The sequence below is a fragment of the Clarias gariepinus genome, chromosome 11, assembly GCF_024256425.1.
Source record: "Clarias gariepinus isolate MV-2021 ecotype Netherlands chromosome 11, CGAR_prim_01v2, whole genome shotgun sequence".
Classification (NCBI taxonomy): Eukaryota; Metazoa; Chordata; class Actinopteri; order Siluriformes; family Clariidae; genus Clarias; species Clarias gariepinus.
In genome coordinates this window covers 2,379,083-2,496,594 of record NC_071110.1, presented here as the reverse complement: position 1 = coordinate 2,496,594, position 117,512 = coordinate 2,379,083, and the positions used below count along the sequence as shown (strand labels likewise).

Sequence of the window (117,512 nt, the reverse complement as noted above, 5' to 3'; positions counted from 1 at the left end):
AAAACCTTTTGTGGTGGAAGTAGATGCATCGGAGGTAGGCGTAGGGGCCATCCTGTCACAAAGAGGTGAGGACGGTAAATTGCAAATCCCTGTGCTTTCATGTCTTATCGTCTTTCAGATGCAGAGCGGAACTACCATGTGGGGGATCGAGAACTGCTAGCGGTAAAACTTGCTCTGGAGGAATGGCGCCATTGGCTTAAGGGGGCTCTGCATCTGTTCCAAGTTCTCACGGACCACAAGAACCTGGAATATCTCCAGCAAGCTAAGCGGCTCAATCCTCGGCAGGCTTGGTGGTCGTTGTTTTTTAATCGTTTTCAATTTATTCTGTCTTACAGACCCGGCGCCAAGAATGTCAAACCGGATGCCCTGTCCCGAGCTTACTTTCCCGAGACAAAGGAGAAACCGCTGGCCCAGATTATCCCGAGGTCAAAGATCATTGCACCCCTTCAGTGGGATCTAGAGCGGGTGGTGCGGGGGGCTCAAGCTCATGAGCCAGATCCAGGAGGCGGTTTGGCGGGCCGCCTATACGTCCCTCATTCTGCTCGGGCCCGGGTCTTGCAGTGGGGTCATGGGTCCTCCTTGACATGCCACCCAGGAACTGCTCGTACACTCGAGTTCCTGCAGCGGCGATTTTGGTGGCCATCTATCAAGGTGGATGTAAAGGGCTACGTGGAGGCCTGTACTGTGTGCAACCAGGGAAAGTCCACTCGGCAGCGACTCCAGGGCCTACTCCATCCCTTACCCATTCCCGGCAGGCCATGGTCACACCTGTCTCTGGACTTTGTTACAGGACTCCCACCATCCCAAGGTAACACTGTCATCCTGGTAGTGGTGGACCGGTTCTCTAAGGCCGCCCGATTTATTCCTCTGCCCAAGCTGCCATCTGCTAAGGAGACAGCTGAACTCCTTATGAATCATGTCTTTTGGATTTTTGGTATGCCATTAGATATGGTCTCTGATCGGGGGCCTCAGTTCTCATCCTGGTTCTGGAGTGCCTTCTGCAGGCTGATTGGGGCCACAGCCAGCCTTTCATCTGGGTTCCATCCTGAGTCCAATGGCCAAACAGAACGGATTAATCAGGATCTGGAGACCACCCTGCGGTGCATGGCAGCCCATAACCCCACTTCTTGGGCAACCTACATCCTGTGGGCGGAATACGCACACAACACCCTCCAGTCTTCGGCCACTGGACTGTCCCCCTTCGAATGTCAGTTTGGGTATGCCCCCTCATGTTTCCTGAGGAAGAAGCACAGGTGGGCGTTCCATCTGCCCAACGCTTTGTTCAGCGCTGCCGACAAACCTGGAGGAAGGCTAGGCAAATCCTTCTTCGATCCTCCAAAAGATACCAAAGTCAGGCAAACCGCCACCGCCGGTCAGCGCCCAACTTCCAACCTGGTCAAAGAGTCTGGTTATCCACCAAGAACCTGCCCCTCCGGGTTGAATCGAGGAAGTTGTCTCAGAAGTTCATTGGCCCCTTTCGCATTGCCAGGAAAGTTAACCCTGTTTCTTATCGTTTATTTCTTCCTTATTCCCTTAGAATTAACCCAACATTTCATGTCTCTTTGGTAAAACCTATTTTGTCTTCTCCCTTTGCCCCCCCACGCAGAACCCCTCCACCTCCCAGAGTCATCGATGGCCAGCCAGCCTACACAGTCCGCCGGATACTGGACTCCCGGAGGATCCGGAACTCACTACAGTATCTGGTGGACTGGGAGGGTTACGGGCCGGAGGAGCACTCTTGGGTCCCAGCCAAGGACATCCTGGATCCAAGTTTAATCCGGGAGTTCCGCACTTGGCAATTGGGAGGTGCGAAAAGGAACGCCAGGAGTCGTTCCTAGAGGAGGGGGTCCTGTCAGCCTTTCGTTCCTCCTGTAGTTTCTCCCCAGGCCTCTAGAGGTCATTTGTGTTCCCCTTATCTTTAGTTCTTCCTTGTGTTTCCTCATTAGTTTTTTAGATCACCTGTGTCTCGTTTCCCCCCCAGTGTATTTAAGCTGTTCATTTTCTCCCCTTTTATTCACTCGGTTTTTGAGTCCCTGCCCTGTGTCTCCTGCTGAACCTTCCGTAACTATTCAGAGTTCCCTGCTGTAATTTTTTGACTGTTTATATATATATATATATATATATATATATATATATATATATATATATATATATATATATATATATTTTAGTAAAAAAAAAAAATGAACAGCTCTCTTCTATCCAATCCACTCTACAACAACAGTCTCCCATTTCTCTTCGGAAAAACTTTCACTAATTCATCCATGAGCTACAGTGTAGGCGGGGCTTCACCTAGGGGTCTGTCAGATAACGGTCATTTGTCTTCAGTCTGTCGAATTCAGCGCACGTGGACTCATCACTGTGTTCGTTGTAACTAAAAAAACACTGCAGCTTCTTCAGTCTTTCCACTCCGCTGAACTCCGACACGACACTACGTTAGGCTACGTCTTGACTCATTTGCATATGGACGGTGATTAGATGTTTACCCAGGGCTCAGGGAAGGAGTGCGTGCGTGTGTGTGTGTGTGTGTGTGTGTGTGCGCGCTGCAGCCTGTGAATGAATACACACAGCGGAGGGACAGAGACTTGAGGAAAATCTAATACCGCATTGTGTGTAGTGTTCCTTTTTCGTGCTACCTTCGTGCTGAGACTTCGGTTAATAAAAAAGTGGGTTTAAACCGTTTTCCTTTGCTTACTTTGACCAAAACATTTGAGTTTCTGCGTAAATTGTCATGAATGAGCCTTAACATTGAGCAAAATAAAAACGTAGAGTGGAAAAGCTAGTGTAGTGTAGTTTTTCAATAATTTCGGTCATCATTTATTAATTTACAAAAACCTTAGTAACAAGTGCGAATGAACTCCTAACTAACTTAAGCGCCATTACCCCGGTGAAAAGGTTTACCGTGCGAATTACGGTAGCGTAAATTTATAGACTCTGCTATCGATTTGTGCTACGGTAGCATTTTTCAACAAGGCAGCAAAAATCGACAGAACACCAGCCTTGCAAAAAATATATAAATTATTACAGAGAACAACATCATATTAAAAGGACAAAACTATTTAAATTTTAATTGAATAAAAAAATCCTTAATGTTATATAGACAAGTAATCTATGAGAAAAAAAAATCTCTGTACATCTTTAATAAATTTTTATTATTAATCAATAATTCATTCCCAGGGTATACACGTAGTAGTATGTTTAATACAATAGTATGTTTAATAAAGGTATCAGTTTTTCTTTTTTAATAAATATACAATATTTAATGTCCGTAGTGTGAAATTTCCAGAGCAGCAGCAACAGTTATCCGAGATGCTTATGTTACCATGGTAACGCACGGAGGAAGTGACGTCTGACTTCGCAGCATGTTTCGAATGGTGGAGTTTTGTTGGGAGAAGTTTCCTTCACCGACATTTCCTGCAAACGAAGCAGTGAGTAGGGAGCACACTATGAAGTACACTTCGGAATGGAATGCAGGCATAGTTTACGTTTTGAATTTCGTTTCCCAAAATGCACCTCAGGCAGATGCACTGACATGCACCTCGAAACTAGACTTCATTTTGTTAATTTGTCCCCTCATGGCGCTGCTTCACAACTCTTACATCATTATAAAGTTTCTTAAACTTTAAAGTTTTTTTAAAGCTTTAATTACAATCTGTGTTGCTAACTGCATCATTGTCATAATCATTGTGTGCTCTCAATTATTGCAACAATTATATAAAAACACATTTATATATGCATTATTTGTAAACTAATTCATTTTTAAATCAATAAAAGCTACTCAGGGTACAGGGTAATTCCCCACATATTTTTTTAACATCTTTTTAGTAAGTCAGTTAAACCACAAATTTTCTTCCTGTGCATTTACAAGAAATTGAAACTCAGCAATCTCTATGTGCACCTTCAAACAGACACTCTTTCTCTCAGTGTGGTAGTGCAGAAAAATGGCAGAGGGCTATATTTTAGTAGGTAAGCTGTCAGCGGATCACTTCAGCTGTCCAGTGTGTCTGGGTGTCCTGACAGAACCAGTGACTAATTCCTGTGGTCACAGTTACTGTAAGGTGTGTATTAATGGCTGCTGGGATCAGGAGGATGTGAAGGGTGTCTACAGCTGTCCTCAGTGTAGAGAGACTTTTATTCCAAGGCCTGTTCTACATAGGAACAACATTCTGGCTGAAGTGGTGGAGAAACTGATGAAGACTGAACTCCAGCCTGCTTCTCCTGCTCACTGCTACGCTGGACCTGGAGATGTGGAGTGTGATTCCTGCACTGGGAGAAAACGCAAAGCCGTCAAGTCCTGTCTGGGGTGTCCGGCCTCCTATTGTGAAGATCATCTTAAACGTCACTATGAGTTTCCTGCCTTTAAGAAGCACAAGTTAGTGGAAGCCTGTGGAGATCTCCAAGAGAAGTTCTGTTCTCAGCATGACAAACTGATTGAGATCTACTGTCGTACTGACCAAAGCTTCATCTGCTATTTATGTACAATGTTTGAACACAAAGGCCACAATACAGTTTTAGCTGAAGTAGAAAGAACTGAAAAAGAGGTGAGAACTTGGTCATTATACTTTTTTAAAGTAAGTATATACAAATGATATAGTAGTTTCTTTTTTAGTCACTCACTGTAAGGGGAATTTTTGTTAGAACAGGTTTGTTGGTCAGAAAGTATGAAATAGGTCAGAGCAGTCAGTGTACTTTGATTAGTTTTTGTTGCTGTGCTGCTTGGGTATAATATTTGCCTTCTCATTTGAAACCGAATTGCTCCAATACATTTTAATTAATCTTAAAAAACAGTTGGGAAAATGTATAGTATGAACATAACGGTTCACGATTGATGTGGTTGGTGCAAAGCTGAGTCATGTCAAAACGTTCTGAGTGGTAGTGAAAGAAACATGGAGATTCATTTTTAGATAAGTTAGTTTAAATAAAAACTCAGCTATGGGTGTGGTCTTTCTTATAAATATCATTTGTTTTGTAACTCATGTAGGTAAAAGATAAGATTTTTACGCCTGGTGAATAATTCTGGTCTATTTTAATGTATTGTAAAAGTAGTAACATTGTTATTTCTCCCAGACAACACATACAAACAAAACCAAAACTGAGAGCCAGGGGTAGCTCAGTGGTTAAGGCATTGGACTACGGTTTGGAAGAACTAATAATAATAACTTATAACTAATAATTTGGGTTTCAATTATTTTGTATGGGGAATTTGCTTTGGTTTACAAATGTTTTGACATACGAGCCTGCTTCTGGAACTAATTATGTTTCAAATTCATGTTTTACACTTATGAATCCATGGTTCCACTGTATATTGTGTATACTGTGGGCACTTTGCAGTCTGTTACAGTAGAATTTTTTTCTTTTCTATTTCTTTAATTTAGTCTACATTTATTTAATTACATTTAATATAAATAGATGGGTGGCTTTCCCGGGTAGGTTAGATTACAGTCTCTGTGTGCAATTGCATGTTTTCCCCCTGCTTGGTGGGTTTCCTCCAGGTCCAAAGGTTTTCTCCCAAAGTCCAAAGAGGCCAATTGTTAGGCCAATTGTCCATTTCAAAATTGGCCATAGTGTGTAAATGAGTGTGTGTGTAGGTGTGTGTGCCCTGTGATGGATTGGCACCCTGTCCAGGTTGTACCCCGCCTTGTCCCCCAAGTCTCCTGGGATAGACTCCAGGCCCCCCGCAACCCTGAATACAGGATAAAGCGATATAGATGATGAGTCAGTGGGTGAGATGGGTGGCTCAAGACTTTTGCACAGTACACATACTGTAGAGAGCTTTAGGTAAACCTTTAACAGGTAATGACATTTAAAGTTACCTAGAACATGAGTGGATCCTTTTTTTATTTGCTGATAATATTGATATTCTGATACTGGAATAATTAAAATTATTTTATTTGCTTTTAGAAAGAGCTGGAGAAAAACCAAAGGGAATTTGAGCGGAGAATAAAGAAGAAAAGAGAAAGTGTGCAGGACCTGAAACGATCCATGGACTTCATAAAGGTAAGAGAATCAACTTATATAAAAACACCCTCCTCTTCTTGCTTTTCCTGTAACTTTAAAATAATGCCAACAAAGCTTTTTTTTCTGAAAACCTATTAAACCTAAACACTCTCTCTGTTTCCATCTTATTATTTTGAGTCTCTAATTTTTTTCTGTGTGTGTGTGTGTGTGTGTGTATGTATGTATGTGTGTGTGTGCCCTTATACAGATGCATTCACAGGCAGCAGTAGACGACAATGAGAGGATCTTCACTGAGCTGATCAGCTCCATGGAGAAAAAGCGCTCGGAGGTGACGGAGCTAATCAGAGCTCAGGAGAAAGCTGAACTGAGTCGAGCTGAACGACTCCTGAAGCAACTGGAGCAGGAGATTGCTGATCTTAAGAGGAGAGTCACTGAGATGAAGCCCCTTTCACACACACACGATCACATCCACTTCCTCCAGGTAACACTCACTGTCTGATCTACAGAGGGCGCTGTTCCTCACAAAGTTTCCTCCTAAAAGCTCATTACAGCAACAATAAATGTTCCTGTCTGAGATCACAAGTGTGTCTTTGGTCTGATTCAGTCTGAGATTCATTCGTTCCTCTCCTACACTTTTCTCCTTCTCTATGATGTGTTTCCTCTCTGTAGGGTTTCCTGTCTCTCTGTGTTTCCCCTGAACGTGAGGACTCACACCGCTTCTTCGTCAATAGAAATTTCTCATTTGATGGAGTGCAGCAATCTCTCTCAAAACTTAGAACACAAGTTGAGGAAATCTTTGAGGATGTATTCAAAAAAATTTATGAATGCGGTAATGTGCTAAAAACTTTTATTTTGAATCAAATGAAAGAAGAAATTAAGAAGCAGGTTTAAAGCTTAGATAAGAACAAGACTACCTTAACAATCATAGATGAATATTAACCTTGTAAGTTCCATCAAATCCAGAAACTGATTTTAATGAATCTCACAAATTAAATGTTGTAAATATGCTTAAGAATAGATGTCAAGTTAAATAGAAGAAATCCAAAAGTAAAGAGTGATGAAATGAACTCTCTCTGCTCTTGAGAGCAGCTACAATCCTGCTTTTTACATATTGATATACTATATATCATATTAAAATTATTACAGGTTCTGTTTCAGATTTCAACACAGCTCATGACCAGCTCATTCTGTCTGAGAGGAGCGGAGCAGTGACACGCGGTAAGGAAGCACAACAATACAGTCAGCATCCAGAGAGATTTGACTCCTCGCCTCAGGTGTTGTGTCGAGAGAGAGTGTGTGTGGACGCTGTTACTGGGAGGTAGAGTGTAAGTGTATGGGTGTGGACGTATCAGTCTCATATAAAGAGATCAGCAGGAAAGGAGAGAGTGAGGAGTATGTGTTTGGATGCATTTTTGGATGTTATCCTACATCTGTATCTTTATGGCCTGACAACAGTGAAATAAAACTCCAAGGTCCATCACCGTCCAGAATAGGAGTGTATGTGGAGGAACTCTGTCCTTCTGACACGATGAGTCTCCTCCACAGTGTCCACACCACATTCACTCAGCCTCTATACGCTGGGTTCAGTATGTGTTATTATTACTCAACTATAAATTTATGTGATCCAGAATTAAATGTACACAATAGTGAAGATTTATTTTCTATATAGATGAAGATGACTTTAACTTAGATTTAACTATATTTAGCTATAATCCTGCTTTTTGATACTTTTATTCTAGCAGAAAGTGAAAAAACACACATATCGTTATGTGTTTAAAGTTATTAACATGTTTTAACATTTTTGAATTAGCTGATTTTTATAATCAAAGACTGCATAGTGATAAGACAGTTTCTGTCAGTATTTTTGATGGGGCTCTAAACATATTTAATTTGTCTAAGTTTTGTCTTTGTGTCTCCACAGCTGCAGTAGTTCAAAAGGGTTTACCCTTAGAACCAAAATACAGAGAAGATTTTCTGAAGTGTAGGTGTAAAAAACACACACACACACACACACACACACACAAAGTACCAGATGACCCCCACCACCAAGAAAAAAACATATCATAATGATTTATTTATATTACAAACTTTTCAGATTAGTCTCAAGTCTCATTTATTTATATACCCCTTTGTGCGTAGACCAAGGGACTGAACATCCAAGAAATTATAAAATAAATAAAATACATAACATACATAACATGCAGTGGCAAAGTCAAGAATTAAAAGCGAGAGAGTACAAATGTGTTTTAACACGAGATTTAAAAACCTGAACTAAGGATGCAGATCTACTGTAACATCAGAGGGGAGCACTTTCCACAATCTAAAATTAGGATTAGGTCTAACTAGCAAACAAAAAATAACACAAGTTTTTTAATTACACAGTAACTCTGTGTAAATTTTTGATTACACAGTAACTCTTATACAACAGTATAAGACTTCGGTGTGTTTATAGATTCCAATCTGTAATTTGAAGGTCATGTAGATGATATTACCAGGATAGCATTATTTGATCTCAGAAATATTGCAAAAATTAAGAATATAATGCCACTAAAGGATGTAGAAAAAAAAATTCTTATCCTTTTATCACCTTTAGGTTGGACTATTGTAATGCCTAACAGCTGATTTAACTAGGTGCATAAAGTAGCTTCAGAATGCATTAGCGAGAGTCCACTCTAGAACCAAAAGATACGAGCACATCATCCCTATCTTACCCACACTGCATTGGCGCCCAGTGTAATTTTGCATAGATTATAAAATACTACTTTTTCCCATATAAGGTATTAAAAAATCTCATGCAGCAGTATCTGAGTGAACTGCTAGTGTCTTACGATTCGCCACGCCTACTTCGATCAAAGGATGCAGGCTGCTTGTCAGTACCGCGTATTATGAAAAATACAGCTGGGGGCAGAGCTTTTTCTTACAAAGCCCCAAAGTTATGAAATAGTCTTCCAATTGATGTTCGGGCCTCAGACACAGTCTCAGTGTTTAAGTCCAGGCTAAAAACCTATTTATTTAGCCAAGCATTTTTATAAATAGATTAGCCTTAGATAAAGGAGCAGATCTGGGGGACTCATGGACGTAGAGTATTATGGTGAACTTGTATGTTTGGATGCTGTCCTCCTCACGCTCATTGATCACTCAGGTTTGGTGACGGTGAGGTGATTGGTTGCTTTACATCTCAGGGGGCCCTCATGTCTGTGTTTCCTTCTGGCTCCTCCCTTTTAGTTATGCTGTCATAGTTAGTCCTGCCGGAGTGCCTGCTTGTACGTTTAATGTTGTAGCGCAGTGCTGTGCGTACATTATTACTGTGACACACTTTAATTGAGACAAGAAAGTGATCTGAGATAGCTTCAGACTATGGAATTATGGTTATATTTCCTATAATTAATCTTAAGGATAATACTAACTTTAAGGTGTGACCTGCTTCATGAGTGGGTCCTATCCAGTGTTGGGTGTAACATGTTACAAAGGACTTTTTGATTTGTAACGAGTAATCTAACGCTTTAGGTCCACCATTTAAGTACTCAGTTTTTTAGTTATTTTTTCAAAAATGTAATCCGTTGATCAGACAATTTATGTAATCTGTGAGTCAGAGAGCAGTCATTCCCAATCCATTAGTGTGTGTAAAAGTTGTCCTACAAGCCCCGCCTCCGATAACTTGCCCCCTGCTGTTATACCTCTATTTTTCTTATTCAGTTTGACTATGCGAGGACCGACGCGTGGAAAGATGGAAACCTAATCACAGTGCCAAAACTTGCGGTGTATCATGATGAACCATACTTGCGGCCACCGCAAAACTGTTGCTATCTTAGGGAGTTTTTCCTTGCCACCCTCATCCTCAGCTTTCTCATCAGGGACTATCTGATCATTTTGACTTCGGGGTATCTTACCGCAGCAGATCTAAAGCTGTTAAAGCTGCAAATAATAGCTCCATATAGTACCCAGCTGAAGAACTTAAATAGTTATGTAAACAGCATTTTTTCAGGTTTTGCCAAAAAATAATAGATTTTGATGGAAAAAGTAAAAAATTAAAGTATAAAAGCATTACATGTATAATTTGTAATTCAGATGAATGTAGTGACTTTTAAGAAACTTGAATAAATTGTAAGGCACTTTATTATAAACTTGTGATTAATATCTAGCCTGTGGATATTTTTATTGTTTCAGATTTTCGTTATCTGACTTTGGATCCCAACACAGCACACGATCAGCTCATTCTGTCTGAGAGGAGCAGAGCAGTGACACGCAGTAGGGAAGCACATCAATACTGTCAGCATCCAGAGAGATTTGACTCCTCGCCTCAGGTGTTGTGTCGAGAGAGTGTGTGTGGACGCTGTTACTGGGAGGTAGAGTGTAAGGGTATGGGTGTGAACGTATCAGTCTCATATAAAGAGATCAGCAGGAAAGGAGAGGGTGACGAGGGTGTGTTTGGACGCAACAGTCATTCCTGGAATCTGCAGTGTTACCTTAAGTCTGTATCTTTCTGGCACAACAACACTGAAATAAAACTCCAATGTCCATTACCGTCCAGAATAGGAGTGTATGTGGATCATAGTGCAGGAACTCTGGCCTTTTACAGCGTCTCTGACACGATGAGTCTCCTCCACAGTGTCCACACCACATTCACTCAGCCGCTGTACGCTGGGTTCAGGATATGTTATTTTTACCCAACTATAAATTTATGTGATCCAGAATTAAATGTAGACAATAGTGATGAATTATCTATTATGTAAATGAAGATGACTTAAACTTAGATTTAACCTAAAGGAGCACAGTTGCCACATTCTTTGCATTATATTCATCATCAAGGTCTCATTTAAAATAATAATTGTATGAATTAGTGACACAGAGTAACAGAGGCTAGAATATAGGATTTTATATCTGCCTCACTTAGAATACACACCTCTAAACATATAGAAAAAAATAGATTTTTTTCTTTTACATAAAAAGAGAGTCAGGTTTGTTAAAACATAAAACAAAGCTCAAACATGATGATGATGATGATGTGTATGTCTGTAACGAGGGAGGGTGTTGGCTTCCTCAGGCAAAATGGGCCAAAAGAAGAGATTTAATTAATTCTAAAAAAGTAAAAAAAAAAAAAAGAGAGCAAAAAGTCTTAAGAGGGATGCAGCACTCTTTAAATTGCTAAGATATTGGGGTGTGATCACAGAATCATTAAACGTTGCAAATAGTCAACAGGGTTGCAAGTAACATGTTGTGAAAAAAAAAGACACAAATTAACTGCAAAAGATTTGAGAAGAATTAAAAGTGAAGCTACCAGGAACCCATTATCTTCCAGTGCTGTCATATTCCAGAACTGCAACGTACCTATTGTACCCAGAAGTGTTCAGTGCTCAGAGACATGGCCAGGTAAGGAAGGCTGAAACCCGACCACCACAGAACAAGACACATAAGTTGTAACATTAGGACTGGGCCAAGAAATACCCCCTCGCATGCATTAAAGTAATTCACTGCATGCCTAGCCAGTAAAGGCCTTAAAGATGAAAAATAAAAATGACATGGCCCCCTTCCTCACCTGACCTACACCCTAGTGAGAAGTTGTGGGCCCTTTTAAAATGAGAGATTTACAGTAAGATGAGGATAAACAGTACATCTCTCTGAAAAATGGGAGGCTGTAGTTGCTGCTGCACAAAAAAAAAAAAAGAAAAAACTTTACATTAATGGAAGGCTTATGACTTATTGAAAAGAAGGGTGGCTATATTGGTCAATATTTTTTTTTTCCGTGTCAAAAATGTTTATTTGTAAATTTTGAGGTATTTGTTTATTTTTCTTACTTTAATATATAAAAATAAACATAATATGGGGATTTTTTTATTCATTCATTAAGTTGCATAGTAATTCTAATAGTTGCCAAAAATTGTGCACACATGAATAGTCTCCTAAGAAAGGAAAAAACTCACTTTTACTTCCTTAAATATTCAGGTTTGAGGTTTATTAATATTTTGGGTTGATTGAGAGCACTGTACTATAGTTGTAATAATTAGATCAATCATAAAAAATACAACTTGCCTAACAATTGTGCACACAGTGTAGTCGTCACTGTGGTCACTGTATTGCAGAAAGTTTCGATGCATAAAAATGTATATAAAACATACAGTACTGTAATGTATAATGTACAGTATAATAAAAACATGCAGACTTCACTGGAAGCAGCAGTACAGTGACTGTTTTTCTTTTATCATCATCATCATCATCAATCATACTTATTATAAATAAAATGTAAATAAAAGTGCACATTAAAATGTAAAATTTTTATACTGATTGAAAATGTGCACAATGTCTCTAAAATTCTCTTTTGGCTTCTTTAGAAATAATAAATCATAAATGTTGTGTCTTTCTGTACTAATGTTGGTGGTTGAATCTTTTTTGTTTTGTATATTACTGTACATCTAGAAAATTCATTAAATAAGTGTCACTGCATGTATAATTAATACAAAAAAAATTATCAAGTGAAGTCAGTCATCCTGGTGCATTATGATGTATTGTGTTTTTATCAACCTTTAATGAGGCTTTAAAAGAGAAATCAGCCATTACACATACCCAACCAATACTTTTTAAGTGTTCATTGTGTAAGGTATTATAAAATTCAATTAAAATAAATTAAAAAATCCTAAAAATTTCCTAAAATGTATAAATTCATAGTGGCATGCTTGGTAAGGAGCTTTATTCTAGAAGTGCAGTAAATAAATTGTAAAGTTTTTAAAGTTCCTACATTTATTGCTTTGACGTTGTGCAACAACAGGGCATAGTTAATTAAAGTGTTTATGACCAAAATCCTAATATAACTTAGAAAACGTAGGTAAAACATAGCCAGATGTTTGGGAAAGCAGGAAGAAATAGGGTTGAGTCTAATTAGCAAATCATACATTTTTATAGTTACTGACATTCCTAATAAAAGTAAACATATAGAGATGTTTTTAGTCCATGTTTCATATAGGATCATGTTTAAGGTGCAATTGTGTAGTGTGTACTTGTAACTGTTCAGTAGGTCAGAGCAAATCTGTACCAAATTGCACTTTTACAAAGTGATGAGATGACAAACTCAGGGCACAGAGTGTTAAATGTTAAACTCATGGTATGCAGAGTGTGTGGGGGGGACAGTGTGTTAATCAGCCCTTCCAGGACAGAGTGTAAATTTCCCCAAGTGCATTTCCACACACGATCTGACTCACGCACAAACAGGCCCAGCTGAGAGAGAACGAGAAAGATGGAAAACTTACCACACTATAACACACTTGAGTGATTAATGCATGATTAATGCATTCCCGAGCAATGTAGGTGGGACATGTGTACGCACTTATGCTCAAAACAGGAAATGACATAATTACTGTTTGACAAACAAATGTGACTGCTAAAGAATCTCTGTGAAGTTATGCTAAAGTACAGTGTTTGCTCAAAATTCAGGCAGACGAAAAACATCTAAAGACAATCGGACACTATACATAAAAATGTAGATATTTACGTAAGTATCCATGCAGCAATATTAAGCAATGCTGAAGAGCTGAACAAAGTGCGGCTCAAGCTATACACAACACATGGTGTGATACTGAAGTGAGGAATACGAATAGATAAATAATAATAAAAAATAAATAGCATCCAGTGTGATCGAGTCAGAACTGCTCAGTCCCACGACACCATCTACCTTTATCATCTGAACTGGACAACGTGGAGTCTGGTCCAGCAGAGAGCCTGCGAGCGACTGGTAAGATAATATTAAATACTAACGTTATTAAGATTGAGAGCATCTCCTGTAATTGTATGTGCATCTCATGGTGACATTTTAAATGCATGTATAAGATGATAAAGGATAAAGCTTTGCAATTCTAACCCACGAATATGCAAATTATTGTACAGGTTAGCTTAAAACAAAGTTATCTTCGAATGCTCCTCGTGTCTGCTAACTTTAAGGACCCTGATCACTTCCCTGTACAGAAGAGGAAAATGTGATGAAGTGTTGTGCTTATATAGCTATTAGAGTTACAGGTACTTTACTCATTATTTTACGTATAACCTTTCTGTTTACACTCAGACACTTATGGAAAGTGAGATGCTGATGATCCACATAAGCTACACACAATTTCAGATTATCTGTGATTGCTGTGACAAAATTAGAGTTTTAGAAGATTTAAATTTTTTTCAAGCTGTTATGGTTGAAACCTTCAGTTAATTTCTTGCTTCTTGCTTTTATACTTTCTTGTAGACACCCTTATGCAAAGAAAATATATTTCTCTTTAGTTACTTAAAGTCCACAGCATTATGTCAATCTTTTAGTAAAAAGAATCAGTCAAAAAGTAGATGACAATTTTTAAAGGAGAAATTAGTTGCTTGGTGTATGTAAGGGCTATAGGAACAGGGCTGGAAACGTTTTTTTCTTACCAGCTACATTTATAAGATCATGTGCGACCATATATGAATAATAATAAGAAGAAGAAGATAAGGAAGAAGTATGCACACATTACTTATGCAGTCTAACATAAAGTGACGGGTGATGAGAACCCTCTCTGTCAGCAAACATACATTTTACAATCTGTAGCATACACTTTATCTTCTATCCAAATACCGTATAGCACCATTGAGTGTATCTTGCCAATTCTGTTTAACCCGGTGCCAACAAGGATGATAAAAAACCTGGTGTTTATCAATTATGAGCAAGTTAATGCAAGATCTAGGCAAATGGATAGGCTTTAAAATACAAGAAACAAGAATTTATTTAACTAATCTACGATACATGAATCTACACTACTTAAGCACACACATATACACACAAACAGTTCAGAGGGTAAAAGTTAATGAATTTTTTTTAGTACTGGTTACTAGATCTGGAAAAGTCACAAGCGCAGAGCATTGGGTTTAATCGTACTGTTTAATTTTGGATCGCGTACCAATTTTCAGCAGGGTATGACACTTTGTTTGTTTGCTTGCATTATGTTTCTGTCTCCTCCAGTGGTTTGCCTCCAGCGAAGGGAATCACGGTGTTGCTCATTGGTTGGTGCGCTGTTGTTGGGATGCTGTTTTTCGGGGTTGGTTGCTTAGTTACCGATGGCAGCACTCTAGAACTTCTTCTGAGGGTTTCTTCCTTGCAAGACTTCGGAGTTCCTCGAACTTGGAAGTCTTGTTGAGGTTCTTGTAAAGTGGATGGCCTGGTCGCAAGGTGATAAAGTGGGCAAGCTTGCTTGCTACTGACGACGATGTGCAGAGCCTGTTCGGACCTTGGGTTTTTGACCACACCCCACATGGTTCTCTCTTTTGTGCATACATTAGCCCGATGTTTCGTCTGTCATGTGGGGCTCATCCAGTTGGAGTTTTTAATTTTAATATAAAGTTGTTATTTTAAGACACAGAGGTCAGCCTTTTTGTAACAGTTCTTGCAAGAACAGTATTGTCAAGTGCATTTGCAAAAACCATCAAGCACCATAATGAAACTGGCTCTCATGAAGGCCGTCCCAGGAGGGCGAGACCATAACCTACCTTTGCCGCAGACGAGAAGTTCATTTAGAGTTATCAGCCTGAAAAATGACCAATTAACAGCACCTCAGATTAGAGGCGTTATGAAGTCTTTACAGAGCAGAAGTAGCAGAAACATCTCAATATCAGCTGTTCAAAATAGATTAATGCATTTTTTGGACGCCTTCCGAATTCCTTTACAATGTAGAAATAAATAAAAATTAGTAAGTTAGAAAGTGTTCTAAAACTTTTGAACGGTAGTGTATATTTGCATGAATATGAATAATAGTCAAACATACACACAGACATTAAACATCATATACTTTTGCCCTACTGGCATACTTTAAAGATTGTCTTAAATAATGTCTGTGCAACTACGGTCCTTTTGTCCTTTTGTTCCTGCAGAAAGGCATGTGCTCTGAAGGTCGATGAGAGTGCCAGCTGTATGAGTTGGGGAGGGTTTTCCCTGGCTGGGAGAGGGGTTCAGGAATGTGATAGAGTTATATCTTTACCCACTTAACTATTTCTAAAACCTCTTCCCAGGTCTATATACAGTATTATCTCTACGCTGATACACCCTTTTTTTCTCAAGCACCTAGCAGTGATTATAGCCTAACTACCAAGATTCTACAGTAAGTAACTGGTCATAAAACTTTTTTTGTTTTAAGCATGGATAATAACCTGTTGAAAATAAGAACAATCAGAAAGAGAAATATAAATGTTATAATTGCAATTCAATCAGGAAAAACAACAACAAAAAATGGAATTCGCCACTACCCTACTGAGAATGTTGTGGAGATAAAAACAGCTAGCCAGTGAGAATGCAGTCCTGTAACTCCCTCTCTGTAGCAGCTGGCCAATGAGGGCACAGAAATGTAAAACCTGCTAGATAGCAGTTACTTAATGAGAAAAGAGCCGTATTATTGATAACCACATGGCATAATGTATCAAACACTTTTATGTTACAAATTGCTACAGATAAAGCCACAGTTTATTCATACTGCTGTAAATACAGTATACTGTACTGTAAAGTTTTACTGGCATATTCCATTTTTCAGTTTTGTGTGAAATCTTTAAAAATTATATATAACTAGTCTAAACATGCCCAAAATGCAGGGGTTTAGTCTTCTTCCTTTATTGGGGTGGGTAATGTCCTGAAGACATTGAGTAAAAAAAAAAAATAAAAAATCCATTAGGTGCGTAGTTAAAAAAATAGAGGAAAGAAAAGAACAAAATTACCAAAGATGAAAGGTATGCAGCAATGACATCACTTTATAAATTTAATAGTATGTACATTGTAGCTGGGGCTATAATGGTTGCATGTAAGATTCCTTACCTGTGCTGTAGATAAAATTCATACCTGTATCAGTCACGTGATAGCGCGTGATGCTGTATAATTCCGCCAGATGGAGCATTGACTGCTTCAGTTAACTGCAGTGTTCAAGCAGCCGGTTACTATATTTAATATATATATAACATAACTTACGTTAACATAGTTTCATAAATAGATGATGTGGTAAAAAAGAGGGATAAAAAACGATTCATAAAACAGATTTAAATCACTCAATACACAACCCATGATGCTTATGCTATTTTTTATTAATTATTAATTTAATTAATTAATAAAACTACTTATTGCAATATTTTTCACGACATCCTTAATAATCCTTAAAGACACGGTAATATCTGTAATTTATCTATACCAGGCATTGTAGGTATGGAATACAAATGCGGGCTATGTACAGTATTTTACATTACGGTGTATTTTATCTATTTCCGTTTAATACACTGGTAGATAATATTTTGCTGCAAAGTAAAGCTTAAATTTTAACTTCTGCTTGAGTTTGTTTTCGTTATATTTTTGATGTTTTCGCTGATGGGTTTTTTTTTCCGCTGGTAGTCAAAAATTGGCATAACAAATCGATTAATAACGCATAATATCTGAAACAAATATCTGTCCATACGGATCAGTATGTCTTTAGTCATTTAACCAGCATAACGTCCCCCATCAAAGATCTGATGGGACATTAATCACTTATCACTACGGTGAATAGATGCGGCAGCAGAGACAGATTAAATCCCCATAAACATTCACACTTGAACACAATACTAACAGAACTAAACAGTTCCAGAGGGTCAGCGCCTGTTATCAGGACAGGAATCACCTACAGGATACTACTGTAATTTACTGCTTATATATTTTTGCCATAGTTTCATTTGGTTTTACGCCATTTTATGTTTTACTTGTTTGTGTGTGTGTGTGTGTGTGTGTGTGTGTGAGAGAGAGAGAGAGAGAGAGAGAGCGTGCGCGAGAGAGGGCTTATATTGTGATTTATCCAGGGTTACTAAAGACTGGCTTACTACTACTAATAAAAATATTTCAATGTAACCCATGGGTCTCAATCACAAAATCAGCCAACGCTGTAAACAGATGACAAGACAAATTATATAGGCTACTCTGAAACGTTAATTTGAACATAAAAAAAAAAAAAATATATATATATATATATATATATATATATATACGTATATATATATATATATATATATATATATATAACAAATATAAAAACAATCGACTATTATTGTCAGGGTCAAGTTTACAGGGCTTCTTAGTCTTTCGTTAATTTTACTTCTAACTCGAAACCAATGTGGCTTATTAAAGATGCACTGTTTTATTGGACATGGCTGTTTTGTAATGTTCTGCAAAATAAACCCCGTCTACGATCCGAATATACTGTGAACGTCTCAAAGTCACGTCTCTAGATCCTTCTGCAGTAATGTTATCGTGGTGTAAATTATTAACGTATAGATGTATTTCACTTGCAGACAAAATAGTCTAGTAACGAAATGAATTTGTCACTACTCTTCTCTTACGCAGCACGGCTAAAAAGATAATAAAAATGACAAAAATTATGCTACCCTGTCCATACACAACACTGGCGGGTTCCAAAACTTACTATTATTTTATGATATGAAATTAAGCTAGGATGAAGAGAACAGAAGTGAACTCCCCTCTGTGTAATATCTAAGTAGAGTGTAACTGGATCAGGCACAAAATGCCCCCCGTCTAACTCTGATTAGGAAAAGCTCACGGACACCAAACCTGCAGCACTTTGGTGTAATTTTTATTATCTTTTTAGCCGTGCTGCATGAGAGAAGAGTAGTGACAAATTCGTTAATTTTAATAACGTGATGTTTGATTGGATGTTATATCGTTTCCAAGTTTGATAGTGTCGATTTTAGAGTGCATTATACGTGCGATGCGAAAAGGAAGTAAATAAACACGTAGCAATGCAAAGAGGACACAGCTGTGAAATATTTAAGCAATATAAATTCAACAAAGTGTGATCATAATGGTTGTTGTTGCTGCTGTTTAGGTAATTGGTTCCATTGTGTCACTGAACGCGACTGTGTTCACAAAACCGAGCGGAGGGAAAGAAAAACACTCGCTAACGCGTTAGAATGAAAAAGGGGCGGCGGCTTTTGCGTAATGGGGGGGCGGGGGGGATCTACACACCTCTGAACGTCTTTTGTCTTGTAAATGATTATCTTCGTTCACCTTCCAATCCCCCACAGCGCACACACTCTCTACACTGTTGCTATGTCTGTTGGGGCACTTAGTTATACACAGCACTTTAATGTATGAAACACTCACTTCCTGGTTTGTTTTATTTTAAATATAGCTTATTACCTTTTTCCGCAAAATAAACAATAAACATAAACATGTTATCATTGTGTAAATTTTTAACATATTGGTATATTTTAATTAAGGACAAAAACAGACCCTGCGCTTGTGTTTAGGACTGATGCTGAACAGCTGTGTTCATATGTTTAATCAACGATTTACAAGACAACAGTTAAAGCGTTTGTGGATGAGAGGTGTGTGTGTGTGTGTGTGCGCGCGCTCCTGCATTTCTCCGTTGCTTTAACACAAACATTTGGGCACAGACAAGTAAGTCTGAAGTACCCCTCCCCCCGCCAAAAACACACACACACACACACACACACACAGAGCAATTAGCACCATGTCATAGTCAGTATTCTCCACTGAGGTTTCTTACCTTCCACTCCTTCTAAGTTTGTCTTTGCTCTTTTGATGGAGTTCTTAAAACCCCCCAAAAAAATTTATACTGAGAAAAAAATGATTATGGGTCACATAATCACAAACACAAACTAGCACAGATACATATGATCAAGTGTTATATAATAATAATAATAATTATTATTATTATTATTAGCCCAACTCTTTGACTATTTAAAACAACGTCGGGTTCCATTTTTTGCACATTGAAGTTGTTGGTTTAAGTAAATGTATTTTTAAATACACAAACAATCCCCCAACAATTAAAACACGCACACATGACTATAAAAATAAAATTTATTCTTCCAAAACTAGTAAAAGGTAAAACAATAATTTGTATTAAACAGGTGAAAACATGTTTAATTTTTGCCTAAATGTCATTAAAATACCTGGATAACACCAGCTGCTTATCAGTCTCTATCTGGTTCTTTTATATTAAAATATCATTTTTAAAAAATATTAAAGATGGAACTGTTTAATTCTTTGTTTCCCCCCTAAAGTATCAGACGTTTTGCAATTCTATGTTCAGAATATACAGTAGACCTGACCAAACATCATTCTAAAGCTGTGACGTCATCCCTTCTACAGCTCCCTCAACAGCTTGTTCAGGCTCCTCCAGTAGCTCCAAAAGGCCAACCGTCACCCGTCTGACCCCTCAATCCTCCACAGCAGAGCTCTGATTAAAGAAAACAGGAGAATTTAGTGAAGACAGAGATAAATAAACTTTACAGAATATCTAGTTGTAATAAATATAAAAGATATTAGTAAACCTACACCACAGAGTGTGTAAAATATTGTTTTGGGGAATTCTGGAATGTAAATAAACTGGGCTAACTTTAATCATTAAACTTTGTTAGTGTTAATCCCGGTCTGTCTGTATTATCGTCTGCATTAAATTAACCGAGAATTTACTTAACGCGCTTTTCATACAAATAAGTTAAGCGATATAACACTCGTATATATTAGTTCATCTCTGAAGCCAAACTATAACTTCCCGAGTACTGAAGCCCCCCACACCTCCCCCCACACACACCTCCCCTCCCCACACACACCTCCCCCTTAACCAGTGTTGCCAACTTAGCGACTTTGTCGCTATATTTAGCGACTTTTCAAATCCCTCTAGCGACAATTTTTTAAAAAAGCGACTCCCGTCCCAAAGCACTCACAGACAGGCCTGTCCTCTCGCAGGAGTCCCCCCCCCCCCCCCCAGTGTTAACTAGTGTTAACTAGCGTTAGTGTTGAGGAGGGTCTGGAAAAAACAAAAAAATTTGGACTACTCTGTTAAATTGATAATGTAGATGGTATTTAAAAAATGTTACAATGTTATGGTTAAACTGTTCATGTTTCAAGGTTCTAAGTGGATTATAAGATTATAAAGATAAAAAAACAAGCAAAAAAAAAACACAACAGAAAAACAAACAAACAACAACAAAAAAAATACTCCGCCAAAGTGTCTCATTTGGGTCACTTTTGCCAGGTCCCAAGCCCGGGTAAAGGAGGAGGGTAGGAATTGTGACATTAAAAAAACTAAACTAATAACACTAGCTTTCCTGTTTTTTTATTTAGGCTATTATATATATTTAAAAAAAAATAAAAAACAGAGGCCATACCATAAGCATGTATTATTCTTTTTCTATTCTATCATCAGCATTTGCTAAATGCACTGTGTATAAGCTAACTGAGACATGGCATAGCATTTGCATGTCTTTGCTCTTTTGTTGATTTTAATTCCTTTAAAATCTCCTCATTTATAAGTCCCTTTGGATAAAAACATCTGCTAAATATAAAAAAAAAATGGTGATATATATAGTAATATATTGTGGCGTGGGCGGGGCGGCGGCTGACGACCAGCATGCCTTGCGGGGATGTCGGTGTGTGTTCACCATGTTGGGGAAAGGTGTTTGGGTTGGTGGCTTCGGCCCTGTTTGTGTGAGGGGTGTGTGACGTGTGAAATGTGTTCCAGTTCAAGCTAGTGGTGAATTGGATGTAGGCTCCTGAGTGAAGGTGCTGCTCATGCCTTACATGCTGTGTGCTTAATAAAGTACTCCCAGCCATTGCATTGGGTAGCAAATAAGCTCACTCGTCTCTCCACCATCCTTTCTGGCGTAAAAACGCTACAATATATTTATATATCTATGTATAAAAACTACGACGGTACGATGGAGCTTTAGTGCCACGTTAAAAAAAAAATGTAAATCTACAAGAATAAACTCAATGTTATGAGATAAAAGTCGAAATGTTACAAATGGGTTTGTCAGATACAAATACACATTCTTACCATATTTCAAGCTTCAAATAAGTGTCACGTAACTTTATGAAAGCCATATGACAGAATTGCATTATGCAAATTACGTGATGACGTCATCTAGCGACTTCTAGCGACTTCAACGACAGCCAATAGCTACTTTCCTTACTGACGAGTTGGCAACACTGCCCTTAACTGATAAACACTTCAGAGTTTTTATCCAGCTCGGTAACTAAGCGCGGTCACGGCCAAATTGAGAAAAATATAAACCCGGTTATAAGCGTTTAGCTCGCGAGCTCCTGTACATCTATCCTCAGCTTGTGTCCTTCATGAACTGCATCACATTATATTCACAGATATAACCTGCAGATTAACTCTTACCCAAAGAATAAATAAATGCTGAATTTATCCAGACAACACGCGGTCAGACTCTAAAGGCATTTTTATAGAGCACAAACACTCTTCATCCGGTAGTGCAGCTTTTGTAATAGGGACAAAAATAGTATTTTCGAAGCTTTAGTGTCTTTTTTAGTTAAAGAGGAGTGACATTGTGAGTTTGTGACACTGACAGTAAGCTGTAATGTTAACTCCAGACTTGGTAAACAGATCATTAAGTTATCTAAAGTTACATCTGACCGCTGCTGGTGCTGCCAGTGATTTTCAAAACGGCCGATAAAAAACTAAACTGGGAAATAAACTGTAAACTAATCCCAAACAAATTTTATAAATTAAAACACCACTTACTGCGAATAGTCCATTAATCCGCCATCTTCATCTCTAGTGCAGTTTGGCAGCGTCAGTTCGGTGGGGGTGGGGGCGGGTTGTTAAAATCACGTGATTGCAACTCAGCGCAGCTAAATTGCTGGCTTGTGTTGTGTCCTTGAGAACGAAGCGCCATCTAGTGGTGGAACCAGGTAAATGCATAAATAGGGCTTGAATGGGCGTGTTTACTGTGAAATCTTGACACGCCTTTCTCGAAGGAAAAGGAGGGGGGATTACGGCGTGCATAGGGCAGCCATACGCCAGTCACACGGTCGCGGCTATTTGGCGTGGCTCCATCTGTATTTACTTTGAGATTTTTTCATTATTATCCCAAAAGATAGCAATGTTATACCCAAGCCACCTACTGTAGGCTCAAATTGATACCAGTCAAAGCTAGTTGGTCTCATCTACATTGGCACCTCTCATTGGATTCAACGCCGTGTATCTTGCAAATAGAAACTCGTATCGCACAGTGGATGGGCTCATTTCACTTTTAAGATTTCAGAGAACTCATGACTGTGTAAAATAACCTGTACTGGGTCTTACATGGGTTTTTAAACCAGTAGTAAAAGTTGTTTTGTAGTTTGTGTTTTGACTCTGTTAAGAGTCTGTCAGTATTTTATCTAGTTGTTACTATATTGCTAAATGTTTTAATGATTAAATATTATGTTTATTAAACTTCACAATGCACATTTTACTGGAAGTACCAGTACAGTCAATGTTTTTTTTTCTACAATGGAAAAAGCTACAATGACACTTGTGTACCAAAATATACACACAGGCAAAGATCATCATCATCATTATATAATTCTTATTATTAATTAAATGTCAGTAAAAGTGCTTAGTAAAATTTTAAATCGGTTGTAAGATTTCATTTTTATACTGATTAAAAAATAGTGTACAATGTCTCAAATATTCTGATTTATCTTTGTTTTTTAAAGAAACATTAAAACTGCAATGCATACAATGGAACTTAATCTTCCTGTGCTGCTGCATGCAATTGAATCCATTGTATTTTGTAAAAAATAATCACAATAAAACATTTTATTAAGATAAGTCAGTCATCCTGATGCATCATGACACTTTATAATTCTATAAAGATTTTTTTCATCAACCTTTAATTAAGCTTTTAAATTAAATCAGCCATTACACAATTTCTATTTTTAGGTGCTTAGTCACTAATTCATGCCAATAATTAATTAAAGCAAAAAAGTATAATTTCATTGTGACTGTAAGGTTTAGAAGTGCAGCAAATACATTTTTAAATAACATTAAATTTCCTACCATGTTGCTTTAAAAATAGCCTATCAAAATAAAGTGTTTATAATCTTAATTCTAATATAGCTTTACAGTGTCGATGTTTTATAAGAGTCAGAAATAAGGCTGTAGCATTACAACATGAATCAACAGTCTGCATTCCAGTAATGGACCACTGTAGTGTATATTGTGGAAAATCAGATTTCTTCCTTTAAAATAAAACTCTATCACAAAGTAAATCTTACATTTTATCATAATATGTTTTTAGCTGCACTAAAATATTTTAATTACTGGAACTATAGCCCAAGTTTGTGTATCTACTGTATACGTCTTGGGGGTCTGTTTTTCGAAAATGTGACATTTTATTTTATTTCTGATCAAAAGAATGAAACGAACTAAATGATTCGTTTCGATGAACAAGATTCGAAGAACCGAGTCACTTAAATGATCCAAACTCCCCATCACTAAAGCTGCCCCACTTGGGGGCAGGTGATGTGGCAAGTTTCCGTGAGGGAAATTTTGGTTTTATTCCTATATGGTGGACTTGAAATCAACTCTTGCCCTCCTTTTCCTCTTCTTCTATGCCCGGGAGATTAAATGCTTTACAGCAGGCAGAATCACACGACAAAGAAAGTTTTTCTAATTAAATGCTTTGAGTATGTAACCACATTATTAGATCAGTATCCTTGTAAACAATTAAATGAAATTATTTAAGTCAGATTGAAGCAACATTACCCATGTAGACATTTCTACTGACTATGCTGAGGTTTTTTTTTATTTTATTTTTTTTTTATTTCTACAAAGTGTCCAACACAGGAGATTTTGCAATTCGGAGATGTCTAGATTTAATTTCCCTTTTTTGTTCTATTCAATTGTGTTCTGGCACCTTTCATAGATTTAATTTAGATCAGTCAGAGAGGGTTGTCTTGTCTCTCTGTACTTATTCCTGATTTGTGCTCAGTTACTGTGTGATTTCTTTACTTAACCCCTTGTAAGTTATCACAAAAGCAGAAGAAGAAATCGTTATTTTTGAGCTGGCTGATGATATCACCTCATTCTTAAAGGATGCCTCTTGGGTCTCAGATGCTGTTAATACAATCGAAACATTCTCCAGTGCCGCTGGGCTTTCAGTAAATGTGAGCTCCTTTCACTAAAGAGCTGTAATGTTCCATTTATTTCTAATATCACTGGATAAAGATTCAAACACTTATAAACAAACAATCATGACAGCAGATGCTCTTTTATTTTTTCAAACCCGATTACAGGCAAAGTACAGAAAACAATTCCATTTTTGGCTTCAGAGAGATCTATACCTTCAAGGAAGAATTTTATTAACCAAAGTGAAAGAAATCTCCAGACTTAAAGCAGCCCGATCTCTAGATTTAAACAAACAGATCTCTATGAACCCTGATAAACCATGAAAATCAAACAGAAAATCAGCCTTAACAAATCCATACATGCACAAAGGGTTAAACTTTTTTAATTCTTTCACAAATACTTTTAAACTGAATTGGATTAAATAATTTTGTCACAAGTCAACATCAGTTTAAATCTTTAATCCCAATTTATTATTATTATTTTTAAACGTGAAGGCCTTAAGTAAATTTTATTTTGCAGTTACAATCTTAAAAGAAAACACCTTTAAAATTCTCTAACATTCACAAACAAACGCTTCTTTCCCTGGTCTTTAATTTATTTGTCCCCTCACATATACTACATCTAGGTAAGTGCATAAAAGTAAGCACAACATAAAGTTAAGTGCAAGTGTGTAGTGTGTAAACATTTCTGTTTTGTACCAAATTGCACTTGTACAAAGTGATAAAGTGACAAAATCAGAGCATGTTGAGTGTTAAACTGATGGTGTGTGCAGTGTGAGGATGTTAATTAGCCCTTCCAGGACAGGAAGTAGATTTGCCCCAGTGCGTCTCCACACACGATCTGACTCGGGTCATTCGGGTTCACCTGCAGAACCTCGACTGGAGCGTCACACACAAACAGGCCAAGCTGGGAGAGAGAGAGAGAGATTAAGCACACACTAAACAATTACTATCACATTACTATACCACAGATACACACACACACACACACACACACACACACACACACACCTGTTTCTTAGTCTTCCTGTCCCACAGTTTGATGGTCCTGTCGTACGAGGCTGAGATGATGATGCTCTCCGTCAGACGCAGCACACTGATCCTGTCACTGTGCACCTGCAGCATTCACATCACATTTACTTCAGTGTAGATTTAGGAACTTTAAACTCCTCCACTCTCTATATTTACACCACAGTCCACTTATTCATCAGACAACGATGATTTAAATCTAAACCTGCAGCTCTGACAGTAGTGTAAATCACAACTTTTTATTAAATAAAAGAGTCTCCATCGTAGGTGTTTTATAAATATCATAAATATTAACTCCTAAAACAGCAGCAGGGAGTGTGTTAAATGATTAAAAGTAAATGAAGCTGTTTGTTAAATAAAACTTTAAAGAAAGGCTAAAATATGAAAAGGTTCTCAACGTAGATGAGCGTCAGACTCACACGTCTCCTCGGAGTCCAGGAGCTCAGGGTCGGCGTCTCATTAAACCACATGTGACCCTTTGAATTTCCACATACAACCAGATCTGTGGATAAAACAATAAAATACAGAGAATGTGTCATTGTGTGTGTACTGACACAACGAGTGTGTGTTCATGGTGGAATAAAGGTAGGGTGCAAGACAAACCCTGACCTTAATACACACACACACACACACACACGCACATTATTCATTTCACTTAAAATGTTTGTTTATTAATAAAGTTTCTACAACGTGTTTGCACATTGTAGAACATTGGTATATTTTTCACATACCAAAGTCTGATGTTGCAGTAAAAATGTTCTCTTCATCATTTCAATAAGCAGTATGATAATAAAGTTAACTTTACTCTGCCATGGTTTGAGCTCCGCATGTGACTCACCAACGGCTGCATCTTTCACCTGTTTATTTTGTTTATAATATTTAAAATGTTTAAAGGGTCCTTCCTGCCTTGGCAACAGGATCTTTAGTTCCTTTCACTCTGCAGTGATGTTCTTGTTTGTTTCTGATCAGTTACCTTACCTCTGACTTTCTCAATAGAGATAAAAAAATAATAATAATTTATACTGTATCTAGGATTTTTATTCTGGTAAAGCTGCGTTGTGACCATGTCAATTGTTCAATGTGCTCTACCACTAAAATTGAATTAAAATGTATACTTGAAAGCAAAAGCTTTGTAGCCAATGACCGCCTGAAGTCTGGAACCCATGGACATTACCATATGCATTTTGCTCCATTGAGATTCTTTGCCAGGCCATTCAGGTACTGTTTGTTTGTCAGTCTTTCTTCCTTCATTTCTGTCTTCAGTAAAGTATCTAAAAAGTATGCTCAAGTCGGTTGAGGTCAGGTGAATGACTCTGCTCTTTTACACCATTCCATTCCATTTTTGACCCTTGGGGTGCTTTCACTATGTTTGTTGGGAATCTGAGTAGAGGGTAGAGCTTTATACATTTCAGAATTCACCCTGATACTTTTATCTGCAGTCACATCATCAATTACCAGCAGAGTGTTCTTGACTTGGCTAGATGTTGTGAATGAGGTTTTTTTTTTATACCAAAGAAATAATTCTGTGATCATCACTTTTAGTTGTCTTTTGTGCTCTTCCTGACCTATGGATGTTGCTGAGTTCACCGGTTCATTAATTCTTTCTAAGAACATATCAGACTTTTGATTTGTCCACTCTTAAAGTTTTTGCTCTCTCTCTCTAATTGGCCAGAGGTAGCTTAGTGGTTAAGGCATTGGACTACGGTTCGGAAGATCCCAGGTTTAAACCCCACAACCACCAAGTTGCCACTGTTGGGCCCTTGAGCGCAGCCCTTAACCCTCATGTATAATGAGATAAAAATGTAAGTCGCTCTGGATAAGAGCCTCTGACAAATATGTAAATGGTTGTTTGTTTTTTTTTGCTCTGGACCGTTGACCCTAAGTACTTAAAATCATGCACCTTCACACACAAACTAAAATATGTTTTATGCACGCACACGTGGTCACAGTGTTATAGTAAACAGTACACGCGCATGGATGTTGATTATACCAGTGTGATACATGATACTCGGTACTCGCGAACCAAGACATGTTCGTTTACCTAGTCAAAATGTATTAAAAATCTTTTTAAAAAGTGTTACTCGCAATCCAAGGTTTCATTGTAATGCGGTGTATATTTTACTAGATTAATAAAGTATTGTTTTATTTCTTTATTTACTTACATTTATTTATTTATCAATGAACTAACAGCATGGAAATGTTAATAAAAATAAATCACAAACTGATGCATTCACCTAAGCAATCTGTGTGTGTGTGTGTGTGTGTGTGTGTGTGTTCACAAATTACATAAAAAATGATTAAAATAACTTTTAAACAAAAATAACCTTATGGCTGCTCTAAAGTGTGTGAAGTTAACACACCTTCATGTAAAGCAGCAGCCGTGATCCTGTACTTCCTGTTTTTACGTTTCTCCTCCTCCTTATGAGGATCTTGCTCGTCCTCCTCCTCGTCCTCTTGCATTTCTTCCCCCTCCTGATGATCGTCTTCCTCTTCTGGATGATGGTCTTCCTCCACCTGACGAGAGTCTTGCTCTTCCTCTACCTCCTGCCTTTCTTCCCCCTCCTCCTGATGATGATTTTGCTCCTCCTCCTCATGCATTTCTTCCTCCTCCTGATGATCATGGTTTTGCTCCTTCCCCGATTCATCCTCCGTGTCTTTATCCTTATGATGATGATCTTGCTCCTCCTCTCCCTCCTGCATTTCTTCCTCCTCCTCCTTCTGATGATGTTCTTGCTCCTCCTCCTCCTCTTGCATTTCCTCCTCCTCCTGATGATCATGGTTTTGCTCCTTCCCCGATTCATCCTCCGTGTCTTTATCCTTATGATGATGATCTTGCTCCTCCTCTCCCTCCTGCATTTCTTCCTCCTCCTCCTGATGATGATGGTCTTTCTTCCCCTCCTCCGTCTGCGTCTGATCGATACCTGATTTCAGGCTTACATTTGCTTCCAACAACAGCCCCCCTTCAGCTTCTTTTCTTTTTTGTTTTCCTTTTCTTTTTCTTTTTCTTCCTTGTTCCCCTTTTTTTCCTTTGTAACGAGGATGCTGCAAATACAATGATAAATAAGTCTTAATCTTGAATGAGAACCAGAATTAGGAGTCATATGCTTATACTGTAGTACCTTGCAAATGTTTTATACCCCTTAAATGTTTCAACATTTTGTCATGTTACAACTACAAACGTAAATGTATTTTATTGGGATTTTATGTGAAAGACCAACACAAAGCGGCACAGAATTATGTAGTGGAAGTAAAATGATGAATGGTTTGCAGAATTTAGAAGTCACCCAATTAGTAGATAGGTTTTTTTCTCAGAGGTTTTTGAGAGACGATTAGTGAACAAACAGCATTATGAAGCCCAAGGAACACAGGCCAGACAAGTCAGGGAAGTTGTGGAGAACTTCAAAGCACAGTTATGCCCGTGATCTTCGGGCCCTTAGACGGCACTACATCACATAAGGGAATGCTACTGTAATGGAAATTACAACATGGGCTCAGGGATACTTCCAGAAAACATTGTCGGTGAACACAATCCACCGTGCCATTCGCCATTGCCGGCTAAAACTCTATAGGTAAATTTTTTTTTAATAAAAAAAAAAACACATTTAAACATGATCCAGAAGTGCAGGTGTTTTCTCTGGGCCAAGGCTTATTTAAAATGGACTGTGGAAAAGTGGAAAACTCTTCTGTGGTCAGACGAATCAAAATTTAAAGTTCTTTTTGAGAAACTGGGACGCCATGTCATCCAGACTAAAGAGGACAAGGCAAACCCAAGTTGTTACCAGCGCTCAGTTCAGAAGCCTGCATCTCTGATGGTACGGGGCTGCATGAGTGCGTGTGGCATGGGCAGCTTACACATCTGGAAAGGCACCATCAATGCTGAAAGGTATATCCAAGTTCTAGAACGACATATGCTCTCATCCAGACGTCGTCTCTTCCAGGGAAGGCCTTGCATTTTCCAACATGAAAACGCCAGACCACATACAGTACTGCATCAATTACAACATCATGTTTGCAGCCTGTTATAAAAAGAAGTTTGGATTCCAGACAGTGGTAAACATGGCCTTGTCCCAACTTTTTTGAGATGTGTTGATGCCATGAAATTTAAAATCAACTTATTTTTTCCTTAAAATTATACATTTTCTTAGTTTAAACATTTGATATGTCATCTATGTTGTATTCGAAATAAAATATTTAAATTTGAAACTTTCACATCATTGCATTCTGTTTTTATTCACAATTTGTACAGTGTCCCAACTTTTTGGAATCGGGTTTGTAGATCAAGGCATATTCAGGTGTTAGAATGGCCCAGTCAAAATCCAGACCTAAATCCAATTGAGCTTGTGTTATTCTGCACAGAAGAATGGGCAAAAATCTGGACACCACACTTTTCAGATATTTATTTGTAAAAAGTAAAAATGTTTATTTAAAAAAATCATATATTATTTTCCTTCCATTTCATAATTATGTCCTACTTTGTGTTTGTCTTTCACCTAAAATCCAAATAAAATACATTTATATTTGTAGTTGTAATGTGAGAAAATGTGGAAATTTTTTAAAAGGTATGAATACTTTTGCAAGTCACTGTATGAGTATTACAAGTCATATTCTGTACGTGTGTGTGTGTGTGTGTGTGTGTGTGTGTGTGTGTGTGTGTGCACGCATGTGTGTCTAAACTCACCAAGTATGCCAGTACAGGAATGTCATCCTTTTCCACCACCAGCCACATGCCGTCTTCGCCGTTTCCCTCAATACACAACACGTGGTCATCAAAATGAAAACTGAGATGAACACAATTCAGTGTGAGAAAAACAATCACTCTCAAAACTAGGGATAAAAATTGCATGTCTGAGTGCAATATGACGTTTTATAAAGTTCTATTTTGGTCCACTAGTTAGGCGGGTCGTCTAAGGAAACTCCAAGAACGCAATAATTATTATTTTAAGGTAAAAAACCAAGAGGCTAAAGAGCACAATAATTAGGCTAAATATTATATTATATATATATATATATATATATATATATATATTTTTTTTTTTTTTTTTTTTTTTTTTTTTTTTTTCCATACCTGCGTTACTGAGTCAGGAAAAAATACACACATTTAAAAAAAAAATTGTATATCAGTGCAACTGCCTGGCCCCCCCCAAATAAAAAAAATTGGCTGCCTTTAGCTTTAAATTCATGTGTGAAAATGATTCCTCATGCTCCCTGAACCACAACTTCACAACATTAATCCTGGAATATGCCTGTTCCATCAGGGAAGAAAAGCTCCATGGATGTAATAACCAGGTCATTCAGTACATTCAGGTCATCAGCTGACTTCATTTTATTGTCTTATTGTACATAACGTTGCTGAGTCTAGACCTGAGCAACTGAAGCAACCCCGGATTATAACACTGTCTCCAGAGGCCTGTACTGTGGACACTAGTGGAGTCTCACTAACAAGTGGTTTTCTTATGGACACACAGCAGTTCAGTCCCGATCCTTTGAGTTTTCATCACATTTACTTTCTTACTTACTATTAAACAAAGCTGTGATTTCTAAGGTCAGTATGTTACCATGCATCTTACCACGTTTAACTTACCTCCATTCGTGATCTTTTTGACCACATGTCTTTCACAAAGTTGAAGATTCAGCTCAGTCCTTACGGGGTTTAATAATGCATTGGACTCTTCTTAACCCAGTTTCAGTAATTTTAAGTCTACTTAATTGTTTCCGGTGCTTGATGCAGCCCAGTAATTTAACCAGTCTTAATGCAGTCTTAAAGTAAAATCTATTACACTGCAAATAGTTTTAATTTAGGGACTATGCAGTGGTTCAAAATGTCTGTGTGTGTGTGTGTGTGTGTGAGAGAGAGAGAGAAAGAGAGATCTGGCTTACTCCCAACTTCGAGTACTTCGGTGTTTCCCTCGTGCATTTGGAAAGATGTCGACAATGTTGACGCCCACACGCACTGCCAGCAGAGTGGTGCTGTAGTGCAGGAACAACGCATTGCTCTTCAGATTGTACGAGTGAACTTTAGAAAGACTGGAATAAAAAAAAGGAAAACAGTAAAATTTACAATAAAAATAAAAATAGTCATTATCTTTTACATTTGTCAATAAATTAAATTAAAAAACAACTGCTGCTGAGAATGTCTCATATGGTCTGATTATAGATACATCTGATTACTGGGGGCCGATCCACTGATGTTTCCAAGTACTGCGTTTGGCACAAACCATTTCACTTTTTCATGATGCTTGTGAGTGCAATCGCTCGAATAGTTTTAGGACTGAAATTACAATAAACAGTTTTGTACCCAAGTCAGCTGGTAACCACAATAAAGTGTATATAGACTATACAGTATATAAACTAAAACACATTTCCTGTTATGCAACTGCACTTTTAGAACACACAGTTACAGCAGGGAATGATCCTCGAGCCTTTTAAACTCTAGTTATCAATGATTTATTATAGTATATAACTTAATCGCACCTTTACTTACCATGCTTGCTGTGTTATAACTCTGTGTGTGTGTGTGTGTGTGTGTGTGTGTGATTACCCAGTGATACACTGCTGTGAGTCTCTCTCCAGCTTCCACACGTTCACCGACGTATCAGTGCAACCCACCGCTAACCGCTCATCTGGCAAACTGCATAATGCAGTGATACGGCTATCGCTCAACTACACACACACACACACACACACACCTTTTTATGCATATCCACATACTATACAAAGAGAATTAACAAAAAACATCAGACATATAGACACATTGATTAACAGGCACGAACTGATATATGTATCGCATCTGTCTGTCTGTCTATTAACATCAGTCTGACTATTGGGCCAGGGGTAGCTCAGTGGTTAAGGCATTGGACTACGGTTCGGAAGATCCCAGGTTCAAACCCCACAACCACCAAATTGCCACTGTTGGGCCCTTGAGCAAGGCCCTTAACCCTCAACTTATCAGATGTATAATGAGATGTATAAGATCTGGATAAGAGCGTCTGCCAAATGCCCAAATGTAAATATAAATGTATTGGTCTGCTTCTTCAGTCTGCAGTTTCTATTCCCTGAAGCATAAAGTGAGTGTTTAAGTATAAAAGCATTGGTTTGTTAAAAAAGCCTTGACTCAGACACTTAACTTATAATACTCCAGATAAAATATTTTAGCCTCAGAGGTGTGACCTACATGATGGTGATTTTAATGATCTAAATAAAGCAGTTCGAAAATCCACTTTGGCACATGACTATGTGACGATGTGACGTGTGTAGTTTGGTACGTGAGGATAATCATAAACACGCCGCTTTGTTAAACTCACCTTATTGGAGTAAAGGAGTTTGAGCTGCTGCCACATCTCCAGTCTGCCGGAGCTGAAAGCACACACCAGGACATCCTGCAGCTCCAGGAAACACATCGCACTCACACTCTCCATCGTTCTGGGGGGCAGGCCTACACACACACACACACACACACAAGTATTAACGTGTTTAAGCATTCTGAAAGGAGTTTCCAGTGTACACCCAGAGGTAAAGATGTAACTTTGGGTTTTTTCACATTATTAAAACAGAAATGAGTGTGTAAATGTTTTAATATTAAACCAATAGAAACAGAGACACAAATAAATACATAAGGGTGATGATGATCAGACTGCACACCTGTATTAACGCTCCAGGCTCTGAGACTGCGATCGTCAGACACAGTGAGGAAGTGTGGACCAGAGCCGCTCGCTAAAGCACGAACACCTCCACTGTGACCAAGCAGAGTGCTGCGGTGCTCAACCTACAGACAGAGAGGAATTATGAGACAGCTGCACAAACTCTACATAGGAAATAACGTTAAATAAATGTCCCTTTACCATATTAATGATTACACACATTTTAAATGTGTTTATGAGCTGTTACTATAGAAATACAGTGGAACCTCGGACTGTGAGTAACCTGGTTTGCGAGCGTTTTGCTAAACGAGCAAACATTTTTAATGTGAAAGTTGTCCTACACAGTAGCCCAAAGGTTCCACCGTGATAACGTAACAGTTTAGTGATATTGTTTCATGACCAGGTTTAATTCAGTATCTGAGATGGTTTCTACCTGTAGCGGTTGCCAGAGCTTTACAGATCCATCATCAGATGCTGTAGCGATCAGGACGTCCTCGGGATTCTTCACCAGTCCTGTGAATATATTCAAGAAACTAATAAATGATAATTTTGTGTTATATTCCAGTTATATTTTTGATGCGGATATGAGACGATGGCAGCAGTGGGCGTGGCCGAGTGGCTGTAAATGGGAAGATGTGCTGCAGAAAATTAGCAAGTAATGGCAAAGTGAGACATCGTGTGTGTCTTACAAAAGTGTGAGTCTGTGTGTTGATACTGGTTATCTGATTTTTGTTCATATATTTATGTAAGTATAACTATATATAATGTGTGTGTGTGTGTGTGAGAGTAACCTGGTTTAGGTATGATAGTGGTGTGGTGGATGCGGGAAAGATGAGCTTTGATTTCAGCAATTACTCCAAGATTAGATTTCCACACTGTCAGCAGTCCATCAGCAGAACCCAACATCACATAGTCCTCCTGCAGCCGACACACACACACACACACACACACACACACACACACACAGTACATAATTACACCCACATAAAAATACAATATTTAAATATATATAGTAACTAGTAGAAAAAGATAGACAGGCAGAGACAAAAACAGACAGACATACAGGCAGACAATTAGATAGATAGATAGATAGATAGATAGATAGATAGATAGATAGATAGATAGATAAATAGATAGATAGATAGATAGATAGAGTCTAAAAGACAGGGACATATGCAGGACATTAGAAAATATACAGAAAGATAGACACATAAGAATGATAGACAGATGGACAGTTCAGTGACCTTGTTTTAGTTATTACTGTCAGGAACACACCCATGGACTCACCCAGCAGCACAGCGAGCCCACAGAGGATGCAGTCGAGACCTCTCTGATGCAACTTCCTGTCTGAATGTCCCACAGTTTAAGCCTGCAGTCATTGGAGCAGCTCATCTACAGATACGTTAAAATTTATTAATATGGTTTATCTTCTCCAGTGCATCCGGGAAAGTATTCACAGCGCATCACTTTTTCCACATTTTGTTATGTCACAGCCTTATTCTAAAATGGATTAAATTCATTTTTTTCTCAGAATTCTACACACAACACTCCATAATGACAACATGAAAAAAGTCTACTTGAGAATTTTGCAAAAAATATTAAAAATAAAAAAATGAGAAAGCACAAGTACATAGGTATTCACAGCCTTTGTAAAATTGAGCTCAGACACATCCTGTTTCCCCTGATCATCCTGTTTCCCCTGATCATCCTTGAGATGTTTCTGCAGCTTAATTGAAGTCCACCTGTGGTAAATTCAGTTGATTGGACATGATTTGGAAAGGCACACACCTACACACACAGCAATCCAACCAATCAGGCCTATATGGTAGAGTCGCCAGAGAATCTCATCAGACATGAAAATTTTGTTCCCTTTCAGTCGATTCACTCGGTACAACACATATAGTATGGGATATCACGCCCTCTCGTGTCCTGGCTGAAGCCACCTTTATTCACGCCATAAAGGCAGGCAAACCTGTGGTGACGTAGGTGTAGCCCCGCCTACACCTATAAACCATCGTCGCCACGGTTGACCCTCAGTTCTTACGCTCTTCACCTCGCTGTGAACACCTTTTCCGTAGAAGTTTTCTAGGTGCTGCTAGTAAACTCTACGTTTTACGTTGAAAGACTGCGCTTAAAATCAGCTTAACTGCTCTTGTTGGCGTTAGCGACAACAGCCTCATTTTGGTGAGTCGTCTACCCGCGGGGCGCTGACTTTTAAGTTCTCTGACAGTCAGAACATTAGCGACTCTCAGTTAGTTGGCTTCTGTTTAGCTGTGCTAACAGCGCTAGCTAAGATGAGCATGCAAGCTAATGTAGTTAAGAAGTGGTCCGCTGTTCGCCCCTGTCCTCAGGAGTGCGGTTTCTCCTTGCACGAAAAGGACCAGCACGAAGCGTGCCCCGTCTGTCTGGGGATTCCCCATGCTAGGAGAGCTCTAGCTGAGCCAGAGTCATGTGAGCTTTGTCGCCAGCTCCGGCGTTCAACGCTGGAAAGACGGGTCACGTTCGTGGAAAGGACCCTGGGGAGAAATACAGTCGCTCAGCAGGACCCCCTCCTTTCCGAATCAGCAGTCCCAGCTTCGCCTGTGTCTGCTGACGAGGAATTTCCGTCAGAAGTCCCCGCACCTAGCTGGGCGGACCAGATGGAGTATCTCGAGGGTTCGGAGGACCGTGGGCTCTCCTACAGCGCTGGCCAGCAGCCAGGCACCGAGCAGCATGCTTTCGAGGATGATGACATGCTCGACATCGGCCTAGAGATACATGGCTTGTCGGAGGACGAGCATGAAATTGTGCCGCCTGCTCAGAGCTCCGCTGCTACTGCGTTAACCGCTCGGGACGACACTTCATTTTTTGCTCTCTACCGCCGAGCGGCCGAGAAGCTGGAGGTGGAGTGGCCCTTCCCGCAGCCGGCTCAAAAACCGTCTAAACATTGTAGATTCTCCTCTGCCCAGCTGGAGAAGATTTACCGCGCTCAAGCGGGCACTGCTCGTGCGCTCAACTCCGCTACGCTGCTTCAAACATATCAGGCAATGTGTTTGGCAGAGCTCGGCTCACTGGTGCCTCAGGAGAGCCCGTTCTGTGCGCTGCTTAACGAGGTCAGGACAGCGACAGACTACATTTTGCGCATGTCTCGTTGTGCGGCTCTTTCCCTCGGGAGAGGGATGGCGAGCGCAGTGGTAGCACAGAGGCATTTATGGCTCACGCTCTCTGACATTCCTGATAGAGACAGGGCTGTCTACTTGGACGAACCGCTGTCTGCTGAGGGTTTGTTCGGCCAGTCACTCGATGCCATTCAGGCAAAGTTTGACTTCAGAAGGAAACAGGCCGAAGCGTTGCGAGACATTATTCCGCGACGAGAGGTGAAGCCCAAACAGGCTCGAAGTATGAACACTCCGCGACCACCTCATAAGAGACCACTGCCGGCAGCTAGCTCGAGCTCTCGACCGGTGAAACAACAGCCTCCCAGGCAAAACAACAGCCTCCCAGGCAAAACCCACGGCAGTCGGCCTGGGGTATGGGCCCCCCACCGGGCGTCCGAAAGGATTCAGCGACTAGGAGGAAGAATCCTCACTCCTCCTAGCTCAGATTTTAAAGAGAGAGGAGCTCTGGCAGCAGGGAGACACTGTTTCTCCTCTCTCAATGCCGCCCAAGAGGCCGCTACGTTATGTTCAGGAAATCAGTCCCAAACGGCGCTGCACTTCCCTAACACAGTCTCCCAAGCACAATCCCCCCCCCCCCCCTCACACACAAGTGCTTATGTTCGAGTTATGAACCCCAGTGGGGCGTGTAAAAAAGTTCTCAGGGACTTACAGCAAGTACCCTCGATGTTTGCAGTGTGATTGCCCCAAAAATGGTGCATTTTGTAAATCACGTGAATGTTACATTATTAAAACCAATAAAGAATTTTCCTGTTTACAATGTTGCAAAACAAAAAAGCCCAGTGCCATCGATGAGGCTGCACTCTGGCGAAACGCCAGGGGGCAGCAGACCCCTTTCAGAAACCAATGCGGGCCGGTTGGCGTCCCACGTTCTCGAGTGGCGCGCATGCGCAGTCTCGACATGGGTGCAAAACACAGTCGCTATGGGATACCGACTACAGTATAGCGATCTTTCCGCGCCACAGAAAGTTTCTGAGGTTTGCATTCGAGGGCGTGGCCTACGAGTACCTAGTGCTGCCGTTCGGCCTGTCACTAGCTCCCCGAACGTTCACGAAGTGCGCCGAGGCGGCGCTGTCTCCTCTTCGGGAGAAAGGCATTCGCATATTAGCCTATTTAGACGTCTGGGCACTGATAGCGAGCTCAAGCGAGCAGGCAGAGAAACAGACAGCACTAGTTCTGTCTCACATTCAGACTTTAGGGTTCTCAGTAAATATGCAGAAAAGCTCACTGACTCCGAGTCAACAGTGTTCATTCCTGGGTCTGGAGATATGCTCCGTTACCAGCCGAGCACGTCTCTCAGAGCACAGAATAGCCGCGTTTCAGCGCTGCCTTGCTCTGTTTCAGTTGCAACACAAACTTCGTTTCCGGGTGTTTTTACAACTAATGGGAATGATGGCGTCTATGATCACTGTGGTGCCTCTCGGGCTGTTGAACATGCGTGCGTTTCAGCGCTGGGTGCGCTCTCACCGCCTATGTGCGGCGCGCCACCTCAACAGGAGGCTGACGGTGACACCGTCATGCATGTCAGCCCTTCTGCCCTGGAGGGAACCCAGGCTATTACGTCAGGGCTCTCCGATAGGCAGGGTATCGTTTCGCAAAGTGGTGTCAACAGATGCCTCCCTCAGCGGCTGGGGCGCTCTGTGCGACGGCTCCGCGATCAGGGGGGCGTGGTCACAGAAACAACGCAGGCTTCACATCAACTATTTGGAGCTGTTAGCAGTGTTCTTAGCCCTGAGACATTTTCGTCTGGCTTTAACAGGCCATCATGTTCTGATCAGGACAGACAATACAACAGTGGTGTCGTATATAAACAGACAAGGGGGGACTCGTTCACTTCCCCTGCTGAAACTATCTCATTCTCTATTGCTATGGTCCAGTGTTCATCTTCTGTCACTCAGGGCCACTCACATTCCAGGGCACCTGAATTTGGGGGCGGACCTTCTATCCAGAGGGGGCCCGCTTGTGAGGGAATGGAGATTACACCCATGGGTGGTAGCTCAGATCTGGGAGCGCTTCGGCAGGGCAGCAGTGGATCTTTTTGCATCCAAAGAAAATGCTCACTGCCCACTATTCTTCTCCATAACGGATCGCAATGCCCCACTGGGGATCGATGCGCTGGCACACTCATGGCCCCCAGCTCTATTGTATGCTTTCCCTCCGGTAGAACTGATTCTGCCTGTCACAGAGAGGGTACGTCAGCAGGGCCTGTCACTAATCCTGGTGGCACCTCATTGGCCGGCGAAGTTGTGGTACGCAGAGATAGTCAGCCTGCTAGCAGCAGAACCATGGAAACTTCCTCTCCTCAGGGACCTTCTGTCTCAGGCAGGGGGAGAGGTAGTGCACCCGCGTCCCGAGCTGTGGAACTTGCACGCTTACCTGTTGAAAGGTCTAATTTGTTAGCAAAAGGGCTTCCCCCGAATGTGATTGGGACAATCCAAAGTGCTCGGGCCTCGTCTACTAGAGGTTTATATGCTTACAAGTGGCGAGCATTTGAGCAATGGTGTCAAGAACATAATGTTCTTCCATTTCAGTGCTCCATGGTGGAGATTTTGTCTTTTCTACAACAACTATTAGAGAAAGGCCTTTCCTTCTCTACTATTAAAGTGTACTTGGCGGCTATATCAGCCTGTCATGTTGGTTTTGACGGAGTGTCACCAGGGGCTCATCCGCTGGCAGTACGGTTTTTGAAGGGAGTGCGACGTCTGCGACCCACTACGAGGTCCAGTGTTCCGTCTTGGGATTTATTGTTAGTGCTTGAGGCCCTCTGTGGTCCTCCTTTTGAGCCAGTTGAGTCTATAGATATGAAAATTCTTTCATATAAGACGGCACTTCTTCTTGCTTTAGCATCTGCTAAACGAGTGGGCGATCTCCACGCTTTGTCCGTGCATCCATCCTGTACGCAGTTTGCTGCTAATGGGTTAAAGGTTACTCTACGGCCGAACGCGGCCTATGTACCGAAGGTCGTCTCCACTGATTATAGCTCTATGGTCTTTGACCTTTATAGCTTTTTTTTTCCTCCTCCTTTTGCTTCTGATGAGCAGAGAAAATTGCATAATTTGTGCCCCGTACGTGCACTACGAGTGTACATGGACCGTACAGTAGATATCCGCTTATGTGATCAACTGTTTATCTGCTTTGCCAGTCCAGTAAAGGGTAAAGCGCTGTCTAAACAGCGGCTTTCCCATTGGATTGTGGAGGCTATTACACTAGCTTATAGTAGCAAGAGTGTCCCATTGCCTCTGGGTGTGAAAGCACATTCAACGAGAGCTATGGCAACATCATGGGCTCTGTTCAAAGGAATGTCTGTGGGCGAGATTTGCGCGGCAGCCAGTTGGTCCTCACCACACACTTTTGTCCGGTTCTACCGACTTGATATAACGGCCCCCTCGGTGGCTCATTGTGTCCTCTCTGCGGGGTCCATAATGCAGTAGAGTAGCTGTCAGGGTTCTTGTGACTAACTTTGATAGATACTCGGCGGGGCGTGAATATATGTCCCATACTATATGTGTTGTACCGAGTGAATCGACTGAAAGGGAACGAATGGTTATGACTATAACCTCTGTTCCCTGAAGGAGAGGAACGAGGTACAACACATTGCTGCCCCGCCTCATAGTTACGCTCGGCGAAGAGCGGCTATCGAACTGAGGGTCAACCGTGGCGACGATGGTTTATAGGTGTAGGCGGGGCTACACCTACGTCACCACAGGTTTGCCTGCCTTTACGGCGTGAATAAAGGTGGCTTCAGCCAGGACACGAGAGGGCGTGATATCCCATATATATATGTGTTGTACCTCGTTCCTCTCCTTCAGGGAACAGAGGTTATAGTCATAACCATTCGTTTCTCGTGGTCTAAGAGTCCTTCATGTGCCTTTTGGCAAACTCCAGGAGGTCTGCCATGTGCCTATTACTAAGGTGTGGCTTCCTTCTGGCTACTCTACTATATACAGTAGGCCTGATTGGTGGATTGCTGCAGACATTGTTGTCCTTCTGGAAGGTCCACCTCTGGAGCTCTGACAGAGTGACCATCAGGTTCTTGGTCACCTCCCTGACTAAGGCCCTTCTTCCCCGATCGCTCAGTTTAGATGGCCGGCCGGCTCTAGGAAGAGTCCTGGTGGTTTCGAACTTCTTCCACTTACGGGTGATGGAGGCCACTGTGCTCATTGGGACCTTCAAAGCAGCAGAAATTTTTCTGTAACCTTCCCCAGATTTGTGCCTGGAGACAATCCTGTCTCGGAGGTCTACAGACAATTCCTTTGACTTCATGCTTGGTTTGTGCTCTGACATGAACTGTCAACTGTGGGTCCTTATATAGACAGGTGTGTGTCTTTCCAAATCATGTCAAATCAACTGAATTTACCACAAGTGGACTCCAATTAAGCTGCAGAAACATCTCAAGGATAATCGGAGAAATAGGACACGCCTGAGCTCAATTTTGAGCGTCATGGCAAAGGCTGTGAATACTATACTCAATTTTTAAATTTCTAATCAATTTGCAAAAATCTTAAGTAAACTGTTTTCACATTGTCATTATGGGGTGTTGTGTGTAGAATTCTAAGAAAAAAATGAATTTAATCTATTTTAGAATAAGGCTGTGACATAACAAAATGTGGAAAAAGTGATGCACTGTGAATACTTTCTGAATGCACTGTAAAGCTTAACCACACACCACTTTATAAATACACTGTTTAGTAGCTGCTTATCCATGGGTTAAATGCATTATAATCAATAATAAAGTGCACTCTGTATGTTATGATTTACATAGAGTAATTTTGTAAAAGGTGCCAATACGTCTGGAGCTCAATGTACAGTACATTTGTGTTGTACAATTGTTAAATTTCACAAGAAATATCTGTAACTCCTCACACACTCACCACGGCAGAAGGAGTCCAAGCGCATCCGGTGATCCAGTCTCCATGACAGTGCGGTAAAGCGCAGGAGAGAGACGGAGGCGAGGAGTTTATATTCCACACATTCAGAGCCTGACACAAACACAGCACTGTTAAATATATGATAAAATGTGCAACATAAAAGAATGCTAGCACTTAAAACATTCTATTCATTCTACCAGTGCACCACTCTAGCCTCACATGACCCCATTTTTGGCCAAGTCACCTCCTTGAAGCACTCCTTGAATGTTCCCACATTGTCATGCTTTTTTTGATCTGATCTCCCATGCCTCCTATATTTCCTCTCTCTCCCTGACAGAGTTTGACCAGATGATCGGCCTTAAAAAACCAAGGCGCTATTCCTTGGAGCACATCAGCAAAAGCTCCACATGACACAGCAGGCATTTGCTGACATCACAGCCCAATTGCAACAACTTCAAGAAGCACTTGCACCTGGTGCAAACACCTCCAACAGGAGTCCTACTGGCAAAACCAATGCATGGGGGAGCTGGGCACATGTTGCTCCTTCTCTCCTAGTATTCCCTGTCTTCACTTCACCTAACGGGAAGGGCCACGAAGTGGAGCACCTCACCTTGGGATGCTCATGACTCTTGCTGCACCAGCTTCAAGGAATTCTCTATTCTTCAAGGAAGAGGGTTTCCAACTAATCCTGTTTTGATAGGGAGGTGTAGACCAAGGTGCTAAGACGAGACCCAAGGACCTCGTTCAACCTACGATTACGTTATCAAGTTTCAGATCCTAGCAGATTTAAGTGGTTGGAATGACCGCCCTTGTCTGACATTACAAGACCAGTTTTAAGTACCTTTACAGACACATGGACCTTTAAAGACCCTTCACGAACTCATGGACCTTTTAAAGACCCTTTACAGACTCATAGACTTAATTGGTCCGGTTGATTTGTGCCTACATTTAAAATGGCAGGCAATAAAGACATCCCCCAAGAGAACACACTTGCCTCCTCCTCAACATCAGAACAATCAAGAAGAGCCCATGCAGCTGGACAGAACATGCATCTCTTCAGAGGAAAAGTAATGCTGTTGAATTCAACAAGAATGTTTTTACTGCAGGAAAAAACATACACATGCTGAAGGATAGCCCAAGCCCTCGATGGGAGTTCACTACAATCTATTACACATCAAACCTCCTCACTAGCTTTAAGGGTTTCTGCCAACCAGATGGATCCCTTTCTCTCTGTATTAATTATTTAGGGCTGAATAAAATGACTGAAGAACCTCTAGCTACTTTTCACTCGTGGCAACAGCTTTTTCAGCTCCTCCGGGGTCCATCTGGACCACATCCTTATCTCTTCTCACAGCCTGGAGGAGTATTGTCTTAATGTTTGTTAGGTTCTCCGAAGACTTCTTGAAAGTAATTTGCATGCCAAGGCTTGGATGTGCAACTTTCACAAGACATCCACGACATTCCTCATCCAGTCGTAATCATCACTAAATGGCTGACCCCAGCCTTAAAATGAGATCTCCAGAACTTCCTGGTCTTTGCAATCTTTCATCACTGTCTTCATTAAGAAGTACCTCTCAGGAATATTTCTGACCTCCATCAAAACCCACTTTCATTGGAAAAGACAAAAAGAAAAGGCATTCACATATCTCAAGAGAAGGTTCACATCCGCTCCTATCCTCACGATCCCCATCCCATCCCAGGACAACAAACTGCATACCTGTTTGTGTTTTACACATAACCTATCCCTAGCAGAAATAAATTACAATATTGGTGACCCAGAACTTCTAGCTATTAAGTTGGCCTTGGAGGACTGGAGGGACTGGCTGGAAGGGGCTGAGATCCCGTTCCTGGTTTGGACCAGCCACAGGAACCTTAAGTGTTTACCAACTGGCAAGAGGCTAAATGCTTGTCAAGCCAGATGGTCATTATTTTTCTCAAGATTTAGTTTCATCCTCTTCTATCAGCCAGGGTTAAAAAACACCAAGCCAGATGCTCTCTCACGCTGGTCACCTCTGCTTTAAAGTTCTAAAGTACCGCATAGGTCAGAATGTCATGCTTGCTATTAGAGACATCCCACTAAGAACCATGTCTTGCAAAGAGAGCTTTATATAGCGAAAAAATATATATAATGACATTCTTTAATAAACATAACAATTGTTGGCAAAAGTGGGAAAACACTTGGACATGTGCTGTTATAGGAAACTAATCAACTCCTGGGTGGAAACACATTTTCAACAAAGCCTACTAATTGTCACTGCGTGCGCCTGTGATGGGCAGCGCCCAAATCTAATATCGCTCCTTGCTCACTCCAAAGCTTACTAGGTAGATGGCCCATCCCCTAAAAGCAGAGCCAGCACAAGCGAACTGTGCAGGAAATGCTGTTCATGTGGGCCCATGCTGCCATTCTGTCCGATGCCACCGCTCACCAAGCTGTGCCTGCATGCCAGCGGAGCACCGCCCACAGATCATTCCTTCCCTATCTTTCTATCGTCCCTCCTTTAACCCTTTCCTTTTCAATTTTCCTTAAATTACCCTTTTCCCCATAAGACCTCACCTCGTGTCTGTGCTTTATGGTGCCGCCCATGCAAAAAGGGTCGCACCCATTACATGATAATCACCTTATGAATAAAATTTTTGTGTGTTCTTACAGAAAATCAGTGTGTTCTGGTTGGTGTTTTGTGTACCGTGTCTTTTCCTCCTGAAAGCAGCTGATCTCCTTTTGGACTGAAGGCCAAACATGTGACCCCTCCACTGTGACCCCTCAGGACACATACTGCTCTTGGTTCAGCCCAGGGGTCAGAAGTCAAATCCCTCTTCAACCACAATGCGATGGTAAAGTCATCTGAGTGGTCAAACACAGGATTAAAACCAGTGAGCTTTAACAAGAGTGATGTAATAAAATTACCTTGAAGTAAAAACAACAACACAAAGTGTAAAAAATTACAATTTACAGTTACATTTAATATTGTGACACATTAGTCATAGCAGCTATAACAGCTTTGAGACAGTTTGTCGTACTGACCCGACGCGGAGGCTACATAAGTAATGTTCTGGTTCAGAGCGAGAACAGCACCCTTCTGGACACCAAAGACTCCTGCAAGAGTTATTGTGTCCTTGTGTCCTCTCCGCTTCCTCCACAGACGCAGGCGCTGATCTAACCCTCCAGAAAGCAAGAGATCATCTGCTGCAGTCTTCAGCCAGAGCACACACAGCATAGACACACGCAGGTCCTCAGTGGACCACACACAGCTCCCTACAACACACACGTCCTAAATAAATACATCAAATCTACTACAATCAATTAAAACTCATCTATAAAATAAACCGAAGCCTTGTAGCTTTATATGAATAGGTTACAGCTTGACAGACAAAAATGTTTCAAGTGTAAATAATTCACTTATATAAAACACTAGGATAGTTTACGGATGACGTTTAATTGTACCCGAGTCTCCGTTGTAGATTTTAAGCCCATTTCCATGATAACCCACAGCGACATAGTGACCGTTCACAGCCACACAGAGAGCAGCAGCTTCAGACACCACCTCCTGTCTGGCCTCTGAGGATTTCAACAGCTTCTGTAATGGAGAAGTTCTTCATCATCCTTATGATCATTATCATTATGACCACCTCCTAAAAAACATCAACAGACTCACTCACTCTCAATCACTCACTGTCTATTATGCTTAATCCTGTATTCAGGGTCGCGGGAGGCCTGGAGCCTATCCCAGGAGACATAGGGCACAAGACGTGGTACACACTGGACAGGGGTGCCAATTCATCGCAGGGCACACACATACACACACTCACACACTACAGGCAATTTCAATTGCAAACTCCATGCACACAGAGGCAGAATTAGCCAGGCATTGAACACGGACCCTGGCGACAATGCCGACTACACCACCATACAGCCCATCAACAAACTAACAAGCATATAAATGACAAAAACAGACAGACAGGGAGACAGACAGAGAGACAGACAGGGAGACAGAAAGAGAGACAGACAGGGAGACAGACAGGAGACTCTGAGCTCATCTTGCTCCTGGACACTGAGTATTTTCACTCATTAAGACCTAAAATACCTTTTCTTCCCCCAACATGGAAACTGAGCGCCCAAGACCTCCAGACCACAGCTGGACCTAACACACATACACACAAACATATATAATTGATAAAATATATATGATTATAAAATATATATTTTATTAAAAAATTATAAAACCTTTCTATATGTGTGTGTGTGTATGTTTGTGTGTATGCCAGCAGGTGAGGTGTGTGTGTATGTGTGTGTCCTTGCCATGCCATCATGTCCAGCGCTGAGCAGTGAATCTCCATCACCGAGGAAGTGAAGCGCCTCTGTGGAGCTGTGGTGAGCATGAAGGCGCCACACACAGGATGCGCCGGGAACCGACCACAACCTCATCTCTCTATCCAATGCCCCCGAACAGAGGAGAGAGAGAGAGGAGGACGGAGAGAATGACACACTGCGTACTGAGCACTGGTGGCCTGACAGAGTCTGTAGGGGAGGGAAAAAAGTGAAAAGGTGAGAACAGGATATAGAGGTGGTAAAAAAGAGAAGAAAACAGTACAGATCAAGAACAACAGCAAATGGAAAAGAAAATATGCAGACAAAAGAGCGAGAAAGTGAAACCGATTATGAGATAGAAAGATATAAAGAGAATGAATGAAAGTGATAAACAGAATTAAAGGGTACAAAAAGATTAAAAGAAGGAAAAGAAGAGAAACGGGTGATATGGCATAAGAAAAAAGTGATATTAGGGGAAAAAGGAGAATAAAAAAAGAGATAAAAACAAACAGAAGGAACTTTTATGCAGAATAAAGGGATAGAATATAAGTGAGAAGATAGATAGAAAGATAGAGTAGAGTGAGAGAGAGTAACATGTCGTTGATAAACAGGACTCCAATATCCAAAATCATTACTTCACTTCCTGTTTCCTTCTTACCATGCAGTTCTCCTGTTTGATCCAGTCCCACACTCGCACTGCTCCGTCCCAGCAACCCACCGCCACCAGACTTCCCTCAGGGTCAAAGTTCACACAGTTTAGAGGGCAGGGGTTCTCCAGAGATGCCTCCTGCTTCCCCGTACGTGAGGACCACACCTACACATAAGTTATATATATATATATATATATATATATATATATATATATATATATATATATATATATATACATACATATGTTTACGCTATACAAGAAACTTTAAATCTGAGCAATTCTAACCTTCAGAGTGAAGTCTAAGGACACAGTAGACAAGTGCTTCCTGTCTGAGCTGACATCAAATCCTGTTATCCTGTTGGAGTGGGCGGTCAGGTGGACCGTCCTATAGAAAATGACACAGAGACAGAGATTTATTATTTTCAGTTCTTTAAACATGAAACATTGTGATGGCAGGACAGCAGCCTACATAATAAATAAAAAACCTGACTCATCATCTGCCGCAGTGCTGAATGGATGGCGTCACTTCAGCACCCCCTTGTTTGTGGAGAGCAAAGAACCATATAGGCCCGAGGAGCAGAGGAATTAGATGCGGCTTGAGGGGAATAATCACCTGCTCTATGTCGCATTAGCCAGGTGCATAGGATCAAGTCTGTGCTTGATACACTAATTCTGGCAAATGTTTTCTAGAACACGTTGTGGGAAATAATTAACTAATACAGTATTACCTCTGAAAATGAACAGCCTTACGAAAATGAACAGTCTTAAGAAAATGAACAGCCTTAAGAAAATGAACAGCCTTAAGAATTTCTGCTTTTTTGCTAATTTTGCAAGAAATTTGCCCTAGCATACAAAGCATTTTGGGCATACAAGCGGATAAAAACAAACTGAACTGAACTCCAGCAAAGTTGCACATACAACTTGTTTGCATCAGTGGAAAGCCAAGCGAAGCAAGTTTACATTTTTAGTGTTTTTTTTTTTTTGCATTTTGCATTTTGTGCAAGATTTAGTGCCATACAGTGGTGTGAAAAACTATTTGCCCCCTTCCTGATTTCTTATTCTTGTGCATGTTTGTCACACAAAATGTTTCTGATCATCAAACACATTTAACTATTAGTCAAAGATAACACAAGTAAACACAAAATGCAGTTTTTAAATGATGGTTTTTATTATTTAGGGAGAAAAAAAACTCCAAACCTAAATGGCCCTGTGTGAAAAAGTAATTGCCCCTGAACCTAATAACTGGTTGCAGCAACCCTTAGCAGCAATAACTGCAATCAAGCGTTTGCAATAACTTGCAACGAGTCTTTTACAGCACTCTGGAGGAATTTTGGCCCACTCATCTTTGCAGAATTGTTGTAATTCAGCTTCATTTAAAGGTTTTCTAGCATGAACCACCTTTTTAGGGTCATGCCACAACATCTCAATAGGATTCAGGTCAGGACTTTGACTAGGCCACTCCAAAGTCTTCATTTTGTTTTTCTTCAGCCATTCAGAGGTGGATTTGCTGGTGTGTTTTGGGTCATTGTCCTGCTGCAGCACCCAAGATCGCTTCAGCTTGAGTTGACGAACAGATGGCCGGACATTCTCCTTCAGGATTTTTTGGTAGACAGTAGAATTCATGGTTCCATCTATCACAGCAAGCCTTTCAGGTCCTGAAGCAGCAAAACAACCCCAGACCATCACACTACCACCATCATATTTTACTGTTGGTATGATATTCTTTTTCTGAAATGCTGTGTTCCTTTTACGCCAGATGTAACGGGACACGCACCCTCCAAAAAGTTCAACTTTTGTCTCGTCGGTCCACAAGGTATTTTCCCAAAAGTCTTGGCAATCATTGAGATGTTTTTTAGCAAAATTGAGACGAGCCTTAATGTTCTTTTTGCTTAAAAGTGGTTTGCGCCTTGGAAATCTCCCATGCAGGCCGTTTTTGCCCAGTCTCTTTCTTATGGTGGAGTCGTGAACACTGACCTTAATTGAGGCAAGTGAGGCCTGCAGTTCTTTAGATGTTGTCCTGGGGTCTTTTGTGGCCTCTCGGATGAGTTGTCTCTGCGCTCTTGGGGTAATTTTGGTCGGCCGGTCACTCCTGGGAAGGTTCACCACTGTTCCATGTTTTTGCCATTTGTGGATAATGGCTCTCACTGTGGTTCGCTGGAGTCCCAAAGCTTTAGAAATGGCTTTATAACCTTTACCAGACTGATAGATCTTAATTACTTTTGTTCTCATTTGTTCCTGAATTTCTTTGGATCTTGGCATGATGTTTAGCTTTTGAGGTGCTTTTGGTCTACTTCTCTGTGTCAGGTAGCTCCTATTTAAGTGATTTCTTGATTGAAACAGGTGTGGCAGTAATCAGGCCTGGGGGTGACTACAGAAATTGAACTCAGGTGTAATAAACCACAGTTAAGGTATTTTTTAACAAGGGGGCAATCACTTTTTCACACAGGGCCATGTAGATTTGGAGTTTTTTTTCTCCCTTAATAACGTAAATCTTCATTTAAAAACTGCATTTTGTGTTCAATTATGTTATCTTTGACTAATAGTTAACGGTTTTTGATGAGCAGAAACATTTTGTGTGACAAACATGCAAAAGAATAAGAAATCAGGAAGGGGGCAAATAGTTTTTCACACCACTGTAGCACCATGGATCCCAAGAATGTTATTTAGAACGATAGCAAGAACAAAGAGTAGCCACTTTCAGTTTAATTTTTAAAGCAGCCGTTGCCAAGAGGAATCATAAATTCAGGTTAAGTCAAGTTTACTGTCTATTTATTTAATATTTTCCTAAATGTTACTATTTTTTATATGCAAAAATGTTATTATTATGGGGTTGAAAATTGGTAACATTGGTAATATTTTTGGGTGGCTGGAATGGATCTCCTTTTAAATAATGTCATATGGGGAAATACGTTTCACAATACAAAATTACTCCTTAAGAACTGAATAAATTCATATGTGAGATACCACTGCACTTGATTCATTAATCATAATAGAAAACAAACTAATGTAAAGCATATGGAAATGGGTCTTAAATTAGTTGATCTGTTTAAAGTAAAGCCGAATTTATTGCAACAATTATCCAAACCTGAGTTTGAGAGATTGATTTAGGTCAAAATCCAACTGAGAAGTTGCCTGACTGTGTAGTCCTTTTGTACTCTTTGCAGAAGTTGGTACTATTTCTCAGCCCTCTTCCTTAGTCTCTCTCCTAATTTCCTTTTTCTTTCTGAAACACCGGCTGTGGTCTCCGATTCTGAGTTTGAGGACCTTATGGTCAGCTGCAGTGTTACCAGCCTTGAAATCTCTCCTGAAATTTCTAGGAGAGATTATTGATTCACGCCATTCTTGTTCTGATTGACCTTTTGTGATATCTGTGGGATGTCAAACCAATCCTCTAATAAAAAAATGGGAGACTTCTTATTATACAGTTATAGTTATTATATACTGTACAAGACTTATCCTTTATTAGTTTATATGCCAATGTAAATAATTTTATTTTTGCCGATTGGGCTGAGCATGGTTGAGTTACTTGTAGCTTTTTGGTAGTCAAACACTGCTGTGCCTATTCCCTGGTAGCATGGTGGCATAGCTCTGATAATACCTTCAAGTGATGTACTATAATATGCAATTGGTTGTTTGCTGGGTCACTGCTGCAGCATTATTACTGCCATTGCGTATTATATTGTTTATTATTATTTTTTTTTAGAAACATACAGATAGAATGATTTACTGTTCTGGGGACTCACTAACATCAAACCTATACATAAATCCTGTTTGAGTAGCTCGAATGCTTCCAGTGCTTCTGGGGTCCATGTCAGCAGTGCATTGCTTTTTGTTTTCCAATGCATCTTTTATCATGGCTCTTAAAAGCTTTTTAGTGCAAAATCACATAACTAGTCTAAAACTGTATAATATCATACCTAAAATGGACAGGATTTCTTTACTATTTATGGTTGTGGAGCTTTTAGCACTACCTCTATGTGATTTGAGGAGATGTGTCAAGTAGTTTTTCCAGCACTCTGCCTAAATATTCTACTTTTTTTATCTTATGATTGTTTTTAGCTCTCTCAGCTAGTCCTTTTAGGCACTGCCTTCTCGTCAGGCTCATTAGAGCATACTATTTTTGTCTACTGCCACCAAACCTTGTACCAGGATGCAATTAAACACCAAAGGGCATTTACAATATCCTTGTGGAAGTCTCAAATAGATATATTGTTGCCCCGTGCAAGCAAAGGCAAACAGATGTTGTGATGCTGTATGCATGTATGATGCTGAATGCTGAAAAATGCTGAACAAAGGTCAATGACTGTATACCACTTAGTGTCTTCTGGAATGTTGGACAGCAGGGTGTATGGATTTGGTACTATGGTTAACTCTACCTCTACCACTTAGTCTTCTGTTCTTACATCATGTACAAGTCTCCACTCATTTGAATTGGGTGACCTGACAGGAAAGATCAGGATGTACACTGGCTTTTCACAAGGATCAATGATCCTGGTTCTACTGATCCTTCTTTTATGGGTTTTATTTCTTCTTAACTTAGCAGGAGGTAGGGGATAATGTCTTTGATAGGGTAGTTGGCCTAACTTGTATAAATGCTAACCCCTGTTAATCTTACTAGGCCTACATCAGCTGGACTACTGATTAGAGATCCCAGTGTCAAACCCTACCACCACCATCATGTTGCCACTGTTGGGACCTTGAGCAAGTCCCTTAACCCTCAACTGCTCAGATGTATAATCAGATAAAATGTAAGTCGCTCTGGATAAGGATGTCTCCCCAATACTGTAAATTTAATGTAATGTAATGCTTTGTCCATAATATGTCTGAAACCCTGCTTAGGAGTTCCACCTCTACTTTTCGATTCAGTTCTTCTTATTGAACTTTCTCCTCATATTCTTCTATAGTCATCCTAAGTCCTTTGACTCGGCTCCTTCTCCTATAAACAGTGAGATGGCGCTATTTGCTGCTCCTTGTGCTGATATTGTTATATTTTCCATGGAGATATCTGTGGTCATGGTTTCATTACTACTGCCCATAGTTGTGCAAATTTTTCCTCCTGGCTACTTTGATGATAATAATAATAATAATATTAATAATAATAATACTTTTTATTTAATGGCACCTTTCATGGCACTCAAGGACACCTTACAGTCAAAATATAAGAACAATGGTTTAGTAACAAAACAGACAGAAAACTGCATTACATAAAAGCCTGTCTAAACAAACAGGCTTTTAGACGAGATTTAAAAACTGTGAGACTTGGACTGTTGCGGACCTCGACAGGAAGTCGGTTCCATAAAAAAGGTCAATCATAATAGGTGATGCAGTACATGGGCGAACTTAGGTTTCCTGAAGGCAGGACAACTCTGACAAATCCACTCCTTCCCCAAGTACAGCGCTTAGAACTCAATTGCCTAAGTATTCTAGCCAGTATACTGTGCTTGGTGTCCTCTGTACTGTAACAGTCTGCAGATACTGTCCAATAGTCTTCATTCAGGGAAAGTCACATAGACATCTTTTGCATTGCACTTGATTTTTGTTTGCTGAATAAGTCTCTTTGAAGATAATTTAATTCAGTACTTGGTGAATAAAGTGTACTTTGTGAGTAAGGTGACAACTGATTTACTCTATGTAAGCCAAGCAATTACCAAGTTTCACTAGTAATTAATTCCTGATGGATCCCATTCAAATGACCTGCTGCTGGATACAACCTGACCAACCAAGAGCCCCAGAGGCAGCTGAACACATCATATGCACTCACCTCTGGTGTAATTTCTTTTTTTATATATATATTATCACTAACACACTAACCTGCAGCCACTGTTAATGTCCCACGCCTCCACCTGGCCATCATACGAGGTTGACCACAGAACACAATCATCCAGAAACACACAGCCTGAGATCCCATCACAATTACTAATCAGTGACTTTACTTCCTTTTGTGAGAGAGAGAAAACAACAAAAAGGAGAATTATCAAATTGTCTCTCTCTCTACAATAATTATATACCTAACAGGAAATGAGATGAGGATGGAGCTGTGGCTGTTACCTGGTTAGTGTGAGTATGGTAGATATGGAGAGAACCATATACTGTCCCCACCGCCATGAAACGTCCAGTAGGACTCAGAGACACACACGATGGAGTCCACTGAAATGTGGAAACCAGCTCACTGCTGAATTACAAACACTGAATTACACACTGCTGACAAATAAATAATATACAACAAAAATAATGTTATCTGAACAGTAAACAAATTGTTAAAAGCATTTATATAAAAATTTGGTTTCTTTTTTATTAAAGTGGGGTAAGTCAGAGGGCATAGAGTGATTCCTACCCAGATTCCTGTCGGGATTCTTGGGACTTGTTCATCCATCTGACAGCATGGACGTTTCCTTCCTCGACTGCACATTTAGCCCAGATATGAGCAGCTGAGGCATCTGGTTCATTTAGGGCTTGCTGCACAAACAGAGTTGGCCAATGACAGAGGAGGGGGGCGTGGCGCTTGAGGAACGAAAGACAAGCCAGAACCTCGTCTGAGCCATCTGTGGAGATGACGATGTTTATAATGGGGTTAAATCGTATTGATATGTACAGATATATTACTGCTAACTATTAATATATGACATATGGTCATGTAAACATCAGTGTGACAAAAAAACAAAAAAAACCTGAAGCTAAATTTCTGGGATGCATCAGCTAAGATGAAGAGGCATAGACGAACGTACCGAATGCTTCAGGACAGAGTGGCTTGTTTAATTCGTTCCCCTTTTCTAGTAAAAGTGTAGGGAAAAAAAATCAATAAGGGGCTACGGCCGGAAGGACAACATAAAATATAACCGGGCAGGGTCAAGTGTTTATGCATTAATACAGGACTCTTTAACCTCTTGAAAATGTTGGATTGCTATAAAACCCTACCATATAGAACATAATTCTCCATCAGGCTGCGCAGAAGTCCGTGATGCACATTAGCATACAGGAAGTAGTAGTTGCAAAGCAGGAAATGCATCGGCTCCCACTGACGAGACTTTACCTTTAGATGAAAATAAAAACGGGGTGAGATTTTCTGTAACTGTGGAAAGGTGTGAAAGTAGTGTGTGAGTCAGTAGGAAGAGACACTGACCAGATGAGCAGGAAGCTGTGCGAGTGTGTCCGGGTCACAGTGCAGGAACGTGTCATGCCCATGAGGATCTGACTGAACCCACAGGTAAGCTACAAAAATACAAACACACATTTATTATTATTATTATTATTATTATTATTGTTATTATTACACTCTTTGTGAAGACTACAATATAAAATGTTGTCCTACCTGCGAGAATCATGTGCGCTCTGGTTCTGTCGTCTGGATCAGAGAGGTAAAGTTGCTCAAACGCTGATTGAAAATCTGGATTTGTGAGAACCAAGGACTGATCCGGTTCCACAGACAGAGATGACCCAATCAGACTGCAGCAGAACAGTACAGAACACCAAAAAAAAAAAAAAAAGAAAGAACCGTTAGAGGTTTCTATAAACCTATACTAAATTTTTTAAAAATACAAGATAATTAAGTGTTCTTAGCATCCTAAAATGGTGCCACTTGAGCTAATTAGATTTGGGAAACACACTGTTGGTGGGGTTCTACATAGAACCTTAACGTTTTTTTTACTTTGTCTGAAAGCACAGTGTCATAAAGCTCAGCAAAAACATTAAGTGTTCTCCTAGAGCACCCAAGAAAATTTATTTCACTATAAGACAATTGTCTCATTCGTTAGTTATAAATCACAGCACAACTCTGACTACCTCTGTAAGTTTCGGGCCAGCTGAGAGAACGTGGCCATGGGCACCATGGTTTTTGGGTTCCTGGCGTGTTTGATCGCTTCCTTCCAGTTCAGTGGGGTGTGTGTGGAGCTCAGATCAGTGCACAAGTTCAACAGGAAGTAGAGATCTCTCTCTTTCAGACCTGTGCAGAGACGAGCAACAGAACACATGCTAATACAAAATGCCTGTACATTTTATTGTATTATATTCACATGTCCATAACTGTTTAACCACTGTGTATATTATGTATTAGTGATGATGATGATGATGATGATGATGAGGAGTTATACCAGTGGAGCTGACGGTCAGAGCAGCCAGGGTCCAGCTGAGTCCTGTTCCTTCATACTGAGAGTTCAGCCTGATCAGACTGTGCTGAATCAGCTCACACAGAGACACCGGGAGACACTGAAGGTTCTCCTTCATCTGGAAACGAAACGTGGTTTAAGCCGATTTACACTGTACGAGGTTTCACTAAATCTTTCAAAAATCATTACAACACATTACAACAAATGTTGACTGATCTCTTTTCTAAAGTAAAATAAGCATGTTTGGAGCTATCATACGTACACTATATACAAATCATCCTCATTCAAACAACTCATAACGGCAATGACACTGATGATCTGTAATGTTTAATACAAATATGCTGTTTAAATGAATATTTTATAAAACACTGCCATCATCTGCAATCAAAACCAATCACAATGACATCTTGCAACTCTACATTCGTTGTACATCGGTCACTAGAAAGCAGTCTTTTATTTAGTTGCCATGGTTTCACTAGTTTATTATGGCCACACAAAGGAAAGCACCTTAATGATTTTAATGTGTGTCTTCTAGAACAAATATGAGCATCAGCGTTAGTGTCACCTTTTCAAAGGAGGCGTAGTTCCTGAGCTCCTCACAGGCCAAGCGCAGATACAGTGGACTCGCAGCTCCCTTCTTCATCAGCAGCGTCTGGAGCTGCAGGAACAAACACATGAAGTTTCCCTGTTTCCCTCAAACACCCATTTTGCTCTGTGATGTAATATCAGACCTGGTTATTAAAAGCAGAATCACTCAGTTTCTTCCCGTACACACTCAGCTCCTTCTCGACGATTTCTCTCCGGTCTGGCAGCAGTAACGGCCCCAGAGGAAACAGAGTGCAGCTTTTACTTTTGCTGATGGTGTTGTGGAGATCTGAACCTGTAGTAACGCTCAGGACCAGACACACACCCTAAAAGGTTGAAGACAGCATCATCACACAAACAGCTCTATATTATTTCACTGAAAACAGGAAAACACAAAGTATTTTAATCCTTATATAATTTTTCCCTAGATATCTGTAAATTATATATGTGTGTGTTTGTGTTACTAAACCTTTGGAATGTGTTGTGGAATCCATTCAGAAATTCTTTGCCCTTTAGCATCGTGCACCAGATCTGCTCCATCAATGAGTAAAGCCAGAGATCTGCCTTTCTTCACCTCCTTCAGCTGAGAGAGTAACTCTGACAGCAGATCTCTGTTAATACACACTGCATTTATTCTCTGATTCTGTAAAAACTACACTGAGAAACACAGGTTTCTATTACATGTCCTATTCTGTTTCCTTTACAGTTAAATTTATTCTCAAAGAAAAGGCACAGACCATAGGTTTCCTTTTTGCCAGCATGAAACTCTTACCCTTTATTTTTTATTTCAAATTTTTATACTTCCACATTCTACGTATCTCTCACCTGTAAGGTGTGCTGGGAGGAAGCTCCTCCTCCTGCTCCTTCCTCTTCCTCAGCCATTGGACCAAACAGCGTAGGAGAGGCTCAACCCCAGAAGCTGAATGGCTAGCAGCTGTGGAGTAGGATATGACATCACACATGGGCACTTTCTTCCTCTTGTCTGGGGTTTGGAGTGAGTGAGCCAATGAAGCCTGACAGAAAAAAAAAAGGACAGAGACAGAGAAAGAGACATGACTGTGACGTGTCAGCTGCTTGAGACACGTGTCAGCTGCGTGAGACACTTGTTCCTGTCAGCTGCCATATGCAATAAATAAAATGCAAAGAGTTACCATGAAAGTTGTTTTGCCGACTCCGGCCCCGCCCTGCACCAGCAGAACCCCGCCTTTCCGCTGAGATTCTTCAATTTTCTCTTTTGCCTTTGAAAGCAGCTTCGCTCGCCCGTAAAACTGCTGGCTTTGGGCTTCCTGGTGCACTTCCTGTTCTTTGATCTCTGCTGTCAGATCTGCCTCGTCTGATTCCTGAGCAACAGGTCAAAACAGTGAACAAGAACACTGAGGAGGGTGAAATAATGGCCATCTGATCACAGAACTGTTCATACACCCTCTGTGCCTGACAGTCCACTAAAGGAGGTGTGGCCTCTCAGTCTGTCAGTCACAGTGAAGAAGATGCTAATTAAAACTGAACTCTTTATGTAAGAGATTTTATAAATCATCTCGAAATTGTATTGTATTTAATAACAACATATAATTTTGATGCCTGACCTCAACAAAAAGCCTCTGTATAACAGACCACAGATCCTCCATCACAGCCTTGGCGAAATCCTCCAGAGCTTTAACGTACGCTTTTCCAGCTATGACTCCGCCCCACTCACACGGGTAACTACACATATACAGAGAAGAACTCACAGTGCATAACAACACAACACTTACTATGATGCTCATTTTATGACTTCAATCTTGTGTCTTTCTCTGAGTTTACCAGATGAGACTAAACACAAAACTGCCAAACCAAATTTACTAAACAAACATAATAATTTAATAATTTAGATCCTGTTCTTACTTTTCCATCACTCCAAAGTCATTGCTCTTAATCCATTTCTTCAGTTCATCCATTTTCGCTGCATTTTTTTGGGATTCAGCTGCAAAGTCGTCTCTCCAAGCCTCAGGCACTGAACTAAACAAAAATATTAATAATAATTTTATGAATTTAGCTGATTTGTGCAACAGTGGCCCACTTGGTGCAGGAGCTTCTCACATACACACACATAGAGTAAGGTGCGCCGACAGCAGAGCACACCTATCAAGGGAGCGGGCCTGTGGAACGCACCTGGGCTGGAAGTGGATCAACACTATCACCCACTCAGCATCCGCACGGCCTTTTAAAAGGCCCACTCGTCTTCTTCCAGTGAGTAGTTTTCCTCTAAGCTATAAGTCCCGTTCACCTATAGCTGCCTGCTGCCCGCCCACCCTTCATTAAAGAACTGTTGTTGAGAAGTTGACACCTGCTACCTGTGTGTTCTGGCCCTTTACATTTGTAAAAATCAACCTCTATATTTTATTTATATTTATTATTCATATAATAATTAAATAGTCACATACTCCCCAATCACTTATAATTAAACAATAGATCAAGACGTGATCAAAAAATATCATGATTATCTAAGGCATATATTATATTTATCATGATATAAAGGTTTACATGATACACTGGAAGAAACTTCCAAAAAAACAGTAATGTTGTTTTAAATAAACTGTTAAGGTTTAAAAGGAGGAGAAAATTCTGTAAATTTTGTTTTACAATTTTAAAGATTTACTAAAAACATATAATAATATATGATTGTACCTATAGATTTTAATAAAATTGTTTTATGCTATATGATAATATAGCTTCAGGGTGGTAACTCTCCTATAACAGCATGAGCGTTTTATTTTGTAACAAATTTATACTTCATTAACCAGATAAAATGCTGCTCTTCAGATATTTTGCTATTTAAACGTGTTGAAGTGGTACAGAGGCTTGTTGAGATCCAGTCCTGAGTCTCTGAGAGCAGAAGGTTAGAAGGTGAGTCCGTACCTGAGCAGCTGAGGAGATCTGAAGTAGAAGAACATGCGGCTCTGAGCAGAATCAGGAAACACGGCCTGAAACTGACGGATCTCCATCTCTGTGACCGACAGACCCTCAGGAGCCGACTTCAACTGACACACACAATTAAAAAGCTATAAATCTTTATATTTTATACGTAACATCATTTATAAAATTACATCACATACAACTTCAATATAAATCCAAAATAAAACAATTGTAATAAAAAGCACATATAGCATAAATAAAAAGTAAAAAAAAAAAGTGTGTAATGATAATAATATTGCCTGTGCACTACTGTTCTAAATAAAAACTACAAAAAGTGTAGTAAGTATTTTGAAGGAAGGATAAAATATCAAGCCAAATCAATAAACTTAGAGCTGTAGTGGATTTATCAATAAGCAACAGAGCCAATAGCAAATATTTTGTATTAAATCACAAAAATTACAAAACTAACATGTGGATTTGTAAGCAGAACCCATCCTACAGAATATCGCAGCAATTAAAATCCAACATGAATAAATAGTCAGTAAATAACTCATTACAATGATTAGTAAAGACTTTCTATTTTCTCTTCCTACCCAGCTGTAGTGAGGCAGGTCAGGCAGCGAGGGCCGAGGAGGCACCAGGCCGTATCTCTCTCCCAGAATTCCCAGCAGCAAATGGGAGCGACAGACCTCCCTGAGGCAGATCTCAGCGGCGCGTGCCGATTCCTCCTCAGTGACGCCCCAGCGCAGGTCCACCTCCTGCAGGTGGAGGCAGAGGGAAGCCGCTCGCCGCCGTAACTCCGGGAAAACACTGCGGACCAGGACGTCTCGCTCGCCGTGCATGTCTCTGAACGTAGACGAGATGAAGACACGCACGCTACGCCACCTGACAACGGAATGAGGACAATGTGTAAGCTTTTTTACTGTCACAGATTCTAACTTTCAGAGAAAACGAAGCAATAAAAAATGACATTTGGTTTATAACTACTTTTTTTAAATAATGTAATTCCTCAAAAACGATTTATAGGGTAAACCCTGGACAGGGTGCCAATCCATCGCAGGGCATACACTTGCACTCCCTCACACACTCAATCACAAACTATGGGCAATTTGGGAATGCCAATTAGCCTAATCTGCATGTCTTTGGACTGTGGGAGGAAACCCACCAAGCACGGGGAAAACATTCAACCTCCATGCACACAGAGATGGGAATTGCGCCTGGTCGGAAATCAAACCCAGACCCCGGAGGTGTTAGGCGATAGTGCTAACCACTACACCATCGCGCTGCCAAATCAGTAAACAAGTAAAAAAATTTTATATTTTCTTTCATGCATTTTCCTTTCAATTTTTTCATTTATTTTTTTTTTATTATTCAATAATTATTTATTTTCCCTATCTTTTTATAGATAATTTCTACTTTCTCTCTTATACACTTTTTTTCTTAACATTATCTTCTTTAACACGTCTATTTATTTTACTATACTATGCATCTTAGTTTTACCGTTTCTGGATATAAAACAGTTTTATTTTAGCCTCTTTCTTTCTTATTTAGTCATACACTTTCACTACAATACACAACATATTCCTCTTTCTGTCTTAAAAAAAAAAAAAAAAAAAAAAAAAAAAATATATATATATATATATATATATATATATAAACATTTTTCCCTGAACACACAAGTTCAGGTATTGCTAGTTCAGTTGTGTGGAGGTACCTGAGTTTGGGGACCGCAGGTAGGGGTATGATGTCACTGCTTCTCTCTGGTTTTGAAGCAGAACGTGTTGGAGGAGGAATCTTGTACAGTTTGTCGATTTGCTCCACGTGATCCAAAAATCTGGAGGACCCGCGCTCTGAAATGAACCTGCAGGGCAAGAAAATGACCAGTGAACAAACTTTCTGGCAAATTAAGTGGTAGAAAATTTTAATCGACTACGTGTGTCTAACTAAAATTCGACATAATCATGGCTGACCCATTAGAGTTACAGACTTAGGATATGTGTACGTGCAAGAAAGAAGATCTATAGGGAGTAAAGGCCTTGATCTATCTACGTTGACAGAAACTCAGCGTCAGGAGATGTAACTTGTCTGCTTATCAGCACCCGATGGAACAGGTCTGTTGTTTTCTTAAACATTACAGTATATGTTTATGTGATGTGACGATGACCTTCTCTATTAGAATATATAAGGCACTGTTAGATGATACCAGCGCTGTTTAATAAACCTCTTCTCTTGTTGTGATACTATTTGAAGTCTCCAGAGTTGGTAATCTAATTTCCACCACAGTTACAAAGCACAACATTGGCCCCTTTGATTCACATTTACATTTAAACCCAAATAACTTCATTTGCTATAATATTCTTAAAGTGCCCCAATTATGACATTTTAAAGGTTACTAATATTGCTTAATGAGTCTCTTAAAACAGGTTTACATGTATGCAAGGTCAAAAAACACTTTAGTTTTCTCCAAAAATAGATTTAATTTTACCCCATTTCTAAATGATTCGTAAACGACTAATGTAAAGCAGTTTGAAGATTCAGTCTGTCTAAACCCCTCCTTTCCGTGACCCCTTACTGCTGTGATTGGTCAGATGGCGGTTTTACCGTGTAAATGAACAGCTAATTTTATATTAACTGTGGCTACAAAAATCGAGAGGTCTTTTATCTTTGTGTCTTTGTTGCGTTAAAAGGCCGGTAAGCAAAAAGGACAAACACAAACACGTAGACAAAGCAAACGTGTGTTATACAAAACTAAATAAAGTAAACAAAAAAAGTGCACAACAACCAAAGATATAAACAATATTTACAAACTATATATAATAAACGGTATGTGTATGTGTGCGTAAATGCGAGTGAGTGGAAAATGTCCGAAGTCCGTGTTTATTGCATGTGTGTTATCCGAGTATACCGAGTATGGTTCGGTCTCACGGGGGTTAATGAAGTCCGGGAGGCCGATGACGGAGGGTGAGAAGTCCGGGGAATATGTCCAGTCGAAGATAATCCGGTTAAAAAATCGTGCGTTTATGTGATGCGTGAAGTGCGCAAGCTCCGTGCCCTTACTCTTTGTGCGTTTCTGTGTGTGTGTGTGTGTGTGTGTGTGTGTGTGTGTGTGTGTGTGTGTGTGATGGCGAAGTGCGCATGCTCCGTGCCCTTACTCTTTGGCATTTTTCCCCTCAGGGCTTGCCGTAGATAGGCATGCGCACTTAACCTAAAGTTCAGTTTTGGTAAATGGTGGAGAATAAACAGTTAAAAAGGATTTTGTGTGCTCTCGTTTTTTATTGTTTTTTTATATTATAAAGTGTTTAAGCAAACCTGGCAAGAACGCTCGGTCACATTAACAAGAGTTTGGTAACGTTAATTGTAAGATTATGGGCAAGTTGTTCGTGACGTAAAACATGGGCGGGCAAATTGTTCGCGACTTAGACCGTGGGTGGACATTATGCAAATAAGTGACGGAGTGACGTGGATCTGTAACAGAGTAAAAATGCAAATCACTTCTGGCAGGCCTGCCTCTGTCCACGATTCGTCCTCTGAAACTGATCCAGAATGCAGCAGCCTGTCTTGTTTTTAACTTTCCCAAGTTCTCCCGCACCACCCCACTCCTCTGCTCCCTGTACTGGCTTCCTGTAGCTGCCTGCATCAAATTCAAAACGCTGATGCTTGCTGATGTATCTAGTGATGCAAACTTTAAAGCCGTTCTGGATAAGAGCGTCTGCCAAATGCCTAAATGCAAATATAAAATAGATTTGCTAAGACTCGTTTAGGCTGAGACGATTCTTTTATTTAATAGACAAAAACTCCATTTATCGTGCACTGTCAGCGTCACAGATAGTGCAGATAGTTTATGTTCACATACAGCCACATGACACACTGCATGTAAGATAATATTTGAAAAAGCATAATAGTGGCACTTTAACCACTATATTTTAAGTCTTTTAATTTACTTACTCCACTAGTTGTAAATATTGAAATCAGAATAACTGCATTAGCTGACCTTTTCAGCCCTTACACCTATATTTAAGTTGTATAAGGATATTATTAATTAGGGGGTAAGGGATTATAATGTATTAGAATGTATGTAGGATAGGTTTATAACAACAGTAGACTCCATAAAAATTTTGGTAAACAAGTCCTATTATGTTTTTGTACATATTTCTGATTTTATATTAAGAGACGCATGTTACACCAACAAAACATATTTATTTTCCATTCCCATTGTCAGGCTGAAGTTTATCACACTAATCTACCAGTCCACTGCACAGCACAAGCACACATACTAACAAACACACAATAAAACAGCACAGGCAATTTGGAAATGCCAATCAGCCCACAACACATGTCTTCAGACTTTGGGAGGAAACCGGATTGCCAAGAGGAATCCCACCAAACAGGGTGAACATGTAAGCTTCATGTAAGCACAACAGAGGTAAAATTTAATCCCCTAACCCTGGAGGTCTGGAGGCAACATTGCTAACCATTAAGCCACCATGATGCCTCCTGCTAAACTCTCAAGTGATTTTTGAAGGTGAAGTGAAATCAAGGTCCCAGAGTATGAAGGAAGAGAGGAGAGGCACAGAACCCAAGTTGCTTGACGTCGAGTGTAAAGTTTGCACAGTCAGTGGCTGTTTGGGGAATCATGTCACCGTGTTCTATCAGGTCAGCACAGCCATCTACCAGGACATTTTAGGGCACTCCATGCTTCCCTCTGCTGACCAGCTTTATGAGGATGATAATTTCATTTTCCAGCAGGACTTGGCACTTGCCCACACTGCATAAAGTACTAATACCTGGTTTAAGGACCATGGTATCCCTGTGCTTGGTTGGCCAGCAAACTCGCCCGACCCAAACCCCATAGAGAATCTTTGGGGTATTGTGAAGAGGAATATACAAGACACCAAACCCAACAACGCAGAAGAGATGAAGGCCACTATCAGAGCCATCTGGGCTTCCATAACACCTCAGCAGTGCCACAGACTGATCCCCTCCATGCCATATCGACCAAGTATGGAGTACTGTACATGTTTTGTGCTAAAAATTTATATTTTTTATCGATCTTAAGCAATATTCTAATTTATTGAGATCATTATCAGTCTATGAAATTATTAAGCACTTTATACATAAATGTGGTGTTACCTGAGGATCTGCTCACTAAAGCCACACAGGGTCACACTTTCAGGATCATCTTCAGTTCTAATCAAAGTTTTACTAAAAAAAAGGAATAAGCAGAAACCTGGTATCACTGAATATGAATACATGAATTACTAAATAAAAATTTATACAAATATAAAAAATTTAATGTTAACAAAAAACACTAGGACATTTTATGTGAAACCAGACAACTTTTGTTCCAACCATAAGCATATTTCTAATGTATGAGGAGCTTTGTGGCCTCAATTCAAATTTCTAAATCTTGTCACTACATTGCAGTAAATATCATACCCTGAAACACCCATGAACCATAACCCGAACAGAACTTACGACTGGTTGATCAAAATGTTCACCAGTAAAGGCTGATGGGTGGACAGTCTCCTAAATCTTTGAATTGCCACCTTTGTAATGTAATCAGTCGAGTAATCGCCCACCAAGATGATGGTATCCACCTGAGTGATAAAACAATACCACACGAGCATAGATACTGAATATTATATTGAAGGTAATTTAAAAGTGTTCACACTATTAGAGTTCATATGGGCTTCAAATAGAGACCTTTGTTTTCTCTTCAAGAAGCTTGTTGAAGAATTGATTGTGTTCTATTGAAGGTAAGTCCTCCCATTCCTGACAGAGAGAGAGAGTTATTAAATGTTGTTAGAATAATCCTAACCACAAACATTCCAGCATTTTACAACTTCTACAACATCAGAAACATGAACATTTCTAGTTTTCACTTTGTTAATGTGTGTTCTGGAATCGGAAAAATAACTTTATTCTTATATAAATAAGAAAATGTCATTAAATAAGATATAGAAAAATATTCTTACGAGATTACAACACAAACAATTCAGCATTTCTTTTTAAGTTTTGCAGTCGTCAAATGACCACAAACAAATGTTAAAAACTTAATGACTGACCGTGAGCAGCTTGGACACTTTCCTCACGTTCTCCAAAAGCCCATCTGACTTAATATGAACTTCCTCTAAATAGTCGCTTCCTGCCAGGACGAACCGTGCACGCTCACTGCAGTAGCAGATCATCATGGCCAGAAGCACCGCCACCTCCAAGACCTAAAAGCACAGAGCGAGAGGACCAACTGAGTCATGTGACCTCTGAAGTTTCTCATCATCTAAATTTAAAGATAATGCGTGTTTGACTAAACTGATTGCGAGTTACCCCATGCCATGATGTTTAAGGTTTATAAAGTGATTTTTCTGTTGATTTGTAAAAAAAATAAAATTCACAATCCCTCCATCTCTCATATATACCTCTCATATGTCATTGGGGGCAGGAGCCTGTCTAAAGGAACCTCATGCACAAGACAGGGTACAGCTAGGATTGGTTGCAAACCCATCAAATATGTGTTGTGTTATAAATGTCTTGTCTATGTTTGACCCTTGTTTTGGAGATGAAAGAACTTCTTAGCATTAACTTCAAGTTCATAGTCTCGTCCTCCTTATTTTTCTCACCGAAGCTGAGAGGTTTGTGTCCTCCGTACTTCCAGCTGAAGACTCGGAAGGGATGCAGAATTCAGTTCCTTTCTTTCCATGAAATGTCAGCCACCTCCCGAAGAGGACGAGTGTGTGTCCTGACAGAGGAGGGATGTTGTACGTGCAGGAGATCTCTACGGCTTTGTCCAGGGCCTGACGGTAACGCTGCAGCAGCTCTGGAGTGTAGCATCTCGGACTGAGCAACAGGGAGAGAGAGAGAAGATATTTTTTAGAAAGCTGTGGAAATACTGTACACAGCATAGGAACAATTTTTTTTTTCTTGAAAAAGAAATTTGCCTCGGCATACGAACAACCGAGCAGGTTGTACTTCCAGTTGCGCAAACATCCGGTTGTGCGTACTTCTGCTAGCCAATCAAAACTTGTTTTAATTAGTGGAGAGATGAGCGAAGAAAATTTCCATCTGGGGTTTCATTCTTTTTTTGCATTTTGTGCAAGATTTATAGAAGACAGCACTATGGGTCTCATGAATATTATCAAGGACGATAAGCCACTTTCAGTTTAGTTTTTAAAGCAGCCGGTGCCAAGAGGTATCATGAATTAAGGTTAAGTGAGGTTTAATGTCTATTTATTTCATATTTTACTTCATTTACTAAATGTTTCGGTTGTTTTTATATGCAAAAATATAATTATAATATTTTTGGGTGGCTGGAACAGATTATCTGCATTTACATTATTTCCTATACTTCGCAATTATAGAACTACAGTACTACTACATGTAATTCTTAAAAAAAAAGTTTGCTGATTATTTTCCACTGAAGAGATAAAGTGATAAAGTTTTGCTTTTCAGTGTAACAGGGTGTTGTTGGTGTACCCATGTGCTACATTAAACATTTTTCCTCTTCTTGAAGATTTCTTCCCTGAAATCTTCTCAATATAAGCTCATAACAACCTACAATGACTCACAGGAGTTCTCCCCTAAGCCCACAGTGCCCTCTTGTGGACACTTATACCAATAACTTTCAGCAGCCTATAAGGAGTGCAGTTTATTGACTTGAACACATAGCAAGTAGCAATAAAAAGGTCAAGACAGGAAGACTTTCATAAACACTCACTGTTATATACAGACCTGGCTTTCTGATGCATTTTGAGTTTTGAGTAATATAACCCACGGACGAAAGGAATCCGGAGCGTAGTACGCAGCCTCTGCCGGGTCGCTGTTGACCAATCAGTGCGCAAATTTATTTTCTTTGGCATCTTCTTTAAAACTCCACGTAAGGCTTCCTTCTTACTGTTTTTCTCTTTTACACCAGCACTGGCTGAAGAAGAGCAAAACACAAAGGAGCGTGAGGAGTTAGGATGAAAAAAAATTTAAATTCTAATTTTTTTTTTTTTATTCAAAAATACACATGTGGATGATGTGAGAGGCTGGCATTATGCCAGAGATAAAAATAGACACGATTATGAGTGAATCTGAGTGCAATGTTGGTGACTGGCCTAAATAACTTGATAATAGGACGGGTCGGATAGGTGTCGAGAATAAAAAAAATACATTTGTATAAAATATGACTAATAATGTTAATTATCCCTATGTTTGTACTTAGGTACTGTACTTTTAATGAAGTTAAATAAAAAATTATAAACAGTCATGCAAAGATGATTTTGTGATTTTTTTTCAGATTAACTGTGTCATTATTTTATCATTTACAATAATTCTTACCCAACTTATTGAGCTCCATGATGACTTTATACGCTGACAGGAAGCGAAAAGGGAACTGTCTGCTCTGAATCACAGCCGACTGAGACCACAAACACACACACCTCATTAATATGCATCAGAATAAATACCTATACATACATAGAGTAAGAGAGAGAGAGAGAGAGAGAGAGAGAGAGAGAGAGAGAAACCTTTGAGCTGAGTCGTTTGAGGATCATCTCGTGGTGTTTGAGGCTGATCCCCTTTGTGATCATGTTCCTCAGGTTCCTCAGCATCGCCATGAAGGGCAGAGAGTTATTATCTATAAACACACAGCACACTTCAGGTTAGGCACGAGTTCTGGATTCGGTTTGATCAGAAAGGTGTTGATTAACTCTTTATAACAGCAGCTCTGATGGTAGAGCAGCTGCAGTTCACAGGTTTATGGTAATGTTCTTGTTTATGGTTATGGTTTCTATAGTTACAGCTCATTCACAGGGACGTGTACAGTGGAGGCTACATATAAATGAATTGGAAAGCATGTTTTATTTGTCATATGGTGAGATTATCTGTAAGGAGATGTTAAATTAACATTTACAGAAGGAGTCTCCAGTGTGAGAGCACTAATGACTTGTCAGTCAGCTTCAGGGCAAAAGCTTTTTTTGTCTTATTAACTTTAAGAGGGAAAAAAGAAGAGAGGTTGGGAAGGGAAAGACTGTTTATACCTGCTGTAGAGAACAGGCTCCTAAACAAATGGATAAAAGTATAATAGACTGTTCTTTAATAAATGAAAAAAATAATGTATCAAAAAGATAGACAGAGAAATGATTATTCAGACCTATGAGTTTTTCCCAGGTGGTGGCGCTGTTTCCTTTCTGACTCAGCAGCGTCTCCCACGTGTCCGGCTGCTTCAGTTTCATCCTCTGATTGGCTCTTTCACTCTGCCACACCCCACTGAGCCCGCTGCGCCAGAACGCCCTCACGTCCGCCGGGTACCTGTAATTTAACACATTTCTTTCACTTTGGATCGCCTCTTAAATAAACCCTTTGCAACACAACTGCAGCTAAATCTCCATGTTTGTGTCTCCAAAGTATTTTATTCTGTAATGATATTCGGTATTCATGCGTCTCCTTGTCCATCTCTTTATATTTAATAAATAAAACATATGATATGATGTATTTCCTGGTTCTCACATCATGATCCCCGTTATGGCCCGTGCCCTGGGTTTGGATCTATGAGTGTGTTTCATTCTCATCCTCACCCCCTTCCTGTGACTGGGTTCTCTCTCTCCAAGATCTTCAACTCTTCTGTGTTTTCTCTCAATTAGTTTCTATAACTTACTGTCCTGTAAAGTCTCAGTGAGCTTCTGTTTTTGTGTTCTACATGTTATTACTTTTGACTGCTTTTGCTGAACCTGACTTTAAAATTCTGACTAAACCTGACTGCAATTCATGTGTGTGACTCACAGCACTACAGTACGTACTTTTTCCCGAGGATGCTCATGACCGACTCTGCCGGCTCTTTAATGTGGAGTTGTTTTATCAGCTTCTTCATGTTAAACTCTTTTTGTTGTTTATCCACTGATTGTCGCTGGTCCAATTTTAGCTAAAGCCACACACACACACAGAGACACGCATACACATACACGCACACACACAAACCAAAGACAAACCAACATTTGGTTTTATTTAAATATTTAAAAAAGTACTTTTATAGTTTGACATTTGGAAGGATGGATGGACAGAGAGACAAAGATTGTTGGATGGATGGATGGATGGATGGATGGATGGATGGATGGATAGATAGATAGATAGATAGATAGATAGATAGATAGATAGATAGATAGATAGATAGATAGATAGATAGATAGATAGATAGTCTGGTTATTGTGCTTTTTGTACAATATTTATTACCTGTTATTTCCACAAGAACTCTTTTCTATCTTCGCTGCTATTTAACAAGAAATGTTTACGGTTTCTCATCTCACTACCTCATTATAACAGTATTTGATTGTGTCATGTTGTCGTGCTGTCGCTCTGTTTGCACGTGGACTTTATGTTGTCTTTTTTAAATAGTACTACTGTATTTAGTACTTAAATAGTTTTTGTTACTTAATAGTGCTAATCTGTTTAAAAAATGTTTCAGCTAGTCAACTTATGTCTTAGTTTTGTTAATGTATGTTGTTAATTTATGTTGTTAATTTATGTTATATGTAGGACCAACTGTAGGGTTGAAATGACAATAAAAGCCACTTGACTTGACTTGAGAGTTGCTGACTGCATTTCATTGGCTTAGTTTACAGTATAAACTTTGCACTATGACAACATAGTAAAATCTAATCTAAACCAATCTAACCTTTTCTTTGTATGCAACAGCCACAGACTTTAACCAACCAATCAGGAAACATAATGAAACATAATGAACTAAACATCCAGGCAGATCTCAGAAAAGAAACGAGGAACACACTCACATATCCCTTAAGAGTACGAGGTTCTGCTGCAAGGAGCTTGGCCCATTCATTCCATTTCTCAGGGGACAACTCCTGTGTGTAGACACACACACACACACACACACACACACACACAGTCGTTGGGACTCAACATTAGTGAAACAGTGATCTGAACATGAATATTAATGGATACAGTATGTGTGTGTGTCTGTGTGTGTACCATTGCTTTGCCTTTGTTCTTGATGTGTTTACAGCGGTGTTTGCACGTGTTGTACTTGGCCAGCTGATACTCGCTGAACTGCTTGAATTTGTCAGCAAGAGCTTTTTTCAGACCTGAAGGCAGAGACCTGCTGAAACACTGAAACCACAAGAAAAGAAACAGAACTCAGTAAAACACTGACACGACAGATTTTAGAGTATAAGACTGTACTATACTATACTGTACTATACTATACTGTACTATAACAGTTAGTTACTGTATGACTGAGTGATCTGATTGGACATGAGCCATTCCACAGGTTGAGATAATAGACAGTTACAGCACTAGGATATTTTACTGTATGTATCACTCCATGTCACGTGTGTTCTAATAATTGTTAATTACACTAACTCTCAGTTACAGCGTGGGTAACAGTAAGTGTATACAGTCCACAGTATTGAGGAGAGAACAGCTGCCTGCCAAAACCACCATTCAAAAGCAGTCACAAAAACACTTTCAGCAAGAATACACATCTGATAACGTTATGTCACCTTAAGACACTGTATCATTAGTAATCACTTCTAAGTCATTCCGAATCGCCTCCATTATATTTTATGCATGCCTAAGGTGGGCCACAAAGATAACCAGCTTCCAAACAAGGTTGAATCCAAAATCCCTCTCAAACATCAAAGGCACTACTTGGTGTGTGGAACAAAAGATTCTACCCCCTACATACTGCACTTTTTTTTAACTAAAGTTAACGGAATTGGACTCTCTAAAGCGGAATAAGTGGAAATATAAAAAGATACTTATGAGATCTGCAGGACTGTCCACCACCTGTTTTATTCCCCTAACTTTTTGGTTACATAGTTTTGGTAAGAATTTAAAACTACCTTCACACTAACTGTTGGTCACTAACTGTTGGTCGCCAGCTCTGCCTGTTGAAATTAGTTAGTTCAATCAGCTGTGTAAGGATACGTAGTGGTGAAGCGAAATAACTGGTTAAATGAATAAACTGATCATTGATAACAAATAATAGATAATAAATGGTGTTTGTGAAACTATATAAAAGCAATATCAGGCTCAAGGTTGTGTGGAGAGAGTGGACAGCTTCAGATACCTCGGTGTTCACATCACGCAGGACCTGTCATGGTCCTGTCACATCAACACCGTGGTAAAAAAGACCCGGCAGCGTCTGTACCACCTCAGACGCTTGAGAGACTTTAGACTGCCCTCTAAGGTGCTCAGGAATTTCTACTCCTGCACCATAGAGAGCATCCTGACGGGAAACATCACGACCTGGTTCGGGAACAGCACCATGCAGGACAGACGAGCTCTACAGAGGGTGGTGCGATCAGCTGAGCGCATCATCCGCACCGAGCTCCCTGACCTGCACTCAATCTACACCAAGCGGTGCTGGACCAAGGCCAGGAGGGTCGTGAAGGACCTCAGCCACCCCAACAATGGACTGTTCACTCTGTTGCGGTCTGGGAAGCGATTCCGCTCCCAACACAGAGAGACTGAGGAGGAGCTTCTTCCCGCAGGCGATAAGGTCTCTCAACCACACCACTATGCAGAACTAACACAATCTTTTCACAATCAATCAATCAATCAATCAATCAATCAATCAATCAATCTTTATACATCCATGGACACTATGGACAATTCCACGCACATCTAACTTCACATCTACACTACATGTTTACGTTTACATTCTGGACCATTGCACAAAGACCCTTTTTTTCCTATGCATATTTGTACACCACCTCTCTCCCAAAAATATCAAAATTTCACAATTTCTTAAATGTTGTACAGTATATTTCTATTTTCCTACAGCATATTTCTATTTTTAGTTCTATTTTTCCTAGTTCAATTTTATTTTCATTTAAATTTTCTATCGTATTTCTTTTATTCATATTTATTACGTATTATAAGCTTTAATTCTCTTTTTAAGGTCACTGGCGGTCGTGTAAGCATTTCACTACATTTCGTACTGTGTATGACTGTGTATGTGACAAATAAAATTAGAATTTGAATTTGTGCTGTTGTGCTGGATATCATCACAGCTTCGATGATTCAACACTCGGACTGCATCCTCATGCCTCCGACATCATTTTTAACTATTGTACAAAGATAAGCAGAGTAAATACAAAATGCAGTTTAAATGATTTTTTAACAAAGAAAGCTTTCCAAACGTAGCTGCCCCTATGTGAGAAAGTAATTGCCACCTAAACCTAATAATTGATTGTGGCACCCTTGGTGGCAACAACTGCTATCAAGTGTTTGCAATAACTGTCTATGAGACTTTCATACACTGTAGAGGAATTCTGTCCCACTCTCATTTGCTCTTTATTGTTTTAAATCAGCCACACTGGAGGGTTTTCGAGCATGGATGCTTGTTTAAGGTCATGCCCGAGTATCTTGATCGAAGGTCCAGACTTTGACTAGGCCACTCCAAAAAAATCTGATTAATCACAGTTCATTCATTTGACAAGGTCTGACAAATAAGCAATAAAATAAAATTGAAAAATCATGACGTGTACACGTTGAGCCGTTGCACGGATGGCTTTTATTGCATGAGAGCTTCGAGCCTAATTTCCTCATGGAGTTTTGAGACTTTTCAACCAGCATACATTTTTAATAGTAATGTAACCTACTACATTAATATACAGTAGTTGATCAATTGGAATGGTTATTACCGTCGCGCTCACCGCCGTGTAAAAACGTCAGCGGCCAAAATAAATCAGTTGCATTTTAAAGTCATTCGTAAAATGGCCGCCAGGTGGCGCAAAGTGACATTTTCGCTCGTTGCAGTAAATACAATAGTGACTGTTATACAGCGTATCTCTGTATCTGTTTATTGTTACTTAAGTTCTGGATTATTTCAGGTACTTTAAACACAGTGTTGGGTTGCTCATGTTGGCTCATATGAGATGTAGTTTACAAGTGAACACCTGGTTGGGTTATTTTGACCCAACGACTGGTTTATTCATTATTCTTTCGTTTCTCCAAATATCAGCCTGCAGAATGTTCGAAATATTACTGTTATTGTGTCACAGGTGTAGTTTTAAGAGTTGTTTAGGCAGGAATGCGTGTATATACAGCTCAAAACCTCCATCAGTTATTAAAGATAGCATCTATTTAGAAAAAATGCCCCGCGATTTCGAAACTTCAGGAAATCTCCCGGCGCTCTGCGCATAACACCGGGCCAACTCATGTCGGAAAGAATTTATAAACGGTTTCTAAACGTGGGCTATTGTTTTTTTTTACTTATAATATTTGTTAATTTAATTTAATGTAAATGAGGTTTGGGCTCAGGTACTTCGATTCGGCATCATGATTCTCCTCTTTAATTTACTCCATAGTCTAAATCAGCACTCATGAAGTTTTCCATGAAGTTTGATTATGGATGCGTCGGGAAAACAGCAAGCAGACTGACTCTGACCATTTAAAAAAACGTTTGAGTTCATTTTCTGACGCGCTTAAGTTCACCAAAAACAATACAGAACAGCGCACCTTATTTGCTTTCAAACATTTACAAAATCATTAAGTTTTTTCGTTATTGTTAGTGCGCTTAAATAAAAGTTGAGTTTTATACATGCCATGTAGTCTTATATAGTTTTATTACATAGTTTTTGCACATTAATCTGACAACAGTTTTTTCAGCCTGTCACGGCGTGCGCCCAAATCAATATCGCTCCTCAATCACTAGTTAGGCGTCCTTCCCTTCGGACATGCGAAGCAGCGGGACCGCAGAATTACACATGACTGGTGAGCTATCGTTGCTATCGTTGCCCGGGCTTGCACCCCGCGCTATAAAATACTCGGGGTTTGTTGGGTTAAAGTGGATTTTACTACGCGCTGTGTATGTAACGCGCGTGCAACAACGCAGAAGTGCGGCATGCAAGCAGGGCAAATGGAACGCGCCCCGGGGACTTCAAAGGAGCGAGAGGTGGGAGGGGCCGGTCTGGCCATCCGCGGAGAGCAGAGTCAGCGCGAGCGGACGAATGGCCATTGCACTTACACCGCGTAGTAAAATCCACTGTAACCCAACAAACCCTAAGTATTTTATAGCGCGGGGTGCAAGCCCGGGATTATAATAAGCCGTGCCTTTATTCCGTCATGTCATGTGGGCATTATAAGATTTGTATTAAAAACTTCTAACTAAAAAGTGGCAGCTGGCACGCCTAAAAATAGACGCAGGTTATTTTTTTATAGTCTAAATAAAAACCCCCCGCTTTAATTTCCTATAGTCTAATCAGCCCTCAACCGCACGCATAGTTTTCCCGAGCGCGAGGATTTTTTTTGTGCTAAATAATGTTTATGCAGTATAATAATTCCTATTAATCCTGGGTTGTTCTTTTAGTGTCACTATAGTGCTTTACAATGCCAGACAACATTCAAATACAAATTATTCACCCTCCCCAGGTGTGAATCGGCTGTTCTCACCTATACATTCAGGGGAACTGAAATGCACTTCTCCCCACTTTAAAAACCTCTTGAATCTGAGGCTGACTTTCAGTGATTTAAATTTGTACATTTAAATTCTAAAGTTAACATTTTTAATCCTTGGAATGGAAGAACTTGAGATTTTCCTTATAATAGCGTAAATTGCATTGTTTTTAATCAGTGTATACACAATAATCTTCTTTGGTATTTAAAATAAAAAAAGAAATGGGTATGGGGGCTATCTTGTTTTATTAATCCTTGTGCCTGGTTTAGGTTTGGTATTTAGTGCGCATCTGTTATATTACAACTAAATACCTTTTATTGGGGGTTAAGTGACTGATGTGCCTAACATTTTTCAGCTGAGCCTTTGTTTCACTGAATAATCAACCACCGCGACACACACACACACACACACACACACGGAGCCGACCAAATCATTAGCACCTCCCTCCCCCAGCACAGCCATTTACTTTCTATCCATTTACTTACATCTGAACTGAGTCGTTTGGGTAACATGGGTCGAACCCCTTACAAATCATAACAGTCTACTGCATTTCATTCTTATAATAACGCAAAAACACAAGCGGGGCTGAAAGACCGACATCTGCTGACGCAGTAGAACGTCCTAACACTGTTTTAATTTTATGGTCATTTATTTCAGTTAATAAATCTACTATAAATTTAAAGAACACAAGAAATAAGATGACACAAATCCCTACACGCTTCTTTTCTAATTACAAGTGATAAAATCAAAAGGCTCACTGTGTTAACATTTATTGTGCTAAAATTTGATCCTAATAAGATTTGATTTAATTTGATCTTTAGAACAGTGGCAGCTGGAACACCTAAAATAGATGCAGGATTATTTTTTATAATCTAAATAAAAATGCTATTTTAAACGTGGGCTATTGTTATTTACTTGCAATATTTGTTAATTTAATTTAAATGGGGTTTGGTCTCCGGAATGTTGAGCATCAGGATCCTCTTCTTTACTTTCCTATGTAGAATCAGCGCTTAATCGCACGTATAAAGTTTTGTAAATTCGTTTAATGTTTAATAGTAAATAATGACCCCCGTTGCGCTGTACCACCGCTCGGAAAACCTTATAAAATACAAGTTAAAGACAATTATGATGATCTGCCATGGCTTGCGTCTGTGATAGGCGTGCGCCCAAATCTACTATCGCTACTCGCTCACTCCGTAGGCTCCCTGAATAGGCAGCAAAGGGACGCAGCCGCCTTTTCGTGCCGGCTGGCGATAATTAACGTTAATATGATCTCGGGCTTGCTCCGCATTATAAAAGCAAGGCGCGGAGTTTTGTTCGAGGTCTGGGAAATACGTGATGTGATGGAGAATATGAAAGAAGCATGTCAGTGGGGCGATGTGACGCGCGAGAAAGAGCTGCGCGAGCTCCTGCGGCATCTTCACTCCCGCACCGTGTGTTAAGTTTTTACGTCAGCGAGGACTCGCGCCGGCCATCGACAGCGGGAGAAGCGCCGTTACGAGGGAGCGTGCAGGAGCGCTGCCTCCGCGTGCTCAGTTCTGCCACTCCGCGCACCAACACTTATCGTCAGCTGTGTGCCCGCATGCCAGTGTGGCACAGCCCCCGGAACTGCACATGCACAACCTTTATCCCATTCTTTCCATTCTTCCTCCTTCAACACTTTCCTTCCCCATTTTACCTAAATAAATTACCCTTTACCCGTAAGACCTCGCCTCGTGTCCATGCTTTATGGTGCCGCCCGTGCAACATGGGTCGAATCCGTTACAGATCATTACAGTCTACTGCATTTCATTTTTATAATAACGCAAAAACACAAGCGGGGCTGAATGACCAACATCAGCTGACGCAGTAGAACGTCCTGACAATGTTATAATTTTATGGTCATTTATTTCAGTTAATAAATCTACTAACAAATTTAAAGAACACAAGATATAAGACGACACAAAACCCTACACGCGTCTTTTCTAATTACACGTGATAAAATCCAAAGGCTCACTGTATCAACATTTATTTTGTTTAAATTTGATCCTAATAAGATTTAATTTAATTTGAATTCTACATTTGTACTGTCATTTTAGTTCTGTGATTATAAATTTGTTTAACTACGTTTTACTTGATTTTATCCGCTACTACGTGCAGTTCTAAAACTCCGTGTCTCATTAATCCAGCAGAGAATGAACTAAGGCATGAGGCGTCAGTCTGTAGTTATATAGCGCCACTCAGCGGTAAAAGTCAGCAAACGCACAAAGCCAAACGGTACCGCCGAGCGCGGCGACGGTAGGACCTACAGTCCGATTGAGTAACCACTGTACAGTGCTGGTGATGTGCATTTCTGAGAGATTAGATTAACCTGTTTTTACTGGCAGAATTTAATTTTTAATTTAACTTTGTTCAGAATAAGACAATACACATTTTGTCCATTTAGAGAAACTTGTAGGAGAAACTTTTTAAGAAAGGTGCAGTCAATGTCCTAATATAAAACAACACTTTAAAACACTGCATCCTCAGTTGTGTTGCTGTGTTCAGGCATCCGTGTCTTTAGCCCACTCATGTCTTATGAGTCCACTCATGTCTACTGCAGCTACCTCTACCCAGGACTAGTCTCTGAATAAAATGACAAAGTGCTCCACTTTCTCTACCATTGCTCATGACTCGCTTAATGCATCTCATATTATAAAATCAAATCAAGTTTTTCACATTCATACGAAGCAATTGTTTATTGCATTGCGCATATAACATTAAACCATATTGTGTGGTTCCATAACACTCCCTGAATACCATATGAATTTTATAGGTTGTTAAAAGAGAATCTGCAAAAAGGTCACTGACTAACATCAGCCAGAGAAAACAAAACAAAAAAATAAATATATGTTCTAATGAACACTCCCAGCATACCGTGCTGTATATCCTCGTCACTTCCAGCCAATCGGACGGCAGCCGCACGGCGGAGCAGAAATACCTCCTCAGGTGTGATTTAGAGTTGGGCAGGTAAGCAGCGAGGGCGAGCAGGAAGTTGGCGGTGACGCGGATGTTTAGTTCCTGTCTGGTGTAAACAGCCACCTGGTGGTTATAAACAGAAATTTTTAACTAACTAAAGATATCTTAAAGACAAAAAAAAAACATGAAGTACATCCCCTATGGACACATCTCAGACACCACACACACACACACACTACCTTAAGCATACCTTAAGCAGAAACTCAGGGTCGCTCAGGGTGATGTCGGTACCCAGGAGTTTTATTTCACTCCACACACTCCCTTCTTTATCCCAGTCCACCTGGCCTGGAGATTGGCTTTTATGGACCAGGGAGCAGCAGACCACATTCAGCAGCTTGTACTGATTGTAGAAATCACATGCAGAGTAAAATAAACAGTTTGATTGTCTTGTCTAGAGCAAATACCAGTTGTTAGTCACATTCTCACTTTGAGGTAGATGGTAGAGCATTAAAGAGCTCAAAAGGGTCAGTAGAAAACTATAGACAACTCACAGGAGGGTCTTGTATAAAACCATGAGAGTCAAAATAGCTCTTTTTAACATTCTGTGTTTTAAAATTAAGATAAACTGAAATGAATAAAATGTATAAAACCACCTTCTTTTCCTTCAGTAATTCTTCAGCTTCATTTGATCCAGAGTCGAACTCTCCAAACCCTTCATCCAGCTCAAGCGTCTGCTTCTCCTCTTCCTCATTCAGCCTCAGACTCAGGACAGGAATCTCAGCCGGGGACTCACCGTCACTCTCCATCTGTTCCTCATGAGCCGAGGACTTTAAAATGATAGATATAGACTTCACACACTCTTATATTGCATGTAATCGAGATTCTTAGAATCAATTACATTAAAAACTACATGCAATATTAAGCAGAAATAATATTATTATAAAGGATGTTGCTCTTATGTGGATCTTATACTATTTTTGTTTAGTCAAGTTTTAGTTGACTGAAAGTCTGGACATTTTAGTCTAGCTTTAGTCAAAGGAACCTTTAAGTATTTTTGTTTAGTTTTAGTCAATGAATACATAATCTTTTTTGGAATAAGATTATTAATAAACCCTATAGCCAATCTAATACCCTTTTTTTTAACGTTTTTCACAAAATAATTATCTTAACATTTTAAAGTTTATCTTTTCACATGATGTTTTCAGCTATTTATATTTATTTTATTGAAACTTTACATATGCGCACACACACATGAAACACTGGTATACACATATATGAAACAGTCACACATACAGTGAAACCTCGGATTGCGAGTAACGCGGTTTGCGAGTGTTCCGCAAGACGAGCAAAGATTTTTTATAAAAATCCAAGCCTCACTTGATCACAACTGAGCCAACAGTTTTTCTCTCTCTTGTGCTGCGGCATTGTGGTTAATCGTCTCCCCGCTGGGTCTTAGTGCATCTCTCTTACTGGTGTAATCATCCACCTTCTTATTAGAGAGGTTAAAGATCCCTTTTCTCTCTCCCTCTCTGTATCAGCCTGCACTTTGTCATTGGACACTGTGTCCCTTCACACACATACACACCTCCTCTTGCCTTTACAAACAAACACCCCTCCTCCCCTCCTCCCCTCGCTTTTACACACACACACACACACACACACACACACACACACACACACACACACACACATTCTAATGGAAACACTGCTCTGTTGAGATTCTTTTTAAAGGTAAAGGTTAATTTGTTAAAATTTTTTTTTCTTTATATTTTGTGTAGTTTTTTTTGGGGGGGGGGCTGTGGAACAAATAATTTGAGTTTCCATTATTTCTTATTGGACAATTCAATTTGATTAACGAGTGTTTTGAAATACAAGCCCGCTTCCCGGAACGAATTATGCTCGTAATCCAAGGTTACACTGTATTTATATTTTTTAAACCACATTTTAGTCTCGTCTTTTTTCGTAGCCGATATTGCATGCTGCTTTCATCACTGTTATTGTTCACTAATATCCCTGACGTCTCGTTAACGTCTCGTCTTAGTCCCAGGAAATAATGTCTACAACAAATATTTTTCATCATTATTTTCGTTGACAAAATTAACACTAATTGGATAACAAATTATTTCACTCTTTAAACCTGGGATAGATGCACTGTGTGTGGCCTTTTTTATTTGCAACTGTTATAATATTTGGTTTTATGACATATTATATTATTAATATTTTCAGTTCTCTGAATGGAAGCGATTTAGAAGAAGCAGACAGGGTTATTCAAGAGTGACTTATAGTTAGTTTGATGCAGTCTATTTATAGTCTGAGTATAGTTACTCAGATGAAAGTTAGACATGTAGCATGACTAACAGGGACTGTGGGTTGACCCAACAGTATTTCAGAAAGCATACTTAGTGTTACTTCTGGGAAACAACTAAGAAATATAATACTCCAAAACAAATTCTAATTCTGTTCATATCATGGCACCAGTATAAGTAACTAAATTTTTGTACTGAGCAAATTATCATTACTCCAGATTGACTTCAGAATGATTCATTGAATTATATAATTACTCCAGAGGAAAATAATAATACACTGGAAAGAATTATTGGTACTACTACTGGTACTATTATTGGAATTATTGCCTTACTGGTACACCTGAGCAATACATCATAACCCAAAAAAGCAATATATTTGTACTGCTGGCATCATAGCTCAAAAATAACTTATTATTCTCTGAAGCAACTTAATGATACTACAGCGCAAGTTATAACTACAAAGTGATGTTATAATACTCTGAAGCAATGTCTTGATACTAGTGATAAATGTATCATTAATCCCAAACAACTTCATGGTACTATAATATAAAGAAACAAATGGTTAATGTTTCATTACTTGTGGTTACTTGTGGCATTTTTTTAAATGATGGTTTTTATTATTTAGGGAAAAAAAAATCCAAACCTACATGGCCCTGTGTGAAAAAGTGATTGCCCCCTTGTTAAAAAATAACTTAACTGTGGTTTATCACACCCGAGTTCAATTTCTGTAGTCACCCCCAGGCCTGATTACTGCGACACCTGTTTCAATCAAGAAATTACTTAAATAGGAGCTACCTGACACAGAGAAGTAGACCAAAAGCACCTCAAAAGCTAGACATTATGCCAAGATCCAAAGAAATTCAGGAACAAATGAGAACAAAAGTAATTGAGATCTATCAGTCTGGTAAAGGTTATAAAGCCATTTCTAAAGCTTTGGGACTCCAGCGAACCACAGTGAGAGCCATTATCCACAAATGGCAAAAACATGGAACAGTGGTGAACCTTCCCAGGAGTGGCCGGCCGACCAAAATTACCCCAAGAGCACAGAGACAACTCATCCGAGAGGCCACAAAAGACCCCAGGACAACATCTAAAGAACTGCAGGCCTCACTTGCCTCAATTAAAGTCAGTGTTCACGACTCCACCATAAGAAAGAGACTGGGCAAAAACGGCCTGCATGGCAGATTTCCAAGGCGCAAACCACTTAAGCAAAAAGAACATTAAGGCTCGTCTCAATTTTGCTAAAAAACATCTCAATGATTGCCAAGACTTTTGCGAAAATACCTTGTGGACCGACGAGACAAAAGTTGAACTTTTTGGAAGGTGCGTGTCCCGTTACATCTGGCGTAAAAGTAACACAGCATTTCAGAAAAAGAACATCATACTAACAGTAAAATATGGTGGTGGTAGTGTGATGGTCTGGGGTTGTTTTGCTGCTTCAGGACCTGGAAGGCTTGCTGTGATATATGGAACCATGAGTTCTACTGTCTACCAAAAAATCCTGAAGGAGAATGTCCGGCCATCTGTTCGTCAACTCAAGCTGAAGCGATCTTGGGTGCTGCAGCAGGACAATGACCCAAAACACACCAGCAAATTCACCTCTGAATGGCTGAAGAAAAACAAAATGAAGACTTTGGAGTGGCCTAGTCAAAGTCCTGACCTGAATCCTATTAAGATATTGTGGCATGACCTTAAAAAGGCGGTTCATGCTAGAAAACCCACAAATAAAGCTTAATTACAACAATTCTGCAAAGATGAGTGGGCCAAAATACCTCCAGAGTGCTGTAAAAGACTCGTTGCAAGTTATTGCAAACGCTTGATTGCAGTTATTGCTGCTAAGGGTGGCCCAACCAGTTATTAGGTTCAGGGGGCAATTACTTTTTCACACAGGGCCATGTAGGTTTGGATTTTTTTTCTCCCTAAATAATAAAAACCATCATTTAAAAACTGCATTTTGTGTTTACTTGTGTTATCTTTGACTAATAGTTAAATGTGTTTGATGATCAGAAACATTTTGTGTGACAAACATGCAAAAGAATAAGAAATCAGGAAGGGGGCAAATAGTTTTTCACACCACTGTATATCTGTTACTTCTGCTCTGTAAAGCTTCATAACGGCTCTAATCTGAGGTGCTGGTTGTTAATTGGTGATTTCTGAGGCTGGTGACTCTAAATGAACTTCTCCTCTGCAGCAGAGTTCAGTTTGGGTCTTGCTTTCCTGGAAAGGTCTTCATAAGAGACAGTTTTGTCATGTAGCTTGATGGGTTTTGCAAATGCACTTAACAATACTGGTCTTGCAAGAACTGTTCCAGAACAGCTGACCTTCGTGTCTTAATATAACAACTAACTGTTGCTTTTGTTGTTACTTAATTGCCTAATGCTCTATATGTTATTTCATAGTTTTGAAAAAAAAAAAAAATCAGTGTAGATAAATCCAAAGTAGATCCAAGTAGAGACGCCTCCTTGTGGAATGTGGACTATAAGTGGCTTGAAGTGTTAGCAAGAGTTTTGTTAAAGGTAAAAAGAAATTTAATAATTCGAAAGAAATCACTGATCCCACATTTAAATAAAAAGCAATCCTGTCCTGTCTTTAAAGTAATGCATAAACCTTCTAAGGATATTATTAAAGCTGATGCAAAAACATACCTCATTTAGCTCCTCACTGTATGACGAGAGATCATCAGTGGAGCACACTTCATCATCCTCTATTTTTGTCTCTCCAGGTTTACCACTGAGACATTTATGAGCTTCTGGGCCAGTGGGTGGCGCTGTGCTGTGAACCAGTAAACTCAGAGGTTGGGAAGAGCAGAAAGAAGAGCCAGTAATGGGGTTAGAAATCAACTGAGTGTTCTCAGTGCTGAGCAGAGAGGAGGACAGCAGGCTGGATGGGGTGGACAAAAGGGGAGAGGACAAGGCTGTGGAGGACAGGCTGGATGAGGTGGACAGCAGAGAAGAGGACGAGGCTGTAGAGGACAGGCTGGATGAGGTGGACAGCAGAGAAGAGGACAAGGCTGTAGAGGACAGGCTGGATGGACGGAGAGCTGGACATGACAAGGTCAGGTTCGCCCATGAAGGAGGCTGGAGGAGAAATGGTGAGGCCTGGGTGAGGATCCGGTTCTCCAGACTCGGACCAGTGCAGCGTGAGTTATGCTGAGCCTCCATATCAGGACTCGGGTCCGGCTGGAGCGGCGCGGCTTCCCTCATTTCTGAAGGAGCTTTTTTTTCCTACGAGTTTCTGAAGAGTAGAAAGAAAGAGCAGAGGTTATATAGCCAGTGTGTTTGCTTTGAGTGAGTGTGTGCTATCATTACATGAAACGTTATCAATGGCACAATGAGGGAGTGGTGGAGACCTTTGGACTTTGTTTACCTGACAGAGCAATAGGGGTAAATGCAAATGTTTGTACTCCTGCTTATATTTCCCATTGGAAATAAGAGAAAATGCACCTTAGTGCTTCACAATTATCTCCTAAAATAATACAAAAATAAAAAATAAAATAAAATAAATGAAATCTTAAATCAAATAAGCATCATCTTCATTTTGTCACAGCAATTGAAGCCACAAACTCTATTGAAGTGTTGACTTTAAGTATCATCTTTCCTTGTGCTTTGTTCAATCACTTATAAACTACACATTATTTTTTGGGTGTTTAACTTGTTTGAGTGTCATAAATATTATACATTTGAAATTGAGGAATAACAAAAAAAAGATACAATTAAATCAATGTCAAGCCAATAAATAAAATCAAATGTATTCACATTTTCACAAAACAGTGAGTAAATTTAAAGGAGGCAAATAGGTAATTTTTTACCTTCATAAAGTCATCAGGCAGTATTGAGTATTTATCCAAAAACAGAATTAAGTCAGTAGCACGATTAAGGGTTAAATATCTTGTTTAAGGCACCATCAGTGTATCTGTGTCAGTCCTGAGATTTTATACATCATCATTAGCTAAAGCATAACTAATGAGGACTATTAGCTTGTATAGCTTTACGGTCATGTATAGCTTCACTTAATAACAGACACTAATCCCTGTGTGTTCTTTCTTCTCTGGTATTGCATAATTCTGGTCCTTCCAGTTTACTGTGCAAGCTAGCGTTTACTGATCTGCACAAATAAAACATATAAAAGCTTTCTTTGTTTTATTTACCTTTATATTGTCTTTCTCATAAATATTTCACTTTATGTCCCTTTCTTTTTCATATGACTCCTAAAAGTTTACTAACTTATGTGTAGGATATGTATCTGAGCCTGTACAAGTAAGGATAACTTGTTTTGCTGATATTTTTATTTCCAATATTTAGTTTAAAAGCAAAAAACAACAACACACCGGCTAGGGCAAACAAATGGAACAATAAAATCATTAAACTGTTTCTGTGGTATGCTACAGTATATTGTAAAACTTGTCTCTGAGCTACTGACTAAATTATGATTTTACTTTAAAATGAGCGGCATAGGTTTATTTAAGCAAGAATTTTATTTTTTTTTACCACTCTCGGTTACTTACTCACTCACTCATCATCTATACCACTTTATCCTGTATACAGGGCAGGAAGATCTTGTGACAATGCCCAGACATGGAGTTGCTTATGATACGTAATGAAACAAAAGGTAATATTCAATATATTAAAAAATGCTCTATAAATAGTAAACAAGCTCAGACTGATTAAGGCCTGACTCGTTCGGCTTACAAGGCACGAGTGTAGACGAGTTTAAGCTGAAAAACACCCTATAATTACAGGGAGAAGTAGTCAGAGGAGAAATAATCAGAAGCAACAAAGATGTTTGTGTTTATGTCTGTAAAAACAAATATTTATAAATATTTATTTAGAATAAGATCTGCACATTTTGTACATACATATTGTATTTGTAAACAAACTCTCTCTCCCTTCTGATCTATTTTATTATTTGCTTAACAACAAGCATTTTTATATAAAACTTTCACTGACTTTTACACACATGACAAATAAACATGAAACTCATGAAAAACTAATTTCTGTGCTTTATGGATGGATCTGTTTTCATCTTTCATCTCCCCTTTAACTTTCTTCTTGATGACGTCATACGTTTGGACAGCACACAAGAAGTGTTGGTTCAGATACCAACCAGTAACCTACACACTGACTTTATAACTCCAGCTTCACTTCAAATCGAATTATTTTCGGCAAACACTAATAAACAAATAAACTGAGCAACGCATAACACATATCATTTAACATGTTGTGGAAATGATAAGAAACACTAGCGCAGGATAATCAGAGACTTACTAACGCGTTACAGTGTTGCGCTTCTCGATGCAGATTCACTTCACATTTCCGGACATTACAGAAACAAACCGCTGACACCCCTTTACCGTAATGTACAATATATAAGAGCAGGTGAATTCACCCTAGTGAGAGAAGTGTGTGTTATACTGTATACGGATACAGTATAGTATCAAATAAATATAGATTGTGCAATATGAAATATTGTCATACATAATATAATACTGTATAATACATCATACCACATCATAAAATATTGTATAATAACATAAAATGCATGTAATTGGATTTGTCATTTAAAATAAGTTTCCTATCATTTGTGTAACAAAGATTAAAAGTAATAATAATAATAATAATTTTTATTAAGTAGACAAACAAACTATTCTTATAAAGAGCCCAAGAAGTGCACAAAGTTTTAAGTGAAACAGAACAATTCTGACTAAAAGTTGGAAAAGCTTTTCTGGAAATGACTCTTCGTACCCTGACCTTGCCTTGACTTGTACTGTCTTTGTGGACTCTTTGTTTGCTTCATCCAGCACTTTTACACAGTCTTTCATCTCATTATTTTGTCTTCTCTCAGTACCACAGTGCGTGTCTTTAGTTGGAATTCTGTAAGTTGCATAAGTCACCTATAGATCTTTCTCTTTATACCAAATATTGATTGTTTTATTGCAATTGCACTGCATAAAATTACAATTATTTTTTTATTATAGTTTGAGAATTTTATGTAAACCTGTGTCTCAATACCTTTGGCCACCACCGTAAATCGACAAACATATGTACTGATCCTACATTGACATAATTAGATTCAACAGTCACAAGCATAATCACAAATTATAAGCACAATTTAACATTATCAGGGCTATAATATTGTGGCAGGGTAAGTGTTTGATTGGCTTTTTTTTCTTGTTTTGTGTGGATGGAATTGTCCTTCTTGGCCGATTGTTTTGCATGTCTGCTCTGTGTATTATGTGGTGACGGCGCGAATGTTTGTGTTGTTGTTGTCCTTTTTTTGTTATGTTAATTTGGTGCGTTTAGGCACCGATCTCGGTCGTATATAGGACTGGGAGACGACTTGGTGCTCTATATACTATTGAGTCTGTGAAATTGTTTGTTTATATTTTTTTCTTATGTTTGATATTGTGTTAAAAATATGGAAAATATTGTGACAACCGTAATAATCTGAAAGGCGGGAATTTGAAAAAAAAAACTTAATCCGACGACGCCAAGTCGGACATTGGGGGGGGGGGGGGGGGGGGGGGAGGGCGCCAAGGAAATACTCCCAATAAAGACACACAAGTAAGCTCCATCTATCAAAGGCAAGAATAAAGATCAACTGAGACATGGGTAGCAATACAAAAGAGATGTTTTTATTTATTAAAAAACCAACAACAACAACTATTTGCTCCCAAGAGACACAGAAGCAATAAACAAAAATGAATTAATTAAAATACTCCTCAGGAGGGGGGAAGGGGAAATGAAACAGAGACTGACAGGACAAAGCAGGGCAGCTGCAGCTTAGAAAATCGTACAAAACCCACCCAAATTCACATCAAATTAAATGCCATGCACTCACTACAAGAAAGGATTGTGTTGGTACACTTGCAATTGGTGAAGCACACACCCCAAATGCATGCAGCCAGCCTCCCCTGTCCTGTATGGCGTTATATTCCTGCCACAATTCTGAGCGCGTGGTTTGACATTTTGAGAGCAGGCAATGCACTCTATGCGCGTGCAACGTCTCCACTGCGCGCTCAACAGCTCGATTCTGCGCGTGCAATGTCTCCCCTGCTCGCTCAACATGTTCTCCGCGCGCGCTCGACTCTGCCTGCATGCAACATTTACATTACAGTATTCTAAAGTGTGTTTACTTTTAAATCAAAAAAAAAAAAAAAAAAAAATCGGTGACAATCCAGAGCCCAGGCCAGGGAGCAGACAGACAGGCTAACCCAACCGTCTGCTAGCTGCATAGAGTCGTCACTCAGGGTTCACTCTATTGAGACTGTGTCTGTTCCCCGAGCTAAAATCAAATTTAGAAAGACTCAGAAAGTCTGTTTTAGTAATTTAATTAGCATAAAGACCACAAACTTGGATCAGACTGAATGCGCAGCCGGCACCTCTGATCTAAAGCTAGGACTGTTAAATATTAGATCTCTCGCATCTAAAGCAGTTATAGTTAATGAAATTATCACAGATCAGGAGTTTGATATACTCTGTTTAACAGAAACCTGGATTAAACAGGACGAGTATGTAGCTCTAAATTAAGCTAGTCCTCCTGGATACAGCTACATACACCAGCCTCGGTTAACTGGTAGAGGAGGAGGCGTCGCAGTTATTCACAATGATAATTTGACTATTGTACAAAAACACGGACACAAATTTAATTCATTTGAAATTCTTTATAGTAACATAAGTGTATTTAACTATATTAAGTCAGCTCAGTCGATCCCGCTAATTGTCATTTACAGACCTCCAGGGCCGTACTCGGAATTTCTTAGTAAATTGGCAGATTTCCTCTCAAACCTAGTCGTTTCTGTAGACAAAGTGTTAATTGCTGGAGATTTTAATATTCATTTTGAAAACCCAGAAGACCCTCTGAGAACTGCATTTATGTCTATACTGGACTTGGTAGGAGTAAATCAGTGTGTAGTAGGACCCACTCATAAAGCAGGTCACACTTTAGATTTAATAATATTATTTGGATTAAGTATAAGAAATTTATTCACAATACCACTATCTGAAGTTATCTCAGATCACTATCTTGTCTCAATTCAAGTGTGTCACAATAATAATGTACACACAGCGCCGCGCTACCGTATGAAACGTACATTCACATCAACTACCAAACAGAGTTTTATCAGTAATCTCCCAGAGTTCCCAACTTCGATTAGATCACCGTCTGACCCCACAGAACTCGATCAGGCGACTGAATATTTAAAGTCGACATTTCGCTATACCCTAGATAATGTAGCTCCAGTCAAAAGAAAAATTATTAGAGATAAAAAACTTGCTCCCTGGTATAACGATCACACGCGCACTTTAAAACAGACCGCTCGGAAATTAGAACGTAAATGGCGTCAAACTAAATTACTAGTATTTCAAACAGCATGGAAGCAGAGCATCCTGAACTATAGAAAAGCTCTTAGTGTAGCCAGATCAACATATCTCTCCACTCTTATAGAAAATAACAAAAATAATCCTAGATTCTTATTTAATGCTGTAGCCAAATTAACCAGAAATAAGACCACTGCAGAAATCTCCACAACAACATCATGCAATAGTGAGGACTTCATGAACTTTTTTAATAATAAAATTGTAAATATTAGGCATAAAATTGAGGTTTTGAAACCGAACAATGTAATTGATGCAGATGTTAATCTAGCCATGTCAGACCAGAACCTAGAATACTTTACTCCCCTTGAAGAGAATGAACTAATTTCACTCATCTCTTCTTCAAATTCATCAACCTGTATATTAGATCCTGTACCGACACATTTTCTTAAACAGATAGTACCAGCAATAATAGAACCCCTGTTGAGAATAATTAATTCTTCACTCAGCATTGGATATGTTCCAAAATCTTTTAAATTAGCAGTTATCAAACCAATAATTAAGAAACCTGACCTCGACCCCTGTCAGCTGTCCAGTTACAGACCAATATCAAACCTCCCCTTTATCTCTAAGATCCTGGAAAAGATAGTAGCGGAGCAGCTATGCTCATATATACATAGAAATGGCATACATGAACTGTATCAGTCAGGATTTAGGCCTCATCACAGTACAGAGACAGCGCTCGTTAAAGTAGTAAATGACATTCTATTGGCCTCTGATCAGGGTTGTGTAACTATGCTTGCATTACTTGACCTCAGTGCAGCTTTTGACACTGTTGATCACGCTATTCTTCTTCACAGATTAGAAAATGTAGTGGGAATTAAGGGTACAGCACTCTCCTGGCTCAGATCCTATCTGACCCATCGTTATCAGTATGTAGACTTAAATGGTGATTATTCTGCATGTTCTCTAGTGGAGTTTGGCGTTCCGCAGGGTTCAGTTTTAGGTCCACTGCTTTTTTCCCTTTACATGCTTCCTCTGGGCAACATAATCCGTAAGCATGGTATTAATTTTCATTGTTATGCTGACGATACACAGTTAAATGTCTCAGCAAAACCTGATGAGAAAAAACAGCTTACTAAAATTGAGCAATGTGTGCAGGACATAAGAAATTGGATGCTAATTAACTTCCTTCTGCTAAATCCGGATAAGACAGAAGTTCTAGTCATAGGACCGCATACAGCTAGGAGTAAAATTTTAGATCACACCGTAACTTTAGATGGCCTTTTTGTTCCATCAAATGCAACAGTGAAAGACCTTGGTGTGATTATTGATTCCAGCCTTTCATTTGAAGCACATGTAGATAATATTACCAGGATAGCATTCTTTCACCTCAGAAATATTGCCAGAATAAGAAATTTATTGTCGCTAAACGACGCAGAAAAACTAGTTCATGCTTTTATCACCTCTAGGTTGGACTATTGTAATGCCTTACTGTCTGGTTGTTCAGCTAGATGCATAAATAAGCTTCAGCTAGTCCAGAATGCAGCAGCGAGAGTCCTCACCAGAACCAGAAGATATGAGCACATCACCCCTATCTTATCTTCACTCCATTGGCTCCCTGTGAAATTTCGCATTGATTTTAAAATACTACTCTTGACATATAAAGCATTAAATGGTCTCGCGCCGCAGTACCTGAGCGAACTGCTAGTGTCTTACGATCCGCCACGCCTACTTCGATCAAAGGATGGAGGCTGCTTGTCAGTACCGCGTATTATGAAAAATACAGCTGGGGGCAGAGCTTTTTGTTTTCTTTACTGAGAAATTGTGATTGTTTGCTTTACATCTCAGGAAGCCCTCATGTTTGTGTTTCCTTCTGGCTCTCCCTTTTAGTTATGCTGTCATAGTTAGTCCTGCCAGAGTCTCTGCTTGCACTCTACAGTTAATATACATTCACATTATACATTGTGTGACTGTGACCATACCTAACTGCCATCTCTCCTCTTCTTCTCTTTCCCCCCCTCTTTCTTTTTCCTCTCTCCTCCTGTCCCTCTTTCACTCCTTCTCTCTCTCTCTCTGTCGAGCTACACATGTCGTTCCTGAGCTGCCAGTGATCCAGACTCCCTCTGCCCTCCGGACCTGTCTGACCCATCCTGGTGCCCCGCTTCTGGCTGAAGATCTCGTCACATGGATGCCCCGTGTGTCTCTCTGGGATGCGTCTGGTGTCTGGGAATGATTCTCTCTACCTAGAAAATGGTTCTGGCCTTGACTGGTGTTGGCAACTGTTTCTCTGGGGACTTGACAGTTCGATAGTTCATGACTGGAACTTCTTACAAGTCTACCTGGGTCTTCAATAACTACCTGGACTCCATATTAACATCAATTAACATCAGCTATTATAGCTGAACTGCCTCCCACCCTACACACTGTATAAATGCAGATCATTTACTGCTTTCTGTTTCACCCAAATAAGGATGGGTTTCCTGTTGAGTCTGGTTCCTCTCAAGGTTTCTTCCTATTACCATCTCAGGGAGTTTTTCCTTGCCACTGTCGCCCTCGGCTTGCTCACCAGGGACAAACTGACCATTTTGATTCATACAAATTCACATTTCATACAAACCTAAATAATTCTTTTGACTATGTAAAGCTGCTTTGCGGCAATGAAAATTGAATTGAATTGAACATTTATTTTCTGTGCGCGCTCGACTCTGCCTGTACGCTCGCACAACTTTGTCCAGTGTTACAAAACTGCCACAAAACCAGCCAATCACAGACATCCACACACTACTTCTGATCGGTTGTTTCTTCTCCAATCAAGTGGCACTACTATCGACCGCTTAACGGAAGCGTTGTAAATAAAGGTTTATAAGTAAAGTTATCCGATTTGAATTTTAGTTGATGTAGTTTAACAATGAGCTATATGGTAACGTAATTAGGTACGTAAATAAAAACACACAATGGGCAAACGAAACTGGTATATACTAATACTTCATTAAATAAAAAATAAATACTATAATATTTGTTTATAATATTTATGAATAAAAACTTTATTTACATTGCTTCCCTTATATAATTTATTTTTATATAATTATATATAATTAAAATTTCTTATCATTTTATTTTGATTTTGTAAGGCTGCTTTGAGACAATGGCCATTTTAAAAGCACTATACAAATTATAGTATGCGTTATGCGGTCGATATTGCCAGCTGATAGAGGAGGAACAGCCAATCAGAAGTAGTGTGTGAAAGTCTGTGATTGGCTGGTTTTGTGGCAGTTTTGTAACACTGGACAAAGTTGAGCGAGCGTACAGGCAGAGTCGAGCGCGCACAGAAAATAAATGTTGCACGCGCGTGCAGGCAGAGTCGAGCGCGCACAGAATCGAGAAGTCGCCCATGCGTGGAGAATATGTTGAGCGAGCAGGGGAGACATTGCACGCGCAGAATCGAGCTGTTGAGCGCGCAGTGGAGACATTGCACGCGCATAGAGTGCTTTGTCTGCTCTCAAAATGTCAAACCACGCGCTCAGAATTGTGGCAGGAATATAACGCCATAGTCCTGCACCGTGCCTGGCTCATGATCACAACAATAAGAAAAGAAAAAGAACACAACAACAACATGCATACTGTAACCTGTCCCAAGTTACCAGTATTGTTTTTCTGCTTAGCTGTATGCTTATAATGGTGGTAGTAATACTACTAGACACCAGAGGGCACCTGAGAGGGGTTTGATACAGCATATAACGGTAGATGGTGGAAGAAGAAGAGAGATGGAAGAAGACAGGGCTCACCTCCAACATGGCGGCGAGATAGCGGAATGGTGAAAACTGTGCAAACAATCCAAAAGTTAAAGAATTCTGAATTACTGGATGGAAAAGAAAGAAAGAAGAACAAGTGTGCTGGAGATCAAGATCGAAATATGTGGTCTAAAATTGGGAAAGTAAGAGAAGTAAGAAAAGGAATGGCGGTAAGGCACAGCTGTACTGGAAATGGGCCTGAATGGGGAGATTGTGAAACGGAAAACAGTGATGATAGTATGGAAATGAGCCAAGAATCAACGAGATCAAAAAATAAAAGAGGAAGTGAATTTGATGGAATCAATGCAAAAAAAGCTAGAAACTTGGATGAATTAAGAGGCAGACAAGAGGAAAGGAATCAAGAGTCAATGTCATACAAAATTGTGCTTAGGTTTGGCGAAGGCAATGGAATATCATCAATGAATCCAATAAAACTGACAACAATATTGAAAAATCAAGTGGGAGATATTTGCATGGCCAAAGTGTTAAGAGATGGGAATCTATTGATTGTTTGTAATAATGAGGAACAAAGAGGAAAAGCAAAGAAAATCAAGGAAATCGGTAAATACAAAGTATTAAATGTGAGTAATATCAGAGAAGGAAGTAAATGGACTAAAGGAGTAATCTGGGGAATTCCAATCGGAATAAATTTGGATGATATTAAATCAAATATGCGAGGCGAAAAGATCAAAGAAGTTAGACGTTTACAAACAACGAGGGATGGTACAAGGAGTGATAGTGAGGGGATTATGATTGTGTTCGATGAAGAGAGGCTCCCAACAAGAGTGACGCTAGGATGCATGAACTACAGTGTAAGGGAATACATACCAAACCCAGTAAGATGTTACAATTGTCAAAGATTTGGGCATGTGGCCAAAGTGTGTAAAGGGAAGAAAAGATGTGCGAGATGTGGAGAAAATCATGGATATGAAGAATGCAATGTTAATACACAACCAAAATGCTGCAACTGTGGAGGAAATCATAGTGTAGCATATGGAGGGTGTGCAATAATGAAGAGAGAGAGGAAACTTCAACAAATTAAAACAAAAGACAAGATAACATATGCAGAAGCAGTAAAAAGAGTAAATCAAAAAGGAGGAGCGGAAGGAGGATCGGGAATGACAAGACAAAATATGGAAGTACAAGAAGAAATGAATGAGAAGAAAACACTAATAGATGTTAAAAAATTGGTAACATTTATTGCAGGTGTAATAAATGCTACAATGGAAATCAAATCAAAGACAGAAAGAATTCAGATAATAGTAAAGGCTGCTGTACATCATCTTGAAGTGAGTGAATTAACATGGGAAGAGGTAAGGAATAATCTGAATGCACAAGCAAGTCAAGATAATACTTAGATTACATAAATAATTATGGCAATTATATTGCAATGGAATGCGAGAAGTCTTTTGGCAAACGGACAGGAGTTTAAAAAATATATTGAAGAGTTACCAAATAAACCTGATGTTATATGTATTCAAGAGTCATGGTTGAAGATTAATTTAGAATTTAAGATATATAGGTATGTAAGTATTAGACATGATAGAAGTGAAGGAATAGGAGGGGGGGGGTGTAACATTTATTCAGGAGGGTATATCTTTTAGAGAAATAGAAAAAGGAAGTAATCAGGAGTACATAGTAATAATGGTATGGATTAAAGGGGTAGAGTTGATAATTATTAATTACTATAATCCTTGTAGGAAATTGGATATTGATAAAATAAGACAAATTAAAGGAATTTATGAACGAAGGGTAATTATATGTGAAGATTTTAATGCGCATAGTCCATTATGGGGAGGGGAGAGGATAGATGAGAATGGAAGGGTAATTGAGATACTGTTAGAAGAAATGAACATGGTCTGTATAAATGATGGTAGAGGAACTAGAGTTGATCTCCATAGAGGTAAGGTGTCAGAGTTAGACTTAACATTGGTATCTAGAAGTCTAGGAGATATGTGTAACTGGGAAGTTTGGGAAGAGTCCACATTAGGGAGTGATCATTTCCCGGTGAGTAGTCAGTTAATATGGAAAGGGAAAAAAGAGGAAAGGGGAAGGATAGAGAAGTGGATATTTAGTAAGGCCCAATGGGGAATGTTTATGTACCTTTGTAATGTAGAAAGTATGGAAGTTGATCTAAATGAAGAGGTAGAGGAGATAGATAAAAAGATTAGAGAAATCATTATAAAAGTGGCTAGAAAGACTATACCTCAAAATAAAGGCAGCATGAAGAGGAGAGCAGTACCTTGGTGGACAAATGAGTGTAGCGAGGCTGTTAGAGAGAGGAATAGAACATTTAAGCAGTTAAAGAAAACGCATAACATTCAAAATTTAATAAAGTATAAAAAGGCACAAGCAATAGTGAGGAAGACCATTAAGGAAGCAAAGAAGCAGAGTTGGAGGAAATACTGTAGTAAAATAGGAAGGTCAACACCAATTGAAGAAATATGGGGTATGATAAAGAGTATGAGAGGGATTAAAAAGGAATGGCAGTATCCAGTATTAAAAGCAGGAGAAGAAACAGCAATTACAGAAAAAGAGAAGGCAGAAATGATAGCAAGAGAACTTATTAAAATTCATAGTTCAAGTAATTTAACAGAAAATGGAAAAAGAGGAAGGGAAAGAACAAAAGAGGGATATCCTAGTATTGATGAGGAAAGAGAAAGTACAGACAATGCAATGGAAGCTCTGTTTAGTATAGGAGAATTAAAGAGGGCATTAGGAACATTTGGGGCGACAGCTCCAGGAAAAGATAATATATGTTATGAGATGTTAAAACATTTAGATGTACTGGCTTTAGGTAAGTTGCTGGGATTGTATAATAAGGTATGGGAAGAGGGGAAACTTCCTAGTAGCTGGAAAGAAGCGATTATTATTCCCATTAAGAAACCAGGAAAGGATGCAGTAGATCCTAGTAATTATAGACCGATAGCACTTACTTCTCATATTGGAAAGGTGATGGAAAGAATGATAACAGAAAGATTAACTCATTATGTAGAAAGTAGAGGAATCATTTCAATGTACCAGAGCGGATTCAGAAGAGGGAGAAGTACTATGGACCCTATAATAAGTTTGGAAACAGAAATTAGAAAAGCGCAGGTTAATAAAGAGGTGGTAGCGGCAGTGTTTATAGACATAGAGAAAGCATATGATATGGTATGGAAAGAAGGAGTTTTAATTAATTTAGGTAAATTAGGAATCACAGGAAGAATGTTTAAGTGGGTTAAAGACTTTTTATTTGGTAGGACTATTCAAGTCAGGATTGGATCAGCATTTTCAGGGAAATATGTAGTGGAGAATGGAACTCCGCAAGGGAGCGTGATAAGTCCAATTCTTTTTACAATAATGATAAATGACATTTTTTCACATGTGCAAAGTGATATTGGGCGATCATTATTTGCGGATGATGGAGCTCTCTGGAAGAGAGGAAGGAATGTTGCACATGTAAAGCAAAGGATACAAGAGGCTATAAACTTAGTAGAGGAGTGGTCATATTCATGGGGTTTTAAATTATCTGTTGAAAAGACAAAAGTAGTATTGTTTACTAAGAAAAAAATAATAGATAATATAGAAGTTAAAATGTATGAGCAAAAACTGGAACAGGTAAAGTCATTAAAATTTTTGGGGATGTGGTTGGATACAAAATTAACGTGGATTGAACATATCAATAGAATAGTTGACAAATGTAAAAAAATAATTAATATAATGAGATGTTTGACTGGAAGAGATTGGGGAGCTAGTAGAAATGGGTTAAGGAAAATAAATATAGCATTAATACGATCAGTGTTAGACTATGGATGTTTTATATATGGGAGAGCCTCCAAGACGGCACTACAAAAAATAGAAGTTGTTCAAGCCCAAGCTTTAAGGATATGTAGTGGAGCATATAAAACTACACCGATAGCAGCACTTCATGTAGAGATGGGAGAAGTACCTTTGCGATTAAGAAGAAAACAGCTCATGATGAACTACTGGATTAATCTGCAAGGTCAATCAGAAAATGGAAATCCAGCAAAAAGTGTTCTTAATCCAAGTTGGGAATATGAGAAAGATCAAAAGAAATTTTTTGAATGGGATAGCGTAGAAGTGGCTAAAGAAATGGGATTGAATAATAAAGGATTTAATGTATCAAGACCAGTAGCAGTAACACCACCATGGTTATTTCCTGTGGCTTTTATGGATTTGAATTTACTAGATAGGAGTAGTGATTATAAAAATATAGCGAATATGTCAGGAATGATAGAAGAGAGAATAAAGACAATATATCATGAGTATACTGCAATTTATACAGATGGATCCAAGAAGATGGATACAGGAAAAACTGGTTTTGGTGTTTTTATACCAGAAGTTGGGGTTTCAATAAAGAAAAGGACAACAGATCATCTATCAATATATACAGTAGAGTTAATGGCTATAATAACTGCTTTGTACTGGATAGAGGAAAGTGGACTGAAGAAAGCAGTTATATGCTCAGACTCCAGTTCAGCATTGATGTCAATTAAAGCATTATCGTCACAGTATAGACAGGATTGCATATATGAAATTTATGAAATTTTATTTAGACTACAGAGAAATACAGTAATAGTATTCATGTGGGTTCCAGCACATATAGGAGTCAAAGGAAATGAAGCTGCAGATGTTTTAGCCAAAGAGGCATGTGATATAGATGAAATTATGGAAATCCTGTATAGTAAATCTGAAGTAAAAGCAATAGTTAGAAATAATATAATAAAGGAATGGCAGTATAACTGGGATAGGGAGATAACGGGTAGGCATTATTACAGAATTCAAAAGAAAGTAGGAAATAGAAGGAAGTGTAAAGGAGATAATAAAACTGAAGGTATAATTACTCGATTAAGAATGGGACACTCAGGATTGAATAAAACATTACATCTAATAGGGAAACATCCAACTGGATTATGTGATCATTGTCAGGAGGAGGAATCAGTGGAACACATACTATGTCATTGTCCAAAGTACATTACAGAAAGAGAAATATTAAAGGAAGAAGCTAAGGAACAAGGACAAGTTGGAATTAATATTGCAGACATGCTTAATGGTCATAATAATAGAAGTGTATTACATTTTTTGAGAATAACTGGTTTAATTAACAGAATATAATTAGTATGTGTATGAAGGGGAGAATTTACTATTATTATTATTTTATTTTTATTTTTTTTGCATGGGAGGTAGCGGATTCAGACCCACAATCCAGTAGAGTAGGTGGCGGTAATGCACCTTAACGTTGGATGCCAACCGCCATTAAAACAGAGGAAGAAGAAGAAGAAGAAGAAGAGAGATTCGTTTAGTGGTGGGAGCAGGCAGTCATGTTCTCTTTGGCCTCCTAACTTCTCTCAGGACCTAGATTGAGAAATCAGTTGATTTTGTTAGCTCAATTTGAGGGTTTTTCCTTAAAACAGCTTTAAATGGCTCGGTGGGTTTTTGGATGACACTAAAAGAAAGGACAGTGTTCGCTCAGCATTTTTTTTAATACCTGAACGAAACTTTGTATGTGGTTCTGGAGGAGCAGGAAAGCGGGATCCAGACCGTGACTTTCTAAGAACTTCATTTCAACGCACTCAACGTTTTCTGCAATTGGGCTAAATCCAGGAAGATAGATCCAGTCTGTGTCTGTCTAAAAACTTCATTTCAACGCACTCAATGTTTTCTGCACATGGAACTCTGACTACAAAGTTGAGGAAGGTGTTGTACATTTAATTATGTTTTTTTTTCCTTAAAAAATCGTGAACTGTTTTTTTTTGTGATATATATATATTTTTGGGGGGTTTGTTTTGGGGTTAATCTATGTAAGTTTCTGGAGTTTTTTTTGTTTGATTTAGTAATTCGGTTTAAGCTAAAACGAACACCAAAGGCAGCAAAGAAAAAGAGTAACATGAAAACAAAAAGAAAGAATAATAAATAAAGATCACACGAAAGCAGCTTGGTGATTGTTTCTTTAATTTTAAAAAGTAAAAAAATTACTCTGGTAACAGAGTAATAGATGTAATAGAGTGTAATAGATGGCGCCTGAACAGGGACAATCACCAAATTAGTAGTACGCTGTGTGTAGTTTTGATCTTTTAAAGTGTTGTACTTAGCCTGTTGACAAACCCATAGAGAAAAATGGAGGGTGATGAGTTAGCACCGGGTCAGGATTTTTCTGCTGAAGCCTTTACTCAAAAAAGAGAACCAGATCCTGTTCATGCAATTATTGACACTTTTAATGAGCTTTATATTGACTCAGATGATGAAAAAGACGCTACCGTTACTGAAGACCTGCACCCACCACCGCTTGATTTTACTGAGGACAGTCACCACATGTATGGAGTTGATGCCAAACAGTCACGCCTTACCAACATCGAGGAGCACTTAACCAATCTTGAACATCGAGTAAGTGAGCTGGTTACTGAGAAGCAATTCACGCTAATGTTAAAATCTCTTGAAGACAAAGTCTTTTGTAAGTTGCATAGAGAAACAGATAGATTGAGAGAGTGGACTTAAAGTAAAATGGATGATTTGGGGGAAACTGTCATTGACTGTTTAAAACGCAGAGATAAGCAGATTGAGGAGCGGATGAGAGCTTTCCAACTCACTGCCTCTACACCAGGTGTTGATGAGTTAACTAGAAAGCCGGTAGTTTATCAAACACCGGTAAGAAGAGTTACAGATAGTTCCCAAGCTCAGTCTACTGCACTACCTCAGTTCGCTGTAACTCAGTACAATCCCCCAGTTAAGCTTGAGTTTCCAACCTTTGATAATTCTGATCCTGAGGATGCTGTTACTTTCATAGAAAGAGTTGAAGAATATCTCGATCTTCATCCGTTATCTAAGGAAGAACTTTTGGGTTCACTCTCTGTTGTCTTAAAAGGAATCGGCAAGGACTGGTGAAAAGCAGAGAGATCCAACATTACTGACTGGAAAACTTTTAAGCAAAAGTTCCTATTCTCTTTTTTAAATGAGGACAGCCAGGAAGTCATTGCTCAAAAGTTGGCAAATCGCAAACAAGGCCCAAATGAAAATGTGAGAGATTTTGCTTTTAATTATAGAGCTATTTGTCTTCAAAGTAAATCTGGGATGACTGAAGAGGAGATCGTGAAGGCCATTCTTAGGAATTGCAATCCCCGTTTAGCATCACTTCTCAGAGGTACGGCTAAAACTGTGGATGATGTTGTTCGTCTGGGGACCCAGGTGGAGAAAGATTGGACGGAGAGCAAGAAGTACTGGGCACAAGTAAGTGGTGAAAGTCAGAAGAAAAAAGTAACCCCTGAAAAATCTGATCCAAAAACCCATCTTATGATGGTAGATCAACCCGATAAATTCAGCTCACTTCAAACATCCATTACCATTAATCATAAGCCTGTCAATGCAGTTATCGACACCGGGAGCACTTTTTCCTTGATGCAAGAAAATGTATGGGAAATGCTGAGACATCAAGATAAATGTTTACCTCCCAGTGCTCAGACTTTCATGCTCGCCAATGGCCATCGACAAAAAGCTGTTGGACAAGTAAGAGAGGGATGTGAATTTCAGGGGAAGACGTTTATAGTACAGTTTTATGTACTCCAAGATGGGGATTTGGCAGTACCAATTATTTTGGGACTGAATTTTTTAAAGCTGTCACGAATGGTCATAGATTTTAACTCTGCTCAATTCTATTTGCCAGACGTAGACACAGTCCCAGCCTTGCCAGTCAGCGTCCCCGTGATACAACCCAACAACCATTTTTTTCTTGCCCTTCCTTTAGAGGAGGAAATTGCATGTGATGATGCAGACGTTGAACTTATTCACCAGGTAGCTCAAAAGGCTGAGGCTTCACCCGATGTGAAAGAAATGTTGCAAAGCCTAATGCCTGAGTGGCCCAGGGTATGTACTCAGAAGTTAGGGCGTACCTCGTTGGTGAAACATAAAATCATCACTACGGATGAGTATCCAGTGAGGAAAAAGCCATATCGAGCATCGATTACTAAGAGTGAGTTTATAGAAGGACAAGTTAAGGAGTTGTTGGAAAAAAACATCATTCGTCCATCCACTTCCCCATGGGCCTCACCTGTTGTAGTAGTCGAGAAGAAAGACGGAACCTCCAGAATGTGTGTTGACTATCGAGGTCTAAATGCCAAGACGCATTTAGATGCTTACCCCATGCCTCAAATCGTGAATATCTTGGAAACCATGACGGGAGCCAAGGTTTTCAGCACATTAGATCTAAAATCTGGGTACTGGCAATTAGAGATGGACTCCACAAGTGTTGAAAAGACTGCATTTGTCACCTCCTCAGGGTTATATGAATTCTTGTGTCTTCCTTTCGGCCTTAGGAATGCTGCCGCATCCTTTCAACGATTGATGGAACAGGTTCTGAGGAAGTATAAAAATCAATTTTGCATGGTGTACATTGATGATATTGTGGTGTTTTCACCAGATATCACCACTCATCTGAGGCACTTGAGAGAGGTTTTTACCTTCTTGGATGATGCCGGTCTCTCTCTCAATCTAAAAAAGTGCAATTTTATCCAACCATCTCTGACATTTCTAGGACATATTGTGTCTGCTGAAGGAGTTAAAACTGATCCTGAAAAGGTGAATGCAGTGGAAAATTTTCCTGTGCCAATTTCAGTTAAGGAAGTCCAGAGATTTCTTGGGATGGCTGGTTGGTACCATCGTTTTATTCAAAATTTTTCCTCCAAGGCTGCCCCTTTGCATGCATTGAAGAAAAAGGGGGCAGAATGGAAATGGACAGAGGACTGTCAGAGAGCATTTGATGAGATCAAAAAGGAGCTCATTAAAGCCCCAGTGTTGGCAGTGCCAGATTTCACTTTAGATTTCAAAGTTCAAACGGACGCAAGTGACACAGGTCTTGGAGCGGTATTGACTCAAGAGGTGGAGGGTCAGGAACGGGTCATAGCCTATGCATCTCGACTGCTGAGAGGGGCTGAACAAGCTTACTCCGCTTCTGAGAAGAAGTGCTTAGCAGTGGTATGGGCTGTGGAAAGATGGAGGCACTATTTGGAAGGGAGATGTTTTGAAGTTTTAACAGACCACTCTGCACTCACATGGGCCTTTAATCACCCAAAACCTTCCTCAAGATTAGAGAGATGGACCATTCGCTTACAAGGATTTAATTTTGTTGTCCGTTACAGGAAAGGACAATGTAACATTGTACCTGATGCCCTATCAAGGACCCATCAATTTGAGTCCAATGTAATTATGGTAGCTACAGCAATTGATCCATCTACCATCACCACTGACCTACCCGTGGATTTGTCTCAGCTTGCAACAGCTCAAAAAGCAGATGCCGAAATCCAGGAACTGGTTGCAAAGAGTGGGCAAAGAGATCAAGAGGACACTTTGAGGACACACTTTGTGGAGAAAAATGGCGTACTATTCAGAAGTGTTCCTGACGGGAAGAAGGGTCAGAAATTTCAAGTTGTTGTTCCAACTGTTTTTAAAGAACTGTTTTTAAGATATGCACATGACAGTCCTTTAAGTGGCCACTTGGGAAGTTTTAAAACTCTGATGAGATTGCTGGATTTCTCTTACTGGACTGAGATAAGACAGGATGTGTGGAAATATTGTAGGGAGTGTGTGACATGTCAGCAGCACAAACCTACTACCTTCAAACCTGCTGGTCTAATGCAAAGTACTAACGTTGTGGAGCCAGGATACATGCTGGGAGTGTATCTAATGGGACCTTTTCCCCGTAGTACTAAACAGCATGAGTATCTGATGGTCATTGTGGATTATTTTTCAAAATGGGTGGAATTATTCCCACTACGCTCTGCAAGAGGACCAGCAATTGCAAAGATTTTAGTAGAGGAGATTTTCACACGATGGGGAACGCCTACCTTTTTGGTCTCAGATAGGGGAACTCAGTTTACCTCTAATCTTCTCAAACTGGTATGTAAACAATGGAATGTAACACAGAAACTTACTACTGCCTATCATCCGCAAACTAATTTGACTGAACGAGTTAACCGTACCCTCAAGAGTATGATTGCCTCATATGTACAGGAGAATCATCGTTCCTGGGACCAGTGGATCTGTGATTTCCGATTTGCATTAAATACTGCATGGCATGAGAGCACAGGGTACTCCCCTGCCGAGATTGCTTTGGGCCGTAAGCTCCTCGGACCTTTGGAAAGAGTCTTGCACAATCCACCCAACCCTGATCAACCCAGCTACGATACGGTAGACCGGCAGCAACAATTGTTTGATCGGGTAAGGGCTAATGTGGAGAAATCACAAGCCAGACAAAAGAAGTACTATGATCAGCGAAGAAAGAGAGTTGAGTTCGCTGTGGGGGACATAGTTTGGGTGCGATCTCACACCTTATCCAAAGCAGACGATGGGTATATGGCTAAGTTATCCCCTAGGTGGAAAGGTCCAGGCAAGGTCATAAAAAAACTGGGGCCGGTCAATTATTAAATTGCTTTGAATTCTGATCCCATGTCAACAGATACTTACCATGTACAGAATCTTAAAATTTGTCACATTAAGTGAAATTTTTTTTTTTCAAAGGGAGGGAAGTGTAACCTGTCCCAAGTTACCAGTATTGTTTTTCTGCTTAGCTGTATGCTTATAATGGTGGTAGTAATACTACTAGACACCAGAGGGCACCTGAGAGGGGTTTGATACAGCATATAACGGTAGATGGTGGAAGAAGAAGAGAGATTCGTTTAGTGGTGGGAGCAGGCAGTCATGTTCTCTTTGGCCTCCTAACTTCTCTCAGGACCTAGATTGAGAAATCAGTTGATTTTGTTAGCTCAATTTGAGGGTTTTTCCTTAAAACAGCTTAAAATGGCTCGGTGGGTTTTTGGATGACACTAAAAGAAAGGACAGTGTTCGCTCAGCATTTTTTTTAATACCTGAACGAAACTTTGTATGTGGTTCTGGAGGAGCAGGAAAGCGGGATCCAGACCGTGACTTTCTAAGTACTTCATTTCAACGCACTCAACGTTTTCTGCAATTGGGCTAAATCCAGGAAGATGGATCCAGTCTGTGTCTGTCTAAAAACTTCATTTCAACGCACTCAATGTTTTCTGCACATGGAACTCTGACTACAAAGTTGAGGAAGGTGTTGTACATTTAATTATGTTTTTTTTTCCTTAAAAGATTGTGAACTGTTTTTTTTTGTGATATATATATATTTTTGGGGGGTTTGTTTTGGGGTTAATCTATGTAAGTTTCTGGAGTTTTTTTTTGTTTGATTTAGTAATTCGGTTTAAGCTAAAACGAACACCAAAGGCAGCAAAGAAAAAGAGTAACATGAAAAAAAAGAAAGAATAATAAATAAAGATCACACGAAAGCAGCTTGGTGATTGTTTCTTTAATTTAAAAAAGTAAAAAAATTACTCTGGTAACACGGGAAGTGTTATAATACACACGCATTGAAATAGCACAAAATCTACACAATACACACGAAACAATAACAAATTGTCTGAATAAAGCATTGTCAATAAGTGTAGGAGCCATATTTATCTTTTATAATTTTTCTACATATTTACTTAAATATTTGGTTGCTGTATTGTTAATTCTGTTTATTTCTCCAAGAGTGTGCCCTCTATAGGTGAGAGGGGAAAAATGTTTAAAGTGAGATGCCACCCCTAACAGGAGGGGGGCGCTGGTGCGAGAGCACACAATTTCTTGACCGTGCACATGGAGCTTAGAGGGCATGGTGCAACAAGCCAGCAAGCCATCTTTAAGTTGTTTGTTTTTGTCATGTTGAAAATCATTTTTACTTTGATTTAATAAACTTGAGTTATTGTTTGAAACACTATCAAGCCTTTCTCTGGATCTATTCATTCAACTTGCACGCGTCAGAATATTGCATCAACACCTCTCACAGTGGCAAAGAAACAAGGGACAAATTGGACATTGAAACTTGGTTTTACCACTACAGGAAACGTCAAGAAATTGCTCTGAACAGAAATGTGTTTAAGAAGATCGATTGTATTGGAATTTGCATCAAATGGATGGACAGTTTGAGACAGCATGGCAGCAAACAAAGGAAGCATCATAAAAAGGTATGTGCTTGTGGAAACAATGTGCTGAATTAGCTTTGAATGTTATTGGAAAAACTTTAAAGTTTTTAATAGAAGGATTAAAGGAAACTTGAAAGGGATATTTGCTTTGTTGACAAAATGGCTGAGTCTGATCCAGAGCAAACCCCAAACTCAGCTCAGCAACATCTGAATGTAGTTGCTGCTCGTTTGAAGGCCTCTAGAGCAGGCAAGATGGCACATCTCACAAGAAGAATGAATGTTGTTAACTCATTGATGGTTGATGTTGAATATTTAGAAGAAGTAAAGGGAAATATGTTGAAGTTCAATGAACAACTTGATGAATTCAAGTCTCTTCAAGAATCTTATGTTCAAGTGTTAAATGAAGAAGATAAAGCTGAAGACTTGAAAACCTGGTATGAGCCAAGAATGAAGCAAGTTAATGTGTTTGTTTCTAGTGTTGAGACGTGGATATCTGCCATTCAAGAACCTGACTCCCAAGCTTGCATTGAAGTTTCTCCTGTTTTAAATGTGACTGACCAACTAAATGAAGAAGATAACGTCTCAGTGGTTTCATCTATGCATAGCAAGAGATCTAGTAGGTCCAGCAGATCCAGTGTGTCAACATCTAGCTCAGCACGCATCTGTGCAGAAGCAGAAAGAGCAGCTTTACATGCCAAAGCCAATGCATTGCAACGAAAACATGCTATAGAGAAGAAAGAAGAAGAACTTCGAAAGATGAAGGAGGTTTGGGATGTGCAAGCAGAAATTGCAGCCAACGCAGCTAAAATTGAGTATCTAAGAAATGCTGAAAACTCTGTGACAAATGTGGACACAAAAGAAGCCATGAATGTATATTTTGAAGAGATGTTGAATAAAGTTCCATCAAGTGCAACAAACTTAGAAGAAGTGAGACCAAAAGAGACCGTTCATGCACAACTTTCTACAGCAACAGCAGCACCAAGTGTGACTATGACTGCAAGTCGTTCTTTTCTTGAGAAGAGCGACAACACGCTACTGTGAGTATTGATGCCAACTCATCTTCACAAATCTCTCCTACAACTCAAGCAAGACCACTGGAAAGTAGAGACTCAACATCATCTAGTGCCATTCAAGGGCCTGATCTTGCTACAATTCTTCAGAGACAAAACAGCCTGACAGACATGCTTGTGAAACAACAACTTCGTTCCACCTTACCAAGAGGAGAAATTCCAGTATTTGGTGGGGATATTCTACAGTACAGGTCATTTCTTCATTCCTTTGAGCACATCATAGAAAGTAAAACAACTGATTTTGAAGACAGATTGCACTTTCTCATTCAGTACACAAGGGGGCTACCACAGGAGCTTGTAAGAAGTTGCCAACACATGTCACCAAACAGAGGTTACCAAAAGGCAAAGCAGCTACTGAAACAACACTTTGGCAATGAATATAGGATTTCATGTGCTTATATCGAGAAAGCACTCTTCTGGCCTTCAATTAAATCAGAAGATCCAAAAGCTTTACAGGCCTTTGCTTTGTTTCTTAGAAGCTGCTGCAATGCAATGGAAGATTTGGAGTTCATGGAAGAACTGTACACAGTTGCCAACATGAGAAGTATGGCTCTCAAACTCCCATACAAGCTCAGGGAGAGGTGGCGTACGAAGGCATTTGAGTTATAAGAACAAAGGGGTAGCAAGGTAAAGATGGTAGATCTTGTCAGCTTTATTGAAAAACAAGCTAGCATAGTCTCTGACCCAATATTTGGTGATATCCAGGACTCAAGCCCAAGTAAGGGAAACCCCAAAGTTCTGGTAAAGCCCAAATCCAAAGGCAGTTTTGCTACCAACGTGCATGTAAAACCACCACAGACACCAATGAAAATGGCCCAGCACCCACTTACCTCTCTGCGCCAATTACACCACGCACTGCACCACGTTCCCTCCGATCCTCCAGCACTGCTCGCCTCATCCCACCATCTCTCAGGGATCGAGGGCGGCATTCATCCAGGTTTTTTTCTGTTCTGGCACCTAGGTGGTGGAATGAACTTCCTCTAGATGTCCGTACATCAGAGACTTTGACTATCTTTAAACGACGACTCAAGACGCATCTGTTTCTCCAGTACTTGGACTAACCCCCCCCCCCCCCCAAAAAAAAAAAACTCGTCAGATGTGTTGGACTAATGGTACTTACTTATTAACCTAGTTAACCCAGTGTAAGTATGTATCCAATGTTGTAAACATTAAAGCACTTTTTGTAAGTCGCTCTGGATAAGAGCGTCTGCCAAATGCCTAAATGTAAATGTAAATGTAAAGTTTCACCACTACCATCATGTCTTTACTGCAACAATGGACACAAATGTCATGCTTGCTATTTGAAAAGCAGCCACATAGAGAAAAAATTAATTTCATAAGACAAAATGGAATCTGCTTTGGGTGCCTGACCAAAGGAGGTCATGTGAGTAAAGACTGCACAAAGCCTCTCACTTGCACCATATGCAACAAACAGCATCCAAGTATGTTACACATTAGACCACTGGAAACATCGAAACAACTGAAGAAAGCACCTGTGAGTAGCACACAGGTGACCATGAAAGCTGGTAAGCATCCTGGAGTCGGAAGCTCAGAGAGCTACACAGAGTGTCTGTTGTCAATTGTACCAGTACAGATTAAAAGTTCAAAAGGAAGTAAGATTCTACACACGTATGCTTTTCTTGATCCTGGAAGTTCGGCAAGCTTCTGCACAGAGGATCTTATGAGGAATCTCAACATTACTGGAAGGAAGACCAATATTGTTCTTCGAACCATAAGCCAGGATAAATCTGTGCCCTCTTACATTGTCATTGTAAGTATATTCACTGGAAGGAAATAACTTCATTCAAATGCCTGAAGTCTACTCACAAAGGAGCATGCCTGTTGACATCTGTAACATACCCACAAATGAAGAACTGTCTAAATGGCCTTACTTGAGTCAGGTAAAGTTTCCCAAGATTCCAGCCAAGGTGGAGTTGCTGATTGGAAGCAATATTCCTAAAGCTATCGAACCTTGGGAAATCATTAATAGCCGAGGGGATGGGCCATACGCAGTTAAGACTCTTCTTGGATGGGTCATTAATGGTCCTTTGCAAGGTAAACCCACAGCGAATAGGAATATCTCTCATGGCGGTGTTGTTAACAGAATCTCTGTCTTAAACCTGGAGAATATGTTGAAGCAACAGTACAACCATGATTTCAATGAGAGGTCGAGAGAAGACAAGGCTGAAATGTCTGTAGAAGACAAAAGGTTTATCAAGATTGCAGAACAGTCTATCAAGTTGGAAGGTGGACATTCATTCAGGAAGGACAACACAGTGTTGCCTAACAATTACCAAGTGGCAGAACAGAGACTTCAAAGTTTGAAAAGAAAGTTCAAGAGGAATGAACAATTCAAAACTGAATATACTGAGTTTCTAACAGAAGTCATAAGTAAAGGTTATGCCGAATTGGTGCCACAACAAGACTTGAAGAGAACAGACGGTAAACTATGGTACATCCCACATCACGGTGTATACCATCCACAAAAACAGACTATAAGAGTTGTCTTTGACTGTGGTGCTACCTTTCAAGGTAAATCCCTCAATTCAGAGCTTCTTCAGGGTCCTGATTTAACCAGCACACTATTCGATGTCCTTACTAGATTTCGTCAAGAGCCTGTAGCAGTTATGACGGACATCAAAGCAATGTTCCATCAAGTCAAAGTCTCAAGATCAGATGTTGACTTCTTACGCTTCCTCTGGTGGCCAGGCGGTGATGTGAGTGTGCCTGCTGTAGAACACCGAATGCTGGTACATCTTTTTGGAGCAGTGTCATCCCCCAGTTGCGCTAACTTTGCCCTAAGACAAACAGCCAAAGATAACATTGACTCTTTTCGAACTGAGATAACAAGCACTGTCCAGAACAACTTTTATGTGGATGACTGCCTGAAATCACTTCCAACAGAGAATGAAACAGTAGAGTTTGTAAAAGATCTTACATCTCTATGTCAAACCGGAGGATTCCATCTTACAAAATGGATGAGTAACAGTCGCACTGTTCTTGCACATATTCCAAAGGAAGACCGAGCTCAAAATGTAAAAGAATTAGATCTTGACAAGGAAAAGCTTCCCACTGAAAGAGCTCTTGGATTGTTGTGGTGTGTGGAGAATGATGTGTTTAAGTTTAATATCACGATCAAGTGCAGATCCCATACCCGAAGAGACCTACTGTCAATTGTGAGCTCTATCTATGATCCACTTGGATTTTTGAGTCCGTTTACTTTACCTGCCAAACGAATTCTTCAAGATCTTTGTAGGAGTAAATATGGTTGGAATGAAAAAATACCTCAAGATGCAGTGGATAAGTGGATGAAGTGGATAAAGGATCTGGACGAGATACAGGATTTCAGAGTGGCACGTTGTGTCAAGCCAACTAGTTTTGGAATGCTGAAGCACGCTGAGCTGCATCATTTCTCTGATGCTAGTGAACAGGGATACGGCACAGTAAGTTATTTGAGACTGACTGATGATATGCAGACTGTACATGTGGCTTTCATGCTGGGGAAAGCCAGAGTGGTCCCGCTTAAACATGTCACAATTCCACGTCTTGAATTGACAGCCGCAGTGTTGGCAGTCAGAGTTGACATTATGCTAAGAAAAGCATTGAAGCTTGATCTCAAAAGCTCTATCTTTTGGACCGATAGTCAGTCAGTGCTGAAATATATTGCAAATGAGAATGCAAGATTCCGCACATTTGTTGCAAACAGGATCTCTTTTATCAGAGAAAACACAGATGTAACACAATGGAAATTCATCAGGACAAAGCAGAACCCAGCTGACTTGGCATCAAGAGGAGTGAGTGCCAGCACATTGGTAAAGTGCAGAGAATGGATCCATGGACCAAACTTTTTGTGGAAGAAAGAGGAGGAATGGCCTCAAGAGTCCTTGGTACCCGTGTCACTTTCACCTGATGATACTGAAGTTAAAAGGAACACCACTGTGTACAGCACTGTCATTAAAGGAAAGGAAAATCCTACTAGCCAACTGCTTAACTACTTTTCAAGTTGGACAAAACTGAAGATGGCAGTAGCATGGTTCTTGAAGTTTAAGAACATCCTTTGCTTGCTTAATGCAAAAGGGAAAGAAATTCAGGCAACCTCTATGAATCGAAGCAAGGTATGTGACCAATTGAAAGCATTCAAGACGTCTCTTGGTGGACAATCCATAGTTTTGGATGATCTCTAAAGCAGAAAAAGCCATTATTAAGTTTTGCCAGAAACAAAGATATGCAGAAGAAATATCAAGAATTGAAAAGGCATCAGTTGTTGGAAAGCGGTTGAATCGGTTCAGCAGCTTGTACAAGCTTGATCCTGTGATGGATGATGGAGTTTTGAGAGTTGGAGGAAGGTTAAACAAGTCTGCAATGCCTGAGGAGACTAAGAGACCAATAATTCTACCAAAAGATCTTCACATCTCTACTCTTATTCTTCAACACATACAAGAACAACTCGGACATGCAGGCAGAAATCATGTTCTCTCACATCTGAGAAAGAAATACTGGATCATAAATGCCAATTCTGCAGCCAAGTTCTGTCAAGATGCTTTGTGTGCAAGCGTGTCAGAGGTAAGATTGGAGAACAGCAAATGGCTGATTTGCCAAAGGAAAGACTACAAGCAGATCTTCCACCTTTCAGCAATGTTGGTGTTGACTACTTTGGACCTTTTGAGACAAAAAGAGGTAGAAGTCAAGTAAAAAGGTACGGAGTCATTTTCACATGCATGACGTGCAGAGCAGTTCACCTAGAAATGGCTCACTCACTAACCACAGATTCCTGCATTGACGCTTTAAGACGATTTGTAGCCAGAAGAGGTCAAGTCAAGCGTATTTGATCCGACAATGGAACTAACCTGGTGGGTGCAAATCGTCTTAAAGCGTCAATGCAGGAATCTGTGGTTAGCTTTTCAAAATAAATTAAAAAAGAAGTGCACATTCTTGACCATAACCTTAATACAGTGGATCCTTGGATTGTAAGTAACTTAGTCTGCAAGCTCTTTGCAAGACAAGCAAAAAATAGTAATAAATTTTAACTTCAATGGCTTTTCTCTCTTTCGTGCTGCGGGATTGTGGGAAATCATGTCAGTGCACGTGCGCACTCATATAGTCATGTGTTTGGGGGAGGGACATGTTGATGACATTTGGTCTGCTGTGTGTATGGGGGGAGGGACATCTAGAGGTGTCAATAGGTCTTACATACTCAAGAAAAATCTTGGATTATTCAGTGAAACAGAGGCTCTGCTAAAAAAGACACATCAGTCACTTTACCTTAAATAAAAGGTCTTTCTGAGTGTTATAAAATAGTTGTAACATAACAGATGTACAAACGGTGCGCACCGAATACTAAACCAGGCACGAGGATTAATTAACAGATGCATATTTCTTAGCCCCACCCCCATTTTATTTTTTTTATAAAATTGAAATATTTAATAAAAATATCAAAGAATATTATTGTGTATAGAGTATTTAAAATCAATTAAATTTATGTTATCATTAGGAAAATCTCAATTTCTTCCATTCCAGATCCCAAGAGAGTCTTAAAGTGTGAAGTGTGAGAACAGCTGATTCACACCTGGGCAGGGGTGAATTATTTGCATTTGAATGTTGTCTAACATTGTAAAGCACACACAGTAACCTAAAAGAACAACAACCCAGAATAAATAGCTATAAGAGGCCCAGATTATACTGGATAAATATTTTTAAAAATCCTCTGCGATATTTAAAATTTTATGCATGCGGTTGAGCGCTGATTAGGCTACGTAGGAAATTAAAGAGGAGAAAGTAATCAACAATAGCCCACGTTTAGAAAAGCATTTTTGTTTAGACTCTAAAAAAATAATCCTGCATTTATTTTTTGGCGTGCCAGCTTCCACTTTTTAGTTAATAACCGATAGGGGTTTTGAGCTGTATACACATGCATTTTTGCCTAAACAACTCTTAAAACTACACCTGTGGCACAATAACTAATATTTCGAACATTCCCACATGGAAAAAACCTATATAAACATATATGTTTTAATATAGGTTTTGATATAGGTTTTTAATATATGTGACATATATAAAATTGGCCATTTTCCTATATTATATGTGCATATATGCGTGCATATATGCGTGCATATATGCACCTATATAGACATATATGTGACATATATAAAATTGCCCATTTTCCTATATTATATGTACATATATGCGTACATATATGTGTACATATATACGTGCATATATGTACCTATTTAGGTACATGTATTCACGTATATATGTACGCATATATGTATGCATTACTAAAATCTAGGTAAACATATGCACACATATATACATGCATACATGTACCTATGTGCATATATTCACCTATATTTTTACCTAGATACTAGTAAAATTATTAAAATCCATAGCTGCTAGACAACATAAATAAAAGCCCAAAATGCTGAAATTTAATTTTTTAATTTTTTTAAGAACAAATAGTAAAAGAACAAAAATATAGTACAAGAACAAAAATAAGACAAAAAACTCAATAGGAAAAAAAATATATATATACATTTTGAGGACCTTCTCAGCTTCGTGAGCTTTGAATTGATAGATGTGCCTATCTGCCCTCGGGTGGCTGCCGGCCACTTCTTCAATGTAGCATCTAGAGAAGACAAAAATAATGAGACAGTATAATAATTATAAAGGATTAAGACGTGAGCAAGCGATGAAATAGTATATAGGTCCCAAGCAGATACAGTAACAATAATGGGTGCCCTACCTTATGCAGTCTCCGATGCCTAATAAACGCGACCAGCTGCTCCCAATCACCTCTGGTTGGCTTTCCACCTTAAAGTAATATTTCAAAATTATTATTAAAGGGGGGTAAAATGAAGGTGGAGAAAGCAAGAGTTTTTTTTATATACACATCACGTTTTCTTGAGGTCCAAGAAAATACAAAAATACCAAGTAAAAAAGCGATGGCCCGCACACAAACATAATTTATTCCACAGAACATGACTAATTTTTTTTTTTTTTTAAGGACAGAAGAGATTAGGAACATGTTTTGTACCATTTAGGTTGCAGCAAAGTCTCCAAGTCGAAAGTGCCTGTCATGTCTTGCATACTGAAGGAGATGAACGCAGGTGCAAGTTTAGATGAAAAAACAGAGGTTTATCATCTTCTTCGTATTAAGGAACAATAAACATAACAGCACAAACGAAAAAAAGAACTAAACCAAATGAAAACGGAACGGCTCAGCAACCGTGTCCCAGGCTGGGTCTGCAGGGGGCTGTGTAAAGCGCACTTGAGAATGCGAGTACTCCCTTCTTTCATGGGAGATAAACCACTAGGTGGACTGACTTTCCACAAACATACGTATAACCTTAATGCAAGTCCTTTATGATCCACCGCCACCTCCTGCAGACGCCACTCAGTCCTGGGAGAGAGAGAGAGAGAGAGAGAGAGAGAAAACATACAAAGTGGTGAGAAACAAACTTAACGTGCATATCAGTGACCAGACGAGGTGGTATGGGTTCGGCTGGGTTAAATAGAGTGACACAGGAGGTAGACACAGGTGATATTTGTTTAGTGTTTGATTAAATCAAATGGGGGAACAATACCGACACAGACACACTAGGGGGAGACAAAAGCCACGGCTCAGTAATCCGGTGAGCCTGATCTTACTCCCCAGGACTGAGGTGGCCCAGATGTGACAGTGCCCAGCAGCAGATTCCACACCATGGCAGTAGCAGAGGTGGCAAGGCGGGCTGCTCTCCACGCTTCTGCCTGGCAAAACACCCCGGAGCCCTTTCAATCTGAAAAATAATTTTACATCACAATATTAATTTATTGGCAACTTTTAAAAACTTTATGTTTCATACTGATTCTTGCTTAGCTTCCCAATAGTTAATAGAATTTTATGTATAAATGCAGATTAATGATAAAGATGTGAAACAGTGTTATAAGCTAAACAAAACGGAGCCAAATACATATTAGCAACCATAATCTAAAGCTATCCAAAACAAGGTGAAATACATTAGAACATTTATAAACATCTGTAAACTCCATAAGGCATTAGCTTAGCCACCGGGAAATATCATGTTTGTGCTACATACAGTAAGGCAGCATGTTAGCATGATTTACCTAAACTATGTAAATGGCATTAAAAGCCAATGTGTCACACAAGCTAACAAGAGCTAGCTGAAGTGAGGAAAATATTTACTAATATTAGTTTAATATTATCAGAATAAGAGTTATATAAGACTTAATAACTTACCCAGTGTGTCCTGTTGGATCTATTCTCTCTTCAAAATGCTCCCGTTCGTCATCAGAGCCACACAGTCTTCTTCTGAGGTAAATGTAAACTCCTCCCACTGTCCAGAACATTCTGAAGAGTTTCCTTGAATGTGTAGTAGCGCGTGTCATCTTCCAAACGTGCAGAAAACTGAATCTGTGTGTAAACTCAAGCCTGTCTTTGTGTGTGTGTTTTTCATGCCGGTGTCCGGGGGCGTGGCCTAGTATGTAAATTAGCCGGACTGATTTTCGTGTGATTGGCGTGTGGGCGTGTCCTGCCTCGGGTCATTAGCAGATAATGAAGTGCGACAGAAATTCTAAAATTTTTATAACTATAGTTAAATTCCATAACATGCCAATTACATGTGATACCAATTTCACGTGTTCGCTCATACGTTTTTTGCATTTTTTTTTTTTAGTTAGACTCTTAGTTATTGCCTTGATAATAGAAAATATGAGCTAGGCATCATGTATGACAGTTCCCAAAGTAAGATATGAGCTAAAATGACCAGGGCCCGGTTTCTCGAAAGCTTCTTATCGCTAAGTAATTCTTAAGTTGTACCTTAACCTCTCTCTTAACGTTATGGCGCCTTTCCCGAAATGTTCTTACACTAAGTATCTCTTAGCTTAGTCACACGTTTGTAAGGTTGGTCTGGATCAACCTTAACTCATTCTTAGCGTAGTTTCAGCTCAAGACGCTAGTCGCCACCACTGAGCAGTAGTCTTTGCGGTGTATGCAAGCGCATTCTGGAATGTTATCAAAGTCGTATTAATTATGGAATATACTGTAATCAAGTTTAAGAATTTTATTTTATTTTATTTTATATCAGTACTAATAGAGTGACTTTTAATTAGCCTATTTCATAATGTGACTAATGCATTAAAATTGCCAATCACTTTTGATATTGAACAGGTGGCAAACAATTTGGCTCTAACGCCAAGATCGCATAAAGGGGTAATCATGGTGGCGTCCAGAAAGCAACAGATATGGCTGCGATACAGCGTGTTCTTGTGCTAAACCAAAGACGGTGCCGTCCGCGGAGCCGTGGGGTGCATGTAAATTTTTTCTTTAGGCAAAACTTCAGCCCTCTTTATATTTTGCCTGACGTGGCTATTTTAAAAAGTTTCGCCTTCCAAGGCAACAGATTCTGAAACTTCTTGACCTGCTCGGACTTGCGCTTGCCAGGCCAACGCGTCGCTCTAATGCTTTACGTCCTGATGTCCAGCTGCTTGCAGCGCTAAGATTTTACCTTTTTCCCCTACTGGGAGCTTCATGGAGGTCGTGGAAGAAGGCTACGGCCTCAGCAAACCCTCTGTGTGGAGGTGCGTCCTCGCTGTTACTAACGCTCTTTTGCGCCATGCTGGGGATTGGATTCATTTGCCAGCAACACGCCAGGAGGTCCAGGAGGTGCACCAGGGCTGCCATGCCATTGCTGGCATTCCTAGAGTCTTAGGCTTAGTGGATGGAACACTAATCCCAATCTTCACTCCATCAGTGCTTGATCAGGCTTACATGTCGCGAAAGGGATATGCGGCAATAAACGTCCAGGTAGTGGTGGACCACAGGGATCTAATCAATGACCTGGTGGCGAAGTGGCCTGGCAGCACCCATGACAGTTTTGTCTGGGCCAATTCTGCCGTGGGTGAGCAAGCAGAAAGAGTTGAATTTGGTCAGAGCATGTTTCTCGGGGACAGTGGATACCCTCTCAGAACGTACCTCTTCACAACGGTATCCAACCCTTCTCTCCGACTGAAAGAGCCTTCAATGTTGCACACATTCACACTCGCAACATCGTCGAGCGTGCAATTGGACTCTGGAAGCTGCGCTTTAGGTGTCTGCACAAGTCTGCAGGAGGATTGCGCATAAAGCCTTACAGGTGTTGCGCAGTTATGGTGAAAACAGCCATGCTCCATAACATGGCTCTGCGTGGAAACACACCTTTACCAGAAGAGGAGGAGGAGGCGAATGAGGAGGAAGATGCAGAGGTGGACGTTAAGGTCTTCAATCCTTCACAGAGAGCTGCACTGCATGCTGCCGGGGTTGAGGCAAGGCAGCAGTTGATTGAAAATGTTTTTGTTTAAAAAATTTTTTATTTATTATTAGCAATCATCCATGACTGGATGGACTTTTTTTGACATTTTATTTTATGATGAAATTTGATTTAGTTAAATAAGAAAATAAACTTTCAAACCACGCATCCATTCATTTTTCGGTGTGATTGTAATGCTTAGAACCTCTTTGATCTCATCGTATTCATTACATATGTGCGCTATACAACCCCAACGACTGACATGCTTCTCCTAAAGTTGTAGAGGCCTAAACATTAAAATCTCTCTGTCAAAAGTTAACTGGATGTCCAAGCTAAAATGCTGTATTGCTGACTCAGGTCGCAAGATTGGAAGAGCTTCTCTCGCCGCTGCTCTGCCTCAAGCACAGCAAACCCTTTTCAAACACTCATCTCCATCTCAGACTAATGTCGGTACTCTGCTACTACAAACAAGTGTTTAAAAATAAACATCCACCTAATACATGCTTTAATTTCCTTTAATAGATTAATATAAATAGAGCAACATTTACACGTAGGTTTTATTGCTAATTGGATTTAGTTTTTCTCCAGACACATGAAGGCTGAAAAATGTCTTGTCTTTGTGCCACACGATTACTTAGTCTTAAAGAAGACACACACTTGAGACTGGGGAGCTTGGATCATCCTCGACACTTTATTAACAGCAACATATTAAAAAATTTAAAGAAATAGGTGCAAACACTACAAATGACATACAAAAACTATTTACACAGACCACACACACACACACACGGTCACTGGTGTGACTGTTGCTCAGCATCTATAAAAGAAACAAAAACAAACCATCAGATTACAACGAAAAACTGGCTTACCTTCAGATGGCAGCAAGATTGGTACTGAGATTGAAGGCCTATTGAACTGCGCCTCTGCCAGGGCATGCTGTTGTTTGGCCAGCTCCAGCTTGGCCCTCTTCAGCTCCAATGAATGGTGTGCGAGGTCGTTTCCTTCCGTCAGCCGACGCTCAATGTTACCAAGCTTTTGCTCAATGTTATGCAACACCACCAACCTTTCGCGTTCGAGATTTATGAGTTCCTTGCTACAGCGGCATGGTAACAGTTTGCGTGCTGTGCTGTAGCGACGTCGTCCTGGCAAGAACACGCGTTGGTGGAGTAGTGCACTCTTCAGGCTCGCTGCTACCAGGAGAGGAGAGTGCTGCAGGCTTCTGAGTAACCGGGGAGCATGGTGTACTGGTAGGTGGCGATGTTCTGGCCTGTGAGCATGAGGCACGCTCGGCATCACTTCTTCTCACATCAGTCCCCCCAGGGATTCCATGAGAGGCTGATTCTCCCAATACTGCCAGTGCCTTCTCCTCCAGTGGTGTTAGTGGCGACACTAAACTGGACCCAGCACCTGTTTTTGCCCGGTCTCTTCGGACTGCAGCAGCTCTCACCTTGGCAATGCTCGAAAAATCGTGCCATTTTTTCCTGACATCCTGCCAGTCTCTGGGTGCACCTGAACCGGAGGCAGCCATCTTCCTCGCAATCTCACTCCAGAGTTCTTTTTTTAGTGCTGTTGCACACGTTGTTTCTAAAGCTGGCGAAGAGTGTTGCCTTGTGGGTGAACACCTCGTCCAGCAAAATTTCTAGCTCATCTGATGAGAGGCTTGGTGCCCTTTTCTTTCGTTGCCTCTTCTCTTCCATCTTATCCCTCTCTCTGTTTAGTGTAGGTAGATTGCTTTTATTAAGGGTTTCAACCAATGGCAATTAAGAGTGCGTTGCACATAAGTGACCGCAGCTGTTTGTGAATCAACTATGATTCGGTTATCATAGTTGATTGAGAAACAGCCGCAGCACAGCGTTCACTTCACTGTCACTACAGGTTACATGAAAATATTACAGACAGTTTGGTGATTTAATTTATATAATTGTCTATTATTTGTTGCATGCTATTGATAAGTTAACCCATGTCGAAATAAACGCTATTAAAAGAATTTAGTGCAATGTTTAGCATAGAAAGCGCCGTCTTTTTTAACACTGTCATGCAAAAGGAGTCAAAAATCGATTCCTGAGCAATCGATGTCAGCTAATTCAGGACCTTCACTGTAGACAGTGCCTTGTAACGTCGGACGTAAGAGGCAGCGACTTAAGAAGACTCCTAAGAGACAGTTCAAGAAATACACTTAGAAAAGTTATCACTTAACGTAAGATATATCTTAAAAGTCTTCTTAGCGCGCGAATAGTGTGCGTTATTGAGAAACTGGGCCCAGATCCTTCCATGAGCTATATAGGAGACATATCTTGTATGTACATACTGTATAGGGCTTATATGTGGATATAAAAAAGCAATACAGGAGACCTATATGGCCTGTATATGCACATAAATGCGCCTCAATTTTGCCTATATGCAGCATATATATTATTATATATATGCACATATACTGCATATAGGCTTCATATATGCGCATATATCCTCATATAGGTGAGGAAAAATGTGCATATATCCTCATATAGGTGAGGATAAATGCGCATATATACTGCATATCTTCTTTGTCTTTCGGCTGTTCCCTTTCAGGGGTCGCCACAGCGAATCATCTGCCTCCATCTAACCCTATCCTCTGCATCCTCTTCTCTCACACCAACTAACTTCATGTCCTCTCTCACTGCATCCATAAATCTCCTCTTTGGTCTTCCTCTAGGCCTTCTGCCTGGCAGTTCCAACCTTAGCATCCTTCTACCGATATATTCACAATCTCTCCTCTGAACATGTCCAAACCACCTCAATCTGGCCTCTCTGACTTTATCTCCAAAACATCTAACGTGGGTTGTCCCTCTGATAAACTCATTCTTAATCCTATCCATCCTTGTCACTCCCAAAGAGAACCTCAACATCTTCAGCTCTGCTACCTCCAACTCTGCCTCCTGTCTTTTCTTCAACGCCACTGTCTCTAAGCCGTAGAGCATCGCTGGTCTCACCACTGTCCTGTACACCTTTCCTTTCATTCTCGCTGATACTCTTTTATCGCACAACACACCTGACACTTTTCTCCACCCATTCCAACCTGCCTGTACCCGCCTCTTCACCTCCTTTGAACACTCTCCGTTGCTCTGGACCGTTGACCCTAAGTACTTAAAATCCTGCACCTTCTTTACCTCTGCTCCCTGTAGCCTCACCGATCCTCCTGGGTCCCTCTCATTTACACACATGTATTCCGTCTTGCTGCGGCTAACCTTCATTCCTTTGCTTTCCAGAGCATACCTCCACCTCTCCAAATTTTTCTCCACCTGTTCCCTGCTCTCGCTACAGAGCACAATGTCATCTGCAAACATCCTAGTCCATGGGGACTCCTGTCTTAC

At 39.7% G+C, this 117,512-nt stretch overlaps 3 protein-coding genes across 4 annotated transcripts; 2 read left to right on the top strand and 1 right to left on the bottom strand.

The window, feature by feature from the left end:
* The first annotated feature begins 3,941 nt into the window (after positions 1–3,941).
* On the top strand, positions 3,942–10,691 carry LOC128533229 (E3 ubiquitin-protein ligase TRIM16-like). The gene is made up of 6 exons (XM_053507489.1): positions 3,942–4,541; positions 5,902–5,997; positions 6,206–6,439; positions 6,628–6,787; positions 7,880–7,939; positions 10,126–10,691. The coding sequence occupies exons 1-6, from the start codon at positions 3,942–3,944 to the stop codon at positions 10,689–10,691; spliced, it is 1,716 nt and encodes a 571-aa protein (XP_053363464.1).
* A 14,300-nt stretch (positions 10,692–24,991) lies between these two features.
* On the bottom strand, positions 24,992–84,035 carry LOC128532963 (telomerase protein component 1-like). Of its 2 annotated transcripts, none has more exons than XM_053507119.1 (56): positions 83,996–84,035; positions 81,377–81,965; positions 77,079–77,252; positions 76,676–76,825; positions 76,384–76,548; positions 69,057–69,194; positions 68,858–68,929; positions 67,871–67,992; positions 67,225–67,382; positions 66,599–66,708; positions 66,411–66,489; positions 65,820–66,009; positions 64,712–64,928; positions 64,160–64,312; positions 63,798–63,866; positions 63,570–63,691; positions 63,225–63,296; positions 59,809–59,955; positions 58,688–58,979; positions 58,098–58,219; positions 57,084–57,197; positions 56,786–56,903; positions 56,354–56,542; positions 56,028–56,215; positions 55,672–55,813; positions 55,349–55,528; positions 55,183–55,275; positions 54,603–54,735; positions 54,295–54,454; positions 53,825–53,958; positions 53,636–53,724; positions 53,431–53,545; positions 53,241–53,285; positions 52,850–53,057; positions 52,564–52,687; positions 52,327–52,451; positions 46,801–46,900; positions 46,522–46,677; positions 45,855–46,073; positions 45,640–45,696; positions 45,000–45,132; positions 44,580–44,810; positions 44,242–44,399; positions 41,561–41,668; positions 34,822–34,926; positions 34,326–34,452; positions 33,968–34,047; positions 33,536–33,659; positions 33,199–33,329; positions 32,436–32,557; positions 31,775–31,921; positions 30,576–30,675; positions 28,258–28,939; positions 26,317–26,399; positions 25,880–25,984; positions 24,992–25,775 (listed from the first exon to the last, which is right to left on the bottom strand). In XM_053507119.1, exons 2-56 carry the CDS (start codon positions 81,932–81,934, stop codon positions 25,656–25,658), a joined length of 8,355 nt encoding a protein of 2,784 aa, XP_053363094.1. In that variant the 5' UTR covers positions 81,935–81,965; positions 83,996–84,035; the 3' UTR covers positions 24,992–25,655. The 2 variants fall into 2 exon arrangements, with proteins under 2 accessions (XP_053363094.1, XP_053363095.1); XM_053507120.1 differs by having other exon boundaries at positions 52,564–52,684.
* Positions 84,036–113,405: 29,370 nt separating this feature from the next.
* On the top strand, positions 113,406–114,214 carry LOC128533228 (putative nuclease HARBI1). The gene is made up of 2 exons (XM_053507488.1): positions 113,406–113,845; positions 113,890–114,214. The coding sequence occupies exons 1-2, from the start codon at positions 113,406–113,408 to the stop codon at positions 114,212–114,214; spliced, it is 765 nt and encodes a 254-aa protein (XP_053363463.1).
* Positions 114,215–117,512: the final 3,298 nt, after the last annotated feature.

Bases quoted from the DNA above. Each gene is read 5' to 3' on its own strand.
- LOC128533229 (XM_053507489.1), top strand. From the start codon at position 3,942: ATGGCAGAGGGCTATATTTTAGTAGGTAAGCTGTCAGCGGATCACTTC. The intron at 6,440-6,627 runs GTAACACTCACT...TCCTCTCTGTAG, and splicing joins ATCACATCCACTTCCTCCAG to GGTTTCCTGTCTCTCTGTGT. The intron at 6,788-7,879 runs GTAATGTGCTAA...GTGTCTCCACAG, and splicing joins CAAAAAAATTTATGAATGCG to CTGCAGTAGTTCAAAAGGGT.
- LOC128532963 (XM_053507119.1), bottom strand. From the start codon at position 81,934: ATGAGGGAAGCCGCGCCGCTCCAGCCGGACCCGAGTCCTGATATGGAG. The intron at 46,678-46,800 runs GTTAGAATTGCT...ACTTATGTGTAG, and splicing joins CCTTAGACTTCACTCTGAAG to GTGTGGTCCTCACGTACGGG. The intron at 46,074-46,521 runs GTAAGAAGGAAA...CCTCCCCTACAG, and splicing joins TCAAACAGGAGAACTGCATG to ACTCTGTCAGGCCACCAGTG.
- LOC128533228 (XM_053507488.1), top strand. From the start codon at position 113,406: ATGGAGGTCGTGGAAGAAGGCTACGGCCTCAGCAAACCCTCTGTGTGG. The intron at 113,846-113,889 runs GTACCTCTTCAC...TCCGACTGAAAG, and splicing joins AGTGGATACCCTCTCAGAAC to AGCCTTCAATGTTGCACACA.